The sequence below is a fragment of the Anabas testudineus genome, chromosome 17, assembly GCF_900324465.2.
Source record: "Anabas testudineus chromosome 17, fAnaTes1.2, whole genome shotgun sequence".
Classification (NCBI taxonomy): Eukaryota; Metazoa; Chordata; class Actinopteri; order Anabantiformes; family Anabantidae; genus Anabas; species Anabas testudineus.
This window is the reverse complement of record NC_046626.1, coordinates 13,171,921-13,288,000: the sequence shown is the minus strand read 5'-3', so window position 1 is coordinate 13,288,000 and position 116,080 is coordinate 13,171,921. Positions and strand designations below refer to the sequence as shown.

The 116,080-nt window shown below is 39.9% G+C and overlaps 1 protein-coding gene across 8 annotated transcripts; it reads left to right on the top strand.

Moving 5' to 3' along the window:
- Positions 1–12,136: 12,136 nt before the first annotated feature.
- Positions 12,137–89,739, top strand: LOC113171779 (adhesion G protein-coupled receptor L2-like). 8 transcript variants are annotated; one of them, XM_026374462.1, is made up of 21 exons: positions 12,137–12,713; positions 30,464–30,676; positions 43,396–43,609; positions 50,311–50,420; positions 54,026–54,826; positions 62,211–62,510; positions 63,615–63,715; positions 65,062–65,247; positions 70,325–70,508; positions 71,985–72,107; positions 72,691–72,896; positions 73,238–73,411; positions 74,885–75,094; positions 75,948–76,168; positions 76,955–77,021; positions 79,229–79,320; positions 80,697–80,865; positions 81,365–81,493; positions 82,870–82,966; positions 83,979–84,104; positions 87,726–89,739. In XM_026374462.1, the coding sequence occupies exons 2-21, from the start codon at positions 30,601–30,603 to the stop codon at positions 88,583–88,585; spliced, it is 4,446 nt and encodes a 1,481-aa protein (XP_026230247.1). In that variant the 5' UTR covers positions 12,137–12,713; positions 30,464–30,600; the 3' UTR covers positions 88,586–89,739. The 8 variants fall into 8 exon arrangements, with proteins under 8 accessions (XP_026230247.1, XP_026230246.1, XP_026230251.1 ...); XM_026374461.1 differs by having other exon boundaries at positions 83,868–84,104; XM_026374466.1 differs by lacking the exon at positions 83,979–84,104 and adding an exon at positions 83,868–83,896 and having other exon boundaries at positions 87,726–87,866.
- The last annotated feature ends 26,341 nt before the right edge of the window (positions 89,740–116,080 follow it).

The following is a 116,080-nucleotide window of genomic DNA, read 5'->3' as shown; positions in this document are numbered from 1 at the left end:
AATGATGTTTTGACCCATCACTGCACTCCTGAGTGGGTATCAGGCTGTGCCGTCATCAATCTGCGGGGCCCCATGACAGGCAACACCATTTTCTAACCCTAACCTGCCAAACCTTTCTGACATACTGTACAAAACTTTAAGCAAAGAGTAAATACTTGGCAGCTTTACCCACTCTCATTCAGTATCTGTGTTCTAGCTGTACAGGCTTTGCTGCTGTAGCCTGCCCCCCTGGGTTGGTGTTAGTTCCATCTGTGTGCCACAGCCCGCTCCAGCTGTTATCCCTACTGAACTATCTGCACTAGCTCTACTAGTAATTAGTAGTTGTATGAAAAATGACCACTCTCTGAAAAAAAAACATCTGAAAAGTTATCATCACTCAAGTGAAAAGCAGAGACTTTGCAGTGTGACGTGCACGTATATCTGCATTGTTTTTGCTTAGGTTAAGCTACATTGGCTGCTCTAACTGGCTTGTTAGGCAATTTCAGCGTACTGGTATACTGCAAGTGTTGCTGGGGTTTTGACCTTTTCATCTTCCATTCCCTCATCCATGCACCCTGTTAGTAGGTGAAATTTGTGCCAGGAATTCCTGCTTTGCTTTGTTAGGCTGTTTCATCAGTGAGCCAGGTCTGCTCCTATGTCCAGCCGCCATCACTGTACAGTGTAATTTCACCAATCTCACCAATAGCCACTACGTAGCAAGCCCTCTAAATTAAATTATCCATCTTAACAATTAAAGCGACATGAGTATGACACTGAATTTGTGTATGAATGTGAGAGCAGACAAGTAAACATTACATACTTGGATGTTTCAGGATTATTATAATCACACAAGTCAAATGTACATAAGCTAATTACAAGAACTTGAACAGTTTATAAAGGACCACTTAGTCACACTAACTCAGCATCTGAATACAATACAAACCTAATCAAATTTTAAAGTGCTCAGTACTTCTCAGTGATCAATTGTACATAGGCTCATTATGATGACCTGTATGAGTTACAGAATGCATTATTGTACTATAGATTGGATATTGTCTGGTGGAGCCATTGTATTCGTATCTGTTACTTTAATTAGTACAAATTTGATTAAAATCTGAAAATTTTCTATAAGTTTCTATAAACAAAGCAAAGTTTATATATTGCATGCACTTTTCTAAACCCAGGTTGTAAAGTTATCACGATAAAATTAAAGCAAGAACAACAAGGATAGTATACGTATAAGTTTATTATAATGACACGTCGTCAGTTATTATGGGTTTTATACTGCATGACAGTGGTGGCTCATTCAGTTTCTCTGGAGTATTTGTATGTCAGAACCTGTAGCCTATACAATTTAACCTATACATCACTGAAATCTAGAAATGGTGGGTATTGCACACAGATAAAGTTATTTTACATTATGGTACGTTTTATGAAATAATAGGAAACTATTATTATTATTATTATTATTATTATTACTCCAGAAATTGATAATATTGCAGTGAGCCTTCAAAGGTACAGAGAGTAATCAGAAGCACCCCTCTAGCCTGACTGCACTAAAGAAGTGAAATTAAAACCAGACCAGACTGTGAACGAGACGTAATCCACAGCAGATTCTCCCCTCAGCTTGGATAAAGCTTTGCAGCATGACTCTCCATCATGTCTGTTTGCTCTGGTAACAAGCCTCTGCTAAGAAAAAAAATAAAAAAATCCTAAGTGAGGCAAAGGTAGGGATAACCGACCTTGCTTCTGCTTCAAATAGAGGCATGCTGAGCTTCAGTGGAAATGGTAGTGGTAGGGGAGCACTAGGGAGCATTCAAACCCCTCTCCGCTTCACTCCCTTAGTTTTTAACCAGCCTTTTCCACAATCCAGTGTGCACGCAAGGTAAGCCAAACTAGATAATAAAGAATTTCAGCCTAGAAACAGAAAATCACCTCTACCAAGACCAAGTTGTTCCAGAGGACTCTCTTAAATTCCACAGCAACTCTGAGTGATTTATTGCTGCCATAGAAAAAAAAAAAGACTTCTACACAGACTAGCTACACAGCTGGTTAATGCCAACTGGTTGTGACTTGTGATGAGTAATGACATCCCTTTGAGTCAGTACCTTTGTTCTGCTGTGTCTGGATGATGGATCATTTTTTAAAAATTCCTTTTCAAGATGTGCAGATTATCCATCCATCCATTATCCGTTTCATAATTATTATTTTTAACAGGGCAGAGAACTGTAAGAAGTAATTTTCCCCTCTGCCAGGGCTGTTGCGTTATCACGTTTCTGCGGAGCAGAAGAAGTAGATGTCCACTTTTCACTGTGCTCATCAACAGTAGATCCAGGGTCCATACAAACCCAATTAAGAATCAATTTGAGCCAGTGTCAGACTGTCTGGCGCCTGGAGAGGGGTAAATGCTTTTAATATGAACATTTTATCGTTGTCTCACAGTCTTCCATCGTCTAACACTCTGACATGTGTAAAGTATCTGTCATGAAGCCTTATGCCCGAATACTACCACAGTAGTATGTTCACAGACTTCAGACACATGGCATGCATATGCAAGTAAAAGGTAGAAAGACTGATATGTAAAACAATCCCACTTGAAAGGCGTAAATCATAAAAAAACTCATGAGATTCTGACAGTAGCTGTGATTGGCATATTTATTCTTCCTGCTGTTCAGTCTCAAATTAGTCCCAAGACAAATGTCATGCCATGAAATGTGCTCCTGAATAATGTCAAACATGTCTGACACGGGCTCAGATTGATGTGGTAGCCATGAAAACTTACAAAAAACAGCACCTTTACTACTCTTATCTTCGAAACGCCTGAGTTGCTCCCTCCTATCACGACTCAAACATTGTGAAATTAATATGGAGTACATGCTGTCGAATATAAATTTGCATGTTAACATTTGTGAGTATAATAACACAACTTTGATAAATAAATAGCAATTTATTTGATCAGGCCAAACAACCACCTTCATGTCTGTTTTTACTGCAGACATATGTGTCTGCCATATGTAACCAAATCATTATGTCAGCATTATTATTATTATACTTCACTCAGTGGCACAGTGGACCTGTACTTTCCATCATTCTGCAACATTTCAAATAACAAGACTCTCCACACGGTAACTAAAACCTTTGCTGCACCAGCCTCTTTCGCGCCGCTCTCTCCGTGCTGATATACCTGTGGCTGTAAAATGCCATGATTATCAATTGAGTCAATGCTGTGCAGAAAGGAGCTGTGCAGAGATGATGGCTTCTAACAGCTGAGTGGCAGTCAAGAAATGAGTCACATTTTCAGAACATGTTCGCCTGAGCGTGAAGGTAATTTTTTTTTTTTCACAGAGGTTTTCAAAGTCATAGATGGCATTTATGGTGTTCATGCTGTTATTGATTGAACAATTAGAGCCACTTGTTGATTTGATACATACATGGGTGAACAATTTTTGACACATCTGACAAATTGCTAAAAGCATTTTTGTCCCTTTGTTGCTTTTTTTAACTTGAAGTTGTATGAGTTGTACGGCCATATTTTTGATTTGAAATCATAAAAACCTTGATGATCAGCTACTGTCAACACACTCTGAAGAAGCATCTTCTAGGTTTGTCAGAATGACTTATGTAGCTGTACTACAGTGGATAGAAATACTGGATTTCAACACTGGGACATGTACACATCTTAAAGTAGTTATCTCTAGTGATAGTGTTGTAGTGACACAATTTATTGTGTTTCATACTTTACATGTAATGGTTTGTTAGCAAATGAAACAAGACACAGAAAACAATGTTATCTTCTTACATTTGATGAATTGGAATCAGTTGGAATAAAACATTTTGATGCCGTCACGTCAGTGATGGTGGCTTTGCGTCCATGTCGCCACACTGCCTTTGCGCCGATGTGCAGTAATGAACTGTCTTTCCACCAAACGTGACAAGTTAGAAGTACCATCTTTCAGCAAAGCACATTTTTTGAAGCACAGCCTAAGAATAGTCATTTAAAATTTTAACAATGCCTAGACTATTTCTGATCACTTTGATCTTTAACATCTGCCTTTCTTTCAAACACATGGACATTTCTATATGTGGCCATGCTCCTGTATATACAACTCGTTTTTGAAGTTGGAGTTTGATGATATGTGGAATGGGAGATAGATTTCCAACCTGACACGTCCCATCTTCAGGCAGCTGATGATGGTTGTAAAATACTATGGACTGACAATATAGCACTAGATTCATTCAGTGTTTAATTACGTTGAGCAACAGACTTTGACTTACCCCAGGCCTCGATATTTGTTTGATTATTAAGCAACCAGACGTGCCGGTGTGCAGAAAAATCTGTCTCCCTATGATAATTATGAATTATATTCATCAACAACAAATGTGTAGAAGTGTAAGTCTTATTCTGCTTCATTAGACTTCTGCATATTAATATGACTTTTTTCACAACAGAAATTGTGCCTTTGTAGCACTAACACTGCGTCAGTTCTATTCATGGAAATGTCCAAGATCAATATAGACTGACATTTTATTTGAGTTTCTGAGATCTGAGTGTAAAAATTCGAGAGTTTTCCACACTGGATCTAAATGTGGCATATCTGTTTCTGTGAATTCGACCTTGCTAATCGCTAAAGAGTACACTTCCTGAGTGTCTTTTATATAGACAAGAGTAAATGAGGAAGCTCTTTTGGACCTAGCCATTCAACTGCTCAGTTACTGTTTGCACGCATGCTCTATAATTATTAGAAAAGACCATCCCTAAACTGGTGGAACAAGAACGTTGAAAAACATAGTCATCTTATTTTTATTAAAATAAGGTGTCAACATGTATCCATCAAAAATAACAGTAGAGACCAATTTATTTTAAAAGACATGTCATGTTTCTGCTTTTCAAAAAAGACCAAATACAGAAATCCATTATGAGAAATATGTTATTTTACCTGGATGGCAATTTACGGACAAGACGCTAACTTGGAAAAGGGGCTGATTTCTCACCTCAGTACAGTCTGCTCCTATAGCATCTATTCCACCATGTAGTTTTGTAGGAAAGGCTCTTTTTATCTAATCATCCTTGTGAGCTGCTTAATGACTTAGGAGGATAATATCGTCCTGTTTGATGGATTTATTATTTATTGTGTCTATGTTCCTGTCAGGGTTAAACTTCATGGTATGTGTCTTAGCTCCAGGTACTAAAAATAGGGCCGGTCCCAGAACTCCTGGTTGACTGACAGGATTCCCTTAAGTGGCACGCAACGATGACCTATTTCCTCCTTTCCTGAAAAGTTAGCCGTGACCTCCTGTGTGTTGTATTTTATTCAGCTAAGGGCAGTTATTTAAAATATGCTTTTGGTTTTATTCCACAGTATGTATGTTTCACAGAAAGGTCTGGCTTTGGCAAGCGAACAGGCAGTGTGAAAAAAAAAAAAACCTAACTATCAGCTACCTTTGAATGGAATCATTAGATGCCGTAAATCTTTCATTTTCTCCCTGTTCTTTTTTTCTCTGCCTTTTCACACTGGAACAATGAGCATCTGTTTCCATTTTACAGTGTTTCAGCCTCTATGTGAAAAAGGCTGGGCTTGCAGCACAACAACATAGCTTGACAACTTATAACTACACTCTAAGATAAACATTCGCCATTGGAAACTAAATTAAAACAAATGTTCCCAAGTGCTTTTACCAAGTGCTTTAAAATGCTCAAGTATAGATTGAGATGCCTTTTCAGATAAGGTTGTTTGTGGGCTGAGGTATACTGATATTTTTGGAGCAAATCACACAGTTGGAAAGCAGCGACTCTGGTACATTGCCTTTATTTGTTCGTTGCTTTTACCCATATAAGAGCATTTTTACAGACGTCCCAAGGACAGAGAAAAGGCAAAGTTCTGTGAGCCAAAAAGATCTAGAGAGGGAGACAAGTCTGGATCCATGTTGCTTGTCAGATTTTATCTATTGTAGAGAGCTGAATTCACTTTTTCTACTTGATCTAACTTATGTCAGCAGAGTCTGTAGTCGACTCAAGTCTCATGGGGAAAAATGGAGCGCTACATCTTCCAGAAGGGAGAAAATACTTGATGGTTCTGAAATCCAAAGCATCATCCATAACAACTTTGAAGACCTAAATTAATAATTGAGTATGCTATTTATACTATGACTATATACTATTTATACTATGATTGACAGCCTGTAGCTACCAAAGCTGACTTAGCTTTTTTGCTTGCTTTGTACCTCAGTCGTAAAGTTGCTTTGAATCTGCCAGATGACTAAACGCTAAGGTAAATGGAAGTGTATGTTTTTTTTCATTGCTTTTTAAGCCTTTAGAAAATATGTCCGCACATTACTGGGACATGGAACTAACTTACCTGTTCAAACCTGATCTGGTTATAATGCAAGTGTCAAGTTTACAGTTTATCACCTAATTAGTTATGTCATTGAGCTTAGTTGTTGCTAAAGTTGTGTAGTTAACATGACCAAAAACTACAATTAACTTGCTAATACCTATTTAGAGTGAAGAGTAAAATGGATAATGTATAATAGTGTTGTCATATCTGATTAGATGCTTGCTCAAAATGTATGTGAATTACACTATAAACAGGGAATTTATAAATTATGTTTGACAAAAGTAATATACCCTACCCTAAATTACAAAATGTTGTGCGTCATACTAACTCTTTGTTGAATATTTCTCCACTCATTCTAAACTAAATGACTGCTCCCAACATGGAAAACTATGTCTACATGGATGAAAAGGTAACACCTAAATACCTACCAATATCAGTTATTGTCAGTTACATTATGTGTGTTGATTGCTTTTGATTTGAGGCACTGATGTCTCCTGTGAACTGATTAAAATATTCCTACAGTGTATTTGCTGTAATAGCTCACAGTCTAAGTAATGAATTTATGAGGAGCTGGAGCAAACCAATCCCCCTAGTCCTCAGTGAATTAAGTCATTGTCTTATCATGAATGTGGTAGAGTTCATTCGTGGTTGAGCCTTATAATCGAGCCTGCTCCATCATGGGAACCAGCATTACATGACAATCAAAAGCACGATAATTCCCACCCTTTTTCATGCTGCTCTATGATTACAAAACTATAGAAAGCTACTCTGCACAATAAACTGGGAAATGGATGCCACAAAGCTTCCTCTCAATGCATAAAGAACAGTTTTTTCTTTCTGTATGCGTGGATTTATTAAATCCACGGAAAATCTTCAAAAAACCTAGTTTAGATCCTTTGATTTTTCTTTTTTCAATACATGTTTTTTCCCTTTAAGGTTTGAGATAGCCTTTGAATTTGCGGCTTTTGATCTTAATGAGTAAAACCACCTAATAATGACTCAAGACATATTTACCACAGAATTCCCAGCTACCCTCTTATTTACCGCATGAATGTTTGTTGAAACACTCCACATTATTACATGAGGTTTTTGCCCATAAAGTGAACTGCACATTTGGAGGGGGAACACACACACAACTCATGAGAGGACAAAATTAAAGACAACATGTCGAGGTGAAAGGACGTGAATTCTGAGACTCTGTCTTTCTGTGTGGTCGCTGTGGCTGCAAAACTCTCAAAAACTCTACCACCAAAAGAATTTAATTATCACTCCCGTAATCCAATTTAACATCTGAAGTTTGGATTCACAAGACGTAGAGTTGACTTTGTATTTTTATACATGTGTTCTGTTCTTGAGTTCCTGCAGCTAATTTTCAACTCAGAGGCCACACAACATGAGCGCAATGCTAAAGCATTGCTATGTATTAGAATTTGCATTAAAGTAACATTAATAAAAAACAATTACACAGCATAACCACAATGTATTCATACACAATATGTATGTGTTACTGCACAAAGTAAGCTACTAGGATGTTTGTTAAGCCATATTGCAGAGAAAAGCAGTAACCAGCAATCATGAGCAATCATAGGTGTTGTAATGTGTGCCTGGTTTTTAGTCTGCCAAACACTAATTAACACAAATTGCCTATGCAATAGCGCTGGTGAAATGTGAAAGTTAAGCAATGGCAAAGAGTGAGGGAAGATAAAAAGGGACCATGTAGTTTTGTCTCCACTGTAATTTCAAAATATCTTAAACCATAAGCTCATAAAGACCTATAATTTACACCATGTACTCTGTTCTTATGATAAAGTCAATTTATTTACGCTCAAGATGAGTCACACTCAAAACTCTTGCTTTTAGTGCTTTTGTGATATTACTTGGTGTTTTTACTGGACACCGAGTGCAGACAAGAATGACAGGCTTCAGCAAAAAAAGCTAAGGCAAGCATTTTCACACCATCATGCCTCAAAGAAAGACAGAATCAGAATAAAAAAAAAATATATTTACATATATACAGCCCTGACTGCAGTGAATAGAACACCAGCAAGCCACGCTCTCCTGGGTCAGTTCAAATGAAATAGAGAGGTTACCCTTGCAGTAGTAGGCCATACATAAACATTGTTTCTCTAAATAAGAATATGTGTCAGTGGCTCAGCATCATTACATCTGTTTTCTTTTACTTGGCTATTCTTTAATATGTAAAACTACGCCTCAGAAAACATGTGAGCTCTGCACTAATCCTCTCGCTTTCCACCTGGTGAATTTGACCCAAATTCACATTTCTCCTGTGTGGCTAGGGGACTGTTTTTTATTGAAGCCACGTGTAACAGAGACCACTGACCTGGCTATGTACTTTGGCTCATGAGGGGGAAGAAGAGAGAAACGATATTTAGGATAGTAATAGTTCCAAAGCTGCCGATCAAATGTTTGTTCTAAGACTGACTTTTCTCTGGCAAATATGTCTTTCGCCCGAATTTGCACCACTGAGGTAGCTCTTTTATTACAATGCTGAAAAGTAAGGATCTAAAAATAGGAGTCGTGTTGGGGAAGAATGAAAGCTCCTACTAACAGTATAATATCATGTTCAAAAGAAAGCTGCATGGGGCTGAACTTTAGAAACCTGAGGAAAATGTTACCATAAACCTGCTTCCAGCTGGGCAGATCATTTTCCTTCCAGTACATCGATTGTTGAGAAATGACAACACAAACTTCACATGATGCTTAAAGGCAAAATGACAGAGCTCAGACAGCATATCAAAAATTGCATGTTGCTTGAGCAGAAAAGTGGCTGTGCAGAGACACCTCTGCTCACAATAAAGACACAGCTGGTAGTACAGCACAGGTAGACCTTACACATCTCATGAACCATTAGTGTGCTGTGTTGCTTTGTTATATCATGGGTGTAATGGTTTCTAATGATAGCTTTCGTGTGCTGGCTGAATAAATCGGAACATTATGAAATACATTTATTTCTTCTTTTTTTTTTTTTGTTCCTTTGTGAGACAAATATGTTGCCTGCAGCTGACAAACCAGTCAACAAATCATGACAAAATAAATCAGGATTTGCCATACGCTAACATACTGTTGTCCAGTTTGTCATTAAGATTATATCATGTTCGTTCACAAATGGAAGTTTAATGCTAATGTTTTGTAGCTTACAGTAAAGTCTTAATGGGTTTCAGCTTTGAAGTTAAGTTTTATCAGTTTAAAATGAATCATTTCCAGTCAGTGTTATTGTTATGTCATGTTTTTGGGTACGAAGTCAGTTACAATTGTGGTCTCTATTTACAACTGTAAAATCAGGATTCACTTTGACCCTTCTTCATTATAACTAACAAAGGGAACATATGAGCTTTAAAAATGAAGACAGGCTCAGTGTAACTGACAATGACTAAAGACTAGTTTGAAAAGTCCATATAATATTTCCTATGAGGACTTGTACCGCGCCTGCAGGAGAATGTGGTTGCTAAATAATGGCCTTACAACACAATGTGGTGTTTTTATCTCATATTGCAAAAATATTCTGATGTGTTCCTGCAGGGCATTAAGTAGTTTATAGAAATGTTTGCTTTCCACTTTTGTTTAAAGGACAAACATGAAGTACACAACATCATTCACCGTCATTTTAGCACCCAATGGGTTCCCTTATAACAGCTGAATAGGTACAATTAATGGAACCTTTAACCATTTCGGGCAGCCATTGATTTCTATTCATATTCCCTGCAGTAACAATGTTATCTTCAGTTTCCATACAGAGACAAAGGGAAAACAATGGCTGCCTAGAACATTAGGAGAAATGCAAACATGCATTGGAATGTTAATAATGTAAAAAAAAACCAATTCACAAAAAAAATTAGCATGTGAGATTTTAAAAAGGAAATGTACATTAACTTAAATTAAATATATTTAAATCTATCCACGAAGATGTTGTTATAAGCATTAATACTGTACTGAGCAAGGATTCATTGAATCATTGTAATGTCTCATGGTCTAAATCCTGTTTCAGATGCCTTTTCCCTGCTGACGAGTAAAAATCAGAGGGAGACGCCTAACATTGCAGTATCTTACCGTGAACATATGGATGGATACTGAATTGTTGCCCGCAATATGTATCAGCATCTGCTTTGCCGAAGTCATTGAACATCAATGATAGTGTTTATGTGCATGTTTGTATTACCAGGTGTAATATATTTAGGTATATACAACATATAATCAGTTAACAGTTGAGTTAACACTAATTTGATACACAAAGGGGTTTGTGTGCCTCATTGAATCAACTGGGATGGACAAAGAAATAGAGAGTTATGGTTGAATCACAGTTTGAACACATTTGAACATCATTCATGGCAGGTAGCTTTATCGCAGGGCTGTTGTCTTAAGCTTGTAGCATCCTTCTGTTTCAAAGTAGTATCTGTCATTATGTTTTCCTGTAGACCATATAACTCGACACAGTTCAAAGAAGAAGCTCAAAACTGTGCCATAGAAACCCCACAACCCCACCATGCCAACTAGCGTTTGGTGGTGTAATTGCAGAGCAACACAGACACGCTATCATATCATAAGTATAAATGCGCGCAGCGGATATAGGAACGTTGCAGGTCCAACAGCACAGGCTGTTTGTAGATTCAATATAGAACCATAAATCAAGCTTTAGACTGGATTCATTTCAACTTAGTGAACCTGATAAAAGACCACCAGTGCGTAAACAGTGCAAACTTGCATGCTGCATTCACTGTAATATAACACTGTCTAGCGATGTAAACACTATGTGTGGTTCTTTCTTGTTACACTATTGACTTTTTAGTGCATTTTATTGTTCAACCCACATTGATCCTTTTGTTTCCTGCATATCACAAAACCTTCTTACTGTACTCCACCTTTTTTTACTCATCAGTTTATCATTTGGTCAATGAAATACTAGAAACTGTACATACCAAACCATAATCTTTACATCATCATCATCATTCTGCTGGACTCATTTTGCTTCAAAAACCATAAAAGCATATGGTTTTATGCTTTTATTTTCATATGAATCAGTTATCAAAATAGTTGCACGTTAATTGCTTTCTTGAGAGATCAAATGGAGTAATTAATTGTTTCAGCTCTAGTGTGCTTTCATTCATCTTTAAATAGTGTGTGTATACACTTTGTTGTTTAAATAATAATCTGTATGCAATGATAATAAAGTTGAACCGACTTTTATAGAACATATTTCAATAAGACGTGTTTCAAGTGCAGAAATGAAGATTGTTCCCCTCTCTCATAACATGACCCTGTCATGTTGCGCTCTTCGTGTTAAAAATAAAGTCTAATTCTGATAAAAAGCAATCTTCTTATCATTATGATGCAGTTTGCGTTCAGTCTTATTTCCCCATAGCCTCATTACGTTGTTTTTTTATACATATAATACTAATTATCCAGGTGCACAACACAACAAATATTCAGAGGATTAAAAATAGAATCTTATTTATATGAGCTACTTTCAGTAGCATGTTGGTGGTAATGAATAGCCTTGTGCCTTTTGCACACCTCTCTTTATTAAACAGCAGGGAACCCTTATTAAAATGAAATATGGATTTGTAAAGGTCTAGAAGCCTGGAGGAAATACAGATGGACTTGCTTGTGTGTGAACACATGCAAGAAATGCAGACAAGACATAAGGGTTTCATATGAGCCTTGTGACGGGCTGTCACAATAAGCATCAGGATCCGGTCCGTGGCTCGTCAGTGATCCGCTCCACGTTTTGCGTGCTGTCCTCCACAGCCAGCTGCTGCAGAGCAAGGGACCGGTGCGCCGTTTCTCTTCGCCTTGTTTGCCTCCAGTCCGGCTGTAGCTCCCACTGTCTGCACGGCGTGTGGATGAGGCGCAGAGGGAACAGCCGGGAGCGCACCGAAAGCCAGACGAAGTCTTATTATTATCCCTCTTTGGGTTGTATCTGTGCAGCAGACCGCTGGAGACTCTCAGACAGACTGTCTGGGAGACGGACTCGGAGTTTCGTTTTGTGCCGACACTGGGGTGCATCTAGTCTCCTTGAAGTGATCTCTCTTTTTTTGTGCAGACTCTCCGTAGCGCTCCCGTCGGAAGGAGCCGTAGCGCACGCACAAGAGGAGAGGGGGCTCACGATCCTCACTTCTGAACAGACCCTCGCCATGGAGATATTCGTCCGGTCTCGGACGTTTGGGTTTGAAGGAAAGCAGATACCTGCCACAGAGACCCCCGCTGTCTGAGCACTGTGAAGAAAGTGGAGCATGCAGCCGAGCCCCAGCCGTGATTGCGCGACCCGCCGCTTAGTTTTCGGGGGCCTCTTCTGAAAAAGAAGATGAGAGGAGGGGGGCTCCTGGTGTTGATCTGAAATTCACGCTGCACGCTGGGATCCATATTTTGGCATGATGTACCACTGTAAGTAGCCTTTAAAAGCGGATGTTTTGAGTCTTTCAAGGGAAATGCTGCGTTATGCCTCGTTGAATCAATAGCATTTATTTACACTCCCAGGTGAGGAGAAGGCGAATGTCAGAAAACGGGCCACGGGCTGCTCCCGCAGTTTAAAACTGTTGTGATGGGATCAATACATAGCCCATAGTGTGTGCTGTTATTGTGCAGCAGCTGGAGCCTGCAGACTTTTAATTAACATCAAGTTGCTTGGATGCAAGGAATTATCTCAATGTAGATATTTCACTATATCTCGATATACTTTTCAAAGTCCCCAGAGGATACAGGTCTGGTACATGACAAGTGTGGTGAAAATGTTTACATTGAAGTAGTTTTCACATGTTACATGTGCTTCTTTTTTTATTTAAGGAGGCTACACCATGACAAAGCAAGTCTTGGGTATGAATTAAAAGCCCCGAATGGGAGTAGATTTATGTGATAATCAACGTGATAACATGCTGAAAAAAAAAAACAAGAGCTCCCACTAACATCTCCACCCAGTCCAGGAGCTAAGTAGCTGGATGTCAGTTACTGTCTCCATTTACTTCTCCATTTTGTGGCTATAAAATAAGATCATTTCACAGAGCATGTATAATTTACAGACCTGAGCCAGCCATGTGTGATGATGGGACACACTCATACACACATTTCTACACACACACACACACACACATACACACAGTTTTTACAGGCCAAAAGAACCATATCTCACTCTCACGTGATGCTTTTAGGAACAGGGCCGCTCAGACTTTAACAAGAAATCCCAGGAGAGCAGGACTGAGGTGGGCTGGTATATCAAGGTTAAATAACATTTACACATAATCCATACTGTCGATGCCAAATCAGGATAGTGGTGCAACATTATATAAGCCATACTGACAAGTTAGGAAACTGAGAGCTTCCCCTGCCATGTACTTATGTAACAGTCTTTATGCAGGGAGGTATAGATGGGTATAGATGATGACTTTACAATGGCAGGTTTTGGTAACGTGAGCAAACCAACATGATTTTAAAGACAGAAAACGGCAACATTATATAAGCCATATGCACATTTGCGTGAGAGAGCGTCTCTTCCTCCCTCCCCCAGATGAATCTGAGCATATTTTAGCCCTTTTGGAAGACTGGACAAAAAGTCTCTCCAGCTGGGATGAAGTTAAGCTGATGTTGGCTGCTTAAATACTGACATCCTCATGAGTGATTCCTGAAGATGAAAAAGGTCACATCCTCCCAGACTGGTGGTGGGGTTTTATTGGCGAATGTAGATGTTGCACTTTGAAAAATCCTGCACTTCAGCTCAGGCTATTTTCTTAGAAACAAACGGCTGCACATTGAATGGTAAGAATTCAAAGACAGAGGGAGGACAAATGTTCTGTTGCCACCCCCTCCACCCTCTCTCTCTCTCTCTCTCTCTCTGTACCTCCACTCCATCTCTCACCCGCCCCAGACGCGCTGGTTTGGTCCATTTGTCTGTCTTGTCTTGGGAGGAAGTGCCATCTCATCTCACATTGCGCAAATGGTTTCAATGCATGCTAGTGTGAATTCTAGCGGGTTTTTGTAACTGCCAATTTCCATATCAAAGTGTCTGCATTTCAATAGGGAAAACTTGAGCTACCAGCCCCCTTTCCTCTAAGCAGTTTTGTTCTGGTGGAGTGTAGCTGCTGCTGTCGGTGGTAGAGGCTGCTCGCAGGATTGCTGGACACTGCAGTTGGTTGTGTGTGTGTGTGTGTGTGTGTGTGTGTGTGAGAAGCAAGTGTTTGTGTTGGAAACAGATTTAGCGTGGATTGGGAGAATTTGTTGGCCATAATTTAACACCAAAAGCCATGTATTTAGTGGAAATTGTTGGACGCCAGTCAGAGACGTGGTCATGTTAAAAAGATTTCTTCTGTTAAAACAGTTCCTTCAGTATTTGTCAGTGCGAGCGTAAAACATCAACAAAGGTTTGTATTTTACTTCCTGGGAGGAAGAGAACCCACTTCAGCGTCTATGGTGAAAAAAGAAGGCATAAATATGTTAGAAAAATCTGTTTACACATTTTGTCTGGTACTTATGTCTACATCTAAAACATCCTAGAGTTAATTCAGGTTCTTTTCTGCAAAATAAAGAGTTTAATTCCACGTTTAGTAAGTGTCGATGTAGATTCACCTGCATTCAGGGTTTGTGAGAGACTGTGAGTACCTAGCGGTGTCTGATTGTTTTTCTGTTGCAGAGACAATATTTATTTCCCAGTCTGTGCAGCTGTTGTTTGTCAGTGAAAGAATGCGGCAAGACACTGTTTATTTTGATGGATTTCTCCTTTTTTTTTTTTTTACTCCCTTCTTTGTTGATACGTGGCCTAATGTTCACTGTAATTTTAGGCAAGTTTAATAGATCTAAATAAACACACACATTTTTAACAAGCACAAAGTGAAACAAACAAACAAAAAAGAATAATAAAGAAACACTTTGTTGCCTTTGTGCATGCCCTTACTTTGAAAATAGGATCAGTGCAGGTTAATAGTAAAAGAAAGTGCATCATGTGAGATGCTGTTACTCAGAGACAGGGGATTGTGAATGCCATCGGGAGCATAGCAGGGGTCGGTGACCACGAAGGGCCCCTTCATGGTCATCCCACTCCTGGATAATAGCGTGAGCCAACCGCTCCACGACACAAACAGAGAAGAGAGCTTTCTTCCTCCACTCTTTCCTTTGTTCAGGCGAAATAACATCACAGAACTTGAGGGAAGAGGCAAAGGGAGGGCAGGTTTTTAGTTTTTGAACCCAGAGAGCAGGAACGAGGAAAAGAAAAACAGGACTTCACCTGCCATCTTCACTCACTGTGGACAGGTTTGACAGCTGTCGTGTTCAGCTCCTCTGACACGCTCGCTGCGATACAAACAAATGGACAGAGAGAAGGAAAAGAAGGAGTGATGAATGACGTTAGCTGGGGGGGTTGTGTGACTTGGCCTTGGAGGAGAAATCAGCTTTACATTGGTTATATATCAATCAATTCATGATGTTCAGTGCATTTTAGATGCATGGTATTATTCTTTTTTCCTGTTTTGCCGGCTTTACGTCCCTCTTCTCCAGTTAGTGATTTTCATTGCGTTCTAACAAAGCCCACAGGTAAGAGCTCTCTGCATTGTATATGTGTGAAGGAGGATAGTGCAGGCCCATTAGAAAAAGCAAGTGTAGTAAGTTTGTTGAGTCAAGGAAAAGTGAGAGTGGAGTGGAAACCATGCTGTGGTGCTGAGCCGAGCCGAGCCTGGTTGTTCAAATTATTAAAAAGCTGCTGAAGAGGAGAGGTACATGCATTCAGCTCTGTTCAGGCTGATGTCGGTGGAGAAATTGGCATGAGTGCTCCTTCTAAGATGGATTTCTTCCTGGGTGAGTGTTGCTGCAAAATGGTCTAGAGTCTGGAAAGTAGTGTCTGATTCTGAGGGGCTGACACCAAACCTGACATTTACTGGTGATGCTGAGAAGAGGCCCCCCCCAACAAAAACATTTTGTGAAACTGCATGGAAAGCTGCACTCTCCTTGTTCACATTTGGCCTGTTAGCCAGAGAAAGAAGAAGAGAAATACTACAGGAGGAGTAGATTTAAAAAAAAAAAAAAAAGAAAAAAGAAAGGGGCATTTTGTTTGTTTAAGAAAGTGCTTGGGGTGAGTTTCTCATTTAACTGCAAAAGCCATTTTGCGGCTTGCCTCAAATATAAAGAAACAGCCGAATGGAAGGAATGATTATGCGTTAGGGTAGTTAACCTGATGGATGCATTTATGGTCTCTCTTCTTTTCTCCGAGAAAATACATCTCTTCCCTAGTACCACCTCCTGTGTTCAAAATGACAGTCAACTTTCCCCCACTGGTCTAAAATGGATGTTTAATGATCAACAGAAGCTTGGAGCTGAGGTCTAGCAGTCACGCTGGCTCTATATGCACTCACCGCTGAGCCTCCGCTAAGACAGCTACCCCCTCAGTGCTGGCGTAGGGCGCTCCGCTCTAAAGGAGGCTGCTTCTTGAGTGATGGATCATCGGAGGTCTTATTGGGGTGTGTGTTAACCCTTTGGTGCGTGTAGATCTCTCTCGGTTGGGGAGCCGTCGGCAGCGTGTGATGGATGTGTCCCGGGTCTTTAGACTCCATATATCAGAAGATTAGCACTGACCTGTAAGTCGTCTGGGCCGCCCTTAGAGCTCCTTCTCCAACTCTGGCTGACATTAGCATATGAGGACACTGCTCTGTCTCAGGAGGAAACAAAGATAGTGTGCTTTATTTGGTTCTGTCATTGTATAGGTCATAGGAAGTGTGCAGATTAAAGGCTGAAGGCTTTGTGTTGTATTAGGTATATCTGACAGGTCATCTGTCTTCAACTGTGGAAATGCTCCTCTGTTCCTCAAATTCCTAAATAGTATCATATAATTATCCCAGAAATTGAGGTTCAGGCCATGCTTCACTGCTCGAAAATCTCTCCCTGTCCTCCTTCGTGGTACTCATGAATCATATAAAAATGTAAATCACTCTGCTGATGTGGAGTAACATTGTTATTTTTTTTAATTTTGCATTGAAAAGGAAGACATTTACACAGGTACACACCCTCACCCATGTTATCCTTTCCAACAGCACAGGCACATGTGTTTCCTCAGAATTTGGAAACACATTCTGTCTATTGAATGGCGAAAGGGAAATATGTTTGAAATTCTTCCGTTTACCTCAGTTTTCGCTGCACATTCTCACACACGATCATAAAAATCTCCCCACACTTAGTGCTCCACTCAGGCAGTGCAATTTCAGTCCAACGCTTAAATGTCACCTCCCACGGTATGGCTGGCATTTGTTTTTGTTGTTGTCTTTATGTATAGAAAGAATACTTTTAAAGCCAATTTTCAGGGAAGCTGTTCACCTGCCGTCTGCCAGGTCATCGTCTGCCATATCTAATAGCTGTTTGATGCCTACTTGGTGTCTTGTGATGAAGCCAATGTGTTTTCAAGGTGAGGAGATATTGTCAAAGCCCTTGAACGTTCCCCGGGCTTTGATTGGCAGGCGTTGTCACAGAAGATGAGAAGCAGTGGGAGTCGCACAGCAAAGAGAATCTATTACCCAGGATGGCAAGGCGTGCTTTCACAATGTGTCAGTGCAGTCAGCCATCTTGCTCTCTCCGTGTCTGTGGAGTAGTCCCTCCTCTGCGCAATGAGGGAACAGCTTTCAAGTTTAATTTTGGTGGCTGCCATAAATAATGTTATTGATGCTTTATACTTGGGGTTTCATACTATGATGAATTATCATCTAAAACCAAAAGAAAAAAAAAACACTGAAGCATTTATCCGCGGCCGTGCATAATCCATTTTATGATTTCTGGCACTCGAAAAAACAATGCAAATGACATCTTGGCGAAAATAAATAAATAAATAAAGGCGGGGAATACAGAACTCCAAATTCAGCGGCGCCCTTTCTCGCCGAGTTGTGCTGATTTCCTCCATTTTAAAAGCCTCCTCAATAGAGAGAAATTGCGAGAGACTCTGTGAGTTGCAGTGAGACCGGCGAGCTTGTTGATCAGCCAAGCAAATCAGATCTTGATATTTGAAGAGTGGAGTTGTGATTGCTAATCACTCCACTGCTGAGTTTTAATTAGGAGACTCATAAGCATTCTGTCATGTCTCAGCAAAGCATAGTCGAGCATCAGAGGTACTTAAGAGAACAAATAATCCGTTTTCTTATTAGCAATGGCTATGAAAAACACAGGTTTTTGTATCACAGATTAATTTTATGTGCTCACCTTTATTAAAAATACAACAGCACACTTGTGTTTCATGTTTGCACTTTATCGTAAATCACATCTTGACCTCATTAAAGAATAAAAAAGGCAGACTTCGACCACAGCGCCCCATTCATGGACACTTTTGTGCTTATCACTACAGAAAGTCTGAATCTAATCTTAAAGTATTTTCTTGGAGATTGTGCTATAGATTGGACTGGGCTTATTTTCAATAGGTAGGTTTCTGTCCTGTGCTCCTAAGACCTTTGTTAGGACATTTTAATTACAGCAGAGCTGGGTGTAATTGATCTAGGCTTAGAGGGATTTCACTGTCAATGAGAATGAGCCTGGGCACTAATACAGCCGAGCTAATGCGTCCACCTCTGTGCTGCACTCACACACTCGATAGAGGGCTGGTGGAGACAAGAGATGTGTCCTCTCGTTGATGATCCCTCGTTTATGTGTACTGGTTAAATCAGTGGCAGGGGCTGACTGACTCCACGGTGCAGACAACTCTGTCTCAGCCTGCTCTTTAGCATATCTGTTGCCAACATCGGTGCCACATGGAGTGTCCTCTTACGGAGCACTTTCTTCATGGTTCTGTGTTGTCACCCACAATCTTTAAATTTTTATAAGGCTGTTAGATAATGCTTCTCGATGAGGGTGAATTATTGATAGTCTTGTTCGTATGAGTGGGACAGGCCAGGCTTTTAACTCTGTGAGCTGCTGGGTCTCTTATCCGGTAACTAAGGGACGCAGCACAAACACCCAAAGGAATGATGTACTGGAGGAGGAAAAAAAACGGAGGCAGGGGGCTGAAAATAAAATAAAAGAAGCATGCATCCTTTACACTACTGTTGGGCTAAGCCACAGCACAAGGAAAACTTGGCAGCAGAGAAAAGCGTTGGATCTACAGAAGCCTTTTCTGTGTTTTTGAAGCATTGAGAGGTGATATGGTGGCTGTGTATGTGCTGCTTATATTTGTTGATTTGGAGGGGAGTACACACAGTGCTGTGACTCTGCTTTTTTATATTTTGTAGGATTAAATATTTCGAGTTGGCTGCTTCTATTAAGACAAGATGCTCAGTCAGTGATGTTTCAGCTTTCAGGTGAAAAACTAAATTTATTTTTTCTTTTCTATTAATCAAACAACTTGGTCATTAGAGCTTAAACAAATAATTGATTATTTTGTTATTCCTCAGGGTTTGCTTTATTTTCTAATAAAAACTTCACTCATTCTCGACTTTTGGCTGGATTCTTTTTTCTTTTCATGGTTTTTATGTCTTTGTAAACGGAATAGCTTTGTGGTTTGGACTGCTGGTCAAACAAATCAAAGCAATAAGGAGGTGTCTGGAAACTTGTGACAGTTGTTTTTCCACTATTTTCTGGCATTTCTTTGATAAACTAATGGTAAAAAATTAAAGCCAAAGTGAAAATAATTGTTTGTTGCAGCCACAGGCTTGATAATACATTCACAGTCCGTGTGATTTGAAGCAGTTGTTCCAAAATATCCAAATGGACTAATATTTTCTTTTGTGAAGTCACTTTATTGTTGTATCCTCGCTCCCAGGCAGCATAAACTGTATTTATGAACATTTTTGGAGGAAGAAACCACACATGCACAAGTCTAATGTGTTTTTAACAGTCAGACAGAGGTTGGAGCTGCCCCCTTTGACCGTGAATGACAAACTGTAACATGCTGCAAATGCAGAATGATTGTCTGTGTCTCTCTTCACTGCACATGCTGCTGCATTTCAGTAAAACTCATCCTTAACTGCTAAATGCACACCCGTACACCCTGACAGCTGTCCTGATTCTTATAGTGTGCACTTTCATCATTGTTCCAATTCAATCTGTATACACTCATACGCCTCTTCAGTTTGCATTACAATGGACTGAGCAGAGCAAATTCGTAGAAATAGTGGTAAAGTGTGCCATTCAGCATGCTCAAATTCAACTGTGTTGTCCTTTAAGCTATATTTTATAATACATTATAACATATTTTAACACATTTTAACATTAAGTTTTTTTTCTAATCAAAACTTCCACATCGTTAAATAAAGATTAAATTTGCTGCATTTCATGATTGGGTTGTACGATTTTAGAAAGCATTTGTAGCTGTGTAGAGACTCGTGTTGTTGTAATTATGTCTTGGTATTTTGGTCCAGTCTGGCTTCTTAATAGTTGCATCCATGAGGAGTCTTTAGTAAAAAATGTGTTCTCACCTCTTTTGTAATAGTGGATGATGAGTTTAGAGGTATTTCAGGTGCATCAGTAAACCTGCAGTGGTCTATCTTTCAAAATGAAATGGAGTACTTTACAGCTGAATCAGGGGTAGTTAGTCTTAAATAATAACTATGGGACTGTCTCTTGTACAGACAGGAGGAAAACAAGAAAGTAATTATGTACAAAGAAAACCAGAAAAACAAGTACAACCAGCTCCCATTTCCCACTAGAAATGCTGCAGATTGATGCCCCTGTCATGGTTTCCAAAGGAACAGACAGAGTGGGTGGACAAATTAATAGAAACCAGTACTGAGAGACGACTTTCAATTGAGAACAAGCTCAAAACCCATCCCGGCCCACAGTGTGTGTGCGCATATTAAGTCCATGGCTCATTTCCAACACAATACAACGAATCGTAGAGCTGGTCTAAGTGGCTAAGGGATATTAACCTGTTATTCTAAGCCTTGTTATAAAACTGTGTCTCTACAGAAGGATTTTTGTAATCAGAGCAGTAATCAGCCTCTAATATATGCTATTAGATTTGAACAGAACAGTATAGTTCAATATTGATGTTATTTAATGACGTTTAAGATAAATTGAATTAAAATACAAATTTCAATTTCAATAATCAGGTCAAAAACTGTCCCTCAGGGGTCTTGGAGAGTTTTTTTTTTATAATTACAGCCAAGAATATGAGGTACATCTGTGAACGTAATGTCATTTTCCTGCTCTCCCTCTAACGTTGATAGAATATGTCCGTAATCGTCAATATAGTGCACAAACACAGGCATTTTCTGCCACTAACATGCTTCTTTTTTATTGAGATGTAACCAAATTTCAGCTGCTTCTGCGCAAATGGTATCTAGTTGAATTATCAGTAATGGGTCAGCTTTAAAAGAAGCTGTTCAACCTGAAATGGTGCAAGTGTCAGCTCCGAACAGCCATTGGTTAAATTACCATGAATAATTTAAGGAGGCATTGAGAACAGACTGAAAACTTACGGCAACATGTCAAAGTGCTGATTTCTGTCAGAATTATTATCAGTTTTTAGATAACATTGTATCAAATCACCTCAACCAACCTCAACAATTATCACTGAAATTGTCAAGGTTTCCACAGCTCTGTGAAGCTTTCAGCATCTTCAGTGCATAGTTTTAGTTAAATCACTGTTTCTATTTACTCTCACTGCTCCCATAGTGTAATCTCCAGACACAGCAGGCGACCTTTGCAATAACAATATTAACACTACATGCTCAGCTCTAAGTTTTGAACAAAGGGGAAGATTTAATGCTAAAGAGCAAAATATTTCACTTAAGAGTTGGTGGAAACTAAATATTTGTATTAAAAAAGTGTTAAGGGTTCAGTAAAGAACAATGGATGTGAATCTAAGCTTGCTGTCGCCGATACACTGAAACCTGTGAGAATACCTGCTAAGTGCTGCAAACTCAGAGTCATGGCATATTTGAACAAACACCTCAGCTAAATATGTGTACATTGATGACGGGATTGCCCTTTAGAAAAACACTTTTCTCCAAGGCTGACTTGCAAACACGCAGTGTGTAATCTGATATCACAAGCAAAATACTGAGAAACTGACAAAAAAAATGTTCTCTCGCTCCTTCTGATGGTTTTACCTGCAGTCTGCTGTCAACTGTTAAACGTAGTGGTGGGTCCGCAGTAGTATTGGCAGCCAGCTCATGGGACTCATTAGCACTGGCAATTATTCCACACAGTTGTTTAGGTATATGAGGCAATTTCACAGGTCCACTGTAGCTGCACCCTGTTTTGCATTGGTTACATGAATTTAATCAAATTTCTGGTACGTTTCCCCCATCTCTAATGCACAAAACAGACTGTCGATTTCCACCTCTTTACTGTAGATCTCACACTCCGGAGACTTAAATTGTGTAAGAAAATTACATTCTCTAAATACTGAAGTCATATCTACAACTTGTTAGGTTCTTGATATTTATATATTAATAGTTTTTCACTTGCTATATATCGTCTACGTTGATTGATGAAGCGTTCTGTAGGTAGTTGATAATAATTCAGTATTATAAAAGATTAACTTAAGGTGATATGTGTAGCAGCATGTTGTGATAACTTCTTAGTGGATTGTTAAATGTAATTTTTGGGAAAAATTTGTGATTATAAAACTGTGTCCATGTTCTGCTGATTAATTAGATAATTGACTTATTGTTTCAGCCAGTTTTTTTGCATTAGTTTGGGTTGTTTTAGGCTTCATATTTAATGATGAATGCTGAGCTGTCAGTGTAGTCAGGACAACTTGTTAAAATGCTTGTTCAATACACATCAATAAACCTCACCGTTATGAATATGTTTTTGATAAAATGGTAGTGATTCAACTTCATGGTCGTTTCAGAGGCTGCAGTGTTTAGTTCTGTTGAAGTTTGAATGTACTGGAGGAAAATATTCTTTATTGTGACATTTTAACCCTAGTGTAAAAGGATTTGTGCCTTTGTGAATGTGATCGTTGTTTTTCTTTTTCTTTGCTTCACATACCAAACCTGCACTAACTGTATTTAACAAATGGCTCCTTAATGTTTTTTTTTTTTTTTTGGTACAACATAACTCTTAAGCAAAAGGAAAAAAATCAATAACCAGCAGACTGCTTCTGAGGTCACAGCCCTAAATTAATTAATGCACATCACTCACTAAGGACACTGAATGAATACTGGCTTCAGTTTGAGTCCATGTGCAGCTTGTGCATACGTAATGCAAAGCAGACTGGTGTTTGGACAGGAAATGTGTTTTAGGTTGGGGAAAAATACTTTTTTTAATGAACTGCCTTCAGGAAACTATTGTGGATGTATGTATGGATGTATTGGAGTTGGTTTAGTGAGCCATAAAGTTAAAGTCACAAAACAGTTGGCAAAACAGTCACTACATTAAATTGTTTCCAGTTGAAAGAAGCCGCATTGCTTTAAATAGCTTCTAAAAATCAATAAGGAAATGCAATGAGCATGAAGTGCAAATGAGTATGTCAGGGGAGACATAGCAGCTTGTTTGAGACTGATGTAGATGTCTGGTTAACAGGTAATGTTCTGCTGATAAAAATAAAGTCTCACTATCAGACACAAAACACTTTAACTGGTGACATAACAGCTGCATAGCTGGAAAAATGCAAAGAAGCAGTGGAGATGCTTACACTACTGGCAGATGTGGCTTAACTATAGTAGGTGTCACATGAGGTTAAAACTAGAAATTGTCTAATTTGTGTTAAGGAATGAATTAAATAATGATGCATTCAGACTTTACTTGATAACAATGTAGATTTAAAACCTAGAGTGTAACATCTAATTGACTTTGCTAAACTACTTTTCTAGTTTGGTGTCCTTACTAAAATCACTCTCAACTTTGCACTGAGTTTTGCTTCTGAGGCTACTTCCATACTTTGTGATTGGTGGAAGTCATGCCCGCTGTCTGAGAGGACAACTTTGTCATTGTACCACTTTGTCATAAGCTCCATTTGGATGGGATTAATTTTACAGGGGTGGGGTCCGGGGGATGTTGGGAAAATGTAATCGAAAATTGAGCATGTCTGTAAATTTTAGCCCCATCTAAATCTTGCCATGTCAGTAACTTGTATGGATTTTAGAGCTTGGCCAAATTGGAGACCTCCCGTGCCCAGCAGAAATAACCTTAGATAAAGCCTCAGCTAGTCCCATCCGAAATAACAACCTGACATAGTTTGCACATGATGTGTCATTTCCTTTGGGGAGAGGGTTACTGTGCACACTTTTCTGGCTTCTACCCCAAACTGAGATCGCTCTGTTCCAGATGCTGAGTTTTTACTTTGTTTGAACAAGTTGCAGGAATTATGTTTGATTATTATAATACATATTTGGTGCACATGAATGGAGTTCTGTAATACTGGAGACTGATTACACAGATTTCTCCTTGCTTGCATGTTGTTCATTAACACAGATGTTACATATTAGGAGTCACTTAGGTAGGCTGCATTTTTGCTGAAAACTAACCCAGTCTGAATGGAGCTATAGTGTGTAAAGATTTAACATTGTGTCAACGCATTTTCCCCCCAGAAGGTGTGAACATCAACACATTGCCTGCTGTGAAATGTGGCGAGGGAGTGAATGAATTTGTTGTGTGTGTTGTGGGTTTAGATTGGGGTGATGTTGCCAAGCCAATCATGTTTTTTCCCTCGTTAAAAGTCCGCTTCAACAATAAAGTAAGCTGGAGGTGAGCAGTGTATGTGTGTGTGTGTGTGGATAAAGAGCATGCAGAGGAGTGCTAGAATTATGTGTGGAGGAGGCGAGAAGTGAGGCTTTCAGTAAATTTATAAAGAGACTGATTGAAAGGAGAAACCGGTCTTTTCCATGTCAGTGTTGAGCTGCTCTCTGCTCCTCGCCGGTGACCCTACCGCTTAACCAACTGCACTGAGGTCAGCCTATTCATTTCGTTGCCAACCTGAAACGGCTACTGAGCTCAGAGTAGCCTCTAGCAGAATATTAGTGAATGGCTTTGATGTTGTAGTTACTTTTGCCTTACATAGTTTGTTTTTACTTCCAGTTCAATTTGTGCTGAATTAGCCATTAAGAAATGCTCAGTTGTGGAGTCTAAAAGAATATTTCCTATTGCTAGAATATGAGTGCTCAATATTTTCAATAATATCTTGCATGTGTTGTCTGTAGCTTCTGAAATTTTAACAGTAATAATGATAGAGGAAGTATTACATATTGGCTCATATCGAACCAAAGTCACATTTTCTTAAAAATCATGAGGGCACACGATCCACAAAACAAGCAAGCAAACCAGGAAGCATAAAAACTGAAGCAAAACAACATTTCCATCACTTCTCAATCTGTCCTTTATTCTCTAAAATTATCCATCAAACGCTTGTAAATCAGTTGTTCAGGAAGTGGCCCTGGTTTTAAGATGGCTATTAAATCTATTTTAACCATGAAAAGATTACTACTGTTTCATTACGTTAGGTTCGGCCTGTAAATTAAATATCTTTGGTAGTTCAGTCGAAAAAAGACTGTTTCAAGATGTCACCTTGCACTCTGAAAACCAAAATTTTTGACAATTTCCTGACAATAATAGACTGATTAACCACTGACTTGTAAAAATAATCACATCTGACGTGCGCTCTGCATTTGACAGGTGGACTGAGATAGTAACAGTGCTGATGAGCTTTTAGACAGTTTGAATTGTTTGGGCGACAGCTGATTTCAACCACAAACTTCAACAGCAACACCCACTTTTACCCTCGCTCCTGACTGTCAGCTCCTACACACAGCCTCTTTTGATGACTACACACCGCCTTCCCTTCATTTTGCTTGACACTAACCTGGTTGTTCAGCCTGGGTCTTCTTTGTTCTCTTTACTTTACTAAGCTTCTTTGCTCACCCCCTCTCTGTTTCACTATGTCCATCTGCCCGCTGGCACTCTATCTTATCTACTGCCTCAATCATTTGGCCAAGAGCCGCTAAACACACCAACTGTTGTGCACGCTCAACCAAATAGCGAAGCACTGCACCTTTCAGCTTTTCAGTTTGAGCTTTTTGAGCTGCACTGAAACACGTTTCAACTTAAAAGCATGTCTTTTCCCCCCAAGGTCTCCTTTTAATCTAGAGTGATCTCAAAAAGAAAATAAGACATAAAAGCTGCAGTTTAAGTGCCCCGAATTACATTTTTGCATATTGAAATGTTACAGGAACTCATTCTGACGCAGACCTCAAAAGAAGATTTTGCTAGAAGTTAGTTCTGTGATTTATTAGCCATCTTAAAAAGATCACCTGTTGATATAGGTATGTTATTTATAGTCACTGAATCCAGCTGGAGGAAGCAACATATACACATACACACAAGAACTCATCCAAAACCAGTTGTTTTTTGAACAGAAAATGAAATTAATTGTTCCTTCTTCCTCTCAAGCAAACAATAAAAGATCCTGCACATACAAAGCAACAAAATTCAATCGCTTCTCTGTTACCTCTTCGTGTTGCTATGAAACCATTAATCAAAAAAGTAGAAAAAGAACATTGTTTTGCTCTTAAGAGCCAGTGCCTTTATTCCTGGTCAGTGTGCCTATGAAATGCAATCACAACGTCTCAGCAGCCACATTTAAATATTCAAATTCCATCAACTCCAAAGATATTTCCTTAAAGATGATGTACTACTCTGAAAACCAGCGTATATTCACATTTGAGAGGCTCCAAGTAAAGGTTTGGCATTCTTGCTTATAAAATAAATTTGCCTCAGTTGTCTAATCAGCACATCATTTCAGATAGGAAACTTTTACTGTGCACAGCTGTGAACTGCGGTCTAATAGTAGTATATCTTAGAAGCTCTACGTTGATAAAACGCTCTTTGCGGCGCTCAACGTCGACACATCTCTGTTTCTGGCAGTTGATCGCAGCTCCTCTACATCACTTGGTGGAGCCAAGGAAATGACATCATGTCCCTGCAGGGGTTGAAAGCGCAGCCCTGACAGGACTGTCATGACAAAAGAGTTCCTTAGGAACATCAGGGTGCACCGAGGACAGAGAAAAACTGTCTGGAGGCTGTGTTTTCTTAGTTCCTGTAGTTCTCATCTCCCACTTCTAGCCCATCAACTATTTTGTGATGTTTGAAATTCTCCCCTCACATCTGTCTTTTTTTTGTCCTGAATGTAGGGCAAGGGGGCGGAGCAAAAAGTTCTCCAAATTAGTAGTTTTTCAAAGAGTAGAAGACGAATCATTGTCTTGGCAAGATCCAGAGCCACATCTCTATTTCACTTGTAGGTTTTCAGCTTACACTTGGACTTGCGCATTAGTTTTGTTCCAGTCTTACTTGATATGTATGTATGCACTCTTTATCTCTCTCTTCTCGGCGCTGACAATTGAAAATAAATTAACATTCCTGGGCTTTATTTTTGTCTTCTCTAAGCCTGTGGAGAAAACTTGGGGGCGAACCCAGGAGGTCAGGCCATACTCACAGGCTGTCAATCCTCCACGGTGACCCTGACGCCCCTCTCTTTCTCCCCCTTCCATTCTTCTCCTCTCCTTCTCTCCCTCTCCCATCCATTTAGCCCTCCCAGCTTAGAAAACTTCCAAATCCCCCCCTCCTTCTTTCACTGTGTCTTTCACTGGACGCCTCTCCAGCTTGAGTGAGGCAGACACAAGCTTTGTCAAAGAAGCCTCACATTCATTCAGCCGGCTGTTGCACACAGCCTTGTACTTCTTGTTACGACATGTGGGCTGTCTTCTTCTATCCATTTATTTTAATTATGTTTTAATTGCTTGCTGTCCTCTTTTAAATGCTTGCTTATTATTTCTATCAGGCTGATGTAAAAAATTTGCTGTGGACTGTGATTTTCTCCATTATCTTAACTGATGATAGATTTCTCTCCTTGGGTTTCCACCGTGGATGTATAGGACACAAAGGAAAAACAGATGTTATCAATGTTTGTGTATCATTTCTCATTCCGTCGGTGGATTTTTTCAAGAAATATATACTGTTAATTGAAGAAGAAAACCTGTGGGAATACATATATACTGTATTTATTTAGGAAGACAAGCTCAAGGCGCAGATGAAAATGAATAACTTTAATTTAGTCAGTGGTCTTCTGGTGTATATTATATGTTTGAGCTCATTAGATTTAGTGTAGGTGGTGACAGTTAGTCATAACTGTGCACCTTTTTTTAACATATCTGCCTCAGTGGAACATGATGCTCATTATGCAGAAATTGCTGGCCAAGTAACAAGTAACCTCAATTCCCTGCCTTGGGGGTGGGTGGGGGGTGAATTGGTGTGGATAATTCCTCAGCACAGTCTCTGAGGAGTTAATGATTCCTCACTTACCTCTTAAAATCATTTTCTGCTTGAGAACATCTTAGGCCCCAACAACCGTCATCCCCCTGTCCCCTGATGTGAAATTATGATACGTCTGTCAGTACTTGTGTAAAGCATCTTAATGTTAATCGCCTAATCCTTTTATCTCAAGTCTGGACCGATTCAGTGCAGAAATCCTACCAAACAAAACAGTGTTTTTAGGAAGATGAGCATGGCTGTGTCCTCCACCAGCTTAGGAGAGAAAGAAAACATGTTGCTCTGCGGGGCGACAGCTGATCAGGGGAAAGAACCCCGGGGTGGTAAGACCAAGACTTCACTCGGGAGCCCTGGCAGGTTCTCGCCCCCTGGTGTCTGGAGAGTGGCTGAATGACTCAGCGGACCCAGCAGGCCATACGGGCAGGGGGATGTGCCCCCAACAGTTTCCAGTTTCCTCCTGTCAGCCGGCATCACGGCTGCCCTAAGGCGCCCAGGCCTTATATTTGGGGACGATAAATGAGACGAAGAAGTCATGTCTGTCCCTGGGGATTTGGTGCTCTGCCCAATGTTAAACTTGTGGCAGTCTTGTTAGAAGTCTTGAGAGTACGAGCAGCCTCCGTGTGAGACTTCTCATGCAGGAGATCAAGTACCTTCCAGTAAAGTCTTATCTGATCTGGCTTGGCGCCACAGGCAGATAAACAACTGGAAGATGAATAAACTCCTATTAACCCACTCTAGTTTAGCCGATAAATTGCACATTACGTTGTAAGGTGCTGCACAACTGCTTAGTCAGTTTGACCTTAAATGAAAATAAATACTCTCAGGCTAGATGCATTAGGGTTCTTTTCAACCAGGCATGGGTCATGTATATAATGAATCCAATTGTGAATTAAATGTATTACTCAGTATGGTAATGTGAAAGCTTCCCATGTTTTGTGGGTTTTCATGTTGCCAAAAATATCCAAGCGCATTAGCAAGGCCTGCAGAGCGATCAGCTCTGACTGCTCTGCTGCTCAAATTTAGGTTCATTATAAAATAATCAGGGTGGTTGACGGGTGGCTGTGGAGGACCGGCATTCATAAACGGGAAATATTCACTCTCCTCTACGTAGCGACGGCTACCAAGTGACCGAGCCTGTGTTTAATGTGGATAAGTGTGTGTGTGTGTGTGTGTGTGTGTGCACTGGGGAGATGTTGGATGGCAACTGCAAGGGAATAAACAAGAACCAGTGCGTCTCTCTGTGTGTGTGTATATGCACTCATGTGGGTGTGTGGATGCTTTTTTCTACCTGCGTGTCCAAGTCGGCAGTCGAGTGTCCATGGCTATATGTTTGGGCATGTAGTCATATAAGAGTCTATGTGTGTGTGTGTGTGTGTGTGGCATTTCACATATGACACAACACATCTTTCGTCAGTGTTTGACTTCAGTAAGCAGCTTATCTGTCTGGTGTGTTAGTCTGTCTCAGGCGCTAACCTTTTGCAGCTTTTGCAGACAAAGGACTGTTTTTCCCACCCCTCGATAAGGAAGGAGACAAAAGTAGCTCACAAAGCAGCCGTGTCTCTAATGGCGTCCTGTGCGAGTGTGTTGCTGGAGTGACATGCTTTCTCCCGTGGGGATCTGGGAGTAAATGGGGAAGGTGGAACAGGGGAAGAGTGGGAGAATGAAGCTGTGTAAACATTCAGCTGGCGAGTGAGGAAGACGTGTCGAGCACCAGGCACGCTATCTGCTTTGTTTTCATGTGGATGACCCCATAATTATTTGAGAACAGGGTTTTAATATTTCTGCGTAATTTGTTGTTGGAGGGGGGAAATGTTGTGTTTACTCAGTCAAACAGTGGAAACTCTCTTTTCATTGTGTTGAGATTTATCTGACTGCATTTCAAAAGACTTCTGTTATTGCATTGCGCACATGTACAGTGGAAAACAGAGGAAAAACCTGAGATATTGATGACCATTGATTTCCTCTCTTTCTTCCAGATGAGACGATGACTGGTGATGCTGCTCTGAGAACTACTCATCGTTGACATCGCTCCAGCTCTCCACTCTCCTGTTGCAACACATTGAACCACTATTATTAGCCATAAGGCTCCTGGATTGTTTGCATACAGCACACAATGGCCTCTGCACTGTGGAGGTGTCCAGTGTTTCACTGCCTCTTGCTTCTTCTCATTTGCTTTCACTGTTCACAAGGTGAGTTACCATGGAGTTGCGTGGCAGAAAGTAGTGTTAATGTGATTCTGGTCAACCTTTCAAGAAGCCACTTATTATTCAGCTTATGAATGTGTTGAATTTATTAGCACACATTGTTGCAGCCACACAAAAGCAGCGAAGGCTCTTATGTGGCAAGGTTGCTGAGTTCTTCTTCAGTGGCTTTACCCTTGGAGTTTGAAAAATGTGTTTCAAACACTAACGTCTGGCAACCCCTGGACACTAGCTGACACATTTCTTCATTTTAAAACAACACTGAAATGATGTGTCAGAGTCCTTACCCTTAAACCTCATAACTGCAGCTTTTCTGCACGCTGATCTTTATAACACATTGGCTGAGCGCACTTTGAGACACTGGAGCCACAGAGAATAGATGCATTTTTCTTTTGCACCTAAATCTGATCGTTCCGAGGAGGCACAACACCTACAATCGCCAAAAGCAGGGCTCTCGATTCAGCACCAGACCGAGGAAAGAATGTGTCAGTGTTTTTTAATTGCCTGAAATGACATCCCAAGGCTCACTCTTGGTTCCTCTCCTCACTTTTGATTACATTTGGCTGTAATTACAAGTGTTGTCACAAAACACTCTGTCTGTTACATGCCCATCAAAATCACTGATGCTGCTATGTCTGCTTAGTGATGAGCATTAATTTTTTCCGTCTTTCGGTCCCATTGTACTGGAAAACAAAGTAACCCAGAATCACTCGCTTGTGCCAAGCATTGATTACAGATTGATGTTGAGGTATATTTTGAGGTCTTTCTTTCTTTTCAATTTGGATTTTGCCTTTTTTTTCTCTGTCTTTTGCTCTGTCATAGATTTCTCTTCCAGTTACATTTTAGGTCTGTCTGCAGTGTACAATTTGTTGACAAAGACAAGTTGCTATCAAGCAGGCTGTCCCTAACGGTTTTCAAACACATTTCTATTATTTCTAAATTAGCAATATTAGATAATATTGAAGAATCTAACTGTGGCATTTGAAGAATAGCCTTCTTATTTGGCTTGGCTTGGAAACAGAGATTGATAGTCCTGTTGAATTTTTAAAAGAGGAATACTGCTTTGGTATGCAGAATGTCCAGGTTTTGGGTTTCAGTTGATGTGAGGGCTCTCAGGCCTAAGAATGCATATTTGCCCATCCATCAATAAGGAATGTGTGTGTGTGTGTGTGTGTGTGTGTGTGTGTGTGTGTGTGTGTGCGTGCGTGTGTGTGTGTGTGTGTGTGTGTGTGGGTTCGCCTGAAAACAATATCTGATTCTATCCACATGCCATTCACCTTCACCCTGTCCAGCCCTGAGGGCCTGCATCCCGCCTATGATCTGCTTTTCCATCAGATTGCCTGCAACAAAAAGTCTACTTGATAATTACCTCCTGTCCTGTACCACAAGAGACTATAATCAAGTTATCGTTTTCACCCAAAACATTCCTCGGGCTTTGAAATGCTCATTGACATACCTGAAAATAAAGTGATTTCTCTCCATGCTGGTATCGACTTCTGAGGCTGGTGGGAAGAATGAACAACATTCAGATCTCCGTTTTGACAAACTTAATCAATTTGTGCAAAATCAAGTGGAATTAACCACTACCAGGAAAAAGTGTTTGGAGCATAGATTCTTTTTTAGATTTTTCTTTAATGTGACAAGTTAATCTTTTAAGCAGCTATATTCTGTATATTTATAATAGCAGTATATCAAATAACAATATGAAAGGGGAATTATCACCTGAATTTGCAGCTCCGCTTTACTTCGATTCACTCTAAATTCTCATAGCACCCTTTTCAGCTGCAGTAGACAACACACTCGGCTAATAAGCTCTAAAAACCCTCTGCACAGTACTTTCTCAGCACCAAACAGAATGCAGACACAGTTAGCAACTAACTGCTCACACAGTGGAGCATTTAGCAGGGAAGGAGCTAGCTATTGCCAAGTAGACTTAATATTTGAGTGATATTTACCAGGTTGAAAGATTTGCAAATTAAAATTAATATTCTCAGTAACTGCTGAATGTGCAAATAATGAAGTGTTGTTTGCAAACAATCATATTAAATTAAATATCTCAATGTGTTTGCAACTTGTTTTCTCTGCCTCCAAGTGGCCAAGAGATTTGTTATTGCTGGTAAAGTATGGTTAATACATGCCAAGGGCCATTCAAATCAGGCGCTCTAAGTTTTCTTAAAAAGTTTTCATGTGGGAGAATGAACAGTAGACAGTGAGGCTGAGCCCATGAGATAAAACAGTGATGCTTGATTACATTCACGCATCATTTCCTGTAAATTCCTTGTGCGAAGTACATTTTAATCCTGCGCTCTAATGGCGGACTCCGGCCACCAACAGTGAAAACTACCATATGAAGATGTAATCGCTGAATCAATACACTGAATAAATATTTCAAACGCTGGCCATAAACAGTCTCAACAAATGGGAAAGATATCATGCAAATCGTAAGAATTACACCTTTATATCATGCCAAACTTTTACATTTTAAGCATTTAATTTGGAGTACAGAATTCTTCACACTTCATAAATTCTCAATAGCCTATATACTCTTCCTTGTTTTCATTATGTGTACTCCATTTTCCATTTCTTCCACATCCTTGTACCATTATATAACTGATATAAAATGACGCTCCTGCTTGAGTAAACTAGGTCATGCAGGTATCAGTTTTGTCTCAGATGTTTCAGACTGCTCAGTCTGCAGAAATGTAAGAGGACTACCAGATTTAAAAAGAGTGGCCACAAAGGTGTGCACAGGGACGTATCTGCCGTGATTGAATGAGAGCTGTTATCTGCATCTTTAAAATGAAGAAAGCCAGATTCGAAGGGGAGTGTGGGGCGAGGTGGGGGAATTATGTTGAGCAGTTGAGCAGTCGCTATCAACGCTTTGTGTTTAAATGCCAAAATGAGAGCGGGCACCTCGGCCTTCATATCTAAATATTGCACAAATGGGAAATGTAAAAGATTAAGTGGTTTGTCTTCGATAGCCGTGTCATGTCTGCTGAGACAGGGAGTAAAGAGCCGGTGTTTGTTTAGGTCTTAGCTAGTGTTCTAGCAAAGCCAGGTGTGTGAATAATAGGCATTAAAATGCATTTCTTTGAATAAACAAATCAGTGGACACAAATCAAGTATAAGGAAAATGCAAAACGCAACAATGGCTTCCTGAAAAGATTTTCTGCCCATTTTTTTTCAGTTTGTTTTTAGAAACTCAGCATGGCACACTAATTTCTCTCAAAGGGAGATTTTTTTGTTGTTCTTGTTTTATGTTATTGTAAAATATTCCTTGGATCGAACACAGCAGCATGCCTGTGTTTCTCCCTGAAAGGTGGTAAAGGTTAACAATACGTCTCGGCACAGCATTTGTCTCAAGCAGTGCCATACATTGTGCTGATGGAAGGCCCTCCCTCGTGCCACACTGGTATTTCCAGTCCTGGGGTTGACTGAATGGGGGAAGCTATTGAGCTTGAACTCCTCTCTGGCCCCGGGCCATACACATCCAGTCTGTCATCCATTGATATGCTTGGCTTGCCATTTTATAATTCATATTGAATGCTGAGGGTCCATGGCGGGGAGATCATGAATTATCAGTTAAACCATGGGAGATTCACAGATGACTGGTCAATCTGTGTGGTGAGAACAAGCACAGAGGAAGAAAAAAATTGCATGAAAATTCTACCCAACTGGAAGCATTTCAAGAAATAAGAAGTTCATCATCCGGATTGAATGGACTTTCATGCAGATTGGGAGCCATATGGAGATAGATAAATCACATTTCTCCATTTCGTTCCTTATTTACTAATACAGTTTTGTCAGCATTTTGTCACAGTCCCTGCAGTAATGCAACTTTTCAGTTTCTGTACAGTGCATCAGATATATTCCCCTATAGCGTTGTGTAACAATATGCTGTTTTAATAATAACTGAGAATGTGGAAAGTTTTGAATCATAAGAGAACATGAAATTGAAATGAGCCAGAGTCACATGAATCTCCAGGATCAGTATTTCACTCAGAGGAAATGAAATACAATATCACCCCTGATGGGGTCATCCTAGATTTATTGCAACAGCGATTTCCTGAGTGCGTTTTTGGTAAAGCAAAAGCAGCAAGAAGAAGAAGAAGAAATATTTCCATCCAATATGTGAATGTGAAGAAATCTCTTTCCCCTTCAGGTGTGCTTTATTGCGCGTTTGGATTGATTGTAAAAGTTGCTGTTATATGTCCAGCTGATGAACAAACACTTAATTTAATGGACTAGGAGCTATAGTTTTCTGACAGTTTGATTTCATTTGTTAAGCATGCCTTAAATCTTGCTCGCCTGCAGCATCTTAGAGCCATTCAATTCACACCCCTTATGGTAACAAGTTGTATAAACATTGGACCAGATGCCTGCCTCATTCTTTCCTGTCTGCTCTTGCTTTTTTTTTTTTTTTTCTTTCTTGCCAGGCAGCCTTATTCAGATAATAGATGAGTCCAGCTTACAACTAAAAAGCAGTTTGCCTCAGAATCTAAACTTTTGGGTTTGCTTGGTGTAAGTCTCTTTTTCACTGGATGGTTTGGCTGTCATAACAAAGTCATGTATTTAATCTTGAGAGAAAGCAGGAGGATTTCAACTAAAATCAAGTTTATATTACGAGAAGGCTGTGTAGCTTTCTTTGTGTGTGAGGAGGTTTGGAACAGGACTAACAGTATTTACAGAGGCAACAAGTGGTTGGTTCACCATTCATCCAGTAGTTAAATAGCTAAGAGGCATGCCAGAATTAATTTTACCAAACAAAAAGAGACAAACATGTAAAATAAAAAAACAAAAACAAAAGAAAGCATATAACATTTAGTACCAAAGGAACATTGTGTAAAGGCAATCAAAGCAGATTGTTGCTCTGACTAAATACCTGCGGCAGCATTTTTATTATTATTATTTTTTTTTTTTTTTGCACAACAACAACAACTGTTCTTCCCCCTTAATCGTGACTTCCATTTTAACTATTAATTTATTAAAGAGAGCTTGATTTTGGAAAGCGCATCACGTGTAAAAGAACATGAAGGCCATCTGAACAAAAAAGCTTCACACTGTTAAACAAGAAAAAAAAGAGAGGGAGGCTACAATTATATTTACCCCGAGTGAAAATTGTTCAGAAATGATGCGTTTGTCGCTGTCTTTCTCGCTCCGTGTCAGAAATGTCATAACAGCTCAGGTGTCACATTTGTGTTACTGCTGCTTGTGATTTACACAGTAATGTTGGTGTTAAAACTAGTGTTGACAGTGGGAAAGGGACGACAATCAATATAAGAAATTATGTTGGGTTCTGTAAATGTGTTTTTGTGTGCTTCCTGTGACTCAAGTGTATGTTTTAGTGTGTGCACAGATTTTCTGGCATGTTTGTTCTTAAGTCAGAGGAGGGGAAAGAAAAATACAGAGAGGGACGGGAGTGTAAATATAAGATGAAACTAGTTCCACTGGTTTTCGTTCATGTCATTTAGATTTTACAAGGCTAATGGTCATATACGATTCAAATCAGTGCAGTGACTTGTGTTGTGTCTCTTTCTCTCTGTGTCTGCAGGCTAGCCTTCACTACAGGCCATGAATGCACCTCTGTTGCATTCAATGTATTAGTAACCTCCTCAGGCTGAGAGTCTGTGCCATAGAGCATGACCACACATTTTTTGTTCAGGAATTAAATGTCACCTCAGGGTGGGTCACTGGCAAACAAAAGGCCACCAGCCGATTTGCAGGTATAAACAGTCTAAGATAAGGAAGCCCTCTCCTGCCGTGCAGGAAATTGAATAAGTACACAGCAAAAAAAAAAAAAAAAAAAAAAAAAAGTCAGAGAAACAGCAAAGCACAAAGAACGTTTTTGTTTGCCTTACGCTATCCGCACTGACCCCCTCTTGTAGCACATTTCCCCATTGAGTGTGCAAGGCAAGCATGAAAACAAAGGTTTAAGCAAAAACTAGTACCAAAACAGCACTGTATCCCCACATCTGCACATTTTTCGGCACAAGCGGCTTTGTTTGGTGACATGAAAGCACCACCGCTTGGTTGTGTCCAATGACAGCAATAACAACGCTGCGTTGAAGGCTGCTCTTGCCTCTGCATCTGCATGAAGATAAAGCCTGTGTCTCTTCTCAGAAATGCCTGTTCATTATCGTCTCAAGGCCTCGGTCTCTGTTCCTAGCCATCCTTGTAGTCTCCGGCTCATTATTCATGTAATCCGTGTTCCAGTTGCAGTCTCATCTGACACCCTGTCTATGTGACGTACTGAGTAGGCCTCCTGGGCTCGGGTCTGTTCAGAAAGGGCTTGGTGGAGGAATTGGAGGGTTGATTAGGAGGGTGAAATAGGGAGACTTTGCCCCAGCAAACAAGAACTGAGACAAAAGCATGTGATGGATACAAGCCCACATCCTCCTCCTCCTCCTCCTCCTCCTGCTTTTTCTCCACTACATCCTGTGCCTTTTTTTTTTTCTACTCCATCCACAACCTTGGGGAGGCACCTGACTTATTCTGAGGCGTTTTTTTGAGTGGAAAATCCAGCTGGGGTTTAAGTGCAGGGGTAAAATATGGGCTTTAAGGGGAGTTAAGCATCACTCGGGGTAGATCAAACCTGTGAAGCTATAGCCCTGCTGCACTCGGGAGAGTTGCTTTAGCTCACCTCTTTCTGTGTGTTTCATCAACTTCCCAGTGAAAAAGATGCATGTTAGATATTGAGCAAGCTATGAACTAATTCTGTCAGATGGCACTCTCCTGGGAGCATATAGGGTTTTTTCATCTTTCAAGCTGTTTCCAAATGTTTAGCCTCTGTGACAGTTATTTGTGTGTTTATGAAAGAACAGTAGTCTCAGTAGACTGAACAAGGTGTTGAATTACACTTTGCTTTAATCTGAGTGATGTGTCCATGGACCAAACAAAAGAAGACGTTAGATCTAGTTGTATGTATGTCGTATATCTTCTCAACCGAATTAATCCTGTCATGACTTATGTTAAGTACTGACCCTCCTTGCATTCAGAGCATTATATGTATTACTAATGTAATGATGCTTTCCTTCTTTCCGGACTGGTTTTCTTTGATGTTCGCCCACAGGGTCAAAGATCATCCAACCAATCGACAATGGAGAAAACTTTGATTCTTGCTGCCAAATGAAAACACATTCATTAGAGCCTCCACTTTCATGGGCTTCTATGGGCTGTTTTTTTAGGTTTTGCTCTCATGGGATAAATTCTTCATCTGCAGTCTTCTGCAGCTGAGCCGGCTGTTCTGGAGAGCCAAAATAATCCACCGTGTCGACTCTGCATCAGTTGTGGGAAAACATATACATTTTCAGTGCGATGTCTAATCCCAGAGAGTGATTTCTGCAACATCTCGAGTATTTTGTTTATATTGTGGGGCTGTTTATTTTTCAACCTGGGTATGTATCTCATAATTGTTCTATTCTGACTGATGGGTCATGGTAAGTTTGCACTTTCCATCCCTGTAGTAGAGATGTAGAAAAGGTGATTCTAGCAGAACAGCTATTTTAAGGGCTGTTTTAAGTCTTTTGAAAGCTTCTAACTTCTAGCTCTAAGGAAGGTAAAAGTAAAACTTATTGAGTTGCTTTAAAACCCAGTCTCAAGCTGATTTTTAATATGTAAAATGAAAAGCTTGGATTTTTAAATCTTTTTGAATCTTGACTTCTTTACACTTCTGTTGTAGTTTTGAGGTGTGAAAGCTTGCTTGATTGGTCACTCACTATTTAGATATGTTATGCGACTAAAACAGAGACTGAAAAATACTGTATTTTTCCTTTAAATTCACGCTGTTCCCCAAAAAGAGAGAACATTACACGCTTGCATCTCGCAGGATAGGATCTAGCTTTCTCTAAATGGACCCACCTGCGGAGTTAAGAGGGAGCAGCGGGGTCTATCTCACTCAGCCTCAGCAATATGACAAATCCTTCCCCTTAAACCCCTTCAACAAGACATGCGTCTACATGGAGTGTGTGATTCTCTCCTCCCACCTACTGTTTTTTTTTTCTATACCCAAGAAAACATCCAGGTGATGAATTAGAGGAAAGGCCATGGTCATGAATACAAATTGTGGTTTTGGAATTTGAAGTGGCAACACTGAATTCATGTATCACCAGAAATGAGAAAAGGGATATGACTCAGAGCGCCTCTTCTAACCACAAATGGACTCCCATATTGCCAGTTTCTATTTTAGAATACTTATATCGGAATCAAGAGTGTCTGATAGCAGTTGTCTGGGAAAGGCGGGTTTAGCCCCAGGGTTTGTGGTCTTGTCTGACACTGTCTTTAGAAACAATTCCCAGCAAGGTGGACCAGAGCGGGGACTAAGGTGTCATGGGAGATGGTGCCATATGTCAACTAGATTTTCAGTGTTTCACCGCATTTCGACAGTTGAAATGAAATATGACCCTTTGTGGCATAGTGAAGTGATCTCGGGGTGTTGTCTGTATTTAAAAAGCAGGTGTTATTTTGCAAATCCCAAATCTCTTTTCTCATCTCCCACCTCACTCCTGCGTGTCTCTCACATATGATGGGCGGACATGTACTGCATTTGTGAACTTGTCTTGTACATTTTAGGCAGCAGCACTTACAAATTTAGGAAATGGGAATGTTGAGTGCTGTCTTTGTGCAGTGTGAGCTGAGTTAGTCCTTGTAGTTAGTATCAGTCTAGAGACATGCGCGAACAGTGAAGTATGCTTTTGTTTTATCTGACATATAAAAGGTTTACCACAACGGCCTTTTGAATGAAATTTTTATAAAGCTAATTTCCCTCCTTGGCGACGAATCAGTAAGTTCCTCTGAACAGATTAGGAACACTGCAGTAAAGAACAAAGGAGGAGGAAAATAGAGGGGAAACACTGGCAAAGCTTTGTTTTCTAACAGTAAGAATTCAAATATGGTTTTCTTTTTTTTTTTGTCCCGCTTAATGAATTCCCATTGAAAATCATTACTCCATCAGAGCAAAACATGCTGTATGACCACTCTGTCACTCCGGATATTGGATTACAGAGGCATCCCCTGCTGTTGGAGGAAAAGCTTGACTCTAAGATCTTCTCTTTCTTCTAAAGATGTTGGCTACCAGTAATATCAGGAATAAAACAACATAAAAAGACAAACGATCTTGAAGTGCTCCTGCTGTGACCACGGTGGGAGCACTCTTATTTGACTAAAGGCTACACCCTCCTTTATGCTGCAGAGAAAGCGTCCCTGTCAAACCCAAGCCCAGAACAATGGGGGCCAGCCGTGGGGAAACGGGGCCATTTGCATGCAGCTGTTTGCCGTTTCCAGGACCACAAAGGCCAATCAAAGGAACCTTAATGGAGGATGACAAGCGTCAACCAACGCCTTTGCTCTTTGTCTGTGCCAGCCCTCGCCACTCTGTCTGTCCTCCAAAAAGTGGCCCATTTTTTTTCTTTTGGGCTGATCAAACATTCCTTCAGTTTTTTCCTCCCAGCGTCTGATGTCCTGATGCTGTAGAGCTTGTAGGGCTAAAGGTTGGTCACGACTGTGCTCTCGAAAGCTGAAAACACAGCACAGAGCAGCAAAGATGAACCTCAACATGTGTGTTATGGTCTGCCGCTCGCAGCCACCAAATGGCAATATCTCAACACCAAACCTCCATTATCTTTTCGTTTCATCTCCAGGGTTTTAAAAGCCTCAGAGTGTAACTCCGTGGATGATTTCAGATGCATCCATCTGAGCCACAGTGCCACTTCCAATTTCAAGGGTGTTGATTGAAAACAAAATATGTATTATGAGGGGGGTGGATTGTCGCCAGTAAATTATAGGCTGTCAATGGCAGACGAAGAAAAACTCCCAGAATGCATCATATTGAGAAGTGGTTCTGGCCCTTGCTTTGCTCTCTTGAGCTCAAAAGACGGCTTAGCAGGCAGGTCAGGGGGAGGAATCTGAAAAGCTACTTTCCTTGCAGTCACTCACTGACCAGAATGCATGATAAGGCTTCGTGTCAACAAGGCCAGGAACAGGGATCACAGCCAATTATGGCTAAGTCAAAGTGGTTACCATGGCAATTTGACTAACTGCTCTATATTAAGAATTATTCAGTGAGCGCACAGATTGTGCAATTTGATGATAATCTGAGGTACAAATACAAAGAGAGCACCACATTTTTTTCTTTTTATATTTTTACACACACAGGGATTGTGTTATGGATTTTTTTTTTTCCTGCAGCTTTCTTGACACTGTTTTCCCTGCAGCTGGTGCCCTTCTGTCGCAGTCTGCAACTGCTGCAAAGTTGAACAGTCAAACAAAGCACAGAACGCAAGATGAAAAGCTTTTCATACCTTACTAAGACATTGACATTTGTGCACACAAACAATCATCCGCTCGCTCCAAAATCTCGCAAAACTAGTTTAAAACCAAAAGAAAAATCAACCTTAAGATCCAGGAACCTTTGTTGTCACAAGATTTTTCCTTCTTAGCTGTGCTTAGATCCTAAGATCTAAAGCAACATCCAGTTAAGTCGACCCAATATATACTCTCTTGAATTCAGCTCTCCTACAGAGTGAAAAATCTCCTTTATATATATTTTAACTTTTCAGACAGGTTTGTCATTATTTGCCCATTTACGCGTCGACAAGACAGTCGTTAATGAGACCAAGACTATCCACAGTTTGGAGAAGAAGCAATTTGTTCTTTAGGCCGCCAGTACAGTCTAGATACTCCCCCTAATTGATGTAGTGTTAGCCTATGACCAGAGAGATCTATACAGGCAAGTGAGGGAGGAAGAAGCTGGCAAGGCACAAACCTAATCAATCGCTAGGCCTGTGTTGACAGCAGCATGCCATCATGCCATAGTGGTCTGATAGATGGGTAGAGTGGACAGCCAGAGAAAGGAGGTTACAAAGGCAGATGGCGTGTGCATGTGTGTCCACGAGGGTGTTTTAGCCGAACGTTGGTCTCTCAGCTCAGAATTTGAAAATCTCATGAAATGCATTCTTTCTGTCTGCTCTCTGTGGCTGCTGTGATAAACCCGTCACTCCTTCCATGAAGAATGGCAGGCGGGACAATCATTAGTCTTCGCAGTAAACCTGGCGACTTCACTCTGTGTTTTATCATCCACCATTCTGGACAGGTTTTCTGAGAGGTTTGGGTAATTGTAGTGGTTATTGGAATAGATGGAGTGACCTCACAGCCCTCCACTTATGGTTCGGCTACACTGACGTCTCCTAATGAGGTGATAAACAGTCCAGCTAAGCAGAATCTACTGGCCATTAGATAGATCATGGTATTATAATGAAATGTCTAGTGGCCGAGTGCCAGAGAATTTATACCATTAGTTTCATATTTTGTTATATTGCTACCACTGCTAGTGTGTGCAGAAGCTTCTCCTAATATGCCATGACTTCAACATTTCATTCTCAACAGTGTATGCTTTACAGATGTCTATGTGTGTTTTTTTCAGTTTGCCGGTGTGACATGTGCAGCCTGACACAGAATATCATTATAGCTGAGCCAGGCACAGCAGGCTGAAATGACTAGCAGACATGTGGGTCGGGGGTTTCAGGGTAGGAATTTCAAGCCGGTATCACTTCAACTTTGAGCAGTTCAAACAATGCTAATTGCATCAGGCCCGGACTGTCAAAAGTGTGAGGATAATTAGAGTGAGGGGGCAAAGTGAACCCAGGGTGGTAAGTGTTAGTACATGACAATGCTGGGGAGCCAATAGGAGCATGGAAAAGGTAGCGGGCTGAAAAGAGGGCTAATTAGGAGAAAGCAGTGTAGAAAATACAAATGGTAGCTGCCCCCTCGGGGGCCAACTATTGCTGCAAACAGCGGCGATTATTGACAGTTCATGCAGTGCTCTGCTTGCACTTCTTAAATGGAACACATTTGCATGTTCTACTTAGATTCTACCTAATTGTTTTCTCAGAATTGCAGACAGTTACTTTTTTTTTTAACTTTGGATCACTTTAACCTCAGATAATGGATTTTACTTTCTTCTCTTTCCTATCTTTATTATTGCCTTTTTCTCTCTTTGCAAATCTCCATATCTGTAGTTCTGCCCTATTTGTGACATGACATTTTATTACTTAGAAAAAGGAAATACCAAGAAATAACCCATTCCATTGTAATTTGCTGAAAGGGGCGACAGGTTTGAATGAAATTGTTAATTTTCCCCCAAAGTAGCGCTATTTGGCTGCACTCCCATCTTCTGTGTTCCATGTATAGATTTTTCCTCCTGTGTGGACTCCAGACAGTCCCCCCTTCGATCGCCAATGCTGTAAAATGGATTATATTACACTACATTCTGCCGGGGTTCTGCCTTTTTCTGTTTCTTGCTTCACAAAGCAAGTAAAGCAAAAGAAACAAAGGAGGCAGTTGAATACGTTTGGCTCTACAGTAGATGTTCTCTAGGTGGAGGGCTTCCTGATGCTCTGTAGCCTTTGTGTTTGCTCAAGAATTTATGAGGTTACCATTGGCCTCCAATGAATTAAGATTTGATGTCTTAGCCAACATCCAAGACCACAGAGAGATGGAGAGATGAATTGTTTTGTCTTTCCCTATTCCTGCATTGCGTGTAGTGGCCCGTCTGTTTAAAACTGTGGTAAACACTGGACTGCTGTTGCCTATTTATTTTGTGCCAGTAGATTTTTACTTCATGGTGTGCGGCCTCATTGTATTCAAGCAGTGATCCTTTTAACTCACTTTGTTATTTATGTGCTAAAAGTTTCTTCTCTGTTTTCGCGTGCCAGGGTTCAGCCGTGCGGCCTTGCCTTTTGGGCTGGTCAGGAGAGAGCTCTCATGTGAGGGATATGCAATTGATCTCCGCTGCCCAGGGAGTGATGTCATTATGATCGAGACGGCCAACTACGGCCGGACTGACGACAAGATCTGTGACGCTGACCCATTCCAGATGGAAAACGTCAACTGCTACCTCCCCGATGCCTACAAGATTATATCACAAAGGTAAAACGCTGGGGTGCGGAGGGATCTTATTTCACAAACACAACCAGGAGCTAGAGAGGACAAGTATGGACCTCATTCCCCCCTCCTCTCTCCACCTAATATTTTTGTACACAAAAGAACAGTTGAAATTATCACCCTGCTTGTGCATCCACCTACGTACCGGACAATTAATCAACATCTCACACCTTTTACATTTTTTTATTTTTTATTATTCTTTCGTTGACTGGATTATGTAGGTGGCATTTTGAAATTCAGAAAACTGGGGCGCAGATTAATTCTTGATGGGCAGGAATTGACATCCATGCGGCAGAGCTCTTCACACCAGCTGCGTGTTGTTGCTGATGTTTGAGTCATAATCAGCGTAGCTCAGAGAGACTAGGAGTCACATGAACAACCTCTTAATTCCCTATCTGGAACATTGGGTTTGCTTTGTTCAAACACTTGTACTGCATTGAAGTGGCTTTGCCTCAGGTAGTGAGCAGTGCCCATCATCATGCCTTTTATCCTGGTTACCCTCTCACAGGATGCTGCCTCACTGTCAAAAGACAGAACAGCAACACACCAGCTTGACTGCTGCTTACCCCTAGAGGTGTCTGTATTTTTAAAGGGCACTGGATGAACTATTCATAAATAGTAACCAGTACAGTTCATCTTTTAATGCACTGCTCTGTCCTAACCTAGCCCTCCTCTAGAAAGCTTCTGAGCATCATCGCCCACCATCTTACACCTCTGGGTTTCCCCCTCACATCATTCACTTCTGTATTTACTCCCATGAGATGCAGCACTACAGAATAGCTCTGAAATAGATCAAGTCCTGCTGTTTTACTCTGTCTTTCTAAATTTACGACACAGTCCCAGTACACTCATACAGTAACATGCCGCTGACAGTGCCCATGCCCTTCGGTTTGACTAAAACCTGCTAGATCGTGCACCACATCTGTTGACAAGTCAGACTCGCACTTGCCGGAGCTGCACTTCAAACTTATCTCCATCGAAGATTCCCCGGAGGCAGTGTGCAAGCGAAGGCTTTGAGAAGACTGCGCACCACAAGCCCTTAAACAGAATTATTCTAATGATTCAGATCAGAGGAAATGGGCTCCTGACCATAATTAAGGTTGATGTGATAACCAAGGATGTTAAAGCAGTCACACAGCTTTTTGAGAGCGTGATCAGTGCTCAGTCTGCAGCAAACTAAAGCAAGGAGGATATTTAAACTGCGTCACATTAAAAGACGATGGCCTGGCAATATTGTAAAGACTAACAAAAGGCAATAGCACAGCAGACAGATAAACAAACATATTAAACAAGAAAAGGGAGAAACAGTGGGACGTCTGCTGCACAGAGTGGCAGTTTTGTTGGCTTGCAAATTGCAGCAAAAAGTATTCATCAGCAACTCGTTTTTCACAACAAAAACAACTAGACGTGAATCAAACGGCATGATTTTCAACATCTACATCAAAGTGTTTTGTCAAGTAGACTGGTTGTTGACATAAAAAGTGGATGGATGAAAAATGTATGAAGAAACTGATGGAAAGTCAGGCTACTGGGCTTGTTTAATATTCAGGTGATCATTCGCTCAGAGATGTACCCTAAATGGACGGTAAGTCTGACCTTTCTGTCTGCCAGTCCCGTTCACTTCTCTTCTCTGTTTTTCTACAAGTGTAGGTACACAAACTATTCACACACACGCATCTGCTTGAGAAAAGGTTGTTTTATTGACATGCATTACCTTGTTTCAATGTCCACCCATTGCCTGACCCAGTAAAACTAACAGAATTAATCTTTTACCTGGTCAGGGGTGCATCTCTTAAATGGAAAGCAAGTAGAACCAAAACACTTTATTATCATGGGACTGTGCTCAGAGCAGCAGAGATTACATGCACTGATTTCATCGGCAGTTTAAAACAGAGGAAGCGTGTCAAAATGCTTAGCAACAACATCTGCCTCCAGAGCAGGAGCATCTAAAAATTCAAATAGAATAAATGTCACTGAATTCTCAACCTGAATCAAACTAGTATTGGTGCGAGAACTGTTTAGATCCTTTACCTAAAGCAATTACCAGTGGATTTATTTAATATGTATTGAAAAAGTGGTTGTTCATAGTAGCAAACCCACCCGAGATTTATCAAATAACTCTACACTGCTCCTCGGTTCTGCAAACTATTTTATAGTCTTTCAACTTTGGTTTGGTTTAAATATGTTGGTAAACTCTCACTGTTCTCATCACCCCTTTTTCCGCCAACAGCAGCGAGCAGTTTTAGAAAATAAAAAGCCCTGATAAGCCCGCTATACATTTATCTGCCCAGCAGTAAACAGCAAAACAATGGCGCATTTAGCCACTAAATAGCTTGATATTTCCCACAGGAGCTATTAAAGACTAAAGCAGAGCTAAAAGGACAGTGGTCAAAACACAACTGTAAATAAATCTGTCTCACTGTCATTATAAAATGGTAATATTTCAAATATTGACTTTTTAAAGTAAACATTCTTACAATGAACTTAAAGTTTACCAACCAAAAGTAGAATATTCATTTTGTGGATGGCAGTTTTTAGGGGGATTTTCTTATGTAAATATATCTTGTTATTGGACTGTAATCACAGATACATTTATTAGGTAGAAGCACTTTAATATGCTTGATGTGTAGCTTATTTTCACAATTCAATACACTTTAGTGTACCTCATTGGGTAAAAACACATTGCATTACATGACCTAATCATATATTATTTTTCTACATGTCTACAAATCTTAATCTGTTAATAACAACTCTGTCATTTTAATGTAGTGTCGTAGGGTGAACTGTTAAAATGGAGTAAAACTAAAAGGTACTATAAGATGCAAATACAAGTATCTCAAAACAGTATCTGAGTAAATATACTTTACAGAACTGGGAACCAGTGTCATAATTATAACTCCAAACAGTCATTGAATCGAGTATCTCTCAGTACACTTAAAGTGAGTCTATTGCTGTCGTCTGCTGTCAGTCCGTTCACATTAAGATGCAGTGACCCTTCTCCCTTGCAGCAGCTGTAACTGCAGTATAGCCACAAAAATGAATGTTTTATGTGCATCAGGCTCCATATTGTCAGTGATGTTTTAACCATCACTGATAATCCGCATTCTATTCATCAATTACATTAAGGATTTCGCCATTTTTTTTATTTCGTTTTTTGTAACCATATGTAATGTTATAATCCATTATAATCCATTAGTCTCAGTGAAAGGGTTATTATAGGGAGCTGAGAATGGGCCTGGATGAAAAAGTTGCATAAAGAAAATGCAAGCAACAGGCTGAGCGATGTATACATAAAGTGAAGACAAATATGATTCATCAGAGGTTGGATATTATATAAAATTTCTTTGAGATGTATGCTCAATGCAAAACCTTTTATGCCTCTGCGCCAATGATAGCCAGAGCCGCCGTCTGTACAGTCACCCAATTCTCTTGAATGCTATATAAAAGGAACGCACAGAGGACATTATCTAAAATTCATCATAACTGTTATTTGGACTCGATGAACTGATTGGATTTTAGTTGTCAAAGGCCAAGGTCACACTGACGTCATATTCACCTATTTCTTGCAGCCCATTCTTCTGATTGGAAGAATTACTTCAAATTTAATATCACTCTCCAATTGGAGTCAAGGATGAACAGATTAATTTTTGGCAGCCAGGGTCGTGGTGATCATCACCATCATCAGGTCATCCAATCCTTGTGAACGGATATGTCATGACAGACATGTTAGCAAAAGCCTACAACTGCAACCGGGGCTAATTCTTCATCCTTAGATTTACTAATCATAGGATCAAAAGAGAATAAAATAATAACCTAGAAGGTAAAAGAAGGAGATACAAGCAAGGATATATCAATAGTAAAAACACACAGATTATCTTTCTCATATTTAAAGACCCAAGTGTGGAGGGCTGCTTCAGGAAGGCCATCTGACGTAAAACCTGTGCCAAATAAATGTATTGACCATTATCCACTGTAGCAAACCCCCATGGAGATAAGCTGAAAGGAGCTAATGAATCTTAGCAAAAAAGATTAGAAAATATACTCCTAGGCTTGACTGATACAGATCAAACAGGCTTTGTAAAAAACAGGCAAATCCACAACAATGTGATGCCGGCCCTCAACATCATTGATCATATAAATAAGAATAACATGGAAGCTATAGATATTACTCTTGACAACACTTCAAAGCTTCAGCATAAAGGAAATACCTTGAATATATTGGTTTTAATAATCAGGTGCAAGTCCCTGTAATTGTTATCCTGACAAAAGAAAAAACAAACAGACAAACAAAAACATAAAAAACACTGGTATTCTGTGTACAAATTATATTTACATAACAACCCAAACCAAAGTAATTTACAGAATGTGTAATTTCAAATGACAGGTAACACTGTCAAATACCTAAGAGCATAATTAGGATTTATCTGTTCTTTGCAAACACACTTATACTATTATAGAAATTTGAGCAGACAAACAGATGGTCGTTGTTACCAATGAGCATGTAAATCAAATAGATGCCACGAAGATAGTGCCAAGATTACATCTTTTTTCAATCATCACCTGTTGAAATACCCTTTAATCAGTTTAATAAACAGAAAAGAATGATTTCAGTGTTTATTTGGCACAGACAAAAAACCTAAAGTGAGACTCCCTAAAGAAAAAAGGGGATTGGCTCTGACTTGCTTGGAATACTACTACAATATGTACAGCTGTGTATTCTGCATTTCCTTTTTCTTTTTCAGTGTGACCCTAACTGTGATGCAAAATGGAAGGATTTAGAACAAACTCTAACAAATCTTCCTGTCCAATCTGCAGCCTACATATTGCACAATATCCTAACGGAAAGGTTTAGATACATAGATAAACTAAGACTTTGGCAAAAAGTGTTAGCACCATGGGTGGAGGAATTAGTCTAATTAACATTAACATTTTCATTGATGCACATAAGGTTACAATTAGCAGATAAGTGATATGCAGCATCTACTCAACCTTGCGATGGCTCCGGTAGTTCACTCTGCAATATAAAGTTAACACAAGTTGAGTGGTCAAACATTAGCAGAGCAATCTACTACCTCCAGTTCAGCACTCTGAGGACATTCTCTTGGAAATATATTATAAGAAGTAACAAACTTGGACATGGTCAGTGTCGGAGAATGTAATAATGTCTCTGCTGGTCACTTTTATGTTTTTTGGGAGTGTGGTGGTAACAGAGATAAGGTCAATAATCGGTTCAGGGATTGATTGGGAAATGTGCCAACTGCACTCCAAAAACATGGTAGATATTTATTGCAGATACTAGCAGCAAGTAAAAAGGCAATAACAAAGAAATGGTCGAAACTACAGGAAATCTATCTTATGGGGCGAATGACCTTCTCTCTGAGACATGCTACTATAAATGTGAACAATAGTGAAAAAAGTAGCTGAACCTGTACCTGGGGGTGAAGGGATGCTTTTTAAATGATTTTTTAAAAATTAAATCTGATCCTCATTTAGAAAACATGTTGCTGCCTGATTGTTTTAATGCAAATGACAATCATGGAACCAAAAATCACTTTGACCCCAAACTGCATCTCTCCGTCTGCCATCATCAGGAATTTACCTAAGATGGCCCTGTTGGTTGACCCTTGTTCTGTTTGTCTGATTTTTGATGTACAATAAATAAAAATCAAGTAAAAAAAAATGTAAAGCTGGATGTGGAGTGCAGCTTCAAAGGCAAGTATCTGGTTAATGTACATACATATTCCCTTTTATGCATTACATTAGTTATAGTTAAAAGTGCACAGTAAAGGCTTTGTGTGGCTGTTGTGCAGCTCGATCCCCTTTGCAGTGACAGAAAGCCTCTTGAATTACTGATGGTTCTTTGAAAGTCATGTCCAATGTTGAAATATATGTCCAACTTGCATGACTGTTACTGACCTTCTGAAATATTTATCTCAGGCTTGCAAATTGTTGAATGTCCTATTTTGGTGCCAGTTTTTTCCTTGTTTGCCTCTATTACTTCTCAATCCCACGGCCTCAAGCAAGCTTGATTGAAGTGGAGCCAATTTCACCCTACACAGTATTTATACAAACTCAGTCCCCGGCTGTTCTTTTCTCCCCCTCTCCCTCTCTATACTTGAACTTTTGTAGCACCCACAAACATCTGCAAACACACACTAACTTTACAATTCACACAGCAGACATGTTAATTCACCGAGGCACACCATTTCATGCTGGAAGGCAAACAACCTCTCAGAGAAGTGACAAATTGATGCCGTTTTCGTTGTGCACATGCAGAGGAGACGCTCTGTTTCAACAGAGGCCACCCATTCCAGTCCACTGCATGTCACAGCCACCTGTCATGTATGTTTTAATGAATGTCTTCCCTTTCAATAGTGGTATGAAGATGCTGTTAAAGGAAATGCCATCGCTAATTCCTAACATGCCTGTAGCTGTTCCCTCACTTGGTTATTTATTATCGCATTCATTCACATTCATTTACTCTTACTTAATGCTTTCATTCCTCTCTCTGTTTGCCAAGGTTTAAACTAGAAAGCTTATATGACAGTCCTGGATGGGATTTCAGCTATTTCATTATAGCTGTAACAAAGAACTTTCCCCTCTCTTTGTTATAAATGTTGTCTTTGTCGAGTACTCTTGCTGTGGGTAGTCATGATGAAATCTCTGGTCAATCTTTTTTTTTCTAGGTGCAACAACCGTACGCAGTGTGTGGTTGTCACTGGCTCTGATGTCTTTCCTGATCCATGCCCTGGCACCTACAAGTACTTAGAGGTCCAGTATGAGTGTGTTCCCTATAGTAAGTATCGCATCCAGATCTCATACTGAACTCTTGTTGTGTGTTTTTAAAGTGTCTGTAGACTTGACAGATGTGCTCTTACTACCTTCTCTATAAATACAGTGTATATGTTTGTTTTACAGATGACCCTTCAACTGGAAGTATCTAAAAGGAGATTGTAGCATTAATAATGACATATTATGTTGAAATGTAAATTGTTGCAGTCATTTAAAGGGTCAGTTCACAACAATTAACAAAAAGAAAAGAAAAAGAAAAACTTCAATTGCAATCCAGCCATGCAGATGGTTTTTATTTAAATTGCTGTGGTTTTATGATGCCTGTCTTTACATTTGGGCTCTGATAGCTGCTTCTATTTTGGATCTGATTCGTAATTGGCAAAATATCTGGAATCGTTAAGCACTAACAAATTTCTTATTGGACTGTGTTGCATATGGTAATTAAAGTGAATACTGTAATGGCTTAGATGAAACTTCTAGCTGATGTGTTGTTAATGAACTCTCTCCAGGCCGACGTCTGTACTCAGCCAAAGATTGTTTGTGATGGGAAAGAAATGCATATATATATATATATATATATATATATATATATATATATATATATATATATATATATATATATATATATATATATATATATATATATATATATATATATATATATATATATTATATATATATATATATATATATATATATATGTTTATATTATACAGGATTTAAATTCATTAACTTAATAGTTCTGTGACTGGAGCAAGTACATTAGAAAAAAATGTTGGTTACATCATCAACATTATATACAGGTTGTAGCTACAAGATGGAAACATTAATGAGACTTCCACTACAACCTGTAGTATTTTATTGCAAGTAATTGCATACATAAACCCATTACAGCGGCCGAAAGGGGACTTTTATTTGAATTTTAAAAACTAATAAAGTGAATGTTTTTCGAGAAACAGTGTTCCTGTTATCCTAGTTATCCCGACCAGACCTCACTGTGAGCTGTTTAGATTGGAAGTGCTTTCCACTGAAGAAATAGTCCCTCTCAAAATGTTTTTTTTTTTTTTTTTTTTATTGCTGTGAGCGCCACAAACAAAATTCCATTCACTCAGAAAATCTCTGAGGCAGAGATTTCCAAATCTAGGCAAGTAAAACCAAAACTATCTGCATGACTAGATATCACTAGGGATAACAAGGAAAATATGCTTCTTGTAATGCTGGTGAACTGACCCTTGAAATGAACTACAGATTTGATATCCTGCGCTGAGAAAACCAAGGAGATCCTACTAAGTACATCATATTCAACACTATCCTATGCAAACATAATACAGAGGATAAACCAGTGAAAATCCTACAATTGTGTGTTACAAATGTTTTCTCGTATTAACTTTAAAGTCCCATATTCAGTCATGGATTAGCACTAGTCTTCCACTGTAAAAAGTTGTTTTATTAAATGCACTGTACAATTGGTGAAATCCGGCACTATTTCAAACTCTCTGTCTCTGTTAATCTACCTTAAAAGGGTGTTTCAGAGTAGTTTATAACAGCAGATGTAGACTTCATCCATGCATGTGAAAGTACTTAGTATTTAAATTGATGAATTGTAAACATTTTCAGCAATATTCACTTTTTTTCTTCTTTCAAACAGACCTCCCTTTTACCTCCTGTACCACACCCCCTCCCCTCCCAACTAACCTCTCTGCTCTCATTTTTTTAACTCCCAATATTTCACATATTATTTCTAGCCTCCCCCCGTGTCTACACCCACTGTATGCAGCTAAACAGTCCACTAAAGAAACCATATTAGGCCGACTGTTCATCAGTCATCTCATGTACTGTTGCTCTCTCTGGTTCATTTAAAAGTTTGGTCTGTAAAGTTAGCACCGTGTCATGCTTTACGTGTGTGGGCAAGCGAGTTTGGAGTTGAATTTTGATTTGTGTTTATAAAGTTTGAACTGATTCCACCCTCAGTCTATACATGCCAAAAATAACTCCTGTGCTGTTTCTGTAAGAATGTTATCCATCTAAATATGACCGGGACTATAAGATTTTTTTTCTCCTGCCACTTAAGAAAAGCATTTATAGAGGGATTTATTCTGCTCTTACAGTGGCCAATGCATTATTTTGCTGGCAGTTAAACAGGGTAAGAATGACATTTTTAAGCACTCAAAAGCATGGCACAGAGCTCGTCTCCAGTCATAACTTGTCTGTTTTTATATCCTAGGATGAGCAGCCTATTCATTAACAAACATCCTTTATTTCTCTAGCTCCTCTCCCCAGAGCAGCCCTGCAGTTCATCTCATTGTCATATCCTCCTACTAATTCTTCTCTTTGTACCTGGTGGTTGACTCGTGATAACTTTTTTCTCCCTTTTGCACTCTTTTTTTGCTTTCTTTTCCAATGCCTGAAATAGAAGTGGAACAAAAAGGTAAATGAGTGGTCTGGTCCTTCCCTCCCCCTCCTTCAGCTCCTTGTTCTGTGGTGTTGAGTACAGCCTCCCTCACGTCTCCCCCCTCCTGATTGCCTCTCCTGTCAAATGCTAAACCCATAGGAGGATTGTTTGCACCCATGGAGTCCAAATGAATTTCAAATGACATCCACGGTCATCGAATGTAGTTTTTTTCTTGCAACGTGAAAGAAAACACCGACTGTTTGGTGTTGATTTGTTCCAGGGACTCTTGCTTAGCACAGTGTTAACCTTTGAAGAATGACTAGTTGTGTGTATATTCCTAAGGCTCAGATCGTAGTTTGCTTGGCCCTAATTCTGCTGCACCCATAGCACGTGATGTGAAATAGCAGTGATGGCTGAGTGAGATTGGCACAAACTAAAAACAAACTAAGTTTGAAAAGCAAACAAGAATTTACTGTGTCCCTTTTTATCCAGAACCAATTAATTTAAGACAGTTTATATGGGAACTTTGCCATGGCCTCCCTCACCCATCAGTGATTACTCTTGTCTTTTGCCACAGAAGTAGTGAAAATCCTTTACCACTGTTGTTCGATCTGTTCCCCAACCTCCACTTTCATTTTACCTCTGCTTTGCTACCGCCACCACCATTGACAACCTGTTGTTCACTCTTATCACTCCTAAGATGTGAAGTCTGTTTCCCTACCATTTTGGTTTATGACCTAAGTCATGTGAGTATGCATGTGCAGTGTACCCATATACCCAGCTGTTCATGTGGCATTTGACGTCAGAGACAGGCTGGTATAAAAAAAAAAGAAAAAAATGTGAATATGTGTAATATACATGTCCCATTTTCCATGTCTTTTATTTGCAGGGTTTATTTTTTTTACCTTTTCTGTTCACATTTCATTTGATTTTGTCCCTGTTAGGATGTAGCAGCAGACCCTTGAGATGCAAGTTCTCTTAACCTCACCTTTTCCATTCTGAATAATTACTATGGCGCATTCATTTATTTTTCTTTTTTCCCTGCTCATTAGCGGTAGTACAAAGAACTAGCTAAAAGATTCCTCCAAATTCACAGTCCCTGATCTTTTTGTCCTCCACTTAAGTTGCACAGCAGCGAGAATAATGTGTGTCGAATATGGTATGTATGTTTTCAATATTTTATCTTACTTTATTTTCACTCTCTTCTCTGTCACTAGTTTTCATTTGTCCCGGGACTCTGAAGGGTGTAGGAGATGCCACCTTCCTGTTTGAGGCAGAGCAGCAAGCTGGGTCGTGGTGCAAAGATCCTCTGCAGGCTGGAGACAAAGTTTTCTTCATGCCCTGGACGCCATACCGCACTGACACTCTCATCGAGTATCCCTCTTTGGAGGACTTCAAAAATGGTCGCCAGACAACCACCTATAAACTGCCGCACCGTGTTGACGGGACAGGCTTTGTAGCTTATGATGGCGCTATCTTCTTTAATAAAGAACGCACTCGCAACATTGTCAAGTTTGACCTGCGCACACGCATCAAAAGCGGCGAGGCTATTGTTAATAATGCCAACTATCACGATACCTCACCTTACCGTTGGGGTGGTAAGACAGACATTGACCTGGCCGTAGATGAGAGGGGCTTATGGGTGATCTACGCAACAGAACAGAACAATGGACGCATAGTAGTGAGCCAGCTCAACCCATATACTCTCCGCTTTGAGGCCACATGGGAAACGGCCTACGACAAGCGCTCTGCCTCTAATGCCTTTATGGTTTGTGGTGTGCTACATGTAGTACGCTCGACCTATGAGGAGAATGAGAGCGAGACCAGCAGGAGCCAAATTGATTACATCTACAACACCAAACTAAGCCAGGGCGAGTACACTGACATCCTCTTCCCCAACCAATACCAGTACATCACCGCTGTGGATTACAACCCCAGGGACAATCAGCTATACGTGTGGAATAACTTTTACATCCTGCGCTATGACCTGGACTTCGGGCCACCTGATCCTGCAGAAGGTGAGAGCTGCTCCATCTGTGTTTTGTTCATTGTCTTTGTGGTGTTCCTATTGTTTGGCTGCAGCGTGGGATGTCACAGATGGCTGCCTTTTAATTTTGAATCCACTTCAGGTGTGATAAAGAAAAGAGGGCTGTGTTAGACTTGAGGAAAGGGCTCATTTGCAGACAGAAATTACAGATTCACCTTGGAACGAAGGATAGGTCCCACTGCAACTGCACCGCTACAAAAACCTGTTTATTACCATGAGGCACGCTGAGGCACTCACTCCATCTAAAGCTGGACCCTATCAAATTTTTTAATCTCAGACCTTATCCAAAACCATTATGAACACTGCCCCTCTGAACTTCCCTCTAATGTTGAATGTGTTTGAGAAGCATTGTTCACAGTATGACAGAGGTTATCCTCTCCCCTGTACAGCAGGATTTCAAGTTGCGTTGCCATAGCTACCTCATCAACTTTACAGAAGCGATTTTTTGTAATAGATCAGGAGATAATCATCAAGCTATTGTGGCATAATATTTTTAAAACTACCAGGCTGAAGTGTGTGTGAGATATGTAGCACGTCAGGGTAGAAGAATGGTTGGAAAGAGAAATCAATTACTGTGAAGAATCTTGTCAGGCGGTTAGGGGGCTAAAATTAATCTGTGAAGTGCTGGGAGGCGACATACGTGTCACCAGACAGGGACCTTACATCAAACTGATAATAGGCTTAATTACCTGACTGCAGCCACCTTATCCCACAGAGCCGGCCTTGTTTCTCCTGTATGAAGAGGGGAAATGAGAATGGCTACTTGACTCCATGTTATGTTAACGGATCGGGCTGCCCTCGAGCACAGGTCCGGATTAGGCTATGATTTTTGACTTCTGGTTTTGCAGGGGGGGTGATGGCAGGGGCGAAATCTGATTCTCAACCTGGACTGCTCAAGAGTTTTGGCATTGATGTCTCAATGGAGGCTGTGTGCTCCTGAACTCTGGCCTCTTGTCAACACGTCTGTTTTTTTCCTGCCATTCCCTAGAATATCCCCAGCATGAGAACTCAACACCCAAGGGGTCCTCCGGGTTTGTGTGTGCTTTCCTGAGCAACCAAAGCTTCAATTAGGAGTATGTTTGAGTAGATATGAAAAATACTCAAACTTTAATGAGTTGTTCATGCATGCAAACTGCCTGCTCAACTCCTCATGTCCTGATGTATGTAAATGTAATTAACAACTGAATTATCATAATTGCCCTTCTTTTCTCAAAAGAGACTCGGGGAGAGGAGGAAAGTGGCCATCACAGAGCATTTTCAATGAAGGGTTTAATGTGCTCTCTCAGCTACTGTAATGCCTCGCTAAACATAAATGCCAAACAGGCCTGTTGTTGTCACTTGCTACAGAAACTGTGCATTTAATTGAGGAACCCAACAGTAGTTGTTGATTTCATTAGTTGTTCCAAGTATTTGCCACAGTTCTGTTACTGGGATTCAATCTGAAATGACGTTGCAGAATTATGAGTGTTTTTTATGGAAATATTGAAATATTGTGAAGTTGGAAAAAGGGACAGGGGACATCTTCAGATGCCGCAGCCAGCGGCAGCCTTTGTGAATGGCACAAAATAATTGGTTCTTGTTTATCCTTTTTTTTCAGATGTACACCTTTAACTTCTTTACTGTGTAGCTATTAGGATTTATTGCTGCCCATGACATGCCGTTGAATTAAACAACCTATTCTGCAGGGTAATCTAATGGTGCTGAAATAATGTCTCTCTCTCTGAAACTGAGGGGCACTTGAGGCGTAAAGGAAATTAATTGTGCCCATTAAGATTCATCGACCACAGAGTAAAGTTACCTCGAACACCAAACCCAGTGTATTTCTGCCCTTTGTAGAACTCATGTAACACAGTGAGTGTTTGTGTCCTTTTCTGTCAGAAGCATCAACCTTGGCTGTAATGCTCATCCTGAGAAGCACTAAAGTACCAGGAGGATTAGGGGTTTATATTATAGGAGTTTTAGCAAACTGATCAAAGCAGAGAATAATTGACCTTAGTAACGTGTTGCTATTTCCTTTGTGTAGAGTGTTTGTAACGCCGCCAGTTTCTTAATTCTGGCGCTGGTTGAAGTGATCAGCTAAGATCATTCCACAAATTGATCTTTCTGGTTATTGTTCCAAACAATTCACACACATTTAAAGAAAATGTCTATGTTCTGCTAATGCTTTGTGAACACAAAACAACAATGATCGATATTTAGAGAGGCCGCCTCTTCAAAGGTCTCTCTGAAAGCGGTGCATGTCAATAAAAAGCACACCTAACTGCTAGTTGTTAGGAAACTTATAGGGACACCGGCAATGCGTTCTCGGTGATGAGCAAAGACGTTAACTGATTTCAATCCAATGCATTAAAAAAAAAAAAAAAAACAATCAGAAGAGCCAGTAATTGCTAAGAGCATTTCAAACTAACAAGGGGAGAAAGGAGAAAATTAATTTGGCTTTGAGGTAGCATTGATCTAAGGCCTTACAGACTAGAGGCATAAAATTAATGGCTTTGTCCAAAAGGCTTAGCCACTCTGAGCAATCTGGGAGCAGTGAGCACAAGTGGGCTTTGCGTTGAATTGAAATGTCAAAAAACAAAACAAAACGCAATTTCATATCCTTCATGCCACGCATATCTATCATCAGAAAGTGCACCTCTCTGCACTTTGCTTTGCTTTTATATCTCTGAGCGACACCTCCAGGTGAGGCTTTAAGACGGAGGACATTTATAGATGTATCATGCACTAAGCCTGTGTTCCACCCTCTGAAGCGTGATGTTCGGCAACAGAAATAGAGGCTGAAGTAGAGGAATCAAGAGATTTGAGCTCGCTCTAATTGTTCTGCTTGCAGGATTACAGCACGAATTGTTTAAGTCGACTTTATAGGCATATATGACAAAGAGTTTGGAAGCATGTTTGCTCTGTGTGTATTTCTGTCTGCACATATATCCTCCTGTCTGCATGCTTGTGTCGTTATTGTGAGCTGTTTTGCCATCTTCCTCTGACTCATATCATCTAGTTGTGACTGCAATATGTCTGCTGCTACATAGTATTCAGTTTCAGGCCTCATAAATTACCCCACGCAGACACATGATAGGTCCAGCAGTGCTTTTTCTGTCTACTGAACTACTGTAAATAAGACGGTAAGCTGCTCAACAATTGCATATCTGTTTGAGTTTTCGTATTTTCATTTTGCAGAAATAAAGTAAGTATTTTCTAGCATTAGTTGTCTTGCTCCCTTTACCTTCCATACCATGTCGTCTGCTCACATCAAGTAGACTTGAATGAAGCAGAACAGCACGAGCGCACATAAACAGCCTAATGTAAAATTCATGTCTTGTGGGATTTGTTTCTCTGTCATTAATTACCAGCACTAGCTCCAGGTAAAGAGGAAAAAGACCAACTGTAGCTCTTACACAGTTTTTATCCTCTGAGACAGGCTCGTTTGAGTCGAGCTGAAATGCTCAGCAGAGAAAGATGCATCACCTGTTCCAAGCTTTAAACTGAGAAGAAAACAAGCGCAATAAATGCAGAAACTTCTCATGTGAAAACCAAAACTGAATGAAATTAACTAAATTTAGCAGAGAACTGTGTCAAAGAGACGTTAACTGTTTATCCCAGTTTTCATTTTTTAATGCTAAGCAAACCAGCTGCTGGCTGTAGTCTTGAATTCGGATAATGACACAATAATTACTGTGTTCTCCTTTTGTTCTTCCGTTTAGTCACATTCACAGTGTGGGGGAAAAACAATAGCCGCATGCTTTTTTTTTTTTCTCATTTGTGTTGACAATAGGAATTTTGCTCACTATTTCATATGTTTGGAAATGATCCCTGCTAATGTTGGAGTGATTTTTAACTGAGCTCTGCCTGTTAGAAGACTACATGGGTCTGCTTGTTTTTATACTGGGAGAATCAGCCGTGTAAATGTTTTATCTTCAAAAATCAAACAAATTAAAACGGCTTAATTTGTCTGCGAGCTGTCATTGCAGCTATATGTAGCTTATGATCCATTTATCCTGGTGTTTTCATAAACATGTAGATTGTTTTTACCGCTCTGACTGCATGTGTGTTCGGTGTAAGCAATAAAAACAAGGACAAACAGAATATCTAAGCCTCTGATCAACTGCTTATGGTTTAATATTTTTGTCATCTTCCTGTAGACATAAATTACTCTGGGGTGCTATAAAGTGATAAACTAATTCTGCTTCATCTTCATTTCTTGATTGATGAGCTTGCGTAATGGTTTCCTTTCCTTTTAGCTCTGTTTTAATTGACATGCTCCGTTTAGACGCTGGTGACAGTCATTTTTCAAGAATTCAGTCTCAAACTATTCCATTATTTACAAGAGGTATTATTCAGCATATGGCAACAGTATGCCTTTGGTGTCATGTTGCCCATAAAGAGTGACTTCACTGCCTCTTGAGAGAAATGGTAGCTAATTGGTGCAGCCCTCTCTTGGTCGAGTGCTGTCAGACGACTCAGAGATCTTGCTCGAGTGGAATTTGCTCTTTGCAATCAAAAGGAAATTGTGGTGCGCCTGGTGCAGAGACATCAAAATAAGCCCAGAGATGCATCGACATCTGACAAGCACATTATTTGATGCAGTATTGAGCAGATATGTTGTATATTTGATGCTCTGGGTGTTGTGCACAATCACACGCTGAAATGAAACCCAAGACACACTGACTATAAACATTCACAAGATTGCATCTTGTTTTTGATTAAAAAAAAAAAAAGACTCAGTCAACATCTGAGAGCTTTTGCTAATTAAAGTGATATGATTTCATGATTCTTCTTCTTCAAGAGTGAACATGCAGGGGATAATGACCAGACTATGGAGTGGCTCATAGCATAAACTCAAAAATATTTTTAACTGTGAAAAAATGTCCAAGTTGGTGCTTCATTATTAACTAAAATAGATTATGTTGCCTTCAGATGTTCCCAAACTCCTGTCCCCATGTTTGATTAAGGGACTGTCATTTCAATGAGAGTATCATTCTGAAGTATGTATGAAAAGCACTTAAATGGATAAATATACTGGTTGTTAAAACAATCAATCATTTGTCAATCATAAACTTCACATTCCCAGGGTGCAACTTTATTATCCTTTGGGGTCAAGTGAACTATGATACATATTTTTTCATACATTTTTAAATGTTATAGACATTTATTCGAGATAACTTTAAAATAGTTGCTAATTGCAAGCTTGCAGAACTTAGTTTAGAAAGTTAGTAGAGATAGATTATAGTCAAACAGTTGAACAATTTTGTTAAAGTGATTGAATCACAAACGAGGATACTATTAACAGTTACAATTACCAAAATGACTAAAACTAAATCAAAAAGCATTTCTTGATGCTGTATGGTAATTTGTGCAGAAATGTGTGAGATGTACATGCTGTGGACTTTTGTGTTGGAGTAATATGGTCTCAGGAGCAGGTTAATCAGGTGATGCAAGCATGCTGTTACAGGCAGATGCATATTAAAGCTCATATCAGCCTGCGGAAAAGCAGAAGTTTGCTCAGGTATGGAGAGGTTTAATAATCTGAAACCCAATTACACTTGCCCTTGTATTGCATTATATTCGTATATTAAATCAACCGAGTCAGCCTATGAATCATCTCACTTTTCCTGAGTCAATAAAAAAATCTTCACCAGCAATAAATAATATATTTTTTAAGCATTGTTATACTATTATGTTATAACTCATTCAGAGTTATTTGTCTGTTTAGGACAGAATAAAAGTTATTTTCAGGTTTGCTTCAGCTCACTCACTCTATATAGTTTCCAAAAAGGAACAAAAAATGAAGACTGTCCAATTTTCCACTAAGAATTCAATTTCTAATAATCTCAGGTCTTTCACTTAGACTGTCTGAGTAATTTTTGGTCGTTTTTTGCTGGTTTTAGCTGCTCTTACCTCTTTTCTTGGGTGTAATTCAGAACTCTTTCATCACCATGGGTACTAAATGAAGGCTTCCTGATCATTTGGTCATGCTGACCTGGCACATGTCAGCTGTTACATTTGCAGCCACCCTGACCAGGCCAGCCTGTGAATGTGTGGGTGACAGACACACAATGACTGAATGCATGTAAGGTAATTAGCCAGGGCTCCTGCCAGGGGAAAAGGTCATTGAGTAAAATGTCACAATTCAGCCTCACTGTAGGGTAGTTTGAGGTTTGTTTTTTGTAGTAAGCAACACAGGAAGACTGTTTCCTCCCTGCTGTGGCCTCCTGACCACACCGCCAGATATCAGCTTTTGTAATAAACTCAAGATATTTCATTGGAATGAAGAAGCAAAGATTTTCCCGACTGGCTGATTAGTGTGAAATGTGAAATGTGGGTTTTGTCATCATTCTCTCTCAGGAAATGGAGATATGTGTCTGATGATGAAGTGTCAGATAGCATGATATTGCATTTTCCCAGAAGCACCCAGGGAACCTGAATGCAACACTGTGGTGCCTTTCACAATGGCAGACCTCATTGTGGGAAGCTGCTTTTATCTCCAAATACAATCAGGTGGTTGTGGGTAAAAATGTATGATCTTTCATGTAGGAAACAAATAGCTTAGTGAATCCTTGTAGATGCACAAGCTCGAAAACACACGTACACACCCACACATATTGACTAGTCGCACTGTAAAAAAAAAAAAAAAAAAAAAATAAAAAAAATATATATATATATATATATATATATATATATATATATATATTTCCTATTTCTGCTCTCATTTCCATGTAATGGTCGGGATCTCTGCAGAAGACATACATCCACGTTCACATTGTAAGCAGGAACAGTACTGAGCAATAGAGCAAACAAAAGTGCACTTGCACATGAACATGTGCACATTCACACTTACATTTGCTTTGCAGGGTAGGTGTGGGTTGAATTCAGTGGAATTGCATTATTGCTGATGTATGGTTTTTGCTTGGAGCAGTGTAGCACAACTTCCACACACCAAAATGAGAGAGATGAACTAGGCAGGAGAAAAGTAAAATACAGCCAGGCTTTGTCTTCATTGTTGACATTTAATCAGCCCAAGGTACTGATGCTGTTGGGAAGAAATCACTGCTCTGTCAAATGATGCCCCACCACTACTGCTCATCTTATTTATTGCCTTAAGTGAGCTAAATATAACAAGAGATAGATTGCGTCGCATTGACAGTTTTGCCTTGATTTTGGGGAGAAGCAGGAGTTACAAATGAAAGCTGCACAAAGCTTTTATTTCCAGGAATTATGGGCAGCAGTAACTCGAGCAATACCATCAAGCCTTGGGACTCACAACAATTCCAGTTTCCCCACTGCTACAAATGATGGGAGTTCAAGAAAAAGACATTTATGACTCAAGCTCTAACAGCTTCACTCTTCTCTCGCTCTAGTGCCAACCACTGAGGATTTCTCCATGTCGTCATCCATGCCCAAGACCACCACGGTTGTCACCACCACTGCTGGGTCCACTTTGAAGGGACAGAGTGACACCACCATAGCAGGAGCAGATCCAAGAGATGGCAGAGATCCGTTCGAAGACAGTCGAGGCTCAGGTACAGCTGAGCCCCCCGTCCCAGAGCTGCCACCGACGCCCAGGCGTTTCTGTGAGGCGACCAGGAGGAGAACTATTGACTGGCCCCAGACTCACACTGGAACCACCGTGGAGAGACCCTGCCCCAAAGGGACCAGAGGTAGGACATTATCTGATGTCAAACAGTTTAAACTAAGTGCAGCAATTTTTAATGATCCAGATTAGTCTCTGCTACACTCTATACAAGGTACAAGGTCTATAGTAGTGATTTTTATATTAATAATGCACCAAAGAAGGTCTCAAAATCATATTGGCATCCAAAACAGCAACCACATAACTCTAGCTGCTACTTATTTGTGCTGATACGCGTGTTGTGTGATATTTCAATCAAGTTTAATATAGCATGATTAGAGCTTTTCACTTTGTATTCAAGTAACAAGACTTCAAACAGACTGTAAAATATAGTCATCATTTTTTTCTGTTTATCATTGTGAAATGCAGCGACAGTGCATGGAGAGCCCATCTAACCGAGTACATTATTTTTTCAGTTAAGATCATTTTTAGGGACAATATTTGGGAAGTTATAAAATAGAAAGCTTTACAACCCAACATCCACTAACTGACAGGACATTCACAGTTAAAATCCCTCCTGGACGAGTAGGAGGTCAACAGTAATGGGGGCAATGTGCTGACCGTCGTTACAGCAGCTCTTTTGACAGTGATACTCACACACAGGAATCTGTCACAAGTTACCTTAACATCCCATCACACAGACTGACAGAACTGTCAAAATATAAAGCACAGCAACTGGAGGATGAAAGCTAGAAAGAGACAATGTTATGACTGTGGAGGTGATGAGGGGAAGAATCTTGAATTACATATGTTGCCACTGTTGTCAGTGAAGAGACATTCATTATGAATATGCTTGTGTGTGTTTTATTTAGACATGATTAGTATGGCATAATTTGTTGTAATTGGTTGTAATATTATGTACAATGTTTACAGGCAATAAATAACCAGAGGTTGTCTATTTTCTTTCTGTCACTTTTGACCAAGCTATGTAGAAACCTGATTAATATTTATTTTTTGTGTAGACTGTACAATGCTTTCAGGCTTTCACATTGTTTAGAAACAGTTGCTCATGCCCAACAGTTTGGACCTTGCGCCAGACAGCCTGTATGAATGAAGGATCAGCAGGAGAAATTTTATCTGAGCAATGTTTGGGCTTCTCTCCAACTGTTGTGTTTATTCTGTGGTTCTGCAGGCATTGCCTCCTTCCTCTGCACTGTGACAGGGAGCTGGTGCTCCAAAGGACCAGACCTCAGCAACTGCACTTCCCACTGGGTGACTCAAGTGGCACAAAAGGTAAAACTGAAATGTGTCAATTACTGAATATAGTGGCAAACAAGCCTGTAAGGTGGATAAAATTAAGCATGGGCAGCAACTTTTGCAACCTGTTTGCTTGTTCTGTGTATTTTTCCTCATTCTAGCACAGAATTGGCCAGTGCCACAATATCATAAAAAAGTTTTTTCTTGCAGTATAGTGTGGTAGCAGAAAGAAAAATGAGCTATCTAAAATATCAGGTGGTGGAAAGAACTGGAGTCAGTTACTGAGAATCAAAGAGCCAGTACTTCTTTCTTCTGTGACGTTTCTGCTTTGATGTTCAACAGTTACGCAGGTAGAAATTGAATGCAGACACGCACAGATAACAGATGCAGTAGCCGGAACAGAGCAGCATGATCCAGAAACACACAACAAATTGCATTCAAGCAAGAGATGCGTTTGTTCTCTTAACGGGAAACATGTCTGCTGAATGTCACAGGTTCAGACTGGGTTTCTGCTTGTTGTTGAAAGCCACTTTGGGAACTGTAGATCCACACAACACTACTAATTTTAAGCAGATTTTAAATATTATCTGTGTTGGAAGTGACACAATTCAGTATCATTTATTGATGGTAGTTCTTTTTCATATAGAGCTGATATTGGATATTAGAGCTGTAAGAAAGTACCTACAGTATACGTGTGACCCTGAATTACACCTTGGAGGCTGAACAGTATGAGCATTTACATCCCACTCGGCCACTCATAATTATGGTCTTTGTGATATGACACGAACGCTGCATTAGCTTTCTCTTTTTTGTTTAAAATGTTTAAAGTGGCGTTTTGATTGATGCCTATGCATGAACTGCCTCATTTCCTCTTAGTACAAAATGGAAAATGGAAAATGGCATTGATTTTGTTGTATACTGACTATAGAAGCATCACACCATGAAGCTTGCAATACAGTATATGAGACAGTATATAGTAGAAAATTAGTATGTGGGGTTGAAATGGGGTCACAGCTCAGTCAAGGCAGGTTGGGGGAGGATGAGTGCAGCTATAGAAATTAGAACATTTTATCACAGAATAACAGATAAGTCTGATCACAGATGATAAAACAAATACTGACACACTATCAGTTTTGCCAAGTGCTGTTGTTTTTCTCTCTTCTTAAGCCCGTGTACCACAGTTATGCTGTTATGTTTCTTGCTTAAAATGCAGTTCTTGTGTTTGTATTCAGTCTGCACACAGTGACTTTTTCCTTCTGAACAAGCCATAATGAATTGTGACTGCGGTGTATGTGGAATATATTATTTCAACTTCACTTTGCAGAGCCATCATCTTCGCTGACGCTTCACTGACACCCTGTTTCCCTCGTTGCTGTTTTTAGATTCGAACTGGTGAAAATGCTGCTAATTTAGCCAATGAGCTGGCACGCCACACACAGGGCCCGGTGTTTGCCGGGGACGTCAGCTCCTCGGTGCGCCTAATGGAGCAGCTCGTAGACATCCTAGATGCTCAGCTTCAGGAGCTCCGACCCAGTGAGAAGGACTCAGCTGGACGCAGCTTCAACAAGGTACTGTGAAATTCCTGCCTGGCCTGTTGTACTCCTCATTAAACTTTGCACCCCCTTTTGGCCCCAACATGGTTCCAGCATGACTCAGCACATTCATTAGCATCTACTGGCACACAACAAACCGGCATCTGCGCTCTTTTGCACATGTACAAGTACACATTCACATACACACAGTCTCAGGTGAGGGGGCTAGGGAGGCAGGTATAGCCCTGAGGGGAAGCTCATTCCTCTACAGCTCCCTGGTAATTACCAGCCTTGGAAACACAGGCTCACCTGGCAGTTCCACCTTAAAGGAGGTAATGGCCATGAGCCCCCTACTAACACAAAGAATAACTCTTCATTGTTGACAAGTGTGGAACTGCTCTCTCCTGGAGCTTCTGCAAGCACTCCTTGGGAAAGGAGCAGGCCCTAGACGTAGCGACATTTCTCAGCTGCCGGCGGTCCCATGGAGAGATGAGTGACAGTTTGAAAGATTGCATTGTTATTCAGACTTTCTAGACAACAGTTTCTCTGTAAACAAGGTGATTTGCACCAAAATAACGTCAGTCATTTGTGCTTTTATGTTCCAACAGCTACATTGCTATTACGCATTTGCAGATAGGAGCTAACAGGTTTCACACTGCAGCACTGATAGTGTTGCAGTGATTTGTACTTGAAGAACACAATGTGATTGGGTGGTGACAAGAAACAGTATCAGCTAAATGATCATCACAGCAGTTTAGCATGTTTTTTTTTTTTACTCTTTACCACATCTACTTAGCATCACAGCTAATCATTTAACAAACCATGCTGTTGTGTTTTAGGTTGTATAATTGTTTCTACTGTTCCAGGAAGCTGTATATAATATGAAAATCGATTTACTTTGCAACAGACTTGATGTTCGTGTTTAGATACGCACAAGAAAGCAGGTTAGTAGGTGTGATCAGGCAACAAAGGATATCATACCAAAGTGTTTACGTACACTTTGGTATCTTGGTTACAGTAAAATCCACATATACATGCAGCAGATTTCTCAAATTTCTCCTCTACCCCTGAGGTATTTTGGAAACATTTCTTACTTATTGCAGCAGACAGAGCACAGTTTTTTTAGGCAGAAATGTGACTGAGTTTTAGAAAAGAAGAAAAATATTCAGCTGTTGAAACATGACTCATTTCTGCTCTTAAAGAATATCTTACCACCTCTCAAAGTCTTCTCTGCGCGCTCACGTGTGCACGTGTGCATGGCTATGTACACGTGCACACATCACTGTTGGGTGTGGTTACAATAGTTAGGTGCAATAAAGTGCTGTCTGTAGTTAGAGACCCAATTACCTGCAAGCTTGACCAGGAAATCATCCATTTCCAAAACAGCAAAGATTTTTCTATTTGCTGTTATATTAGAAAATTGCTTTGCTGAAAAATGACTTACTGCAGAATGTCAACTATAAAGTTATACGCATGATGGCTATGAGAGCTCAGATAACTGATTTGCATGCTATACAGAATAAAGGAAAGCAATTGGTGTTAAGAAATTACCATATAGTATATTTTATTTGCATTCATGAAGCTAAAACATAATGTTTGGTTATGTTTCTTTCAGTTTTGTGCAGCTCTTTACCAAAACTCAACAAGTAAATCATGACATCCACGAGAGAGACAATATAGACTTCATTGCTGAAATATTTTGTGTGTTTTGGTGGAAGGATTCGTAATCTGAAGGTTGTAGCATGAATACAAAGGACATTTTATTCTTTGAAAGAGAACTACATTATGTGATTTTCTTAAGGCGACTTATTTAATACCACAAGGCCAACAAAGGGATTTTGAATAGAGCTTGTGCTATATTATTCTCTACATGCCATGATATACAAACGATCTCATCCCACACTGTTTATCTTCTCTATGTATTTTAAAGCATCACTAATGGGGAGCTTCAGAATCTGGTCTCAGCATATTTTGCCTCCACACTACTCTGCATCTTTCCTCTCTTCCACTCACAAATTTTGTAATCCATATTCATATTTGAACTTTAGCCACCCCAAGAAGCACATGTAAAATCATTTTAAGGTTGTAGCTGATAGACCTTTGCCTTTTCTTCCTTTTATTAATTCTGTAATGTATGGTAAGTGGCATGATTTAATGATTCCTGGTTTCTTACCACCCTTTTCTACAATCTGTCTCTTGTGCTTGATCCTCTTGTTGTATGGAAAAGCTTCAAAAAAGAGAGAAGACATGCAGGGCCTACATGAAGGTATAACTACCAGGCTTTCCATGTTGCTTTTATACCCCAGTTCTTGATGTATGATCAGCAGCATGAAGCCCTGTCTGTCTATATGTCCTTCATTGTCTTGTTATAGTATGTGCCTGGCGACCTGCTTGTACAAGCTATAACTGCTTCTACTTCTATCCGACTTGAATCCTTTGTCATTCTGTCCATCTTAGGATGACAACATCAGTATCAGCCCATCATTGTCCTGTTATCCTCCTGTCTGTATGTTATCACTTGTACATGTTTCTTTCGTTCTTTCTTGTCTCTCATTCGCTTTTTCCTCCTCCACTTTTTCTCTCTCTGTCGCTCTTCTCAGCTCTTTATACGTTGTGTGAATAATTGCCTTCCCACGGTTGTAATTGCACCTCCCTGTCAGCCAGAAGTGTGATCAAAGTGCCAGTGTGCTCAATTTTCCCTTGCTTACATTGTATAATTTCTCGTCTCCCTCGTCCCCTTAGCAAAAAAATAAATAAAAAATAAAATCTCCACTCTCAGTGCAGATGTGTTTTATCTGTGGGATTAATTTCTCAATCCATTAATATGTTTGTGTTCAGTTCAATTTTTTAGGCTCTTTCCCCAGACATTTTGCTTTTCCTCTGCTGTGCCAGAGTTTATTTCCCCGGGTGGGATCTGCTGAAAGACAAGGGCATGGTGTAAACACTCTAGAGGAGATGCCTCACATGAAATAAAACAAATGATGGGATTTTGTATTTCTCATTGGCTCATGGGAACTCCCTGGATGTTTGGGTTGTTTTACTTGAGGTCTCATTTTACTGTAAAATATCTTTTTTAAAAACACAAGTAGCCTGACTTTGTGGATTGCAATGCTGGTCGGTCGAAGGTTGGTCAGTTGGTCGATTGGCCCTCAACTTGAGTTCAGACTGAAATATCTCCATGAACATAGGATGGATTGCCATGAAAACTGGTAAGGACATTCGTGGTCCCCAGAGCATGATCCATTATGACATTAGTGATCCCCTGACTTTTCTTCTACTGCGGGGATTTTCGCAAATCTGACACCTTGGTCCCAACTCCAACAAGACAACCTGAAACCAACCCATTATCTCCCCTCCAACACATTATTCCAATCTTTAAATACTGAATCCCAAATTCCTCCATGACTGCGTTAGTAAGTGTAACAAATAATCAATAAATCAACCACTAGGATGAAAATGACCAGTACTACTTAATGTCTAAATTCTAGCAAAATGCAAATCCCACGAGCCTCAGCTGGACTGTGTTTAGTGCTAATTAGCGTACATTAGCATGCTCATATGCTGATCTAAGATTAAAAAGCATCACACCTGCGAAACATCAGCATTATAGTATTACCTGTGTGAGCCTATTAGCATGCTGACGTTAGCACAAGCTCAAGCATCACCAGGTCTACAGTAAGTAGAGCCTCACAGAGCTGCTAGTGCGGCTGCTACTTATTCGATATCCCCTGCTGAAGTCAGGCTCGTGCAGTGTTTGCTACCCTGTTGGTCAAGTGCTCACCCTACGACACATTTCTCTGTCTATAGCGATCCAACGATGCTCTCTTGGAAGCACCCCTGTGATTTGTAAAAGGAACATCCACCCAGGCGGGAATTAAAGAGGATTCAATAAGAACACGCATTCTTTCTGTGCAACACAAATTAGAGACAGCCGCCTTTTTTTTTTTTTTTTTTTATTCACCCCTTTTGAATTTCATGGGTCTTTTGAGGATGGCTCACCAGGGGGGAAAGACCATTTAGTGTCTGTCTGGTTGTAATGGCTTCGACCCTGTAATCGCCACTACTCTCTCTCCTGCACACACACCTAACTCCCATCGTAGTCACAGCTCACAAGATTCCAGTTTCCTGCAAGGTCAGGGCCACAGAGATTGATTTCTGTGCTTGAGCCCGAGATATAACGACACGCTGAGAGCCCTGTGTCTGGATACAGTCATCATCGCTGTGGTTAATACGAGCTCTGTGGTTAAATGTTGCGGTTAATCATATATTGGTGCAGACTTTGGTTGATCCCCTTTCTTGTTTTTCCAGCCAAACGGATAATCCTGTCTGTGGTCAATTAGTGTTTTGGATAATCACAGCTGTGACTAATTGGTATAGTGAGCGAGGGCTTGTTGTGGCTAATTACCGTTATTGTGGTGGGCCTTGCTGTGGTTAATGGCACCTATGGTTAAATTGTCACTCTGATTTATCACACCAAGGGCTGCTCTGGATTCTCTGTTTTTAGTGGGATTTCTGAAAGTGAGGGCATTGTGAGCTGATTTCGCCAGGACTAGAGTCACAAACTGCCTGCCAGGGTCAAAGGAAACTCTTGTTTTATCAACATATGATACTTGTGTGGGTTTCGTGGAATGTTTTGCTTACTTACTGCTTATCAGAAAGCAGGAAATGAAAGGATTGCCATTGAAAACAAGCACAAATTTTCCCAGACTGCCACTCTGGACGTGGAGTTCATAATAATCATCCAGGAGAGTAGTATTCAAGAACATAATGTTCATGGATATAATTGTTCTTTTTGGAAAGATGGTTAAAATCATTTTTACATCATTATTCATCAGAGTAATTACTCTAAATGAGGCGTCCTCAGATTAGACTTATTGTTCTTAAACCAAACATTAAATGCATTTTTATTCATCATTCTTATTTTAGTTACCCTTGACTTCACCTTCACTCAGAGTGATCTTGATATTTCAGTTTGAGTCTTTGCTGCTGCTGCTGTCACTGTTGGCCATGCATGTCCTTTTTATCATTTGCTGCCCAGTCCCCGCTCTTTGTTAAACTGAAGTTATGACGGGAGGAAAGCAAGCTGACATTTCACTTGTCTCCATGGATACAGGCGATTGTGGACACTGTTGACAACCTCCTGAGGCCGGAAGCTCTGAAATCCTGGAAAGACATGAATTCCACCGAACGAACGCATGCCGCCACAATGCTACTGGATACCCTGGAGGAGGGGGCGTTTGTCCTTGCAGAAAACCTGATCGAGCCAGCGATCGTGAAAGTGCCTGCAGAGAACATCAGTAAGTTCATCTTCAGTTGCTTTAAAACTACTAAACATGTCTGTCAGTCACATTTCTGTGATGCGGATGATTATGCCTCAATAAAGTTGTCTTCCGGCTATCCCTCAACAAGAATGTGATTTTTTAACATCGCCATATCTAGTGTCACAGTATTGTCGAAAAAACCTAAGCAGCAACAGGCAATTTATTAACAACATGATCTTGTTCATTTGAGTCAGCCTTGTGCAGTGAACTGTCATATTTTTACTCATAGCTCTTTGTTGCTATGGTTATAGTCTCCCACTCACCCCTTTTGTCTTATACCTCATTGATTTTTAATCTTTTTCTAGCATAGTAAAGTCACCTGATTGAAAGTGTGCTACAAGATGAACTATCCAGACCTGTGGGGGAAAACAAAGAAACCAATTGAATGGCATTGTTCCATTCACCCGGCACTCTATCTGCTCTCGGCAAGCCTTTCCCATTAAGTGGTAGTTAGCTAAGCTGATAAGGACTAGTTGCTCTGTCTCTACCAAAAGCACTGATTAACATATTGTGTAATATGCAGTATATTGGATACTTAATCACTACATTCAGGCAGTTTCTATGAGCTTGTCAAGCTCTTGCTTATCTGTGTAAAGGAAATAATATTCGAGTGGAGGAACACAAATACACCCAGTAAAAAGAAACACACAACCTCATAAAATCAGCTTTTCTCACCTCTATTGACAGTCAGGTAAAGGTTGAAAGAGTGAAAATGATTGTTGCTCCTAATTAGCAGTTTGTTGAAGCCCAAATGGCACCTCAAGACGATAATCAAGGGCAACTATAGAGCAAAGGGAGAGAACAATGAGGGAGCTAAAAATTAGATAGAGGGGGTAGAGCAACTCGAGAACAATTCCTCATCTCCGTCTGTCAGAAGTCATCTATCTGAGGAAGTGAGGCCGTTTCTGATGGGAGGGAGTGTGCTGATACGTGTGTCCTCCTGACCCTTCAGTAATTTCACACATCAAAGGGAGCACCACCCGGCAGCTGGCATACCGGAGAGAGGGGCTGAAGGAATTTGGAGGATTTTCAGAGATTTGCTCGTCGAGCCCAGAGTTATCTGAACCCACAGGGGAAAATAAAGTAAAAGTAAAAGCTCAATGATATTTTTGATCCTATGAATATTTGACATTCATGCTGCAGTAGGCTGTGCGCTTGCATTTGCTTATCCTCTATCGCCGCCCTTGTTGTTATTTTTCTTGTGCTCTTGCCTTGGAGGCTTTTACAATGCCAACCAACAGCTTAGTGACATGGTTTTTAAGTAAATGACACTCTACAGGGCCTTGCCAATGAGATTGGATTCTGACAATGAACCCCGAGTCTTTACACATATCCCGCCGGGCCTTAATGTTAGAGCTCTATTAAACACCATGTACTTCTTTTGAAATGTTGCCTATGAGTAATACTTCTCTCGCTCTTCCTCTCTTTCCCCTTATCTGCTTCTTCTGTCAGTGTTGGAAGTGTACGTGCTGAGTACCGATGGTCAAGTGCAAGACTTCAGGTTTCCACAGACAAGCAGGGGTGGAGCATCTCTTCAGCTGTCCTCCAACACGGTCAAAGTCAACAGCAAAAATGGTAAGAACTTCACAACTGCTGTAAAACATGTACATTTTTGGATTTCTTGAGTAATTGCTATAAAAGATGCTGGAGTGTACTACACTGATAAATATGTATATTTACTTTTGTGCTGACAGATAATCAATATCATTTATGCATCTGTACTACAGAGCTAAAGCTGAGATGCAATTAGTTTATGTTAGCAAAATACTGGAAGCAGGCTCACCATTTTTCAAAAATGGGCCTAGCGTCATCTCTAAAGTTCGCTAATAAAAATGATGTAGTGTGTTTCCTTTAACCGTACACTAAAATATATAAAGACTGTACAGGTTATATAGTGAGTTATGTGTTAAAGTCTGGATTAAATGGAAACATTTTTGGCACACAATTAAGATACATAATTAAAATAAAACACATTACTAAAAGTAGCGAAAAAGTTAAGAGCTAAGCCTTTCTTGTGAAAAAAGCAGTGATATTGCAGCAGTAGCTAAGTGTATTCGAGCCAAGTGATGCTTGGCACATCACAAAATACTACTGAATGAATTATGAATTCTCTTTTCACCAGAAGGATGCTATATGTCTGATGGTTTTATTATTACAGGTGTGGCCAAGCTGGTATTTGTGCTCTACAAACACCTGGGTCAGTTCCTCAGCACGGAGAACGCCACACTGAGGGGAGTGGGGGAGCAAAACAAACGCAACCTCTCCCTCACTGTCAACTCCCACATCCTTTCAGCCTCTATTACTAAGGAGTCCAGCCGTGTGTTTGTGGCTGATCCCGTGATCTTTACACTGGAGCACCTGGACGTAAGCCTTCCTCTGAGACTCACACCACACTTTAACAGCCCAGCTGTCAGAAATACTGAAATGGCTCCTCAGCCTCTTACAGTGAAGGGCAAATACCTTTTTGTGCTGTATTGTTACTGTAGAAAACTTTTTATAGAGACACCTAGATGACATCTATATTATGCTAGTGTTGTAGGTGGTGGTTACCACTAATGCAGCGTAAACAAGCTGGCCCTTGTGTCATATTTTGCTTTGTGCTTCCAAATTTACGTCACATATTTCAACATATTAATATTCCTGTCATGCGTTTTGCACATGATCATACATGATTAATCGTGTTTCTCTCTGTTTGTGTTTTGTAGAAAGAGCATTACTATAATCCCAACTGTTCCTTCTGGAATTACTCTGAGCGGAGCATGATGGGCTACTGGTCCACTCAGGGCTGTAAACTGCTGGAAACTAACAAGAGTCACACCACTTGCTCCTGCAGTCACTTGACCAACTTTGCCATCCTCATGGCTCATCGAGGGAACGTGGTAAGTGGCCCTTGCGTTGTTGTTGCAGGAGCAATTTTTTTTTTTTCCCGTCGCAGGTAGTTGTTCCTCTTTCGTCTCGCTGATAAATTTGTGCACACATGGCAAGAACAAGAATGGCATTTCAGTGGAGATAATTAGATTATCGCTGGTGGAGAAGGTAAGGGTGGGGGGAGGAGTGGAGAGGAAAAAGCAACCAAGCTGTCTCTTTAAAAGATTGTGGCTCAGGATAGGAAGTGCTCTACCGTTATCAGGAGTAATTATATTGTACCTCTGGTCCGTGTCTAATATTCCTCTATGCATATGTCCCTGAGAATCATGGGAATCAGTATGGCCTTAGCTTTAACTTATGTTTCCAACCCTCTTGAAGTGGTGTAGATCCATTTGGTCGCAAAATGCAATTACAATCCAATTACATGATAAATGGCATGTGCAGCAAGGACCTAGCCAGTAATAAATGTGGAGGATAAGTTTGTGGTTTGTTTAATAATACGTCCCAACTCATGAACTCTGTCCCTGTCATCTGTCTTAACCTCAACCTTAACCACAGCTTGAAACCCGAGCCCTGAGGTTAGGCTTATCCTCACACCAATTCCCCACACATCACCTCAACTGCAACTTCTGCCCTCAATAAAATTACAAATATCACAAGAGGAACTGCCTCACTTTCGGGCCTCCATGTCCTTGAGAGATATTTTGTATGGTCAAGCCTGCTATTTTCACGTTTGCGTGGTGCCTATCTCGAAACAAGTTCAGTTTTAGATCTTCTGGAACACAGCGTGAGTTGACCTCAAAGACCAGAAGCCACATGTGGACGTCACATCGCGTGGCCACAGTTCTGTGTGGCAGGTTTTCAACTGATGTCAATTTCTGCGACAGCAACCACATAATGTAATCTAAGCATGTTCAATTCGAATACCAAATGTCACCAATCAGGTTAAAGAAAAAGTTGACAATTTTTCATATCTGTCTTAAATTAATAGTCAGGTGCCCATTTCTTACAGCATTGCCATTAAAATCCCTTTTGTTATGATCCTTCTACTACAGCTTAATGGGATAACACAAAGAAGAGATTTTGTAGTAAAAAGATTTTGGAAGATTATGTACTGTGCTTAATTTGACTCATATTAAACCTTGGAATACTTTTTTACACAGAACAGGGCCTGTGGAGTTTGCCCTCCATCACTTGTATTGAATTGATTTTTTGATAGCCAGTAAGGACAAGAGGAATGATTTCAGCAAGCAAAGCCAGTGTTCAAATAGGCTCCTGACTATTGTGAACCCATTCGTCAAGGACTAAACTGCTTAAAAATTTACATTTTCATTAAAATATTATACATACATCAACGTTTTCATAAGGTCAGTGTTCACACTTCAGTAAATATAGCTACAACTATTATTTGCTTACATGGCACCAATCATTTTGACAAGTGTGGAGTTGAAGGTCAGGCCAACGGTGTGTTTGTTTCTCTTTAGGGGGAGGGGAGCGTCCATGAGCTTCTTCTTACCGTCATCACCAGGATGGGTATCGCCGTGTCCCTCGTCTGTCTTGCCATCAGCCTCTTCACCTTCTGCTTCTTCCGAGGTCTGCAAAGTGACCGCAACACCATCCACAAAAATCTCTGTCTCAATCTCTTCATTGGCGAGCTGGTCTTCCTCGTGGGCATTAATATGACGGGAACAAAGGTACTGGGGAAATTATGCTGCAGAGGGTTTAAACTTTCATGCCACTGATGAATGGTCCCATCAGTTGTGATTAACCGCTTGAATTTTCCTTTAAGTGGTTTTAAAATATCCACATTATAACAAGCAGCAGTGTCACAGCTATGCTGTATCTGATGTTCTAACTCTTGAAGATCCATATATGATTCAGGATAACAGAAGTTGCTCCATTTTACCTAATGAAGATATCTGTGGATCAATTTATCACAGTTCTAGGAAACTGTGCATTTTCAGTTTAGTGGGTTTGAACAAGGCTCAGCTGGACAACTAACATTACATCAACAGACCTACATGTAGATTTTGAACTGCTGGTTTCAATTTTAGTCTCACATTGTTTGTTGGTAATCTATTGTATAATAGTTAAGTACAGTTCTGAGTTATATATACTCAATCTTATGTTACATTTAGTTTTACTCTACCACAAATCTGAGGAAAATATTGTAGTTTTATTCCACAACATTAATTTTAACATCATTAGTTTATAGTTACTTTTTGCAGGATTAGAATAATACTTCATACCTTGTTTAAAATACACATTTTTTCTGGTGGACTAATTCTACTTTAGTACTTTAAGTAAAAATTAGAAGTAGGTACTTAAGTACTTTAAGATACTTTTACTATTTAAATATTTTTCTGGGCAAGTACTAGCACTTTTACCTGAGTATTGAGTTTGTGTACTTTATATACATCTGCTTTTAAACTAAAAATGCTTTATATAAATAATAAAAAAGTCAATCTTGGTATCTAGGCAAGAGTCAAACTCTTTCCACTCTTCACGTTGGTGTGCGTATAATGTCTGTGTGTGTCTTCCTCTCAGCTGGTGTGCTCCATAATCGCTGGTGTCCTCCACTTTTGCTTCCTGGCTGCGTTCGTCTGGATGTGTCTGGAGGGCGTGCAGCTGTACCTCATGCTGGTCGAAGTGTTTGAGAGCGAGTTCTCACGCAGGAAGTACTACTACATTTGTGGATACCTCATTCCGGCTGTGGTGGTGGGGATCTCAGCAGCCATCGACTACAGAAGCTACGGCACACAGCAGGCGTAAGTGTGGCATCTTTGCCGAGGCTGTTCTTTTGTGGGATGAAAATTGGAAGCATTAGTCCTCCCTTCTCACCATCAAGACACGCTCACGCAGCCGGCATGTATGTGTTAATGATAATAATATCACAACGAGTAGCCCACCTCTGCCCCTAGCAAATTTACACCCTGTCACTGCTAAAAGAAGAGGCTGTTAGCAAAGCCGCAATATTAATGAATGCTCTGGCTAGCTGCACTGAACTGCTGGTTTTTATTCGTTGGATGTGGATAATTGCCGCCCTTGTCAGTTAAAAGTTTATACACTTTTCCGCTGGTCTTCATCCAAGCTGCAAGTTTATGATTTGTAAGACTGCAGTCGTCTAATTTATGGGATTTAAGTAAACTTTCTTTTTCATACTCCCATTTTATTGCTGTGGTCTTCGCTTCATTCCTGTTTCCTGGTGATAAATACAGATCGAGGTGCAATTCATTCTCCATCTTGTCTGCTATACATTGTTTACTGTTCAGAGTCTTAGGTACACATAGTCAGACATCCCACATTTGTAGACATTTGCAGACTGTGAAGTCATAAGTCTAGAAACCACCACCTTTATAGAATGAAGCTTCTCATGGCAATGGGCCAGCACTCCCTCAAGGTCGGGTTTTCTTCTCTGTGGTCAGAGGAGTCTCTATTCTGTTGCTGTGGCCTATCATCCACTTGGCTCTGCTGGACCCTGATCGATGAGACACAACCTTGTTTTGGCAGTGAGATGATTTAATGAACTGAATATCATCTTTTACACCCCCTAGATGCTGGCTGAGGGTTGATAACCATTTCATCTGGAGCTTCATTGGACCTGTAACCTTCATAATTGTGGTAAGTTATAATTTTGTGCATATGTGTGATTTTTTTATTTTTATTTTTATTTTTCAAAGGAAAGCTTTGAAAGCAGCTTATAGATTTCCCCCGTCTCTATGTACTGGCAGTCTCTTAGCTCTGCTTTCTCAGATCAATTTGCATGAAAGGAAAGTGGTCCCATTATAGCTGACACAAGGACATCAGTGTCCACTCAGCTATGAAATCCTCCGAAATCAGAATTGGTGAGTGGCAACAACTTAAAGCTGTTTCGTCTGTGCTGTACATGTAGAGAATACTCCCCTTCTGCAATCAGGAGGTGAAATCGTCTCAGGCATGAAGGTCATTTGCTCAGTGGGATTACAAGACTGATGGTGAGGGGGGGGTTGAACATGGAAGTAATGAGTGGGTGGGCCAGACAACCATTACCACAGCTCATAGCCCTGCTGAGGATCATGACACATCCCCAGCCAATCCCAGCACACAGACCAGCTCCATCTTCACCTTTTAATATTTCATGTAGGGTGCTGGGTGTTGGCAATACACGTGGACAACGACATACAGTGCGTGCTCGTGCTTGCATGCAGGAATATACACACACATAACCCAGAGCAAACACTCACTGCCTGTCCGTGTAGGTTCAGGAATCTGTCCATAGGCTGTAAAAACATGCAAAAGCCCGAGAACTGCAGTGTTGGCAGCACTGCTTTTTGCGCTGTATTTGGCAGAGAAATGAGAGACCTGAATATTGTAGAGGACGGCCCCTTGGAGACCAGGCATGAGGGGGGAGCCCATATGCAGTTTGCCTCAGCTTTCTGCAGAATGCTTAGCTGCCTCATCGCCTCTTTGCCTCACTGTCCGTCCGTCTGGCTGTCTCATTGGATCTGTGTCATCACTCACGGCTGTGTTAAACGCATCTCCAGCCACTCGACTCATGCGGACGTAAATTGACCCCAGTGGCCGAGAGACAAAACTAAACAATACTCTTAAGCTGTGATCTAAAAGCCTCTACTGTTTCCTTAGCCGCTCCTTTTCCTTCCATTTTCCTCGCTGCTATTGTTGGTTTCCATCTGATTTCCACTTGCACTTCTTGTTTCCATCAAAAGACACATTTCTATTGCCTGGTTCCTGTGTTTCAGAATGTATCTGTGTGCGATAATGTTTGTGAATATACAAAAATTGAAATATCTGATAAACTAACATCACTACATGTTGATCAATATGCTTTGTTGTCTTGCCAACTAATGTTTTTTATCATATCATGTAAAATTGATTGGTCATGCTTGCAAAATACATTCTCGGAGAAGAAATAGGGCTAGAAGTTTTTACATAAACATCATACATATATACTTTTTCATCCAGTATTTATGAACTTTCAAAGGTTTGATATGCTATCAGGCTAAACTTAAGCAGGTCTCCTCCCATTCCCCTTGTGGTAACAGGCCCTGCAGTGCTACATCCTGAGAGCATGGAAACCTTTCTGGATGTATGGCTTGAATCACTTAAATGTTTTTCCTGGCCTCAGAAAATAAATGTTTCTGTAATATGGCCCTCAGCTCTGTATTTTTCCTCACCATATTTTCTGCAGCCTTTGACCATGGTACATCAGTGCCGCTCATCAGTTATATATATTGTCATATTCGGTGAGAATTTGCACTTTGAAATTGAGTATAATGTCAAATGAGAGAGAGGGAGAGAAACCTTCAGTGCAGCTTACGTTGAAGGGCAGAGCTGTGTGAGGAGACCAAAGCATTAGACTCTCACTGTTGTTTTACTCTTTGGAAGTGGGTGTACTTCTGCACCAAGGCATTATATTTTCATATTTCTCTGAGTAACCGTATGCTTTTGTTGGTGCTCCAGCCAAAACCACTATAGATTAAGTGTAATTTCAATTCAGTGTGAAACATAACAAATGTTGCTTGCAACCTGAGATGGAAAGTAAAGTATGGGTACTCAAGTACAGTTAAACTAATACTACAGTAAAATGTTCTTATACATTAATGCATAACAAATAATAATTAAATAAAATACAGTAATATTAAAGTAATATTTGGGCATTGATTACTAGATACATCAATTCTACTTAGACACTAACATTTAAATGCAGTATTTTCTCTTGTGCTAGAGCTTCTGTGCCCTGTGGTAAAATATCTCTTTCTGTTAGCAGAGGAAATCAGATGCCTTTCAAAGAGCACTCTGTTAACCCCGATATACGTGTGTTTTGACAGGTCAATGTCATCTTCCTGGTTGTGACGATGTACAAGATGGTGAAACATTCCACCTCCATGAAACCCGACTCATCCAGACTGGGGGGTATCAGGTGAGGCCTGTCACTTCTGGAGATTAGTTGGTCGGTCTGTGGCTGCTTGGCTTGGTCTGAGGCTGAGTGGGCACGTGTAGTGCCTGCGTGTGAAAAGGAAAATCATATGCACCATTGCTCCTTTTTGAAATTTCAAAAGCTGCTGTTGACCTACACGTTTACATGATTTCCTCTTCTCCTAAACTTGTCCAGTCCAATATCCTTCCCTTTTAGGTTTTATTTTGTCCTGTAGATAATGCCTTTTAGGCAACTATATGATTTTCACTACACAATCTTTCAGTTCTCTTTTTATTTCTTCATAACTGCCTTTCTGACCTTTACATTTTGTGCAGTACAGTTCTACAAGATTAATTGGAAGACGGATCCAACCACATGTCTTGTAGATTTAAAGATTGTACAATGGGAAACGGGACCACCCTCATCTTTCTGCTTCCACTGAGCTGCATTTGCTTGATAAAAAGACAAGTCCCTGACCAATTCTTTGCCTGGATTCTTGTTCAACATTATGTCTGAGGGCAGAACAACATATGCTATGTAGGCGTTTGATTTTTAGCCAGCCATTTTAGTCCAAACCGTAAATAATTAAATAAATAAAACATTGAATTAGCTTTCAGGTTTGTTTATAGCGCACAGAACAACCTGTGTTCATTTGCATTTGGATGCTGGATTTCACACACTCTCTTAAGTAGTCAAACTCATTAACCGCCCTTAATTAGGGTCTACCTCAAATCCCTTATGTATTTAGCTTCTGTATCAAATGTGATAACTTGTAAAAAGTGTAATAATTGGATGCAATTGGTGTGATCATTTAGATAAAGAAATTGCATTCTGGTTGAAAAATCACAGCAAGCTGAACAGCAAGTCTAATCAGCCATCAGTCTCAGCACTGCTTCTTGTTTTTTCTGTTAATCCTCTCTCTGTGACATGCTGTTGTCCCATTTCTTCTCCTATCTCCAGGCTCACCGTATCTCTCGCGGGGTGGCTCACTTCTCTCTTGTGTAGCAATAACGACCAGCCGTCGTCATTGAAACTGACTTTTAAGTTATCTTATTTCCTCTAGGCTTTCCTGGAATCCGCAGAGGAAAAACCTGCTGTGTTTGCATTCTCTTTAGCCAACAACTCATAGAAAGACCAAGGAAATATTTTTGACTCAGTGTCAAATACCGAATGTGCATTCACTCCAAAGCTTGGAATCAGCATTTATACACGATGCTGCTGCTGCTACTGCAACTTCGTTCAAAAGTAAAATATTTAAGCACATTTTTCACAAGGTGCTGTCCAGGAGGAAGGAAACAAACAAACAAACAAACAAAGATGAAATCCTCTACAGTTTAGCTGTGTCACTTGTTAATCGTGTTCTTCTTTCTCACACACAGGTCGTGGGTGTTGGGAGCATTTGCCTTACTTTGTCTGTTGGGGCTTACTTGGTCTTTTGGCTTGTTCTTCCTCAATGAATCCTCCATTGTGATGGCGTACCTTTTCACCATCTTCAACACTCTGCAAGGGATGTTCATCTTCATCTTCCACTGCCTTCTCCAGAAAAAGGTTTGGGTTTTGTCCTCTGTGATTAATTGATCACTTGAGAAACAGAAAATCAATCCAGTTATTAAGCAAATCAACTGTTATAGGGTTTTTTGGACTTTTGTTAGACATCATGTTATATTGTAAACAAATAACGAGTTTAACAAAAAATTAATTAATTAATTAATTAATTAACAGTTGATTAATGTAATACACAAGTAAAATACATTCAGTCTTTTCATGCAAAAATGCCTCTCTAGTGTGAAGATTTGTTGCTTTTCTTCCAACTGTTGCATGTGTAGATCACTTAAATTGTAAATATAAATTATAATATGTCATAGATTTTCTTCCTAGTAACACAGAGTAGCAACATGCTTTCTCTCCACAATATTTCAACCTGTTATTTTGTTTGTTATCCCTGTCCTTACAGATATGGCATTTAAACTGCTGTCAGCTGGATGGCATTTGAAATGATCCAGGTGTGTGTGCACTCATTCCCTCCCAATCTTTTATTGCTCTACAGGTCCGTAAGGAGTACAGCAAATGTTTCCGCCAGTCCCAGTGCTGTGGCGCGCTGCCACCTGAGGGCTCCCACAGTTCAGCCAAGACAGCCACATCTCGATCCACGGCCCGCTACTCATCTGCCACACAGGTAGGTGTACAGCCACAGGAATATTATATATTTTAATATTATGTAGATTGTTATTGGTCCACAATTTGATTTTATTTCTGTAAAGCCTGATCTGTTATTCTTTAGTTTTTCAGTTCTTAGTCAACAAATTATGTAAAAAGACCAAAACCAACAATAAATTGATTGAACTAATCAATATTGTCTGTTTAGCCAAAACCAGTTATCCAACAGCTTACTTCTCTGTGCCATAGGGCGCCGGTATGGTAAATCTAAACAATCCACACTGTTGCACTGGGTACCATGTTCCTTAATTACAACAAACAAGGGCACGGAAGTTTATTGTGAGTCAGTCCCACATACACCGCGCTGCTGTAAACACTTGCCAACACACAAAATGTGTATTAGCCTGCAGCTGAAAATAGTCCCCATTGTGCTATTCACTCATGTTTGAGTAACTGAAAACTACAGTGCCCAACTGTTAAAGGAAATTATTTTGGCTTTTGTTTTTTTTTTAAAGGAAAATTTGTAACCTTGTTTTTAAAAAGCCTTAGGGCTGAATGCTTCAGAGTGATTAGGGAAGTTAGAAAGCTACGAGAGATAACTAACAGTCTGCAGGTTTTGCTCTCTTCAGTGGATTTGCTGACTAAAAATAAACAAAATAGAATATCTCCAGCTTTATCTTTCAAATATCTTGTCATTTTGAAACTTTCACTCAGATGTTATCTTCGGAAAGCTGAGTCACTTGAGTCATTCAACTAAATATGCAGTTTGGACATTGAAATAGGTGTTCATGGTGATACATTGTGTGATTTTAGGTTTGAGCTGTTAGACTGCCATGATCATATTTATAAAGACACTGTTAATAACGTGTTGGTATACAGTGCAACTTGCAGACAGAAAGCACTGATGTATTTACACATTCTTTTTAAACGATAGAAAATTCAGTTTCTTCTTTTATGAGTGTTGTCGTTGGAAAGCAAAACTGTGTTTGTAAAGAAAGAAACAGATAAGAAAATAAAGCTGAATTGGAGGTACGGGTCTCTTATAATCTCTTCTCTTGTGACTTTGTGAGATCTATCTTAAGAGCACTTCTGGGAATTTGGAAGCAGCTTCTGCTCTTACTGTTCAGAATAAAACCAGGCACTCAGGGCCAATCTCTCAAATTACAAGCTGTAAGATTCTCAGCATATTCATTTTTGGGATCACTCGGATATAGCACGTGTGGGGCTTTGTTTTACCATAGCACATCATCAAGCAGCAGGGTAATTGAATCGTGTAAACACACATAGTTCAGAATCACAAACCCATGTAGCCAGTCAATCCTCAGGGCCAAAAGCCTTGAATAACAACGGCACCATGTTGAATAATGATCAATCGCTGCTTTTCTCTCAACCCAGAGCCGCATCAGACGCATGTGGAACGACACTGTGAGGAAGCAGTCGGAGTCCTCCTTCATCTCAGGAGACATAAACAGCACCTCCACCCTCAACCAGGGTAAGCAGCCGTTTCTTACCCCACCACCAGACGAGATACATATGCTATTCTCTTTGTGACGAGGCTCTGAATTCACAATAAACACTTCAGTGGATGCAGCCTACGTGACTCTGCGGCAGCTGGCAGAGAAGAAGAAGATAAGACTGGATTTAATGTTGCTTTTCTCTTTGCGTCAAACAATCAAAAAATAGCACTAAATTCGTGTGTATCAAAGATCAGAGCCGTTTCTTTCACCTTTCTGCTCACTCTAAAAGGAGATGAATACAGACACAAAAGAGGTGTGATATTTAGTCAGGTGTAAAACTTTGCCAATGAGTATTAAAGCCTAAAGACTTTGACTCATCATGGATGCAAGAAGGGAGGGAAGAAGGGAAGCCAGGCCGAGGTCAGAGCAGTATTTGGGACAGATCAACATGAATCCTCAGAATGGAAAAGGGCAAATTTAGCTGTAGTTATGAATGATCTTTGTTTTGTTTAGTTGTTTTGGTTTTTTTTACTGAAAAGCACACACGCCAGCACAGCGATCCGTCCAGATGACTGAGGACAGTTATTACATTCTTGAGGATTTACACAAGCATGCTGAGGATGATAAGGATACTCCGTTATTCACGGCAGACCACTTAGACATGTTTTGTCTAGTGTCTCGACTGGACGAGGTTGTTTAGATGAATTAGCTTCACATAAACACTGCAGCTGATTGTGTTGCTATGCTTTGGTCAACACGTGTCATGATAATATTGCTTGTCGGTTACATCAGTTAACTGTTTAGATAATGTCTTGTTTTGACCAGTGTTTCTATGGCTGCTTGGTCTATAGTAGAAGGCTGGCAGGTTGCCGGTCACAAATCTTTGGCGGAGTCAGATTGTGGACAGTTAATGTCAGTGTTTGTTTATGTCGACAGCTGTCCAGCGCACCCCTACAGACCATCAAGTACAGTACCTCCAGCTCTTTTCTTGCCTGTTTTTTTCCCCTTCTGATTTTCTCCCTGTCTCTTTTCTTTGTGTTATTTCAGGGATGACTGGCAACTACCTCCTAACTAACCCTCTTCTCCGAACCCACGACACTAACCCTTATAACAACCTGCTGGCAGAAACAGTGGTGTGCAACACCCCCTCTCCTCCGGCCTTTCACTCCCCAGGTGCACATCCACCCTCCACCTTTGTTCTTACAATAACTCGTGTCTGGTTTTGGGGAAATACGCTTATGTGCTTTCTGGAGAAGATGGAAAAGATGAGATGCAAAGATTGTAACGACTCTAATACCTGTCTGAGAAAACATAGTGGGAAACAACTAGCTTTGCTCTGTGCGGTGATGCATCCACCAGCAGCTCTAAAAGTTACTAAAAAACCCTTTTTCAGGTTGTGTGGTAAAATCAAACCAAAATCAATGTGTTTCTTTGTTTTGTTTTTTTTTAATGAGGAACAGTTAGCTGAAATAATTAGCCTTTACAAGCTATCTGTTCCAGTAACAGAAGCCTTTCAGCACCTTTAAAGCCAGCTAATTAGCACTTTATATCTTGTTTGTTTAATCGGTTCAAAAGCAACAATTTGCCATTTTAGGCAGCTGTTATCTGCCAGACTACTTCTTGGATCTGGACACTTCCAAGGCAACCAACTGAGACAGGAAGGCGGTTGCAGCCAAGAACTAGTCCGCACAGAGTCCAATATAAATCGTTCATTATCGTATTGACACTTCAGTTTTAGTACATGTCAAACAAACCAGATATAAAGTGTTAATTAGTGAGCTAGTGCTGGTTGGTGGATCTCGTTAGTAGAGCCAGGTTAGCCCCACTAAGCTAAACTAAGCTAACCTTCTTCTTATCTAACACATAGATATACAATCAGAGTGGCTAATCTCATTCTCTGCCACAAAGTGAGTAAGAGTATTTCCCAAGATGTCAAACTATTCATTTCAGTGTGAGATACTTATTGAAAACACGAGAACTCTCGGGATTGCGCCTGTGACAGCATGAATGAAAATGAGAATAAGACGTTTGCCATTTGTTCTTCCTCATCCACGCCCTCTCTCTATGTTCAGTAGCTCATCCTTTGAGATAACGCTCAGAGACGTCAGTGCTATCGTATCTTATCTCGGCGACTGATCAGTCATATGGGAATTCCTCTCTGCTGCGCATCAGTTTAACATGACCTATAATGGTCGGATAATATGTTGAAAATCGTCATTCTCTGTCGTTTACTTCAACGCTACACCGAGCTCGATTTAAATTGTGTTAGTGTTTATGTGTTATGGTGACCTAGTTCCTCATTGGCAAAGCTAAAGAAATCCAATCAAAGGAGAAAAAAAAAGAAGCACATGATGCAATGCTGGGAGTCAGAGCCTTCAGATATTTGCAGCCATTTGATGATAGAAGTGAAAATCTGTGGTATGAAAAAAATGTACTATGCAGATAATATGCAGTAACATAAAGCTTTAACCCACTGCAGTCATGACATTCTTGTTTTGCGCTGGAAAAGCTTACTCCCTGCACAATGAGAGCACTTCACACTCAAATATAATGAAGCAGAGTTGGAACAAAAAAACAAATGTCTGCACAGAAAATCAAAGACATTTTAAATTTTTTATTATTTCTTTTTTGTTTGTGTGTGCTCAGCAGCAGCCGAGCAGCAGCAACATAGAAGTCGCTGTATATGCAAACAGCTTGTGCTTTATTGCCCTAAAATGTTTACCTGCTTAATGATTTTAGGTTAATTGCGTTTTAATATTGGAGCACAGGAGACAGATAAAAAAAATGGCGATGTTTTAATTAGCGGTTGATTTAAATGTCATCTTAAACATCTTCTGTTCTTGTAGAACCCCCCTGGGGTGGACCTCCGCTACATAGCTGTGTTTAAACATTGGTGCAACACAGGAAAAACAGTATTACACCTACTTACTTAACATCAGAGCACTAAGCAGTGACAAACAGGAAAGATTCAAGGATTTAGCATATGGAAAGTAGTTTAAGGGGAGCAGGCAACAGTAGGACACACAAATGTCAAAACCTGGTGTGAAGATCAGCATCCAAGTATGAAATACGTGCGGAGAGACTGTCAAGTTTAACATAAGCTTTCTTCAGATTTTCCTCTGCTATAATCATTACATATAGCTCCTGCAAAATGCGTGTCTTCTATTATAAGTGTATTAATACTAAGTAATACTCTGCAGATGTTCATCCGATGCAGTAAAATCAGTAAGGAGAACATCTTGGATGAATCTCTGCTGGAACGGTTCCCAGAGTGCAGCTGTCGCCTTGTCCAGTTGAATTCTGTTCACATCATTTCCCCTTCTCCCGGTAGACAATACCTGTCTGCAATAAAATCAGTGCCTGTGCATAAACAAATGCAAATTTGGAAGTAGGATCTATCCAGAGAAGCATCTAATAATTCCCCCTCCTTTTTTTTGCCCTTTTGCTCCCTCTCTCTCGATTTTTTTAGAAATGTATTTGACGTTGTCTCCTTTTTTCATTTTCTTACAAATTCATCTAAAACTCAAGACTCCGACTATGACGACATTGTCCTCGCCCTACAAAATGTCAGCTTTTTTACTTGCAGGCTCAGAGTGTACCCAGTAAATAAACTCCTCATATCAAATCAAACTAGCCGCCTTCGCTTTCATCCTGCTGGTTGAGCGTAGTCACAGAGCTGCACAAAATTTAAGTACTTTGCTGTGTGGAAGTGTCTGCGTGTGTGTGTGTGTGTGTGTGTTTGGTTCACATGAAATTGTACACTTCAAAAAGTAAAAAAATCATATATCGTTCAGAAAGAAATAATTTCACAAGGGAATGTTACTTCTTTTACTAATTTTTTTTATAAAGACTGTGCTTGCTGCTTAACCCTTTCACTTGCTGAGTCCAGGATTCAGTTGTCCTTGTTTTGTCCTTCAGCTTTCTCAGACGGTTAAAAACACACTTTCTCCACACACCTACAGCTAATTGAGCAAAGCATCACGTGGAATAAATTTTAGTTAATTGCAAGGACACGCTGTCAGTTGGATTGACTGAATCCAGGCTGAATGTTACAAGCTTCCACTTTTGTCTTATTTCAGTGATTTGGTTGTTTCTGCTGCAATTGAAAAAAAGCATCTGTTTTACTTTTTTTGCACATCAGCTGTTCTTAGGCCAGATAGCCTGAGCAGACACACTTGATGTGAGTGTTGGCAAAGTGAGTCATTGCACCGTGCCTGTCTGTCGTAGTGTGTGGGGGTTGTTGCTGTGCTTGCGGGGGCCCCAGTGCAGAGAGGTGGCTGGCCATCTGTGTTCGACATTACTCTTTTGTCTTGGCTTCTCTTAACAGACGGAATGTTTTATTCATTGTTAATGTCACAACACTCCCTCATCAGCTTGTATTTATTTATTTCCTTTACCTTCATTCTGTCTGTTGCTTTTGTATGCTGCACTGTTGTTACCTGGCTCCTTTATAAGACGTTGCTGTACTATATCTTTTGAGTTGTAAGTCATTGTTTGTTATCTCATATCTCCAATATTGTTCAGGATCATTTCTTAGATTGGCCTTAATGATATTCAGTCATAATAAAGATGAGCATGGTGGGGAGCTAATTGGGCTCCCCTTTGAATTTTAGTTTTCGTAAGTTTTCGTATTTGTGTAAAATTAAAATGAACCCAGAGATCAAAGCGCATAAGACTGAAGTGTCCTGAGCAGTATCAAGTGTATGTGGATGGTGTAGTGAAGACTGTTTTTGTTCTATAACAAAATGGAAGATTTTATAGTATCTCACGTGCTCGTTTTGACTTTCCTTGCAGGACAGCACTCTCTGAGCAACAGCAGGGACATCAGTGCCATGGACACCCTCCCCCTCAATGGCAATTTCAACAACAGCTACTCCCTGCGAGACGACGATTATGAGGCGGTGGGTGTTCGAGCCCCAGGTGACCTGGGGGGCCTTAACCTTGACGATGTCGCCTTTGAGAAGATGATCATATCTGAGATAGTCCATAATAATCTAAGGCCCCGTGGGCCTCCTAAAGGTCGAGACGCCCAGAGGGAGCGGGACAGAGCCTTGCCTCCCCAGACCAGAGTGACAGTGGATCGAGGCGGGGGTGGCAGCGGCAGCGAGGATGACGCCATTGTGGCAGATCACACCGAGGCCTCATCTCCCCAGAGAGGAAGTGGAAGAGGAGGCCACACCACCCTGGAGCTGCTTCTTCACCCCCACCACAAGGAGGTGCTCGAGGCCCCGCTTCTGCCTCAGAGGACTCACTCCCTGCTCTACAGCGCCCAGAAGGCCCCCAGGCGCCTGGAAGGGCAGGGCGACCATGGCTCTGAGACTGTTACTGCAGTGGAGGACATGGGCTCACCCAACAATAACAGAGACTCCCTTTACACCAGCATGCCAAACTTGAGAGACTCACCCTCGCCCTCAGCTTCGCCGTACCCCCCGGAGGAGGAGGAGGAGGAGCTCTCGCCTTCACCTCGTAGCGAGAGTGAGGACGCGTATCACAAAAGCATGCCTGAGCTCGGTGATGCGCCGCAGCCGCTGTCCTACTACCACATAAACCGAGGCACCAGCGACGGCTGCATCATCCCACCCAACAACGATGAGTGCATGCAGGAGGGAGAGGCGCCCAACGACGGACAAATGCAGCTCATTACCAGCCTCTGAGCGCGCCGTCTTTGTTTGCACAGGTTTTAACAGATGGGTGCTTTCGGCTGATGTCAAGAGAGAGCCGGAGAATTTGGCTCCGCACCCCACATGCCCTTCCTGTTAGGACAGGAAGTGAAATGTTGCTGGGTGGGAAAAGGAATGAATAAATAACTTTTTGCACACAGATCTCATTAACACACAAAACACATCCATCGGAGGCCAGACAAATGTAGACTGTGAAAGCTCTGCTGTTGGACTAAAAAGGTGCAGAGAATAACACACAGGCCGCATGTGCCAGAGAAAAGTCTGGCATTTGTGAAAGAAGAGTCGAAGGATAAGGGACGAAAAATAATTCAAGCAAAGAACTATGAAACTTCTCTCATATTCCTGGGGGACTTTTTACCAGGATCTTTTTAGTTATGAAGTACAGAACTAGAACTAGTGTGGTTCCACTACACAGTCAGGACTTTAAAGTTAAGAAACCACTAATTCAGACTCAGGCCTTATATTTTCTCTATTGCACATTTAACTGTTGTCAGAGTAACAGCTAAAGAAAATATATTTTGCTGTACCACTAGTGTAAAAAGTAAAAAAAAAAAAAAGAAAAAGAAAAAAGAAACAGCAACCATTCAGTAGTTATGCCCTTTCAATGTTCAATAAGACTCTTCAAACAAGGTTAATCAAAATGGTGGAAATGTGCTTTTTCCTCTCACACTTGACTTGTTGTAGTATGTTTGTAAGTTTTGAGAGATACCAGTCGATATGAAACCATGCTCACGTCTCTGCTTGTGAAGTGCTTTTGCTTTCATGAATGATAAGTTTTTGCCAGTAGTATATTTGTTAACACCGGGCCATGCACAGATTTAAGTGAATTGGGTGTAATTTATTTTACTTGAAAGAAATTGTCAGATTTAAAGACTTGTGTTTGTGTCAAGGCGATATTGCAGTTTTTGCGGACATGTTTCATCCTTTGACACTAATTAATTTATTAACTGAGCTATTCAGCAAAAAAAAAATGGGGGAAAAAAAATCAACATGGTTGAAAAGTGTGAAAACTTGTTGCAGCACTGATTTGGTTAATTTTACTTATTTTATAAGAGCCCATCGTCAGCTGATATTTAATTCAACTCCTGTTTGATATCAAATAAATGTGAATTTTTTTCTTGTTCGCAGATGTCTGGTTGTTTATTCTCATTTTGCAATATTTTTGTTATTGTCAGCCAAAGCAACAATGTGCTAGACTATTTCTCAATATGAATGACTTCCCCATTCTGTCTGGGACATTACTTTTATTATTTTTCTCATTATTTCTGTTGAAAGTAAAATCAAAAACAGAATTGGGGCTGTGCTCTTCGCAAATAGTCTTTTCAGCTTTTTTTCTCAAAAAGGAGTATGATGCGACTGTGTTTGTTTGAACCAAATGCAAGTTGGATGGAAATGGAAACTGGATCATCATCTTCCATATTCTCACTTTTATAAAAAAAAAAAAAAAAGACTCTAAACAGCTGGTCGCTGCAGTTTTAAGCGAACATCACTCAAACAGGTGTAAATGTTGCTGTCGTCGGGAAATATTTTCAGCTGTTGGTTAAAACCAGTTTGGCTCGTGAAGATTTTCAGCAGGTGTTACGTGTATCTGACAATAAACTACAGTACAGTTGTCAATGTTTGCCATCATGAAGCCCATTTTGTGATGCACTCACTCAAAACATATAACCTGTCAGTCAGACATCTTCAGTTTCATTTCTGTCACCAAAACAAAACGTGTCTTCATTATTGCTTAAGTTAAGGCGAGTGAATGCCAAATGAAGTGTGCTTTTAATGTGATTTCTCACTGGGCTCTACACACAGGCTGTCAACATGCATTTTCTTATTATGTCTGTACACAATAACATTAACAAGTTAATAACATAGCAAGTTTTCTACGTGCTAATTACTTGATGCCCCCAAAATTACAACAAAAAAATATCTGATAAAACACAAACATTACATCAAATGAGCGCAACATAAACTTCCTCTACTAAACAAGGCCACATGGTGGACGACCAGTTCAGGGGTGCAAATTTGCAGTTAATGAACTTATATAAACCCAAATCATGTACAGTAACTCTGAGTTACCCACTTTGCCCAGTTGGTAATCAAATCTTGTTGCAGTCAGTTAATTGTTGTTTTGTTGTTTGCTGACAGTTAAAAAATATTAATATCAATAAATCACACCACCGTTTGCACATGCTGACAGTATTTATGCAAGTTTAACAAGATGTCATTCCATGAACTGTGGCACATCATTTAAAGATAAAGACAGAGGTGGAATGAGACGCTCTTCATACATTTAGCACATTTTGCATTTAGCGTGTCTTCCATCTGTGGTTTTCCAGGAGTATCCAGCTCCAACTGGCCACACACACACACATACTCAGCAGACGTACAGTACATGCTGTCGCTGTAGGATCTGGGTGGTGCAGTTTATTAGTTGGAGCTGGGTGCCAGTTCGCTGTCAAGAGACTCTACGCGGAGGCCAAGGCAAAGCTCTGATTCCACTATGGCTCTCTGACTTATTGTTTGAACATCAGCCTCTCGGTTTACACAGAGCCATCCAAAAAGCCTTGAGAGACACCAAACCAATCTGTAAGTTATACAGAAACTTGGCTCCAGTTCAGTTATAAATCAAATTAAATGCAAAGTTGATGACCTGCTCACGGTTTACCGTGAACGGTTCGACATCATCTGTGAAAGCTTCCTTATTGTAAACACTGCGGAACTGGGCTCAGGGCATGATGTCACTGTGAGGACGGGAAGTTTCACCATCTGCGTTTTCATAACAGACAAAATTGTGATGAATGAAGGAGCTGAGACTCTTTTTCCAAGCATAAGGCTTGGTTTTGCATGATGCATATATATTGGTTCATTATCACTAAGTCACCTGTGCTCCGCATTATATATCCCACCCTATTATCTTAAAGAACATTGGATTCTGAAATTGAACAATACATAGATGATCACGTCCATTCCCCCCAATAAGACTTGGAGAGGTTCTTGATACATAGATCAGCATATCCCAGGCTCTCCGTATCCTGCTGGGATGATTTCCGGCCATTAATACTCTTCAAAGATCCTCCCTCCACCTTTGACTTTTCACTAAGTCACTGACATTACCATCTGTAATTATCTGATTATTTTATGATGCATCATATTAGCCATGCAGTGTTTGTGTGTGAAAAAGTTGTCGAAGTTTGCTGGAGATGAAAGTGCTTCATTTATCAACTCATCTTTTATCTGTCCACAGTCAAAGCCCAGCTTCCATGGGGCAGTGGCAAATGAAGCCGCAATAAGGCTCAGTCCAAGAAGACATTGCCGCGTTTTCATTTGGATCTGTTTGATGTTTCAGCCTCTGGTGATTTGGACATTATTTCATGTCCATCATCAAAAAGACATCAAACAAGATGCTGCATTCAAAATCACATCACAGAGCCTGGGCAAAATGTGGTGTGCATGCATCTGTGTGCAAGTGTGTGTGCTGACTACATGTAGCCTATATGTACTTATACATGAATTATTCTAAACCTTCCTCAAAACTGCAATGAATATTGTATTTAGAGAATCGGCTTCAAAAAGCATTATTATTCAAATGAAAAGGTGTTGTTGCAGACGGTGTTTATATTGTCGGATAGCAATCTTTTCTTTAGCCAGTGCAGGAACTATGCATAATTACATTAGCTCAGCCACAGTGCAGAAGGAGTATTATATTTCCTCAGGGCCTCTGTAAATGTACAGCTTACATTCCTCTACATTTCACTCTGCAGCAGGCAGATAAAGAACATCTGAATCGCTCGTGCTCTGCTGCCATAGTCCCATCGAACAACAGTGCACTGCCTTGGCTGACTCAACGCCTCTGTGTGCATTTAAAGCTCCGGTTAAAAACTCCTGCCCGCGGAAACGGCAAAACAAGAAAAAATCTGCTTCCCTCTGAGTTTTACTAGCTCGGGCTTGTAATGGATAGAGTGCCTCCTAGCTTTGTTATTGTTTGGATGTAAATATGAGAGCATGTGTGTTGAGGGAAAGCTGCACATACCAATGTAGTAACCACTTGATGTTTTTATTGAGTACCTTAAAAATCTTGCTGCTCCGTTAAAAACTGCTTTTGTGTTTTTGTTGCATAATCTTCCAATATAACTATTCAACCATTTAACTGCACTGCAAAATTTTAAATTTTGGCCTCATGGCATTTCAAGTTTGTTGTTTTAATGCTTGTTAGGATTTCACCACAACTAGCCCCCCCCCGACTGAGAGCTGTTTAACAAGAAATAGCAACTTCTTGCACGACTTCCACAAAGAAGCCTATTATGAGCTATTAAGACTTTAGGCTTAAAATATGCTCAAGAGTCCTCTTTGAGTCTGACAGAGAAAGGCCTTGCGTGTGTGTGCGCGCGCGCCTGTGTGTGTGTGTGTGAGGAAATGAAAGAAATAAAAAGAGAGTGTTTTCGAGCAGGGAGTCAGAGGAGAAAGTGGAGCAGAAAGAAGGGGAGAAATTGTGAGACAGATGGAGAGCAGCAGTCGAACATGTCAGAAACAATCTGAGTCTGAGCCCTGCAGTTGTAAAACTGTCATACCTCGTAGGAAACACCAGCAGTGACCTCAGATTTGGGCAAAGGATTCTGTCACACCCATTATACAGTAAACGCAGCAACAGCAATTGGTTCCACAGTTTTTGGCCATTTGAGAATAAATGTATGTAGTGTAACTGTTGATGACAGGGAGAAAAAAAAACATGCAAATATGTTAATAAAGCCCAGTCAGGCGTATTCAGCAGGACTTCAACTTGAAATATTGTCATTTCTTTCGCTGTGTGTCCCACTTCAAAGCACCTTTTGATATGCCAATTCAGAGGGACAGTATTGTCAAAAACAGCTTAGGCAGAAAAATCTTTGATAAATAACTGTTTTTTTTTTTTTTCTTGGTGAAAAATTTACTCTGTAGTACACAAAGAAAAACCTTCTTTCAGTAGTATTTCAGAGTTATAATTACAGTGCTCATTCACACAGATGGTTTTCATACATTTCTGCAGCTGTATAGCCATTATTTATATAAAAACTTTGCCATTATACAAATGCTTCTGTAGCTATTTTTTAATTGTATTATTTTATTATATATATATATATATATATATATTCTTTTACTCACAAAACAGTGAAATGAAGCACTATTGGTTTGATTCCTTTCTAAAAAGTTTACTTCAGATTTCAAGTGGAAAATTCTTTGTGAAAACTAAATGTTTTAATAGTGTTGTCGCAGAAGTAGTCATTTTTATACTGACAGCGTGGCTGCGTGTACTTCTTTTTCCAACAACTTCACTGTTGGATCTCTGAGAAAATTTATAGCATTAAACGGCAGGGTGTCTTTGACTAATGTTTTATTTAAAAGGCATTTATTCACAGCTAATTTACTTACAGTTGGTATAATCACTCACCCTGAATGTACCAAGCCTTGTCTGAATGCAAAAATGCTGTGGTACAGTAGGAAGTGGAGATAATTATGAAGCTAAGATAATCAATGTCATGCTTGAAGTTGCATTCAAAAGATGCCCAAAGCAATGTTTTCCTGGGCCATTGGTTTGGAAATCAAAGTGACGGGTTCAAAGAAAAAAAAAAAAGTTGAATAAGATTTGGCTGGAGCTTGAAAACTGCAGAGCTGTGATGCACCGAGCTACTACACAAAGTGACGTTTTATTATTGCTTTCTTGCAGCCACTAAACGTCCTTTGCTACAGACTACATCAACAAAGGTTCATATTTCATCAAAATGTTTAATTTAAAGTTAAGATGGACACACATGCTCCAAGCCACCCACAAACACACAAAAACAAAAGAAAAACTAGAACAAATTAAAAAAAAAACAACAACAACAAAACCTCTGATTGTGGTGTTTGTTTTGGGAAGATTTTGCTAAACTAAACTTTGTGACTCTTCAAATTTTTAATCCTCTGCAAATAGTTATTGACACATCTATGGAGAAAGAAGCTTCTAAGATGTTTATTTTTGACTGTCAGCAGACCCTGAAGTGGGGTGTCTCTCAGATAAGAGTGCAACTGCATGTTTGGAGACCACCGGATTTGTGAGCCAGTTGGAAGCGAGTGTCTCCACAAGGAAATAAACTACGACTTCTACGGTTAATTTAGCTGCTTTTCAACCACAGTCTGCTGCATGTAAAATAAAACCAACACAAAGCCAGATGCAGAGTGACATGTTCAGTTTTTACTAAGCAAATATAATATTACCATTGTCATTTATAGTTTTTGAGTAGGATCCAACTTCATGGCGGCATTAAGCGTTTGTCAGCTAATGTGCAGTTAAAGATTAGAAACCTTATCTTAAAACACTATGCATTAAGGCATAGACAATGCACTAATATAAATATATAATATTAGAAACAGCACCACACTGTTTCTAAATCTGGCAAAATGGAAAATTTAAAAAAGACATAATTGAAGTTACACACCTCACATACTGTATGGGGAAACCCTACTGTTGTATCACTGGCTTGCAGGCTTGGACTTCCCAGGTGTAAGATCCCATGTTGGACCCTTTCAGTCTTTCCTCAATTTTTCTGTTTTAAATGCATATTAGTGTGAATCAGACCTCAGGTAAAAGAGCAAGCACGCTCGCTCAGACTTGTTACTTTCCCTGGATAGAGACGATTTAAAAATGTAAGAACTGTAATGATGTAAAATAAATTATACATGCTAGGGCAAACATCTGCTTCGGTGTTGTTGAGAAGTAATTCTTTTTCTTCTTTATTCAATTGCACAGTGTCAGAAAGGAAGACGATTCTGAAGTCAGACAGCTGAAAAACCATGATATTTCATGGAAAATCACTGCGAGCTGCAGCTCTGTGTTCTCTGTTCTGTGAGAGATCAGACTATAAAGGCTCGAGGCAGTCTGAGAAATCTCAAAGTTTCACCCCACACCTCCATCCGTCATTCACATTTCAGCCTATGGAGAACACAGTGCAACACTTGTTCCTGCCTCGGTCACATGGCACTTTCATCTCCCATAAATAAACTTCTCGAAAAAAGCGCATTTTAAATGATAAACTGCATTTGAGGAACTCACATTTTCAACTTTCAGCAGAGCGAAAAGGGCAAGAAAGGCCTTTTCGGTAAATGCATAAAGGAAAATCCCCCCACTGCGCTCAGAGCCAGTGCTGTGTGCCCTCTGCTCCTGTCTTTATCACTTTGCTTTTTCTACATTGAGAAAGGTCTTGACTCAAGACTTCTTTAAGAGTGCTGAGAATGTGAACGCTCTGTATTTGTGACGTTAACTGAATGAAACATTGAGGAAGAAATAAGAGAAGTACACATGCAATGGCAATCAGTTCTCTTTGGGCTTATAACCACACAAATAAAGGAAAATGTATAGTATGTGGCCTTGAGTGTGAGCTGTTTTCTTTAAGATCTAAGCAGCTGCACATTTCTTCTAAGAGCTTCAAATCAAGACACGGCTTAGTGCATAATATACAGGAAAATATAAGAAATATATGTAATGGTGCCATTTCTGCTGCTCTAAAAGCTCAGGAGAGGAATGCTGATGCTTTGATACACACAAGTATCTTGACAACTATTGCATGAATTGTCGAAAACCTTTTTTTTTCCAGAGATTCATGTTATTATCAGTGTAGAGGCAGTAGCAGGTAGGCGCTGTAAGAGTGAGTGTTTAATGTCTAAATAAAATTATATATTTTTTGTGGTATGTAAAACTATTCCTATAGGAATCATCTATTTGTTATTTAGAAGTGCCACACAAACAGTTCATGAATTGTTTATGTATATGTTGTTACATGTAAATTACTTGAATATATATATATATATAATGCCAAAAAAACAGAAACAAAAAGAATAGCGCAAAAGGATTGTTCTTGACCCTTCCTTGGTTTTCAAACAGCATTTCTTGTTTTCCCTGGTGACTTCCCTGTGGTAACTGTCTTTTAATGCACCGTTAAAAGGCTGCAGCTGGAAAAGTGAGCAGGAACATTTTTAACTACCTCACAAAGCCCCTAAAGCCTAAACCCAGAGCTGTCTCTGAACACCTCACGCAAAAGAGGAAACTGTCCCTCAAACCGCAGGCTCCAAATGGTGCATGTCAATCTTCCACATCGGGCAGATGTCATGGTCATTGCACTTTCATTTTCCTGACTAAGCTTATCAAGTATTGATCCTGAAAGCATCTCCTGACTATGGCTGAGTTGTACTAAACATAATTCAGATTTGGACGTCGGTAATGTGAGATATACAGTAGTGGAGACCTTGAAGGCATCCAGGAGAAATGGGGAGGACATGGCTTGTGTTTTGGTTTATTTCCAGAGGAGGTAAAGAGAGATCAGTACTTTATGTACCGTGCATATATTTCTTAGCGTAACTGCAAATCTTGAAGGAAAAGTCCAAAAAGTCAATTTATCAAATGAGAAATGTACAGCCAGTCCTGAAGTTCAACCATTCAATAATGTATTTGTCTGAAATAATCTGAGCTCTGTTTCCTGTCCTTGAGTCATCTTTCTTCAGGACATCAGTGCAAGCAGAATTAAGCGCACAAAGGAAATATTGAGAGCAAGTGAATGAAACGTTGACACGAGTTAATAAGAAAAACTGTGTATGTGAGTCATCAAAGCAGACAAGTGGGTAAACTGGACGACAAGGAGTGCCAGCATTTATATTAGATCCAGGGCCCTGGGGTATCATCATGTGTTATGAGTTCAGCATTAATTGCTGCCTTTGGGAATGTTAGCTCTTGACGTAATTACTTGTCAGAGGGAACCCTGAGCTGCAGAGGACCATGTTTTGTGACAAATAACTCAGGTTTTTAACAAGACAGAGCCAATTCCCAGCGCTATAATGAACACACAGCAATGTGTTTCTTCTGCTGCTAGCACTTGTATAGTAAGTGCTAATTCAGCATAAGCTTGGCACAAAATAATATCTTTACTATTCATGTTATTTCACAAATCGCTGTATTTTAAAACTAAAAAAAAAATCATCCGAATATCTGCAGAAAAAAATCGAAATATCCAAATATATCATCTTGGGCTTTTGGTGATTCATGATGTGTATTTGTGAGAGCATTGGCACAAGTGATTAATCAATCATTCCAAAAAATAATCAGTGGATAATGACATTAAATTGTAGATTCATCATATTTGTTTATCAGATGTTAAATATTTAATACATCATTGTCACAAATGACTTACAATTGAACATGGTGAAGGTTTTGATCTCCGTGTTGCTTTTTACATTTATTGCTTTGCTTGACATGCATACCCACCCACCCACATCAACACTCGGGAACAGCTATTTAAACATACACACCCACCACACACATGCCCCGTTGGACTTTGAAGCTTTGCGACCGTCATGTCCATCTTTTTAAACACTGTCCAGACAGGAGAAAAACCTGGGCCATCAGCTTTCCTCTCTGAACCTGTCCATCACTGTCACTCTGGATCAGTGGTGCAGAACTCATCCTTCCTCTCCCGCTGGTCCCCACCGGACTGGACTTGCTCACTCTAGCCCCTGATATCGCTGTCAGGAGTCCCAACTGACAGCCTGCTGCTGCAGTTGATTCCAGTTTGTTGGCCCTGCTGTGGGCCGAAGCCAGCAATCTGCTTTGGCAGTGGGTGGCCGTCTGGTAAGCAAAGTCTTTGATAGGTACACTGATGGAGTTATTCATATGGGCATCTTAACACCTCAAAAGCAGTATCATATGCATGAAATAGCAGCGTGTTGGAATGGCGATCCCTGACACTGATGTGAGAATGTTCAAATCCTGAAGTTCACAGGCAGAAGTGGCTGTGGGCAAAACACACACACATGCTGCAATGTTTCAACTGCTCCACCAGACCGGATGTCACACCAGACCGTGTCTGTGCATGAGCAAAGGCCCTTTCTTTCTCTCTCTGCACCACATGTGTGAATTCTATCATAATGGCTGGGGTTTCCAGAGAACTCTGGATCTTTCAAACAAACCACAACAGGCGGTAAAACCCAGCTTCTCAAACTCCCACAGAGACAGGGACAGTCGGTGGAGAAGTGAGAGTGGGGATTGGAATTTAATTACAGCCTTAAAACCCTCAGAGTCCAATATGAGAGAGAGGGATGAGACATAAATCTACAGGGGTGCCTTTGTTTGTACGGTGGCTACAACAAGAAAATCATTCAAAACCCACTGCGGAGACACTGAAGTCTGTAGAACTGAGCAGTTCAAAGTTTGATTGATGAATAACTGGACTTTCAAAGAGTGGCATTCACTCATTCATCCCAGCTTTCTTTAATTAAAGTGTCCATTTTTGTTCTACTATGGAAAACTTGGACTTGAAATAGCAAAGACAAATATATATTTGATTACACACTCTAGGCAGCGTGCCAGGTCATCTATTTGACTATACATTAAGATTATGGTAAAATTTCAACAACTGATAAAAAAAAAAGAGAACTCTCTGTTTTCCATGCACTTGGGGAGTTCGGTGATTAACTATTGAAAAGGTTTACTAAACTATCAGTGTCTTGCAATACATCACTTCGGGAGCTAAGATTCATAGCTAAAATCAATCAGTCTTTTTCCACATTGCTGACCATGAACGCAATTCCCCTGTGTCTAAGTGAAGGAACATGGATGTACTATTACAAGAGAACCCATGGCCTTCTGATTGGATTCAAAGCTGCTTTGGCCTACACATCAAGAGAAGTTTCTGGGCTGCAGATTGGCCAGACTGGCGGCAGAGCATAGAATCTGCAGAGTAAGTTAAAAAGTCACAGGCCTGCTCCCAATCCATTGTATTTCAGCCAGGGTGGGGCGCTGAGGATGAAAACCAGATTGGCTGCTCCACATACAACAGGAAGAATAAGGCCAGAAGGACGCTTTCTGTTGCTTTCTCCTTTGCTTTGTAAAAGAGACACAGCAAGGAAGTGTTGTTTCAGGACGTGACTGGACTCTGCTCTGATAGGTGTGACAGGGAACAGCAAGGAGCTACATTCCTAAATGTGTGGGTTGCAGTGTAGTTCAGAGAAAGAGAGACAAATCAGGCTTGTGGCTCTGTGAGAGCTTGTCAAGGGGGGCGGGGCGAGCTCTAGTGCAGAAATCCAGATGTAGGTCACTGCCAAAAATTCCAAAATCCTGATGTTTTAGGCAACGGGGAGGCTACAAAACCTTCTCCATGTAAATAACGTCAGCAAATCACTCCCTACAATCCCTTCCATAAAAAATCTGGAGACACTTAAGCCGAGACAACCATGAGAATACAAACCGCATGTCTTCTTCTGTTAGGATTTCTTAAATCACCTCAGCTCTGTTCAAACAAAATATCATGGTGCAATTTGACAGGGACACATCAGCCAGTGGATGTGGGTCCATGACGTTTTGGGGAGTTTATACAGGAATGAAGTTGGTATATTCAACATGTCAGCCTTGATTGTTTTTGGCATCAATATCATGCTAATATACCTTTTCAAACTTGCTAGGTTTGCCCAACAAATTGGTACAAAATATTGATGTCATTTTGTTTGTCTTAACAAAAGCCTATTTGGGCAATTGAGCGCAGTCGTGTGCTGAACCTTTATGATATAACTGGCCTTGTTCCAGGTCTTGACAGAAAGGTCTCAATTGTGAGTTTTAACTAAGGGAATGAGTCTGGTATGAAAATGCTATGCATGCAGTAGGAAAGATTCATAGGGGCTCTGTGGCTAAGAAAGCATATGTGAATTCCTCATGCACAACCAAAAACTAAAGGTTCTCCAAAAAGGTGGTTGCAAAAACAACACAGATAAAATCAATAAAATCTAGCGAGTGCATGTCGATTCCACCTGTTTTCTATTCATTCGTCTAATAGCAGCCATGCAAGTGTCATCATTGCCTTATTTCAGTTTGGGGTTCATTCCACCAACTTTATATCCATTTCTCCGTCACATACAATCTCTCTCAACAAATGTGATGACTTTTTTTTTTTCTTTTCCCAGGAGCTGTGAGGTGTTTCCCACCAGATGTTATATTCTCATACTCTTTCATAGAGACATGTCAATTTGAAGACATATACTTTTAAAGGTCTTGTTGAAATGTAGCTGTGTGTGTGATAGTGGTAAGAAATCTGGAAATGTTCAAAACCAGGGTTGAGACACATAAATGTTTATGTCGCACTGTGGACCTAATAGTTACTTTGAGCTGCCACTTTCTAGCTTCACATTTTGTCACCATAAAATCACAGCAGTGACATCTGGACTTTATGCAGCAAACTACTGTAATACTTCAAACATCAGAAAGGTCACCTATCTATCTTTCTAAAACTAGAGCATAATTGACACTATTGCTTAGAAATAATTTTAAACCACTTACCTGAATATCAGAATTGGTGTATGTAATATCTGTCAATTGGTGCAAGCACAAGGTTACAAAACTGGTGTGATATACTTTAACACCTGTAACTACAAAACATTTCTCTTACCTAGTGATGGGTATGCTACCCTTAAATGTATTAAATGCAGTAGCACTATAAACACAATATCATAACTTAACTACTAATAGTATTTACTATCAAATAATAATTTTACACTATCCAAAAAAAAAAAAAATGGAAAAAAGAAAAAACTGAGCAAAACTGAATCAAAGTCAAAATGCGTGGACAAGTCATACTAGAGGAAAGTGACAAAATAATTTAGCAATTTTGGTGAACTGGCCCTTTAAATATAGATTATATATACTTAGCGTGATTATGAAAAATGAGGAAAATATATAGGTTATATCACCAGTCTACACAAATACCAATTTACAACCTACACGAGTTGATTATAGGCAGAAAGACGTCTGGTATGTTTGCATAACATTACGGCTGTGTGCTGTTTTCCCTGCTTGATGAACTCAGCTCTAAACAAAGTGTAAAGGCTGGCAGTACACGCGTGACATGAATGAACTGTGACATGTCAACATGACTGGATGTATTTAACACAGCACAGGTTGCGACTGACCAGCCATGCAAGATTGCTGTACCAGTCACTGAGGTTAATTAACTATCTGGAAACTATTTTGGCCCTGCCAAGTTTGTGTCACTTCAGGTATGTCTCCATTTTGTGTCTCCTGCTCTAAGTATAGGTGGCTGGCACAGACTTGGAGTGCTTTTCCGTCATATGGAAGTGCAATGATATGAGCCCAGGCTCGGAAAGGTTTCAATCACCGGTTCCTGTGAGATCATGTGTTTTGAAAAGAAAAATAAACACAATAAACATTAAAATGACAAAGACTATCTAACCTATTTTACGTAGGTATTTTTTATTCAACATTTGCCTACAACTGTAATACAAAGTGCCTGAAGGGTGTGGTTTTACACCACTGAAATGTGTTAAAATATGTGAAGCTAACAAGGCTTAGAAGGTCTCATGTACTTTGGCTCTAGTAGAATTTGATTAAATTGATAAATAAATAATAATAATAATTAAATAAAAATATTTGTAAAATATTACATTGAATTTATTATAAATATTAGTACCAGCTGGACAGGTAAATATCCAAAACTAAACTTACAAAAAATAATAACATATACACTATGAACAGTGAAGAGGAGCTGCTTTAATATTATGCACATTTTAATATCTGCATTTTTTAGGTGTTACATGGGCTCTATGGCAGTCGTGGTTTCGTGTAAAATTATTAGTGTAATTAGACAAGAAATTAAGACATTCCAGCACCACTTTAGCTAAAGATATTGAACCTCTTTTCCACATCTGCTGCTTCTTTTCCCTGCTGTTGCAGGGCTAACCAGTATATACTGCCGCTTGTACTGCCGCATCAGTGGATTTAACAGAAGTTAGGGTGTAGTCAGTATATTTGTTTTCATTTGTAAAAAATCATTGCAGTAGCTTTTAGATTGTCTCAACGCAAACATTAAACTGCTCTTTGGAGTCTATATTCGTGTCCTGTCCCTATTAGTTTAGTGTATTAGCATAATCAAATATTGCACAGTTGTCACATTGTTGTGTTGCCTGTACCCACAATGTGTGGATGTTATCACTCCTGTTGAGACACAGTTATTGCAGCACAATTCACTGGGGGACATCCAAGCTTCTGTTCTTTATGTAAAGGAAGGCTCGCTGCATAGTGCTAACTGTAGCTCTAGGATTTCTTCCTTGCAACCAAATATATAAACATGCCATGTATTCAAATTTATCTGCAGATACAGTGATGCTGTGCAAATATGAATTTCTAAAAAAATTACATAACGAAGAGAAATGCATTAAATATCTCCTCTGAGGAAATCTCATATCCAACCTTTCTTCTTATCTGTGTTTCTGTTAAAATCAAAAGGCTATTTTATTTTGCATTTATAATGCATTTTAATTTCATATTTCATATTTCATATTAGCTAACTGGATTTCTTATTCTTTTTTTTTTTTCAGGTGTAAGCTTATATAAAACATCTAAATGTGAAAGGATGTGTGTTCCCAATGCAGTCGAATTTATATTAAAGGATTATATAAGAAACAGCTGAACTGACTGTATTTCTGCGGTGTGCAGTAAAAGTCCCTTTACTCAGTGTTTTTGACATTCAAACTAACACCTAGAAATAACTGGGGCCACAGTGAGATTAAAATCAAAGAAACAGCACTATTTTGTTTTGCTTTTGTGAAATAATTTATTGTTTAACATTGAAGTGTGAGCAGAACAGGGCTGATAAATTCTTGTACATGGGTGGATCTGGATTATTTCCAACAAGTTCAAATTGAAGACTATTTTTGCATTGTTCACAGTGAGTGATTGCTGAGTGTGAGGCATTAGTTATGCTGACTGCAGAGCCATAAATAATATTTTTACTGGTGTGAGGATGTGTGTGTCTGTTAGCATGACATCTGGCTTTTAATTCTCCCAGAAAAATCCCATATCTGCATGATCCTACTAACAGAAGACATCTGAGGAGAATACAGAGGAGAGATGGTCCCCCTTTTCTCTCAGAACCTCCTTCAAAACAGTGCATGGCAACACAGAGTGACCTTGGCTGATTAAACATTCCTCTCTGGTCTGTATTCTGGAAACCCAACCTTCACTATGTCTCTATAGTGTGTATGTACTGAGCACCTACAAAGGCGCTGGACTGTGAAAAGGGATTTGAAATGAAATATTTTAATAGTAGAAGGGTGCGTTCTCCTTTCTGGAGGGACTTGTTTGCGCATTGATATGTATGCTTATGATGGTGCTGATATGCATGTGCGTGTGTTTGCAGATCAATATGATTTCATTGCATATGACCTGTGGGATTTATTATCATCACTCATTTTAATGAGGTAGCAAGTGATAGGGCAACAAGATCACAAAGAGTAATGTTCCTCTGGGAGAGTGCAAAGACCGCCACCAGATGGTTTATTTGGGTATGACGAGAATACCAAACAAGCTTTACAAACAGACCCCTTTTACTTGCAAGGTTAGGCAGCATAATTTCTGCCATGTTTACAGAAATAGACTCGAAACAGCCTATTGGAGGGTTTGAGCCAAAAAAGGGAGGAAAAACGGATGATGTAGCACACCCCAGTCCACGCAGCATCCTCAGGAAACACACCGTGATTTATAAACGGTACAAGTGAACATAACTCCTTCACATTGCCACAGTGGACTAATATCTAAAAAATGTTGTTTAGGGATCTCTGTTGTGGGCATGCTAAATGTCTGCATCATAACATTTCACAATGCAGTATAAAATATACAGTATCATGTGGGCCAGACTGATCCCTGGTTTAATTTCATAGCAAATTGTTGGCTCTTTGAAGCCTTCAGTTACCACATGGTGACACTGCAAATGGTCTATTTAATACCTGTTATATTGTCACAAGACCCACCAGTCCTTCAGTGCCCTCGAGCCCTGTGTGAGATTGGAGAGGAACAAAGGGAATATGAATTAAGTCAGTAACTGAGCTGGCCCCTGGCACACGTCTGAATTCAGCAGTGCTTTATGAGGCTTTCATCTGATTCCGGTCTGATAATTTTTGGGCTTAATTACAACCGTAGCAGGCAGAGCTAGCCTACAAAAAGATGTAGGAAGCAGAGCCATCAGGAGAGCTAAAAAAGATAGAATACCACTCCCACATTGTTGATTTATAGAGGGAAAGTTGGAGTCAGGCTGAATACTGAGAGAGAAGAAAGTACTGCTGGAATTAACAATGTCTCGAGTAATATGTGTGAGAAGCCTGTGCAGACTTCTCAGCTCTGATTTTAAGCTATTTAACAAGCCATTCCCCACTGAACGCTGATACCTAAGGCCAAAACTGTCTCTAACTCTCAGTGTCCAGAGCAAAATGTAGAGCTACTTGAACAACTGTAGTAATGTGAATAGAGTTTAAGTCCAGACACAGTCACATCTTATTAAAGCAGACACAGTGCATGAACTACTGATTTATAATGGCTGGATATTTAGAGCAGAGGCAATAGTCATTTTATTTGCTTGAAACACACAACCGCAGTCTGCTGTGTTGATGCCAAAAAGTCACTTAAACTGTACTTGGGAAACTGAGAAGTGGAAAAATAGAGCAACCCAATAGTTATAACCGGACTGTCACAACTGTAGAAACTTCATAGATAAGACTATTAATAAAATAATACACACCCTAAGGTAGAAATAAGCAGCACCTGATTGAGAGGATAAAACTATAGAGAGAAATACATAGTTCAGGTTAAGTCAGAAACCTTCTTAAGATGAAAGTGTTTAAACTATTATCATCTACAGGAAGATATACAGTCATTTTCAATTTGACCTATCTCTGGAAATGACTACACAGACCAGACCAACAAACCACTTAACCTGTACCTCAGTCTAATTGATTTGTACATTTAAAACGCCACAGGACTTCTGGTAACATCATGACGAACTGTCAGTCACCCTCTAGCCACACTGGTAAGACATATTCAAGGACACTTAGGACAGAAGAATATTGCTATAAGGCAGCAAGGCTGAAAGGTTTTGCAAACCAAGCAAGAGTGCAGCCAAAAAGAAGAAAGAAAAAAGGCCTCAAAAAAAAAAAAAAAAAAAAAAAACCCTTCAAACAGATTGATGAAATATCATCAAAATGAGAGTTCCCCCTCAGCGCTCATCCCTGCTCTCTCAGACATTATAGGCACTCTAAAAGCCGCTGTCTGTGGAATTGACAAGCAGTGCCAGGTCGGGCGTTTGATCTCAGTCGTAATCATTACGATGCTCTTAATTGATACAGGTTTGTCCCCTACTGCTGCAGGTCCAGGTGAAACATTTGATCTGTGTTCCTTGACGTAAACCTATCTCTGAGAGGTGCTTAGGGCTACATGTCATCCCATTCCTGAGGCAAAATGAAACATCTAAGACTGCTAAGTCAGATGAAGAGGATATAGAGATTCCAATAGGACTGTAACAGAGTTGTTGAACAGTGCCCACATACTAAATGTTGTACATATTCTATGCTCTGCGTCAAACATTTTCCAAAGCATTCATGTTTTTATTATAAGGAGCCACTGTTTTCTATTTAATGTCAGTTCAACTGAAAATGCAGTGATCTGAAACTTGCTTTAGACAGTGAATCATTTACAACAAAAATCTTTAGACATTATTTATGAAATATTGTTTTATAATATCATGGTCATACAGTTGAAATTATGGAATGCTTTGAAACATAGTCCATGTGGTGCGTTCAATTGCTGGTGGGAATTGCTGCTTGAAACCTTAAAGACAAACATTTTGCAAACTCCTGTCATTTTATTTTGCCAAGTCAACTCATTACTTGTGTTGGCTCCATAAACTTTGCACGGAGTCTTTTGCTGAGGCTGTTAAATAGTTACTCAATTGAAAAAGACAGCTTAAAGTGGATTAATAAAATGCAACTTGATATGTTCTCTTTTTGGTTTTACACTCTCAAAATATCTTTATATCTCTTTTTAAATCACAAGCCTCAGAATGGCCTATCAGCATGACTCGATGCATTTCTGAGTAGTCAGTAAAGTTTGGGTGAGTAGAAAGTATAAAGTTGCATTCAGTGACTTCTGACCGTAAGGGGGCAGAAGTGCTCCCATAAACAGCCCTAGGACAATATCTGCTTATCATATTGTCTACTTACTGTACAAAGCTGGAGGTGCATTTCTAGTGACCTGAGTAATGTGAGTTCAGTATTTATCTGCGCTTTAGCCCAAGTTCTGTCCACGAAAATATTTGTTTTTTAAGTCATATACAGTCTGTTCATGTCAGAAAATGATAACAATGAACTAAAACATCTTCAAGTTTCACTGACCTGCAAAGTTGGACTTTATTGTTCCAGATTATTGCAAGTTTCCATTCAGTTAACTCGATGAAAATGTAAATTTGATAGCTGTTTGCATTAAAATATTAGCTAGTTTGTAGCTGACATCTGGCAAACCTTCATCACTACAGATTCCGATCCGTACTTGAAAGCATTTTCAAAACAATTCATGCTTTTAAAGTGCATTACCTTGCAACCATTAATGCAGCACTGACAAAGAATAAAGATGAATAAATGTCCATTATGATGGATTACCTTCCTCAAGCAAGTCTCTGATGTTGATTTTCATAGCACTCTGAAATGAACTGAAACCAGTAGCTGTCTGTGGGGTAGAAAAGATGCATTAATCAATCTAAAAACATATGGGAAAAAGTCAAGAAAGTCAAAGGTCAAAGACTCAAAAGTCAAAGAGGCTTGACTTTTTAGATGTGTGGTGAGATGTCAGTGGATTTGTAAAGCCTGCATCATATAGCATAGTGTATCCTGTGTGAGAAAATGAGTTAGAATTTTTACTCAATGGTGGAAAAGTCCTGTGGTTATATAAGAAACATACATGAGTCATGGCAAGTTGGTTGTTATGTCTTATATAGCCTAACCTCAGTGCCATAAATGATTATGACCAATGTCATGTCTTATCAGTACTGGCATTACACAGGCTTTGCAGTATGGCGGTTCAGGTATAATATTATCATAGGCCATTTACTTTTCTGTTTGCATTGCCTTGAAGGATTTATGTCCGGCATACTCACTGTCCAGCATCGAGGCAAAAGGGGACTCATGTCAGATTCAGAAGTGGAAAAAATTGGGGATGGAAACAGTTGACTCTCTCGCTGAGTTGGGGCAGGGGAGGCAGACATTTAAAAGAGCTTACTGCTGTAGCTTTCACTCTGGCTTTGATTGTCTTTGCTTTGATCTGGTTTGGGGCAGCCATGTTGTGCAGTGTTATCCTCCCATAATCTCTGCCATATCTGAAACGCTGCAGTGGAAAAGACACTGACTGGGTTTCTCTGTTTCTGCACTGCCGTGGTCAATATTTTCAACCCCCCCCCCCACACACACACACACACACACACACACACACACACAGTAAGTATGAGTCATTTTATCTAGCTGGGTAAAATATATGGAACACTTAACACATCCAAAACAAAAACCCCAGACCCAGACCACGTTCTTGCCATACTTTGCACTCAGACTTCCCCATCCATGGCCTGCTCTGTTAATGAGTTAACCTTGCACTTAATCAAATGCAACATTACCTTCCCTTCAGCAGCTAAAACAGTGTACTCCAGAGAAGCTGTTATGTTCTGTTTTCCAGGGAAGGAGTTTTGGAGCGCTAACTCTGAAGCAGAACATCAAAGGGATATTGTGCATCTATCCCAAATTAGCTGCCTGAGCAACTGTCTGTGCACTTTGAGACCATCCTCTGTTGGTAAGAATACATTATCCTGTGGTTGTGAAATTACAGGCATTTGTGTTGTAGTGCACCACTGAGCCTGCCAAAGGACAAAAAACTTGGATATTCCCTTCACAAAGCCACAAAAGAAACCTGGTGCAGTGAATAGAAAGTGAATGGAGTCAGGCCGTAATGGTTTTCAGAGCAACATTCCCAGAAAGATGTGCTGTGTATATATATATATATATATATATATATATATATATATATATATAGATATAAATATATATAATAGATAAGTCTCAATGCCCAGTGCTCACCCTTCTTGAAACTAACGGTGAAAGAGGGCACCTAGCTGCAAATCAAGTATCAATACTTGATAACTACAAACCAAACAAATAAGGTGTGATCTTTGTACATATACTGTAGTTCGCACTTGCTCCAATATTTTTCTTCTCTGTCTGGTTTCTAAGATCTTCATAGAAGCCAATAGAAAATTAGCTACATGTTAGTTACAGTGTCAGACTTTAGGCCTTTGCAACAGGTCATTTGAGCCTGTTGTCCAGGGTCCAAAGCACACATTCAGCAGAAATATATTCACTGGGAAAGCTGTCATGCGTGTTGACACACACTTGGAAAACCTTCTGCAGTTTGCACATGATTTGTATCAGCTGCTTGTCATTAAACCATGAACATTTGCTAGATATGTGAGCTACAACAAAGACAAGACCTACATCAGACTGAAATATCTGATCGGACAACACAGTCCGCAGTGTAGCTTTTTTTTTTTTTTTGTAAACTTAATTACATAAACAAATGCATGATTAAAAGTTGTACTGACGGCCTGCGCCAGCTGTTTGAGGCAGCCTGACACAGCTGTATACATGTGTCTTTACACACTAAATCAAATGTCCCGTTGTTCTCATCTGGAGTGAATTAGGCTGCGGCAGGGAGGGGGACATCCAGGCTTTGATATACAGAGGAGGAAATGGGTAATGTCCTGGAACCACATGCAACATCTTAATAGAAGCTGGTGACTGATAAGGAGGAGATAACAAGATCACCACGGTCTGTCTGCAACCTGCAAGCTCTTCTGTTTCTCTTTAATTATATCTCTCAACCTTGAAAAGGTGCTGATATTAAAATATTAAAATATAGTTACAATTTGGTCACTAGCGTTTAGCAGTAGGAAGTCGCCTTTTTTCATTCAGACAGAGCCAATCCCACTACACATGCCCCAGCTTAGAAAATAAACTGAGAAAAATACATATTTTAAGTCAAATAACACCAATAATTGCACTCTCTAGGTAGGCTTAGTAGATTTAAAACGTTAGCAGCAGGCTTGCCTTTACAGCATAGTAGGTTTGTATCGCAGCGAGAAGCAGGAAATTTAGGGATCCAGTGACAACCAGAAGCTGGAGAGCTGCAAATATCACACACCCCGCTCCCTATAAATTCAGCTGATGTGCTGTGGAGGAAGGCACTCAAGCCCCAACCACTGGAGTGGAGTTGGTCAGTGGCCAACAGAGGAAATCTGTGGTTGTACAAGGCAGCTCCTGTGTGAATGTGCAGCAGGGTGTGTCTGAAATACAGCCACTCTATCCGATATTAAAATGGCCTGGACAAATAAAGGCTTAAAATAGAGTTCAATGTATAATTAGTGAACAAACAAACAAACCCTCCGTAAATAAGTGATGGTTCTGGTTCTAGCAACACAATTATCATAATAATTATTGTTGTGATTAAAATGAGTTGAATGTATCAGGCAAAAAATAATGAAGCAGTAACAGCTCTAAACAGCCGAAATATGAAAAGAGGAATGATATGGCTTTCCCTTCATTCATTTTAGGGCATAAATCATTCCCTTTGAAGCGCGGCCGAGCCTGTTTGCGAGGAACATAAGAAAGCCAATATGGAGAGCAGCTGGTCAGTTGGGATGAACATGACATGATGTTTGCTGGGAAGAAAATGGAAAGAAAAGTAGAAATGAGGAGATAAAAGAGTGAAAACAGATGAGCTTCACGTTCAATAAGCAAAATATCTCCTCACTGGCTTGACACGTTTTCTACCAAAATCAAAACAAAGCAGTGTACTCTATTTGCTGAAAGACAAACTCTTGGACAAGTATGGATACACAAAACACTTATTTTTACCATCAGACACACCACAGCTCTGAAAAAGAGACACACCAGTCTGTCACACGTTTGTCACAAACGTCACAACTTCCAAACAGGGCTCTGTTTGTAAATCTTAAATTCACACAGCAGACGACCAGAAGACTTCCATCAGCCAAATGCAACATGATTATTGGACCCGATGCAAAACTGAAAAACACTGGAATTAAATTTAGAAATTAAATCAAAGGCAGGCAAAAACAACTGGCGCAGGCTTGTTGCCACAGATTGTGCAACAGGGATCTGCTGCCCTCTTGTGTAGCGAAGCATATTGCCAGCACAAATTGACACCTGGCAGCCAGAGGAGAGCACTCAGATGTCATTTTCTATCACGCTGTACACTATCTGTCTCTCTGACACGAAAAGCGACAGCTAAAATGATGCTAGACCCACATTTCTAATTTTTTCCTATTGTGAATGTAAATGTGTAAGTTTCATGCAGTGTAAATATTTTGATTATAAGTGTATGAAGGTCAGAAAAAGAATGAGTAATATCTGAGGCATAGAAATAGATGTTTCCTAGAGAAAATGTATTTGAGGAATAGATATGACTGTACATTTTTTCTCTTGCAAAATTGTCTTTTAAATTGCTTCTGAAAACATCTTTCTGTGAAAAAAGCTTTTGATCAACCTTTTTATATTGCTTCATATTGCTTCTGGAGATGCAGGCTATTTTAGTTGTAGGAGTTTTTGTAACCTTCGGTTCAATTTGCATACACCCTTTGTGTCCAGATTGGTTCATGCGAGAAATTCATCTGCAAAATGAATCTTTTATTGTGTTTTGCTGTTCATTTCGACCTTGTAAAGCACTTTGTAATCCCCGTTTTTGATGAATGCAATGTGAAAACACTTGTATTGTAGTGGTGAATATTTAAATGTAAGATTGAATACAAGAGAACAAAATGTACTGTACGTTCTATGGCAGTCTGGTAATGTGATCCAGTGTTGAGTGCATCATGTAAACATGTAGAATAAGGTCACGTATAATATGAATCTATGCAGTCAGCCGGACAAAATTAACCAATCATCAGACATTTTATCAAAATGTTTCAGCTGGCTGAGTGTGTAAGTATAGGAGGAACCTCCTATTGCACATGTTGATCCTAATTAGACCCATATCAGCATACAGTAGGGCTCAACAGGGAGTTCAACTCAAAGTATGTTCAACTTCAGTTAAAGTAGAAATGTTGTTGATGTTGTTAACACCTCCAACCACAAAGTGGTCTCCGTTGTGCTGGATAATTGAAAGTTATTTATAAGGAAGCTGGGATTAAGTAGCTTCAGCTGTGGCTGATTAGCGAGTGCACAGAGAGTTTTTGACTGTGCTCTGTTGCATTTATTTTTGTGTTGTGTAGAGTTTGGTCTTGTTCTTGGGCTTAGACGACAGTAGAGTATTGAAGATTAGTGAGGGCTGAGCTGAATTAATATGCATACTAAATCCAAACCTTTGATGATGATTGCACTTTTTTTCTAAAATCACAACAAATTCTCCAATATCTGCACCTCAGTTTAAAATATAGTAAATAATTACTAATTAATCTTTTTCTGAATCGTAACACACAATGTGTGAAACGTTTCAGTAAGTGTTAGCAGTCAGTACGGGTACAGTGAAATATAAATGCAGTTTACATGGTTACTTTGTGACTTTGATTGTGACTTATTTATGTTTACCCTCAGATGGCTTCTTTTGGCCTGTAAACAAGGACCTTGGTCTGAAAGCCCTGAAAAGAACGGCATCGCCATCAATCCTCCAGGTTCACCTCACCAAACGTTGGGATGAACGAGAAACAGCAGGTTCCTCCCCTCCAATGTTCCTCCTTACTATCCTGTGCCTCCTGCTGTCCCTTCTGCCTTCCCTTTTATTCCTGTTTTTGCTCCTCCTTATGCTCCCCCTCATGCCTTTCCATTCATTCATGCATATGCTCGTCCTTATGCTGTCCATCATGCTTTCCCGTTCTCCTTTTTGCTGCTCCTCGCTCTGCTCCTCATCCTTCCCTGTTTCAGAGGACTCAGATTCAGGAGTAGATACCATCAGTGAGGATGTTGATAATCATCTTGGGCACTTCTTCTTCCCTCACGCTGCTGCCAGTGCACCTTTTTCTGAGGGGTCCGAAGCAGGAAATGATGCAGTCAGTGAGGAAGAAAGCATCATTTCTTAAAATAGATGAACATTTGGAACTACAAGGCAACGAATGCTCTGAAGAAGAAGACCTCATCTTGTGGCCTCAGCTCCTCCACGAGGAGGGGGAGGGAAGAGGGCTGCTTCGAAGAGGCCAAGGTGGACTGATGAGAGTGACTCAGACTAACACTACAGTGTTCTAAAGTGTTGACAGAGGACAAGACAGATTTCTCACCAGAGCATCTGGTAGGGTGGCTGCAGCAACTCTTTCAATCAGTCTCATATTAGCCTTTATATCTGTCACAGCTTGAGACATCTCAGGTAGTGCCTGGCACTAGGGCCTTTCTTTACCCTTTTGTAATAATGACTATATCATTTAAGGAAACCTTTTAATACTGAGAACTGATCTTAGCAGCTGGCATGGCAGTCAACATCTCTAGAAGTGTCTTACACCAGGGCCTATTTCTATAATTTTCATAATTCAGCACGGGGGTTGTATCAACTTTTCTTTCACCTTGAAGACTGGTTTTCGTCTGGCAGGGCTGTCGACACCCTGTGTGAGTAGCTTTTGCGTCTGGCAGGGCAGTCAACATCCCAGGTAGCGTCTTGCACCACGGCCTATTTGTTTAGTTTTCATATTTTGGCACGGTGGGTGCATCGACTTTTCTTTCACCCTGAAGGCTGTTTTTCGTCTGGCAGGGCTGTCGACACCCCGTGCAAGTAGCCTTTGCGTCTGGCAGGGCAGGTATCTATCACTTGTCAACACCATATTCCGCATCACAGCACTGTGACTTAGACTCGTTGGTCTGAGGTCTGGACAGGCGGAGTGGAACTAAGGGGTTGGTTGGCTTGGACCTCCCACATGTAATATCCTTCCAGTGGAGCTCATCACAGGCAGAAAGGGGATGGATGGCAACACTGTGTGTTATGGAGATGGCACATAGTGGCTGTAGTTTTAACCCTGGTCAACACCAGAGTTTGCCATGAACTCTTTTCTCTCTTTCTGCTTTTACTCACCTATTTTAAAACCTGAGCTACTGCTGTTCACTATGGAAAAAAGTGTAAGTATAAGCTTTTGACCTGTTAAGAAAGTTATATTAGTATCTAAAGTGGGTACATATTGTATACTATACCTTTACCGGTACACAGAATATATTTTAGTCAAATATTTAAGTATATATTTCTAACCATTTATTCACTGTGGAACAAAACGAAAGTGCATGTTTCTGTCCTGTTATTGAATGTAAAATACAATGTAAAAAAACTCTATATAATATACTGATAGTGTGTAAACTATATATAGTTGTCCTCGTGTAAATGTTGGCAAGAAAATGAAAAAGTGTAATTCACCACTGTTTCAAATAACTATTATACATAATAGTATAGATTAATTTAGACATGTATTATAACTAGGGTTTGAGATGCTGACTGCAGGCCAAGGGAGGGGTTCACATTCAACACTTGTTTTTGCTATCACAGGTCAGGACTCCAGGGTCTTTGGTGTTGCTGGGGTTCATGACAGGAAGCTAACTGAACACAGTGAACCACCTCCAGCACCAAAACATTCTCCACTTCACTGCTTGAATATAGAATTGAATAAAAAATAATAAAATCTGACCTCTGAAATGATCTTGTGCATTGTGAGATCCTTTACTCTTTTTGTCTGTGGAAATCAATATCAGTCCGTTGGTTTGTCCTCCACAATGATACAGACAGAAACAACTGTATAAAATATTCCATGGATGGAATATTTCAAACCCTACAATTTCATACGGACAGTTTTATTTATTTTATTTATTTCAAAAACAAATACAGTACATCAGTTGTCATCTCTATATTACAAACAGTAGGCAAATGGAGTATGTGAGAATGGGATTAAACTTTTTAGCTATATAAAGTTTACAATGCTGTTACTCAGTTTCACAGTTTGGTTAAGGTCTGAATTCAAAGAGCCCTGTTAAATAAATAAATGCACTTATTATAGATAACAAACACTTAAACCTTTAACACCAGATAGATTGCTGACTTTAATCAATTGTTACCCAGAACATTTTCTACAAAAAAAAAAAAGTTAAATTGCCTTTAAAGATCCTTTTTACTTTGTTTAAGAGTGCTGTTATAATTTATCACATTTTCCCTGAATTACTCCTGTTATCACTAAAGGATATTGACAGCATCGACAAAGACACACACGCATTTCACCAACTGCAATGAAAGACACAAATTTTATTTTTAATTTCCTCCAACACTATTACCTTCTAATGCATGCTCATGCTCATGCATCAGTTAATGTCATGAAAAACAGAAAGCTGACATGAAGATTAAGCCAATAAAAGGACAAAAGTCTGTTTAGGAACGAGTCATAACTACTTCATTTGCATAACCACACTAAGATTCTTGCATTTTATCTTGAAAACAAAGTGAAAAGCGTGCCATTTGAACATTTATTTATAAATGTTTAATATTTTACATATTTATACCAGCATAACAACACAACGATATATGACAACATGACCATAAAAAAGGTGCTATTGAACTGCATATACAGTAAAGTCCTTTAAAGCTTCATGTAAGTCTGTATTTTGTAAACAGAATTAAAAAAAACTTTTTCAGCTCTTGATTTATGTACCTATATTTTATTTTCTCTCGGGATAAAGCATTCTCCCAAGTTCTATACAGTGCTTATTATATCTAAATACATAAACTTATACTATTGTAATAAACATAATCAAAGCATATGTGCAGTGAATTAAAAGTGTGATTGTTACAGTTTAAAATATTATAGGGATACTGAAAATCTAAATGACTCCTAAATATGATATTTTGATCAGCATTTAGCAGGCAACAGTTTTGTGTGCCGCACTCATAAAAGTGCAGCTGTTCCCATTAAGGGCTGGATAAGCAGTGGTGGAAAGTGATTGACTATGTTTACTCAAGTAATGCACCTGTAATGCGAGCAAAGCAATGCAAATTCTGACGTAGTACTTTGAGGGTTTTATATTTATCATTCCCTATAAACGTCATAGGTGTATGTAACATTTGTGAATGCCCTGCTTTTTTTTTTTTTTACTGTTTATTTGGATTCACATTAATTACTTTTACTTAAGGAATATGACTTGTTTTCTGTGATTTTAGTCTATTTGATTTGACTTCATCCATCAATGTTTTTTCATCCAATATTCGATTTTAGATTTAGACTTTGTATATGAATATACATTTATTCATATGAGCCTGCAACTATAGATTTAACAGAATCAAAGCATATGTGCAGATTAGTACAAGTCATGGTGTACAGCTTTATAGGAACAATGAATGCCAGGTAAATACGGAGGTGGTTAGAAACTGAGTACATTTACTCAAGTACTGCACTTAAAGACAATTTTCATATAGGCCTATTTGCATTTTCATTTTATTTCACTTTAACTCTGCTTCTATTCAAAAGTAAATAGTGCACTTTTTAGTTCATAGCAGTTACTTTGTGCATGTTATTAATAAAAAATAAAATCATCTAATAAGTAATGATAGAATATTATGGATTAACCACTTGGCTG

What these genes read in the sequence shown, in the direction of transcription:
- LOC113171779 (XM_026374461.1), top strand. Translation starts at nt 30,601, where the DNA reads ATGGCCTCTGCACTGTGGAGGTGTCCAGTGTTTCACTGCCTCTTGCTT. An exon ending in GTATGAGTGTGTTCCCTATA is followed by an intron (nt 50,421 to 54,025) that starts GTAAGTATCGCA and finishes CTCTGTCACTAG; the next exon opens with TTTTCATTTGTCCCGGGACT. An exon ending in AGCTACGGCACACAGCAGGC is followed by an intron (nt 76,169 to 76,954) that starts GTAAGTGTGGCA and finishes TACACCCCCTAG; the next exon opens with ATGCTGGCTGAGGGTTGATA.